The sequence below is a fragment of the Phyllobates terribilis genome, unplaced genomic scaffold (genome assembly GCF_046119375.1).
Source record: "Phyllobates terribilis strain yellow unplaced genomic scaffold, ASM4611937v1 Scaffold_2__4_contigs__length_985480577, whole genome shotgun sequence".
Lineage (NCBI taxonomy): Eukaryota > Metazoa > Chordata > Amphibia > Anura > Dendrobatidae > Phyllobates > Phyllobates terribilis.
The window spans coordinates 158,336,360-158,480,538 of NW_027362762.1; the positions used below are offsets into that span (position 1 = coordinate 158,336,360).

Consider the following 144,179-nt stretch of genomic DNA (forward strand, 5'->3'; position numbering starts at 1 on the left):
CAGAGACATCCTGGCCAACCACAGAAGTTAACACCTAAACAGGAGCTTCTTCTGATGAGAAGGGTTGAAGAAAATCAACATGTAGGTTCACTGCAAATAATGTTTCTCGTGACACAATACGGCTGTAACGCTGGTGTTCCTGCATGGTTCCTCTTCCTCCTCCCAGCAGGGACGCTGACATGCTCACCACCACGGTCGCTCAGCAGCGTCTCCTGTCCCAGCTTCCAGGTTTCAGGGCTCGCACAGGTCTCCCGGCAATGCACTTATGGCGCGCGCTCTCCGATTCTTAAAGTGGCAGACCACGCACTCCAGAAAAAAACCCAGCCTATATCTGGAAGAAATTAACATTTAAAGCACCCTCCCCTGTAGGGAGGTGTCTGAATAACTTTAGTGTTTAGTGTGTCTTAGCCCACTAGTCCATTGTTAGGTCACTGTTACTTATCCCATCCTGCGACCCTGTACCAGAATCTATCCTGTGTTTCTGTGACTGCTCTGTCTGAATTAGTTGTTCTGTCAAACCTGAAACCTGATCCCAAACCCCTCCCGTCTGAATCCACACTGATATCCATTCTGCAAGTGATCCTGTTCCTGTGCTGCCTGCTACTGCGAGTCTGTACCTGCATTCCTGACTCTTGGGGTCAGATGCTGCAGTACCGGGGACTGCCCTGGAGTAGTACCTGGTGGCTACCTGTAGCTCAAGCCTAATCTCACCATAAGAGGCTCTAGTGAAGACCAGGTAGCCGCTTAATTACGTCCCTCCACAGTAAGCCCGGCCCGTGGCGCAGTGTGTCCACACCCACCAGCGTGACAAAGGCGTACACTGCAGAGGAATGGCTTGCATAGGTGTCATCTACAAAGGAAGCCTCTTCTAAAGCCCATGCACAAAAAAGCCCACCTAAAATTTGTCAGGTCCCATGCTGAAAAACATTAAGACTACCAGGTAGCCGCTTAATTACGTCCCTCCACAGTAAGCCCGGCCCGTGGCGCAGTGTGTCCACACCCACCAGCGTGACAAAAGCGTACACTGCAGAGGAATGGCTTGCATAGGTGTCATCTACAAAGGAAGCCTCTTCTAAAGCCCATGCACAAAAAAGCCCACCTAAAATTTGTCAGGTCCCATGCTGAAAAACATTAAGACTACTAGGACACTGTAATCTGGAGAGATGAAACCAATATGTGTTTTTGGAACTGATGGCTTCAAAATTGTATGGTGTCACAAAGGTGAAGAGTACAAATAAAAATGCATGGTGCCTACAGTGAAACATGGTGGTGGCAGTGTCCTTATGTGGGGCTGCATGAGAGCTCTTGATATCCTGGATGCTGTATTTCATTGATGATATCCTGAATTCACAGATGTACTGCTCTATATTGAAAGAGAAGATGCCGCCATTACTCCTTGCACTTCTTCAACATGACAATTATCAAAACACACATCTGTTTCATTTCTGAAGAAGCACGGGATGTAAGTGATTCAGTAGCCAAGTATGTCTCCTGATCTGAGCCCAACCGAACACCTATGGGAAATTCTGAAGAGACAAGTTGAGCTTCACTCTCCATCCAGTATCCAGACTCTAAAAGAGGTCATTCTTGAAAATGGAAAATGACAGCTGTTGCAGTGTTTCAGCATATAGATGGTACTGGAAGCCATGGGACATTATGAGTTGTCCTAGGCCTAAAGGTGTAGATGGAGAACAGTAGGGATCTCAGAACAAAGCCTTGAGGGACACATACAGAGAGAGGACGGGCTGAGGTGGTAGTATGGGAATGAGAGATGCCAAATTTTCAGATGTGAGGTATGAGGAGATCCAGGAGAGGGCAAGGTTGCCATTTTGCTAAATCTACATGAAAGCAAATGACAAAAATCTGCATGTTCGTGAATGCAGATTTTTGTAAAATTTGAGTATTATTCAATTCCATTCAAATATATTCATTAATTTCTAATAGTAGTTCTTAGGCAGACCAATTCTAGTGGTAAAAGAACACCTAGTCTCATACTTGAGCAGGAAACTTACTGAGAGGTGATCTACGTCACCATCAAGAAGTCGTGTCTAGCAATTGAGTGGGCCATGCAAAGGTTTCAGCCCTATCTATATGGACATAATTTTACGATAGTAACTTGTCACAACCCTTTTAGGATGCTTTCACATTGCGTTTAGGCACCCTTTCGATGGAACTGTCGGGGCTTACGTCTGAACCCCCCGCAATATGGGATTCAGACGTATGCGCTGACTGGGCCACTCTCTGTAACACTACCAGTGTAAACCGTGTGCACGCTGCAAATTTTGTTGTTGGTGTAGTGAATTCTGAAAGCTGGTAAAAGCTTTGCAGATGAAGAGTTATGGAGGAGCTATGCAATTCAGTGTCTAGGCAGGGTAGCTTTAATAGGGAATTATCTCCCTTAGGGTTCACTCACACGAGCGTATAACACAGCTGAGTGTTATCTGATGTTTTATCGGATAGCACTTAGACCAATTTTATACTGTGGGGTGAAGCAGATCTGCGATTTTTTTCTACAGACCAAATCGATCTGTAGAAAAGAAATCGCAGCATGCTGCAAGTGGCTCCACAATTCAGGTCACGTGCACCCATACAAGACTATCTGTGTGTGAGACATTGGACTGCATGCGGATGTCATTCGAGTGCAGTCTGATATCTATGGACTCAGACAATGGAGAAGATGGAGAAATTTCTCAAATGTAAGAGAATTGGATCACACTAAGCTTACACTCAGCTCAAACTCAGATCATGTGTCCTTAGCATAAATGATCCGAATCGCTCGCATAAGAGAATCTATGATCGTGTGAGCGAGCCCTTAGGGCTCATGTAGACATTCGTGGATCTCTGTCCGATCACAGACCGCAATGCACAAACTGGCCATGGGTCTCCTAATTTGAGTGTGACAGCCTCATAGAAATACAGTGGTGTGAAAAAGTGTTTGCCCCCTCCCTGATTTCTTATTCTTTTGCATGTTTGTCACACTTAAATGTTTTAGATCACAAAACAAATTTAACTATTAGACAAAGATAATACAAGTAAACACAAAATGCTGTTTTTAAATGAAGGTCTTTGTTATTAATGGAAAAAGAAATCCAAACCTGCAGGGCATTGTGTGAAAAAGTGATAGCCCCCTAAACCTAATAACTGGTTGGGTCACCCTTAGCAGCAACAGTTGCAATTTAGCATTTGCGATAACTGGCAATGAGTCTTTTACAATGCTCTGGAGGAATTTTGGCCCAATCATCTTTGCAAAATTGTTGTAATTCAGCCACATTGGAGGGTTTCCGAGCATGAACCTGCTTTTTTAAGGTCATGCCACAGCATCTCAATCGGATTAAGGTCAGGAGTTTGACTCAGCCACTGCAAAGTCTTAATTTGTTTCTCTGAAGCCATTCAGAGGTGGACTTGCTGGTGTGTTTTGGATCATTGTCCTGCTGCATAACCCAAGTGCGCTTCAGCTTGAGGTCACAAACAGATGGCCGGACATTCTCCTTCAGGATTTTTTGGTAAACAACAGAATTCATGGTTACATTTACCACAGCAAATCTTCCTGGTCCTGAAGCAGCAAAACAGCCCCAGACCATCACACTACTACCACCATATTTTACTTTTGGTATAATGTTCCTTTTCTGAAATGCTGTGTTACTTCTACATCAGATGTAATGGGACATACACCTTCCAAAGAGTTCAACTTTTGTCTCGTCAGTCCACAGAGTATTCTCCCAAAAGTCTTGGTGATCATCAAGATATTTTCTGGCAAAACTGACATGAGCCTTTATATTCTTTTTGCTCAGCAGTGGTTTTCGTCTTGGAACTCTGCCATGCATGTTATTTTTGCCCAGTCCCATTCTTATGGTGGAGTCATGAACACTGACCTTAAACCGAGGCAAGTGAGACCTGCAGTTCTTTGGATGTTGTTGAGGATGAGTTCTTTGGATGAGCCGTTGCTGCGATCTTGGGGTATTTTTGGTCGGCCGGCCAATCCTGGAAAGGTTCACCACTGTTCCATGTTTTCGCCATTTATGGATAATGGCTCTCACTATGCTTCGCTGGAATCCCAAAGGTTTAGAAATGGCTTTATAACCTTTTCCAGACTGATAGATCTCAGTTACTTTGTTTCTCACTTGTTCCTGATCGCAGCATGATGTCTAGCTTTTGAGGATCTTTTGGTCTACTTCACTTTGTCAGGCAGATCCTATTTAAGTGATTTCTTGATTGGTAACAGGAGTGGCAGTAATCAGGCCTGTATGTGGCTAGGGAAGTTGAATTCAGCTTCCCAAAGATGTGATAAACCACAGTTAATTTATGTTTTAAGGGGAGCACTCACTTTTTTCATACAGGCTCTGTAGGTTTGGATTTCTTTTTCCCTTAATAATAAAGACCTTCACTTAAAAACTGCATTTTGTGTTTACTTGTGTTATCTTTGTCTATTATTTAAATTTGTTTTGCGTTCTGAAACATTTAAGTGTGACAAACATGCAAAAGAATAAGAAATCAGGAAGAGGACAAACACTTTTTCACACCACTGTATATGAAACTGTCATGCTCTGGTCAGGAGACCCATGGTCAGTCCGTGCATTGCAGTCTGTGATCAGACAGAGATCCACGAATGGCTGTAAAAGTTAGGGCAACATCTATATCTTGGGGTGGATCCTGACCACCAGACCTTAACCAAAGACTGTCTAAAATAGCTATTCTACCACATAGAATTTTCCTTCCTTTATCTTCAGTTTGTTAAGCCATGTTCTTACTTGCAAAAATGCTGCTTTTTTTTCTTGCTGTGTTTTTTCTCCAGGTGTCCACATCAAAATACCCAATACCAATCTTCTCTGGTTATCGTGTTTTTGCTGGGGGGGGGAGTTATGCAGTTTACATTTTTTTATGCTATTTTTGTTGCAGATTTGAAGCAGCATTGGAAAAATTGGAATTCTGCACTTAAAACGCAATTGTGTTTTTACATGTATGATATAAGGCTCCCCATAGAAGCCTATAGGGAAAAATAAAAGGCACAGTTCAACAGCGTCTTTAAACGCACGGTGGTCATGTGGTTTATGAAATCGCATCCACTTTGCTTAAATTATTATATGCAGCAGATTTTATGCACACAAAAAACTCAAAAAGTGACGCATTTACCCTACGTGTGAACATAGCCTTACCGTTACAATTGGCTTGTATTGACTTGGATCTTACTTCCTAAATCTGATTTGTGAAACTTGCTACTGTTATGAAACTACAGCTGCGGCTATGAGGGCACTCTGGGGCTTACAGCTGGGAAATGCAGGCTGCACGTCACTGCTCGATGGCATCTTAGACATGATCTTACATTTTCTGCAAATTATGCTAATTATCTTACACTACAGATTTCACTTGTAGTTCTCATATATTGAAGATGTCCTGTAGAGGGTAGCATTGCACATAGCAAGTAAAGTTTCATTGACTAAGGTTGACAGTAATGCTACATTCCCACATCTGTGTGAAGTGTGGGTGTGGTGAAGTGTCAGTGTCAGTGTGGTGCCCGTTTTTCTTTTTTCCTTGGACAGCACACAGACCCATTGAGTACGCCATAGTCTGATCCTAAAAATTGGATCAGAATACAACATGCTCTAAATCTCACAGGTCTCCCAATTGGAGCCATGATTCTGTACTTGTGCCATCTAGTGTTGATCGAGCACTAAAATGCTCGGGTGCTCGAAGCTCGGGCCGAGCTCGCCGTGATACTCGGGTGCTCGACCCGAGCAACGAGCCCAATGTTAGTCTATGGGAGACCCGAGCATTTTTGCGGTGGCACGCCCGGCAGTCTTTTAAAAGCCTAACAAGTGCCCAAAACGATAGTGACAGTGCTCAAATGACATGGGGACAGCATGGGGATCGCCCCAGGAAGCATTTCTGACCCCCAGGTCACTGCTGTCAACAACGTGGTCAGAGGTATTAAGCCACTTTTACGGGCTCACAATAAAACGTTCAAAAACGAAACTGAAACTTTTTTCCTGTGAAATATGTTAAGGAATTTCTTTTCCAGGGTAAAGACTTGTGTATAAGGTAAAATAAATGACCAAAAACAAAAATACTCCTCCACACCTTGGCTATGTTCACAAGTAGCATTTTTTATGCGTTTTTGCACTTTTGTATTGCTTTCAACTGTGACAAATGCATTCACAGGGAAATGTCATTTTAACATTGTACAACCTTATCCGGCCATGTGCTGTGTGACACATGCATAAAGTGCTGAAAAGACATGGGAACAGCATGGGGAAGACCCCTGGAAGCATCTCTGACACCCAGGTCACTGTCTAAAAGTGTGTCCATCATAAGTGATCCTTGCCGCATCAGAAGATGCAGACTTGCAACTATCCCCATGCAAGTTCTAGTCCCAGGGCAGTGTTCAATTGTACCTCCCCCATTCCTTGCAATACAAGCGCAAATATGCAGCCTGCCACCCACCCACCCCCAGGCTGCAATACTATACTGCTTGCTTGCTTGCACTTGAAATTGGGCATTTTAGGCATGTGGAGGCGGAATCTGGCCACCACGTCATGGCTGCGTTGGCGGCCTGGAATCCATACTCAGTCCCCAGTCGCCCGGCGGCCAGGTGTCCATGCTCAGTCCCCAGCCGCCCCGCAGCCGGGTGTCCACACACGGTTCCCAGCCGCCTGGGGGCAGCCGGGTGTCCATAAACGGTCCCCAGCCGCCCCTATTTCTCCTTGGAACATCCCCCCACACACTTTTCTGCTTTAGGGCAGCATTGGACGAGCCCACCAGAGAACCAGACTCCTCCGGTGGGCCCTGGCTTCTCCATCAGGGGAGTTGAGAGTGCCAAGGTGAGGAGCATGATGATGATGACAGAAGTTAGCATCTGCTTTGTTTTCTTTTAATGCAAGTGTAAGTGTGCAGCCTGCCACCCACCCACCCCCAGACTGCAATGCCATACTGCTAGCTTGCACTTGAAATGGGGCCTTTTAGTTTGGAGGAGGCCGAAGCTGGCCACTACCTCATGGCTGCTTCGGCAGCGAGGTATCCAAACTCAGTCCCCAGCCGCCCCTATTTGTCCTGGTGTGCCTTATACATAAGATTAAGCGCGTATACCAAAACATTACCTGTGCCCTCCCCAGTGCATTTAGTGGGAAGGAGAGCCTATTCCGCTGTAGTGTGTGCATGCCAAACCCCTGTTCATGGTACATGCGAAGATGCCTCCCACCCTGCACCTGTCGTTGCAATGCAAGCGCAAGTATGCAGCCTGCCACCCACCCACCCCCAGGCTGCAATACCATACTGCTTGATTGCTTGCACTTTAAATTGGGCCTTTTAGGCATGTGGAGGCGGAATCTGGCCACCACGCCATGGCTGCGTCGGCTGCGTGGTATCCATACTCAGTCCCCAGCCGCCCGGTGGCCGGATGTCCCCGCTTGCTCCCCAGCCTCCAGGGGGCGGCTGGGTGTCCATACTCGGTCCCCAGCCACCCCTATTTGTCCCGGTAACCTTTCCCACACTTTTCTTAGCCTGGTCTGCTTTAGGGCAGCATTGGCCGAGCTCACCAGACAACCAGACTCCTCCGGTGGGCCCTGGCTTCTCCATCAGGGGAGTTGAGAGTGCCAAGGTGAGGAGCATGATGAGGATGATAGAAGTTAGCATCTGCTTTGTTTTGTTGGAATGCAAGCGCATGTATGTAGTAGTGGCTAGGCCTGAGGTGGTCAGCGTTTTGGCGCATATCCTACCTCCTCCGAGGATTGCTGGATGTTTTCCTGCTACTATCTAAGTTCTATGACTCCCGTTAAAACAAAGCTTCAGGTGATAAATGATGGATGAGGTAGTGGCAAAGGAGAAAGAGCAGGAGGAACAGGGACCATTCACATCAATATCAGGCCAGTCAACCAGATATGTCTTGTAGGATATGTTTCTGTAACAAAAGGAGCGGTTCGGCTACACAGTTCTAGGGCATACAGTGAGTGCAATGCCTACCAAAAATTTCGAGGCACTCCAATGCCCCTTGGAAATGACATGGAGGTCAGAGGACCTTAACTAAACCTTTTTTTCCATTTATAGCAACTGGGTCTCCTGTGCACTGTTGGCCTAAGCAGTAGGAAGGCTTTCCAAAAATTATGAGGAACTGCAATGCCCCTTACAAGAGCCATGCAGTACAGCATATTACAAACATAAGTCCCATTATTGGGGAGTGGGTCTCCCATAGGATTTGCTTATGCCTTCCAAGCAAAAGCTTCCAAAAATTAGGACGGAGCAACTTGCAATGCCCCTTACAAGAGCCATGCAGTACAGCATATTACAAACATAAGTCCCATTATTGGGGAGTGGGTCTCCCATAGGATTTGCTTATGCCTTCTAAGCAAAAGCTTCCGAAAATTAGGGCGGAGCAACTTGCAATGCCCCTTACAAGAGCCATGCAGTACAGCATATTACAAACATAAGTCCCATTATTGGGGAGTGGGTCTCCCATAGGATTTGCTTATGCTTTCCAAGCAAAAGCTGCCAAAAATTAGGACGGAGCAACTTGCAATGCCCCTTACAAGAACCATGCAGTACAGCATATTACAAACATAAGTCCCATTATTGGGGAGTGGGTCTGCCATAGGATTTGCTTATGCCTTCCAAGCTAAAGCTTCGAAAAATTAGGACGGAGCAACTGGCAATGCCCCTTACAAGAGCCATGCAGTACAGCATATTACAAACATAAGTCTCATTATTGGGGAGTGGGTCTCCCATAGGATTTGCTTATGACTTCCAAGGAAAAGCTTCCAAAAATTAGGACGGAGCAACTTGCAATGTCCCTTACAAGAGCCATGCAGTACAGCATATTACAAACATAAGTCCCATTATTGGGGAGTGGGTCTCCCATAGTATTTACTTATGCCTTCCAAGCAAAAGCTTCCAAAAATTAGGACAGAGCAACTTGCAATGCCCCTTACAAGAACCATGCTGTACAGCATATTACAAACATAAGTCTCATTATTGGGGAGTGGGTCTCCCATAGGATTTGCTTATGCCTTCCAAGCAAAAGCTTCCAAAAATTAGGACGGAGCAACTTGCAATGCCCCTTACAAGAGCCATGCAGTACAGCATATTACAAACATAAGTCCCATTATTGGGGAGTGGGTCTCCCATAGGATTTGCTTATGCCTTCCAAGCAAAAGCTTCCATAAATTAGGACGGAGCAACTTGCAATGCCCCTTACAAGAGCCATGCGGTACAGCATATTACAAACATAAGTCCCATTATTGGGGAGTGGGTCTCCCATAGTATTTGCTTATGCCTTCCAAGCAAAAGCTTCCAAAAATTAGGACGGAGCAACTTGCAATGCTCCTTACAAGAACCATGCAGTACAGCATATTACAAACATAAGTCCCATTATTGGGGAGTGGGTCTCCCATAGTATTTGCTTATGCCTTCCAAGCAAAAGCTTCCAAAAATTAGGACGGAGCAACATGCAATGCCCCTTACAAGAACCATGCAGTACAGCAAATTACAAACATAAGTCCCATTATTGGGGAGTGGGTCTCCCATAGGATTTGCTTATGCCTTCCAAGCAAAAGCTTCCAAAAATTAGGACGGAGCAATTTGCAATGCCCCTTACAACAGCCATGCAGTACAGCATATTACAAACATAAGTCCCATTATTGAGGAGTGGGTCTCCCATAGGATTTGCTTATGCCTTCCAAGCAAAAGCTTCCAAAAATTAGGACGGAGCAACTTGCAATGCCCCTTACAAGAGCCATGCAGTACAGCATATTACAAACATAAGTCCCATTATTGGGGAGTGGGTCTCCCACAGTCTTTGCTTATGCCTTCCAAGCAAAAGCTGACAAAAATAAGGACGGAGGAACTTGCAATGCTGGCACCCTGGTGGTATAGTGGTGGTGGAGGCTGAGTATAAGGAGAAGAACATAAAACAGCCAAAATGAGGAAGCGTATACCCATGTGTGGGTGTGAAGCGGTGCATGTGAATACACCTCCCGAAATAACACAGTGGATTTGACTTTATGTTACTCTGCTGTCATTTGGTGGTGATGAGAAGTCTGGCCCAATCCAGCCCTTGTTCATTTTGATAAGGGTCAGCTTGTCAGCATTGTCAGTTGACAGGCGAGTGCGCTTACCAGTTATAATTCCCCCAGCGGCACTAAAAACACGCTCCGATAACACGCTAGCGGCAGGGCAGGCCAGGACCTCCAAGGCGTACAGAGCGAGTTCATTCCAAGTGTCCAGCTTGGATACCCAATAATTAAAAGGCACAGAGGAATCACGGAGGACGCTGGTACGGTCGGCAAGGTACTCCCTCACCATCTTTTGAAACTTTCCACTCCTTGTGAGAGTACCCCGCGCCTCAGGGCCTGTAAGCTGGGCGGGTGTCAGAAATCTGTCCCAGAACGTTGACAGTGTTCCCCTGCCTCTGCTGGATTGGAGTTGCATCTCTCTCGCCTGTACGCCTTGGTTGGGCAACGAACTGTGACCTCTGCCGCTAGCATGTTCAGATGGGAATTTTTTTAAGAGTTCTGCAGCAAGGGCCTTCTGGTACTGCCCCATTTTTGTAGACCTCTCCACCTCAGGAATAAGAGAGTGAAAGTTCTCCTTGTAGCGGGGGTCTAAAAGTGTCACCAACCAGTAATGACTGTCACCCAACATTTTGACAACGCGAGGGTCACGGTTAAGGCAGCGTAACATAAAGTCAGCCATGCGTGCCAGACTGGTAACGGGCAAAATTTCCGTGTCCTCACCAAGAAGACGACTGACCATGCTCTCCTCCACCTCCTCCTCCTCCTCCCCCCTGTCCTCAGGCCACCCACGCTGAACCGACGGTATGACACTTGTACAGGTACTACCGTCTACAGCGCATGATAGCAGCTCCTGTTCTTCCTCCTCCTCCTCCTCCTCTTCTCCCTCATTGTCCCCCAATGCACATTGGGATGAGATGAGGCTGGGCTGTGTGTAATCGCCCACTACGACTTCTTGATCCATCTCATCATACTCTGGCTGCAATGCCTCCTCTTTAACTCTCTGCAGAGAGCGTTGCAAAAGACAGACAAGTGGGATGCTGACACTAATGATGGCGTCATCGCCACTCACCATCTTGGTGGCCTCCTCAAAGTTTGTCAGGATGGTACACATGTCAGACATCCAGGTCCACTCCTGAGGTGTTATGTTTGGAGTCTGACCTGAATATCGACGGCCTTGTTGCATCTGGTACTCCACAACTGCTCTCTTCTGCTCACAAATCCTTTGCAACATGTGGAGGGTAGAGTTCCAACGTGTGGGGACATCACACACCAGTCGGTGTGCCGGAAGCTGCAAACGCTGCTGCAACACAGCAAGGGCGGCGGAAACTGTAGCCGACTTGCGAAAATGAGCTGACAGGCGGCGTACTTTCACGAGCAAATCTGGCAACTCGGGATACAATTTAAGAAACCACTGAACCACGAGGTTAAGCACATGAGCCAGGCATGGTACGTGTGTGATCTCACCTCGCCTCAGAGCCGCCATCCGGTTACGGCCATTGTCACACACGACCATGCCGGGATGTAGGTTCAGCGGTCTCAGCCACAGATCTGCCTGCTCTTTCACAGCTGTCCACAACTCACAAGCAGTGTGAGGTTTATCATCTAAGCTTATGAGTTTCAGCACAGCCTGTTGCCGCTTGGCGGAGGCAGTACTGAAGTGCTTCCAGCTTGTAACTGATGTGGTGATATCTGAGATGGAGGCTGAACATGAGGAGGAGGAGGATGATGCGCAGGAGCTATACACTGTGGGGGCAACTATGACTGACATAGGGCCCGCAATCCTCGATGTGGGGAGGACGTGTTCCGTCCCAAGGTCCGACTGGGTCCCAGCTTCCACTATGTTTACCCAGTGTGCCGTCAGAGAGATGTACCATCCCTGGCCACAAGCACTTGTCCACGTGTCCGTTGTCAGGTGGACTCTCCCAGTAACTGCGTTGTTGAGGGCACGGCAGATGCTTTGGGACACGTGCTTGTGTAGTGCGGGGATGGCACACCGGGCAAAATAGTGTCGGCTGGGGACCGAGTACCGAGGGACGGCCACCGCCATAAGATTGTGGAAGGATTCCGTCTCCACCAGCCTAAAAGGCAGCATTTCCAACGCAAGCAGTCGTGAAATGTGCAAATTTAGGACTGTGGCCTGTGGGGCGTTAGCTGCGAATTTCCGCTTTCGTTCAAAGGTCTGGGATATGGACAATTGAATGCTGCGGTGGGACGTGGACGTGGACGTTGATGCTGTTTCTTCAGAAACTGCCATAACAAGTGAAGACTGAGAGGAGGGGGCATCTTTACATGCAGTATGGACAGGGGATTGCCTTGCACACACAACAGGGGGTTCTATTGCACACACAACAGTGGAAGAAGCAGTGGTGACACCCGCTGACACTGGTCGTGGACCCTGGGTTCCGCCCCACAAAGTCGGGTGCTTTGCTGCCCTGTGCCTGATCATGCTGGTGGTGGTCAGGCTGGTAGTTTTGTCACCCCTGCTGATGCTGGCATGGCAGGTGGAACATATGGCCTTTTTGGGGTTATCAGCAGAGTCTTTAAAAAATTCCATACTCTGGAAGACCTACCGCTTGTACTGGCAGCGTCCCTCGTGTTGGTGTTACGGGGAACGGTTGCCCGCCTTCTGTCTGCGGCCACCACACTGCTTCTTCCTGCCTGTTGGGGTACTCTGCCTCCCTCCCCCTATGTGCTGCTGGCCTCACTCTGCATGTCCTCCTGCCACGTTGGGTCAGTTACTAGATCATCCACCACCTCCTACTCTTCCACTTGCGCACCAAGATGCTCCTCCTCACTTCCTGGCAATTGTGTCTCGTCATCGTCCACCTCTTGTGACAAATTGCCAGCGTCGACTTCCTGTGGCCGTAGCTGTTCAAATATTTGGGCATCGTTATATGGGATCTCCTCTTCCACCACTTCAAGCGTATCAGGCGAGGGGCACAAATATTGAAATGGACCAGTGAACAGCTCTTCAGAGTGTCCAAGTGTGGGATCAATTGCTGTCTGACGACACTCTGCATGGTGGGAGGAAGGAGCATCAGGGTGAGGAGGAGCATGCGGTCGAGACTCACGGCTACTAAGAGTTGACCGTGTGGAAGACAGACCGGAGGTGGTGGTGCCCAGGTAACTGGAAGTATTATCTGCTATCCAATTAATAACCTGTTCACGCTGATCAGTTCTCAATACTGGTGTTGTTCTGTGCTTCCCTAGTAATTCGGTCAAGAAGTGGGAGCGAGAAGATGTGGCTGTTGGTTGTGGCACATTTTCACCTTGGCCACGGCCCCGTCCTCTGCACGAACCATCACCAGAACATCCACTTCCACATCCCTTGCCACGCGCCTTGCCCATTGTAAAGGAAGTAAAATAGCTTACACTTGCACTATCAATGGAAAAAGGGTAATATAAAGTAGATTAGAACCGTGGAAGAGGAAAACTACAGTTCTATTTCTCTGGCCTACACCCGACTCTTTTAAACAATCTGAACAATCAGGGAGAAACTATTACTGTTTTTCTTTACGTAAAAAATACCAAAACCTGAATAATAGAGATTTTTTACCGTGGGATGGCAAAACCACAGTTATTGTTTACTGGGGTATACCAGACTTTTTTAAATATAAAGATTTGCGGCTGAACAGTGAGCGACACACTCAAACTGTGTTTTTTTAGATACCAAAGGCGCAAAACTGGATAGTACAGAGATTTGACCCGTGGAACTGCAAAACCACACTGGGATTTGTCTGGCCTACACAAGACTATTTTCAACAGATATATTTTTGTGTCACAACAGTCAGGAGACACTACTGTTTTTCTTTACGTAAAAAATACCAAAACCTGAATAATAGAGATTTTTTACCGTGGGATGGCAAAACCACAGTTATTGTTTACTGGGGTATACCAGACTTTTTTAAATATATAGATTTGCGGCTGAACAGTGAGCAACACACTCAAACTGTGTTTTTTTAGATACCAAAGGCCCAAAACTGGATAGTACAGAGATTTGACCCGTGGAACTGCAAAACCACACTGGGATTTGTCGGGCCTACACCAGACTATTTTCAACAGATATATTTTTGTGTCACAACAGTCAGGAGACACTACTGTTTTTCTTTACGGAAAATATACCAAAACCTGAATAATAGAGATTTTTTACCGTGGGATGGCAAAACCACAGTTATTGTTTACTGGGGTATACCAGACTTTTTTAAATATATAGATTTGCGGCTGAACAGTGAGCAACACACTCAAACTGGGTTTTTTTTAGATACCAAAGGCCCAAAACTGGATAGTACAGAGATTTGACGCGTGGAACTGCAAAACCATACTGGGATTTGTCGAGCCTACACCAGACTATTTTCAGCAGATATATTTTTGTGTCACAACAGTCAGGAAACACTACTGTTTTTCTTTACGGAAAATATACCAAAACCTGAATAATAGAGATTTTTTACAGTGGGATGGCAAAACCACAGTTATTGTTTACTGGGGTATACCAGACTTTTTTAAATATATAGATTTGCGGCTAAACAGTGAGCGACACACTCAAACTGTGTTGTTTTAGATACCAAAGGCCCAAAACTGGATAGTACAGAGATTTGACGCGTGGAACTGCAAAACCACACTGGGATTTGTCGAGCCCACACCAGACTATTTTCAACAGATATATTTTTGTGTCACAACAGTCAGGAGACACTACTGTTTTTCTTTACGGAAAATATACCAAAACCTGAATATTACCAAAACCTCATGGGTCTCCCGGGGAAAACCCATGATGTCCCCCCCCCCGGGTTATCCCACAGGAATTGGTCTCCTTCTTCCCCATGGGCGACTGACGGCACAGGAGCGGGCAGCAACGGGAGGCTCTGGTCTTCCACCTCCGCGGACCAGTCCCAGGCCATGCGTCCATACACCCATTCAGGTGTAGGGGCAGGTGGCTCTAACAGGGGGCCTAGGAGCAGGTCTGCATCACCAGCGCCCGGGGTAGATGATTCCGGGCCCAGGAGCAGATCTGGGGTGTGAGCCCCCGGGGACGGAGGTTCCTGCAGGGGGACCAGGGACAGAGCAGCGCCAGCCGTGTGCTGGACAGGGATGTCACTCCTACCTGCTCCTGCGACCGCTTCAGCTCGGCCTGACACCTCCCGGTCCTTGAGCAGCTCCGCTGGGGCCCTGCCGGCCTCATGCAGCGCCGACTGCTGCCGGGTCAGCATTTTCTTCAAGAGCTCCGCTCTCCAGGTGGCAATTGCAGCTTGTTGGGCCTCCTCCATTCTCCTGCCCAGTTCCTGTATCTCATCATGGAGGAATCCAGTATCCTCCAGGGACAATTTCAACAGCGTTCCCTCCAAGGTGAGGGGTGATGCGCTCCCTTGCAGGTCACAAGATAGAGCTTCAGGCTGATCTCCCTCCATCTTGCCTGCCGGGTGCGGTCTGTCTAGACTGCTGGAGACTCCGCCCTGTCTCCAAGGTTGCTTCTCTCCTCTCCCCTTTCTGGGGCGGTCCCATGGCTGCTTGCTGTCGGCCAAACCTGGAGGCGGCTTCCCTAGACGGATGGACAGATCCAGGTATATGGCCTCAGGCGCATGGGGCAGGTTGCGTTTTTGGCGCCATTCTGGGACCCGGCCCACGATGGGAGGTTCTTTGTTGTCCTTGATAACGCACATAATGGCGCCCATTCTTCTGGGGCGGGCGCCACATTCAGTATAGAACACAGTCTCTAGGCGCACAATACCCAGTGATAACGGGTGGGTTCATATCCTGTTCGTGACGCCAATGATAATAACTGTCTAACTCCATATCAACATGGATTCATGAGGGATCGCTCCTGCCAAACAAACCTGATCGCCTTCTACGAGGAGGTGAGCTCACAGCTGGACCGGGGAGATTCAGTGGATGTTGTATACCTTGACTTCTCCAAAGCGTTTGATACCGTGCCACACAAAAGGTTGGTATATAAAATGAGAATGCTTGGTCTGGGGGATAATGTGTGCAAGTGGGTAAATAGCTGGCTGAGTGATAGAAAGCAGAGGGTGGTTATCAATGGAGTAAGCTCAGGGTGTGTCAGGGTTACTAGCGGGGTGCCTCAAGGGTCTGTCTTGGGCCCTATATTATTTAATATATTTATTAATGATCTAGTGGAAGGGTTGCATAGTAAAATAGCAATATTTGCAGATGATAGTAAACTTTGTAAAGTAGTTAATACAGATGAGGATAAGGCACAGCTACAGGAGAATTTAGATAAATTGGGGAGTTGGGCCAAAAAATGGCAAATGGGGTTCAATGCTGATAAATGTAAGGTCATGCACATGGGAAAGAAAAACAGCAGTCACCCATACATATTAAATGGAAAACCGTTGGGGAAATCTGACATGGAGAAGGACCTGGGCGTCTTGGTTAACAGCAAATTAAATTGGAGTGCCCAGTGTCAGGCAGCAGCTGCGAAGGCAAATAGAGTCATGGCATGCATCAGAAGAGGAATAGGGGCATATGATGAGAACATTGTTCTTCCTCTGTATAAAGCGCTGGTAAGGCCGCACTTAGAATATTGTGCACAGTTCTGGGCTCCGGTGCTCAGGAAAGACATATTGGAGCTAGAGAGGGTACAAAGGAGGGCGACTAAGGTAATAAAGGGAATGGAGGGACTAGAATACCCAGAGAGGTTGTCAAAATTAGGCCTATTTACGTTGGAAAAGAGAAGGCTTAGGGGAGACCTCATAAACATGTATAAATACATCAGGGGGCAGTACGGAGATCTCTCCCATGACCTGTTTATACCAAGGATGGTGACAAAGACGAGGGGGCACACTATGCGTCTGGAGGAAAGGAGGTTCCTGCAACAGCATAGAAGGGGATTCTTTACGGTCAGAGCCGTGAGACTCTGGAACTCTCTGGGAGAGGAAGTGGTGATGTCCAACTCACTTAATGAGTCCAAGAGAGGCCTGGACGCCTTTCTTGAGAGCAATAAAATTACATCTTATGCTTAGTGATAGTTAATTAATCCAGGGATTTAATCTGACTGCCAGATTGGAGTCGGGAAGTGAATTTTTCCTCAATGATGTAAATTGGCCTATAACGCATGGTTTTTTTTTTTACCTTCCCCTGGATCAACGCTGCGGAATAGCTGCAGTGCGCAAGAAATAGGCTGAACTGGATGGACGCTTGTCTTTTTTCGGCCTTATAAACTATGTAACTATGTAACTATGTAATATGACGCGCCCCCTGGGCCGTGGGGTACTCGGTAGCCGGGCTGGTCATTGCTAGGGGAGATGTCACAGTGGCAGTGACCTGGTCTGTTACCCAGGGCGGTCAATAAAAGGGGATTTTATAGTAAAAGGATTATAGTTTTTATGTTTAATGTTCGTGACGCCACCTGTGGTATGCGGCTAAAGGGAGCCGCCGCTGCGGAGCAGGTCCTCTGGAGCTGTCGGTAATGAGTTGGTTCAGTTCTCCACAGGTAGAACTGAGCTCCAGGGCGTTGCTGTGGTGATTATAGATGAGGTAGAGGTTGTTGTGCAGTGTGGTGCAGGGGATGATGGTGCAGCAATAATTCACAGAGACAGTGGGGTGCAATCTTCGGGGTTTACTCACGATTATCACGTTGCTCCTGGTTACAACTGCAGTTCATAACCACCCACGTCGTCCGGTGTTTACTCAGGGAGGGGTTCAGCAATGCCTCAGGTAATTCAAGAGCACTTAACGGGACCTGTTTTCGTGTGCCTCTCCTGGGTGCCTTCCTGCGCTGGCTCTCAGCCTCCTGCCCTGCGCCTCGCAAACAGTGTCCCAAGCCGGTAACCTCAGATCATGGCGGGCAACCTGGAGTTCCCTGAATCCTGTGTGGCTACCTTTTTGGTGATTAATTGCGGCTGTGGCAACTACACCCTGGAAATGTAGAAGCCTCCGGTTTCTAGCTGAATGTTATAATTCCCACTAGTTAGGGGCCGGTCCCCTTTGCGGCCTGATCCTTCCACTCCTGGTAGATTCGGGCGTACGGGTGGCCTCCAGCACTTCCTGTACCCCTAGGATCCACTCTTTCCTTCTGCAGCCTTTCTCCAGCTCCTCTCTTCCCTTCAGTCTCTCTTCCTGGGCCTCTCTCACTCAGGCCCGCTCCTCCTGAGCAGAGCTCCTGAAGAGCTCCTGCTCCACACACTCTCTCCTCACTGTTCTGACTGTGCACACACCCAGGATGGCTTCCCCTTTTTATATCCTCCTTCTCAAGTGCTCCCCTGAACTGCTTCCTCCACCCACACCTACTACATGGTTCCCCCTCTCTTGGTTCCCCCCACTCCAGCCAGGGGCAGGGCTCAGCAGCGCAGCAGTGCATCTTGCCCCTCCTGCTGGTCTGGAGTAGTGTAGTGTTGGATGCAGGTGTTTGGGTCCCGGGTAGTACTCCATCCTTACCTGAGAGTGGATACCATACATCTGGGTGAGATGCAGTACCTCTGTGGCTACTGAACCCGCAGGGGCGCCACATATAATTCTATGAATCAAGAACAGCTTGTTGACAAAACAGAAGCAGGAGACTTGTGGCAGTTTTTACATTGTGCCCAATTTGCCCTATGACAGTACTGATAAATCTGCACCCTTCTATACGAATAGAAGTGTATATGCGAAGATCAGAGGGATTCAATGTAAATGAACCTTCATCAGTCGGGATGAACAGGAAGGGCCACATTAGAATTGATTTAGCTATGTTCTGCTGCCAACAATCTTTGCCCAGTGCCACACTTTGTTTTTTGGCGGCATACGTCAGTGATTGCTCAATGTGTAGCAGCTCTTATGTGATATTAATAATGATCTTACTGGTTTGTATGAAAGTGACCAAACTGCGGTAATGCCTTGAATGGATAAACAGCGCAGCACTGAAATCCATCTTGAAACCTTTAAGGAAGGAAGCGCTGATTACAGAGCCGCTAATTAGGAAATGAATGAACGCGGGGAGGCTGCCTTGTGTTTACTTCTTTTACTATTAAAGAGGTTAACTCATTTGCTACCAGTGCATCTGTAGGATACTTCACATGCAACGTTTTAGGCTAAATTCACAAGAGCGTATAAAAAAAAAATCATCTGATTTTCTGGCCGAAAAATGGCATTATGTTTCTCATCTGTATCTCCATCCATATGGCATCTGTTTTTATACATCAGCAGTTGTTAAAATGTACATGACCAAGACTAGTGGATGCAGCAATTTTTTTCACGCAGTCCGTGAAAAAAAAAAGGTCATCCCTGTGTGAATGTAGCCTTAGGTTAAGTTCCGACAATGAGTTTCGCTGTGCAAAAAAACTCAGCATCTTACAGTTCCTGCAAAGTGAATGCGGTTTATAGGTACCTCACGCCCAATGTGCTTTTTTTTATGCTGCATAAACTGACCTGTGGTGCTTTTTTAAATTCAGCAGCATGTGAATTTCTCATGCGGGTACACTGAGTTTTTGTGTGGATTTTCCCCAAAGACTTACTTTACATGCAGAAAATCCACATGTAAAAACGCAGATGTGTAGCAGAAACTAACTTAAAAAGCATCTAATCCGCACATGACTGTATCAATAAAGTTTTGTGAAATCCAAATACCAGGAATTGTAAAAAATAAAGCAGCTTTATGTTACACGCACGCCGCTAGATTCAGATAGGGCGAGACGGTTTCATGAATTCTTTGGAATCCTGGGGGAACCATTACTCAGGGCGACCATAGACTGCAGCTTCTCTCAGGCACACGATAGATTCAATTGCTGACCAGACACATCTGACAAGAGTCTTTTTTAACAGTTTAACAGTGGAATTTAATCTGAAGCACAGCCAGTGCAATTCAGTGATATTACAGCAGAAATCTTCATTACAGTGCAGTCTGAGTTTCTAGAGCAACCGGCTCCAGTAACAATACAGTAGTTTCTTCACAAGGCACAGTATTACAGTATCTTCAGTAGCATAATTCAGCATAGATTAGATCTCTTAGCAGCACACTTCTATACATACACAACCACAGGCTTTTTCTTCACAAGGACACAATAGTACACAGCATTCTTTATCTTGCATGGAGATGGAGTGGGAGAGGGTTTGATGAGGGAGATGATCCCTGTGACACAATTCCTTCCAGTCCTTATCTTCCTGCCCGATAATAGTCTGCACTGTTAGTTTAGGGAGTTTATCTGACCTGTGTTTAGTTTCTCTCCTGATCTGAATCCTGTTCAGTTGCTTTCTGTTAGATATAGATAAAACACTACCTTTCTCTTCGGCTTCAGCCAGACTACAATAACAAGTTCCCCACAATCCCCCTGGGGGCTCTGCTAAAACACTCCCTGTCTCCTGTGACTGTGTTAACCCCTCTAGTTGCTGGGTACTTCTGAAGCACAGCACTACTTCTGCATGTCACATTTATGTAAAGCACAACATGCCAAAAAGAGACAAAACGTCAGCGTCAAAAACGTAATAGAAATGTAAAATAACGCATTAAAAAAATGCATTGAAAAGAAAACACAAGTAACTCAATTTACATAATAAGTGCAGAAAATCTGCAACATCAAAAACTCACCAAATACTCATCATGGGAACGTAGCCTAAAGGTCCACCATACTCATGCATTAAAATAATGTCAATCCACACCTACCGATATATTGATGGGTTCAGCCGACCGTTTAATGTGTATGGGGGTGCCAGTCGACTGATTATTTTCCTGGATATAAGCTGCAGCCAACATGTCAGCTGGTGGCTTTCTCATAGAGAACACAGAAGCAAAATGAGCTCTCGTGTGTATCGGAGAGTCGGCCGAGATGGCTGTCAGCCAAACGATTGGACAAAAGCAGCTTGGCTGTTTCCATAAGCCTCATAGACCCTGAATGGATTTGCTCCTTGTATGCTGAACTGTGGTTCTGTTTGCAGTTTTCCTCACTGCGGTTGTACAGTGAAGAGAACAGTGGGTCTTGGGACCCTGCTCTAGTAATCAGTGGGGAGGTAAAAAATGTTCATTTTTGTGTTTGTGTGGGTTTTCGCTGGGTGCTCTGGTTTCCTCCAACACTCCAAAGGCATTTTGATTGAGAATTTATCTTGTGAGTCCCCAAAGATAATTTCTGTAAAGGACTGTGGAAATTAATGGTACTATGAGCGAGTAAAATAAATAAATAGGCCATTAAATCACCACTTGCATGTAACATGTAGCTGATTGTCAGTTGATTAACAGCTGCAGTCAGTCTGTCTAAATGCAGATGTAGTCTGGTCAGATGTGAAATATTTGCCAGTGGATCTTGTTATTTTGCAACAAGTTATACAGCCTTGTACATGCACGTTTTTTTCAAGCTGTGCTGGTGATTTGGTTGGACAAACGGACTGCAGTTTAACTTATATCTGTCACACAGGAAAGTTTTTCTCCTTTTTAGTTGTGTCACTGTGCTGTGACATCACTATTTTTATTATCCCTATACTGTGGAATCACTGTGTTTATCTCTGTACTCTGACATCACTGTGTTTTTATCTTTATACTATGACATCACTGTTTATTATCCCTATACTGTGACATCACTGTGTTTATTATCCCTATACCATGACATCACTATGTTTATTATCCCTGCACTGTGACCTCACTGTGTTTATCTCTGTACGCTGACATCACTGTGTTTATCTCTGTACGCTGACATCACTGTGTTTTTATTCTTTTACTATGACATCACTGTGTTTATTATCTCTATACTATGACATCACTGTGTTTATTATCTCTATACTATGACATCACTGTGTTTATTATCCTTATACTGTGACCTTACTGTGTTTATTATTCCTGTCAGGGCTGTGGAGTCGGTAAGCCCAACCTCCGACTCTGACTCCTCAATTCCATGACTCTGACTCCCTCATACATGGCTCATGTTTAAGTGATAAATTTACTGTAGCACAGATTCATCTCAGCTAAAAGTCTAGACCCTTAGATCAGGAATAGGACAGACATTTATAGGACATTTCATAACTTTCCCAAATTCTTATGAAAAAATATTCCCCACAAACTGCACTGTACTACTGTACCCAATTTATTATAGATTTTAGGAGTCGGAGTTGGTCCATTTTATACCGACTCCGACTCCACAGCCCTGATCCCTGTACTGTGACATCACTGTGTTTATTATCTCTATACCATGACATCACTATGTTTATTATTCCTATACCATGACATCACTATGTTTATTATCCTTGTACTGTGGCATCACTGTGTTTATCTCTGTACTCTGACATCACTGTGTTTTTATCCTTTTACTATGACATCACTGTGTTTATTATCCCTGCACTGTGACCTCACTGTGTTTATCTCTGTACTCTGACATCACTTTGTGTGTTATCTCTGTACTGTGATCTCACTGTGTTTATTATCCCTGTACTGTGATATCACAGTGTTTATTATGCCTGTACTATGACTTCGCTGAGTTTATTATCCCTGTACTGTGACATCACTGTTTTTATTATCCCTTGTACTGTACTGTATTATTCAGTCACCTCTGTATATGTTGGTAATGTGTGATCATAGTTTGATATTTTTTTTGTCCCTTGTATGTGGTATTATTGGTCTTGGTACAGGTGCTTCTCACAAAATTAGAATATCATCAAAAATCAAATTTAATTCAGTTCTTCAATACAAAAAGTGAAACTCATATATTATATAGAGTCATTATGTTACATTGCATGCCACTAGGTTCAAATAGGGGCGCGACAGGTTACATTAATTCTTTGGAATCCTGGGGGAACCGTTACTCAAGGCGACCATAGACCATGTGCTAGAGTTTCTCTCAGGCACACAGGGGTATTGACCCTCAGGCACAGACACATAGGTTGTTTCACTTGCTGACCAGACACACTTGACAAGAGTCCTCATAAATGGTAGAACAGTAGCATTTAATAAGAAGCCGCACAGCCAGTGCAAGTTAAGTCTTATGAGCAACAGGCTCCAGTGACAAACAGTACAGTTTCCTTAGCAGCACAACAGTTCACAGTCTTCCCAGTAGAACAGGACAGCACAGTCTTAATGCAAAGGCACATTAATGAACACAGCATTCTTTACAGCACCGTGAGATGGAGGAGGGGGGGGGTTGCTGAGGGAGATGATCCCTGTGACACCATTTCTTCAAGTCCTTATCTTTCTGCCTGACAATACTCTGCACTGCTAGTTCAGGAACCCTATCTGAACTGTTCTTAGCTTTACTCCTGACTTGAATCTTTTTCACTTGCAGGGGCGTTTCTGTAAGATACAGAACGCACACACCACCTTTTTCTTCGGCTCCAGCCTGACAGTAAACAACTTCCCCACAATCCCCCTGGGCTCTGCTAAAACCCTCCATGTCTCCTGTGACTGTGTTAACCCCTCTAGTTGCTGGATGCTTCTGGAGCACAACACTTCCTGTCTCTTGTGACTATGTTAACTCTGATAGTTGCTGGATGCTTTTGAAGCACCAGCACTACTTCTGCATGTCACACTCTTCCCTCCTTTTTGAATGTCGTCCTCGACATTCACCTTAATTGGTCGATCTGACCAATTCTGAGACAGTGGTGAAAGTTGAATAACTTTATATACAAATTGGCATTGTCAAATTGGCATAACATTTATAAATATTTATAACAACCTATTCTACGAACTTTTTCTTGTAGTACTCCTGTAAGAAATAAACAACACAATTAAAACAATCAGCATCTCTTCAGCTGGAGCTTTTCGTACGTCTTCAACCAGCTCTCTCTCTCTAGGCTTTAACAGTTCTTTGTTTCTACAAAGTCTTTTAAGGAAAATCAAAGCATTAAAACAAGTCTTTCCACCAGGCAACATCTTCCATACTGCCTCTGGGTGGTGAATACCAATCAAGTGGGCTTACCTGGTCCACAGGCAGAGATACCTGTTTCCAGTCGACAGTCCTTCGCACTTGACTCGGTTCACTAAGTGTCTCATACGTCAGCATCATGGGCTTCCTCACTTCTTGAGTCGACATCCTCCTGGTGGGTTGTTCCTCAGAGACCACGGGTTCTTCGGTCACAGAAGTTTCTTCCGCTGTACTCATTTCCCGTGCTTCCTCAGATGCTCTTGGAGCTGCCTCTGTAAGTTCCTGTACTTCTCCTGAGTCACTTGTTTCTGCACGGTCTGGTCATTTTCCTCCTCCTGAGTGACGATCAGTCTCTTCAGGGGCCGGTGTTCGATCATCAGATCTGAATTGTACTACATCTGTACTCCTTGGTACGAACTCTGGAGCCTCAGGACTTAGTTCACTATCCTGAGGATGGTACATCCCTCTCCTTGCCATTCCGAGAAATACAATGGTGTGTTATTCTCCATCGGAACGTTTAAGGTCACTATCCACCTCCGGAGCTTCAGTCTGTGGTGGTCCCTTAGTCGATCTCGGACGATGTCGGTCTACTTCTGGGAAGTCTTGTTGTGGTGGGAGATAATCACAGTGTAGTAGTAAATTCCGATGGACTATTCTGGTTTTCTTGTATCCCATTTCCAATCGGATTTCATATACTTGGCTGTCATCAGCTTTCCTCCTTACGACCACATACACCTTGTCTTCCCAGTACGAACGAAGTTTTCCTGGACCGTCTTTCTCACGTACATTCTTGACTAGCACCCGGCTTCCCGGTGCCAATTCTGCTCCATAACATTTTCAATCATAGTACTCCTTACTCTTGCTCTGTCCTTGCGTAACCACTTTGGACGCTATGTTGTATGCCTCTGCCATCCGTTCCTTCCATTTCCGAACATACTCCGGAACGTTCTGTAAGTCTCTGACACCGGAGTATCGAACATGATGTCGATTGGCAGTCTTAGCGATCGTCCATATAATAGGAAAAAGGGTGAGTAACCTGTTGCATCGCTCTTTGTACAGTTATATGCATGTACCACTTTTGATAGAGAACTCTTCCAGTCTTTCTTCTCATCAGCTGATAAAGTGTGCAACATCGACAATACACTGAGGTAGAGCTTCGTCCATTCTTTAATTAAAACAGATACTGCTGGTGACTCATTGTCTCTCTCTCGTTTACTTGGAAAACGATTTTGGTCCACATAAAGTAGTATTCTACCAATTAACTGATCTTCCCCTTGTGCTCTATGGATTTTCCCTTATAGTAGTTGTTGAATAGACCAGGGGTGATCTTGTTCTCTCGCTTTTATAGTGGTTTCCACCATCAACGGACACCACAATGGTGTGTCTTCCCCCAGATAAGCTTGTACTGCTTGGGAATTGGTCTCAATTGCTTCCAGACTGACTTCCTCCGAGCATTCTTGCATGAACTCCTCAGGCTCTAGTGGCATTCTTGACAATCCGTCAGCATCCGCATTGCATTTTCCTGGCCTGTACTTGATACTGAAATTGGAGTCAGCTAGTTCAGCGACCCATCCACCTGTTGCATTCAGTTTGGCTGTAGTAAGGACATAGGTCAAAGGGTTGTTGTCAGTGTATACCTCAAACTCTTTGCTGTAGTACAGATAATCTCTAAATCATTCACAGATAGCCCATTTCAATGCCAGGAACTCCAATTTTCCGGAATGTAGATGGTAATTCTTCTCGGTGTCTGTCAACGTTCTGTAATCGATGACCCTCAATTTTCCATCTTGATGCTGATACAGGGCAGCTCCCAGTCCAACTTGAGAAGCGTCACAATGAAGAACAAATGGTAAATTGAAATCAGGATAACCCAAGGTGGGTGGTTTTACCAAGTAGTCTACTAGTTCTTCCAATACCTCCTGGTGGTCTGCTGTCCACAGAACGGGCTGTTGGGACAAAACGGCGTTGTTTCTTTTAAGCCCTGTCCTACCCACGTTCTTCTTTTTCTCCATGGGTGTTGTTGTCTCCGTCACCCCCCCCTTCAAGAGTAGGTATAGTGGGGCGGCAATCCTGGAGAAGTTCTGAACGTAAGTACAATAGTAGTAGAGAAATCCTAATATCTGCCTCAACTCCCCGATGGTAGAGGGCGCTTGTCTTTAAAGGCCAGTACCGGAGCGATTCCTGCTGGGTTCATGGTATATCCTTCTCCGGACACAATTTTCCCTAGAAATCGGACTTGCCTTTTGAACAGTTCATACTTCTTTGGAGTCAACTTAACTCCGTGTTGTTGATACCTTTGTAATACGGTCCTCAAATGTTCAACATGCCGCCGGAAGGTTTTGCTGTGTACCACATTGTCATCCAAGTACGGCTGGCAGATATCGTCCCTCAATCCTTCTAAACATGTCTCCATGCTCCTCTGGAATTCTGCTGGAGCTGAACTGAGCCCAAACGGTATGCGGATCCACTCATATAATCCCCACGGTAAGATGAATGTTGTCAAAGGTCTACTGGACTCTTCAACAAACCCTTGATGGTATGCTTTACCCTGATCGAGGACAGAGAACCAGGTACTTCCTGATAGGCTATCCAGCATATATTGGATCTTTGGTATCGGGTGCCGATCAGGTACTGACTTTCGGTTTAGTTCCCGGTAATCACAGCAGAGTCTCAACGTACCTTCCTTCTTCCTAACACAAACAATAGGAGAGGAATAAGACGACTTTAACTTTTGGACCCAACCTCTGTTGATTAGGTCTTGTAAATACTCTTTCACTTCACGGTGTAATGGTTTTGGCACAGACATGTAACTTCTGGTTACTGGAGTCGTGTCTTTCAAATTGATTTTCAACTGCAACGATAGCTTACTACCTATATCATAGTCATCTTTGGAGAATGTGTGACATTCTTCTCTCAGCATCTGTTTTGCTACCGCTCGATCTTCAGCACACAAGTGTTCCAGGGGTACTGGGGGATCCCAGGACTCTGAGGTGAGTCGTGCAATTTCTTCCCCTGGGCAACTCCTGTTCCTTGGTGAGAGGTATATGACCCCAAGGCTATAGGGTCTAGGAGAGGGGAAAAGAAAGAAAATAGGGGGGCAGATCTAAGTGCAGATTATTAGGTTCAGCTATTTTTCAGAAGCTAATTTGCTCACCTTTGATGTAGCTTGTGCCATAGCGTATCGATCTCTTAGGTCTGACTGAGATGCCTTGACTCCTTGATGTGCAGCTATAGTCTGGATACAGCGGATCTCTCAGCCAGGAGACCGTGGAATGAAGGTCAGGAGAAAATGAAAGGATTCATCGAGTCTGTTCAGCGCTCCCAGGAGACAGGCACCAGGCAGAGGTATTAAAAGTCTTCAGAAATTTACTTAGATAAAAATCATCATAAAAAAACGATACATAGAACAACGCGTTTCGGCTATATATTTTGTACAGAATAGCCTTCCTCAGGTAAGCTTACCTAAAGAAGGCTATTCTGTACAAATATATAGCCGAAACGCATTGTTCTATGTATCGTTTTTTTATGATGATTTTTATCTAAGTAAATTTCTGAAGACTTTTAATACCTCTGCCTGGTGCCTGTCTCCTGGGAGCGCTGAACAGACTGGATGAATCCTTTCATTTTCTCCTGACCTCTTCCTTGGTGGGGAGACTGAATTCACTGTAGACCCCTGTGCGGGTCTCATACTGGCTGGATATACCGTTTTAACAGTTTCAATGTAACCTAACACAGTCTTTGGATCCAGTCTAATTTCGTGTCTCGTAGTATTCATCATCACTGTTACTGTCACTCGAGCAAACCCACCAGTAGGAATCATAAGCACAGTCACACCTTGAACTAGGCCTTCCAGAAGTTCTGAGGAGTCTTTTGGCATGAAGAGTCTTTTCTGGACTTTTCTTCCCGGTTCTACCTGGACGCCTCACCTCACCCCCACCATTTGGTTTGCAGGGATGATGGTTGGGGGCCAGCCTACCATGACATCTTTTAGGTCCATTGTATTCTGTGCTTTCTTTACTCTATGAATCACATTTTCTATCATGGCTTTGGGTATGGCAAGCGATGTGGCGATTGCATCCACCACCAGTGCCCCTGCCTTGTGTTTCGTGATGACCTCACTGATTACATTATAACCCAGGATAGGGTTTTGATCACTGGTCACGAGAAAAGGTACCAAAAGCTTGATGGTGTTTCTGTTCTTCGTGGCCCTGAGTTGGAAAGTCACTTCCACCCAGCCTATGAAAGGGATTTTGGTCTGGTTGACGGCTTTGCCGTGGAGTTCCACTGGTCCCAAGAGTTCTTTTAGTGAATGAAGGCAAGTGTGTGGCATGTAGCGCCTTCTCCATTTTTCATTTAAAAGGCTCGCTTGGGATCCTGTGTCCCACAGTGCTTTTACCAGGAGTCCATCTACTTGGCACTGTATAAAGCACCTTTCACCGATTAGGCTGATGAGGCTATCTTTACTGACCGAGGAATCCTCCTCCCAGGAGTACATTGTTTGACCTAAGCACTGGGCATTAAGTAACTGATGCCCCTCTCTCCCTTGCAGCTGTTGTAGACGGGAACACACTTGGGAATAGTACTAACGCAGCTGTTTTACCTCATGCGCCGTTCTGGGGTTTGGTGAGATTTGGATTTGCTTCTGGGGCCTCCACCGTGTCGCCGTTAACCCAATTGACCGTGACCATTGGCATTCCTTGGCATAATGTCCTTCCTCACCATATCTTAGACAGTGGACACACACCGTACTCTGATTTGATGAACAGCATGCTTCACAAGCCCGGTATCTTCTGTTTTGGAACCCACTCCTGCGTCTGAGGGATACCGGTTCTGACCTGGAACAAATCAACTTTTTCACCTCAACCAACTCGGCTTGCAGTTCTCCTATTACTTCCTCCCCGTCAGCGCTGGTGGTCCTCTCTTTTGTTGGTGATTTAAGGTTCCCTCTCGGAGGTGGCAATGGAGGGTCTCTATGATGATCTTTGGACTGGCCACTGGGGTCTCCAACTTCAGCTGACTCATTTTGGTGATTTTAGGAGCAGAGCCTTTCTTTAACTTCTGTTCGCTCTCTGACTCCAAACTAGCTGCCTCATTCCTTTTTTCAATTAGGACTTCGTAAAGAATGCCAGGAACTTCTAGGTACTGTTTCAGCTGCAACTTGATGTCTTTGCCGATTAACCCCGTTCCCAATGATCTCAAGAACTTCTTCTGGACTAGTCCAGCATCAAACTTCTCCTCCACTTTTACATCTTTGGATGCAAACAGTCTATCCTTCAGTTCAATTGCTCTGAACAAGAAACTTTGGGGTGATTTATTATTTTTCTGTGAGAGGTTAATGAGTCGGTCGAACAATTCTGAAGTACTCTCTTCTTTATAGTGCCCTTTTAAAATCATCTTCAGCTGTTGCAAGGTCAATTGACTCTTCATTTCTAGCACACTACGGAGGTTCAGTCCTTGGCTGATCGCTTTGACCACCCCCACAATGATCTCATCTGGCTGGTAGCCTGCATCTATCTGGTGCAGCAAGTTCATATAAGACAGTTTCTCTTTCTGTTCACACTCTCCAATCTGTCCCAGAATTCTTTCCTTATGGTGATTTGTGGTATTAGAGAGGACTGCCTCCCTGATTTATCTAACCCGAGCAGGTTAAAGGTCCTGTCTGAGTCTATCACCTGTTCAGAGGTTTTGGTCGATTCCTGCAGGACTGTTGTTAGGGCTTTGAATTGTTCTTTCAATTCCTGTAGTTCAGTCTGTGGACGGAGATTCACGCTTTTGGTAATTGGTACTGCCCCTCCATCCTCCAACTTCAACCTGGTTAGAAACTGTGTTAGTTCCTGCAGAATGTCTCCATGACGTCTTTAACTTTTTTCTCCCCAGCTCATCCATTTTTGCATGAATGGCATCTAACAGTTGCCTGCTGTTGTGTGCTTTAGAAATCTTTTCTTCTGACATTGTTATATGTTCTGCTACTGTTCTCAATTCTTCTTCACAAGTTAACTGAAGAATCAGCTCACTAATTCTGTTAATTTGTATTTCCACATCCATTGCAGCTAGTGAGTTTTCTTTAGGGCTGGTCCCCTATAACTGGTGTAGCAGAGTTGAGTTGAGGGGCTGTGCTGCTGTGTTTTTCCACACACTTTTCCTCTTCTCCCTCTACACGCTAATTCCCGCTCAGGACTCCCCGTACAGGCCAACAATGTTACACGCACGCCGCTAGGTTCAGATAGGGGCGAAACAGGTTACATTAATTCTTTGGAATCCTGGGGGAACCGTTACTCAGGGCGACCATTGAACATGTGCTGCAGCTTCTCTCAGGCACACAGGGGTATTGACCCTCAGGCACAGACACGTAGGTTGTTTCACTTGCTGACCAGACACACTTGACAAGAGTCCTCATAAATGGTAGAACAGTAACATTTAATAAGAAGTCGCACAGCCAATGCATGTTAAATCTTATGAGCAACAGGCTCCAGTGACAAACAGTACAGTTTCCTTAGCAGCACAGCAGTTCACAGTCTTCCCAGTAGTACAGGACAGCACAGTCCTAATGCAAAGGCACATTAATGAACACAACATTCTTTACAGCACAATGAGATGGAGGAGGGGGGGAGGGTTTGCTGAAGGAGATGATCCCTGTGACACCATTTCTTCCAGTCGTTATCTTTCTGCCTGACAATACTCTGCACTGGTAGTTCAGGAACTCTACCTAACCTGTGCTTAGCTTCATTCCTGACTTGAATCCTTTTCACTTGCAGGGGCGCTTCTGTGAGATACAGAACGCACACACCACCTTTTTCTTCGGCTCCAGCCTGACAGTAAACAACTTCCCCACAATCCCCCTGGGGCTCTGCTAAAACCCTGCCTGTCTCTTGTGACTGTTAACTCTGATAGTTGCTGGATGCTTTTGAAGCAACAGCACTACTTCTGCAAGTCACAATTACAAACAGAGTGATCTATTTCAAGTGTTTATTTCTGTTAATGTTGCTGATTATAGATTACAGCCAATGAAAACACAAAAGTTATTATCTCAGAAAATTAGAATAATTAACAAAAAGCACCTGCAAAGGCTTTGTAAGCGTTTAAAAAGGTCCCTTAGTCTGTTTCAGTAGGCTCCAGAATCATGGGGAAGACTGCTGACTTGACAGATGTCCAGAAGGCCATCATTGACACACTCCACAAGGAGGGTAAGCCACAAAAGATCATTGCTAAAGAAGCTGGCTGTTCACAGAGTGCTGTATCCAAGCATATTAATGGAAAGTTGAGTGGGAGGAAAAAGTGTGGTAGAAAAAGGTGTACAAGCAAACGGGATAACTGCAGCCTTGACAGGATTTTTAAGAAAAGGTCATTCAAAAATTTGGGGGAGATTCACAAGGAGTGGACTGCTGTTGGAGTCATTGCTTCAAGAGCCACTACACACATGTATCCAGGACATGGGCTACAAGTGTCGCATTCCTTGTGTCAAGCCACTCATGACCAATAAACAACGCCAGAAGCGTCTTACTTGGGCCAAGGAGAAAAAGACCTGGACTGTTGCTCAGGGGTCCAATGTGTTGTTTTCAGATGAAAGTAAATTTTGCATTTCATTTGGAAATCAAGGTCCTAGAGTCTGGAGGAAGAGTGGAGAGGCACACAATCCAAGCTGCTTGAGGTCTTATGTGAAGTTTCCACAATCAGTGATGGTTTGGAGAGCCATGTCATCTGCTGGTGTAGATCCACTGTGTTTTATCAAGACCAAAGTCAGCGCAGCCGTCTACCAGGAAATTTTAGAGCACTTCATGCTTCCCTCTGCCGACAAGCTTTTTGGAGATAATAATAATAATAATCTTTATTTTTATATAGCGCTAACATATTCTGCAGCGCTTTACATACATAATCATAGCTGTCCCCATTGGGGCTCAGAATCTAAATTCCCTATCAGTATGTCTTTGGAGTGTGGGAGGAAACCGGAGAACCCGGAGGAAACACACGCAAACACGGGGAGAACATGGAAATTTCATTCTCTAGCAGGACTTGGCACCTGTCCACACTGCCAAAAGTACCAATACTAGTCTGGTCTATTGTCACCCTGTCTCAACTAGCGTCCCTATATTGGCTTTTCACCAATCGCGGTACACGTGCCTTGCCCTGACTTTCCCTGGCGTATGACTAAGGCTAGGGACGGGAGGAAATGAGCACTAGTCGATCTCCACTAAACTCTATAAACAACAAGGGCAGACAAACAGGGGGGAATTGCTTAGCTTTTGATGACTCCAGACAAATGCACACACGGCCTCAAGCTCCAGAGAGGACGAAGTACTGCTCTTGCTAAAGCCTCACAAGTAGTAATGAATATCGTCGGCACCCCCCTTCTCAGACACACCAGGTATTTATACCCCCAGGCCAGGGAGCTAATTAGCCAGAGGGAGGTAGCCGCTGAGTCCTAGAGACAGCCAGCCTCTAAGACGATGTCTGTAATGCCATACGTAGAGATCTCCTGCAACCAACTGCAGGGCGACTGTCTGTTACCTCTGACACACCCGTGACACTGTGGTTCCATAACACCTCAGCAGTTCCACAGGCTGATCGCCTCCATGCCACGCCACATTGATGCAGTAATTGATGCAAAAGGAGACCTGACCAAGCATTGAGTGCATTTACTGAACATACATTTCAGTAGGCCAACTTTTTCGGATTTGAAAAACATTTTTCAAGCTGGTGTTATAAAGTATTCTAATTTACTGAGATAATGACTTTTGTGTTTTCATTGGCTGTAAGCCACAATTATCAACATTAACAGTAATAAACACTTGAAATAGATCATTCTGTTTGTAATGATTCTATATAATATATGAATTTCACTTTTTGTATTGAAGAACTGAAATAAATATAATTTTGAGGATATTCTAATTTTGTGAGAAGCACCGGTATATTGAGCTTCGTTCAGTTAGGTCTCATTCAGATGTCAGTGATTTTTCATGTACGCAAAAAAATGTTCCAAGTTTCATCAGTGTTTTGATCAGATTGTTATCAGAGTTTGGTCAGTGTATGAGTTCTTACTATTAGTGTTTAAACAGTTCTCATGGAAAAAAAAATGTTGGACATTTTCTCAAGATGGAATCCGGGTGCTGTACAACTTTTTCACAAACTCCTAGACTAGCATTGGTGATATTGAACCGACACTTGAAACAAAATCGGACACATCTCCATGTTTTTGTGTGGACTACTCTGTCTACAAAACTATACGGATATGTGAACAGCCCCATAGACTATAACATGTGCAAGTTCTATCCACATGAATATATGCAAAAAACTGATGTCTGAATGAGGCCTAACAAGAAGGTGGTTATATTCAGGCTATGTGGTGGTAATATATGTGTATTATTTTGCCATTGTATAGTCATATTATTGTTGTGTTGGATTTTGTGCAGTAACAGTGTAAGGAGATGGACGAGTGAGAAGATTTACACTGAGTGCCTGAGTGTCTACAAATGAGCACCGCCATCTGCTCATCAAAGATGATAGGAAAAGAGAGAGCAGAGATTAGGAACTGAAGAGTGAAGTGCATGTTCCCTGAGGGAAGAGATTGAGGTAAGGTGATAGCTGTGGCGAAGTTAGAAATTATAAAAGGCCCAGGAGGGCCGTGATTGAGAGGAGTCGGCACCTGGACCTGTAGCAGGATGGGCGTGTGAGCAGCAAAGTTGACTTACAGCTGCCATTGCGAGTGAGGAACAGAGTGACCAGAACCAAGTGAGGAACCAAGTAACCACACCTGAGTAAGGAAGCGAGTGATCAAACCCGAGTGAAGAACCAAGTAACCAGATTCCAGGTCGAGTGACCAGAACCGGAGATGGGAGACCAGAGCTGGGAGATCTAAGCTGAGTGAGCGGCACCAGGACTGAGAGAGACGACCAGGCTGCAGAAGAAGGATGTTCGTGTGAGCCATAACTTCCGGTGTAGCCATGCCATGAAAAGGGGATTAGCACTGTGTTGCGGGGGACGAAGGCAGTCAGTGTGACGGGGGGTGCAAAGTAACTCATCGATATGGGACTTGCAGCCTAAGGGCGAAGCATCATAGACTCCTGTTAGGGCCTGTCCGTATTGCTTAGAGAGTGACAGAGAGCCGACTGTGACGGGCCCAATAGTACTGTGACTCAACACTAACGATAATAGTTAGATAATATTCTGAGCAAAATGCTGGTGGTGTTGGTGGGGCAGGTCCATATTATTCCCTGGGGTTTATAAATTTCTAGATATACCAGTGGGTCCCAGGGAAGTTAAATTGTGAATGTACAGCTTTACTGTGGTTCGAGTTTCAGTGCGTATATCCTGCTAGAAGCTATGTATATACTTTTAATATGTGGTCCCAACTACAGGGGTAAATAATGCTGGGTACTATTTATACATGGCTACATGTTTCCTTAGGTATAGGGTTTATATTCTGCTGGGTGTTACTGTATGTATATGGCTACATGAGGTCAAAGGTACGAGATGCAGGGGGAGTTTACTGTGGACTGCTGGATACTTTGCATGCACAGATATGTGTGATCCAGATACAGCAGGTATGATATACTGTGGGGTGCTATGTATATATAGCTACATATGGTCCCATGTACAGGGGGCATGTATGGGGATATAGTGGGGGATGGTATAGGTTGTTCATGCAAGGGAATTGGATGTTGCCATTTGCTTCATCTGCCTAGTGCACCAGCTATAGGAAGCCCCCAACTATCAATAGAAATATATAGTACTTGAATCCTCATATGAACAGAGGAATCTTGTGGTCCCATAAGGTGTCAGGGATCTAGTATAACTATAACTAGTATAACTTGTTTCCGACCCCTCATTTTCTTATAGATTGTAAGCTTGTGAGCAGGGCCCTTACTCCTCCTGTAAATGTTAAACTATGTGTTACTTTGGCGTTATACAAATACAATTATTATTATTACTTATATCCACTGCTCTCCCAATACAGTAGTTACACGCATGAAGGTTCCAGTGTAGTACTATGTAAGGTGCCTGAACGAGGTAGTCGTTGGCGAGCTGCTGCTTCTGCTCGCTGTGGCACCCTAAAGACAAGGTGTGTCCCCGTACCGGTGTGCTGCTATGTATGTGGTGCTTCCCACTTACTTCTGGCCCACAGGCCTCCTCTGACTTCAGGAATTCCTTTTCTGGAACCAGTGCAGCAATCAATACAGGGGACATGAGATTCATAAAAACAATCAAACTTTTACTGGGTAACTGGCAGTCTTGACAATCAGGCATAAAGGATAAGGCCCAACGGGTTGTCATCTTTCCCACAGGTACCGGACACAACTTCAACCCTGGTTCTCGGTTAAGGTAGAGCATCCCTCTTGCTAACTTCTCTAGTCCTAGGGATTCTTCTCCACGACTAGCAGTATATTCGGATTCCATCTCACTCTGCTTCTGAGAGCTTGAGTCCATTATCTCCCGCAGCTTAGCAGGTAGAGTGTGCCCCCAGACCCCGATGTCTGTCTCGAGGCTGGCAAGGGGACTTGTGCAGAGGGGTTCTCTGGCAATCCACTGCCTTGAGATACTAGGCCCATGTGGTCCCTAGCAGACCTTAACCTGTGACTGCTGCTTGTCACCACTCACTACTCACTGTCTATCACTTCCCGAACTTAACATTAACTCCCCTCCCCCATCTGGGCCAGCCATTAAAATTAACCCTACCTAGGCAAAACTGCAGCCCCAGGGGGTTCTACCTTCAGAAATATACAGGGTGGGCCATTTATATGGATACACCTAAATTAAATGGGAATGGTTGGTGATATCAACTTCCTGTTTGTGGCACATTAATATATGGGAGAGGGAAAACTTTTCCAGATGGGTGGTGACCATGGCGGCCATTTTGAAGTTGGCCATTTTGTATTCAACTTTATTTTTTTTTTGGGTAGAGGGTCATGTGACACATCAAACGTATTGAGAATTTCATAAGAAAAACAATGGTGTGCTTGGTTTTAACATAACTTTATTCTTTCATGAGCTTTTCACAAGTTTATGACCACTTATAAAATGTGTTCAAAGTGCTGCCCATTGTGTTGGATTGTCAATGCAACCCACTTCTTCCACTCTTGACACACTGATAGCAACACCGCAGAAGAAATGCTAGCACAGGCTTCCAGTATCCGTTGTTTCAGATGCTGCACATCTCGTATCTTGATGGTATGGTATGGTATATGGGCTACAAAGATAGTGGGACAATTCTTCATCAATGGAAACCTCAATGCCACTGGATATCTGAAATTGCTACATGATGATGTGTTGCCCTCTTTATGCACTGAAGATGGCACGTTCCCTGAGTTTTTCCAACAAGATGGTGCACCAACACATTATGGGTGTCAGGTCCGAGCATTTCTACATGAACAGTTTCCTGGAAAGTGGATTGGTCGTCGTGGCCCAGTTCAATGGCCACCAAGGTCTCCCAATCTGATCCCCTTAGACTTTTATCTTTGGGGTCATCTGGAGGCAATTGTCTATGCTGTGAAGATACAAGATATGCAGCATCTGAAACAACGGATACTGGAAGCCTGTGCTAGCATTTCTTCTGCGGTGTTGCTATCAGTGTGTCAAGAGTGGGAGAAGAGGGTTGCATTGACAATCCAACACAATGGGCAACACTTTGAACACATTTTCTAAGTGGTCATAAACTTGTAAATAACTCATGAAAGAATAAAGTTACGTTAAAACCAAGCACACCATTGTTTTTCTTATGAAATTCTCAATAAGTTTGATGTGTCACATGACCCTCTTCCCTTTGAAAAAAATAAAGTTGGATCCAAAATGTCTGACTTCAAAATGGCCACCATGGTCACCACGCATCTGGAAAAGTTTTCCCCCTCCCATATACTAATGCGCAACAAACAGGAAGTTGATATCACCAACCATTCCCATTTAATTTTATGTATCAAATGACCAAGTTCTCTAAAAAATATGACGTAGTGGTCATGGGAGATTTCAACTATCCAGACATTTGTTGGGAATCTCTCTCAAGTAAAACTAACAGGTCAAGCAAATTCTTATCCTCTCTTGCTGACAACTTTATCTTCCAAAAGGTAGGGGAGAAAACAAGGGGATCTGCTACTTTGGATCTAATCCTTATAAACAGGGAGGAAATGGTTGAGGAGGTAAAGGTGGCTGGGACCCTAGGAGGCAGCGATCATGCTATTATAGAATTTTGGATAACTAGAGGAGGAAGACATGTGAAGACTCAAACTTCAAGGTTAGATTTTAGAAAGGCAGATTTTAAGAGACTCAGAAAAAGAATAGGAGGGATCCAATGGCTGGATGTCCTTAAGGACAAAAATGTCCAGGAAGGATGGGAAATTTTTAAAAATGAGATTCTCAAAGCACAATCGTTAACAATCCCGAAAAGTAGGAAGAATGGGAAGCATTTAAGGAAACCAGGATGGATGAACACAGAACTTAAACACATGCTAAAAAGAAAGAAAGAAATGTTTATTAAATGGAAAGAGGGAGGCATATCTAAAGAAGATTATAATGCAGTCTGCAGATCCTGCAGGGCACGTATCAGGTTAGCTAAAGCTGACAATGAATTAAGGCTTGCAAGAGATGTCAAAAGCAATAAAAAAGGATTTTGGGGGTATGTCAAAAGTAAAAGAAAAGTCAAAGATGCTATAGGATTTTTACAGGATGAAAATGGAGAAATGGTAAGAGAGGATGTTGAGAAGGCCGAACTTTTTAATTCCTATTTTGCATCTGTTTTCTCTCAGAAAGAAAATGTAACATCAACTGATCTTCACTGTCCTTTTAAAGGAATAGAGGAATCCAAGTTATCTGTAAACAGAAAGATTGTGAGGGAATATTTAGCTAACATAAATGAGTTCAAGTCTCCAGGTCCAGATGAATTACACCCCAGAGTACTGAAGGAAATCGTAGAAGAAATTTTAGAACCACTCTCCATAATCTTTGAAAATTCTTGGAGAACAGGAGAAGTCCCAGAAGACTGGAGAAGAGCAAATGTTGTTCCTATCTTCAAAAAGGGGAAGAAGGTGGACCCAAGGAACTATAGGCCGGTGAGTCTGACTTCTATACCAGGAAAGATCTTTGAACAAATTATTAAACAACATGTATATAAGTACATGGATAAGAATGAAGTGATTAACCAGAGTCAGCATGGGTTTGTAACTAACAAGTCATGTCAGACTAACTTAATTTCCTTCTATGACAGAATCACTGACTGGGTGGATCAGGGAAATGCTGTAGATATAGTATATCTTGACTTCAGCAAAGCATTTGACAAAGTATCTCACACCATCCTTATTGAAAAAATGACCAAGTATGCAATGGACCAGGCAACTGTTAGGTGGATTCATAACTGGCTTAGTGATCGAACTCAAAGGGTGGTTGTAAATGGCTTCACATCCAGCTGGATGAATGTCTCAAGTGGGGTACCACAGGGCTCCGTCCTGGGACCTGTATTGTTCAACATCTTTATCAATGATTTAGATGAAGGAATTGAGGGTAAACTGATTAAATTTGCTGATGACACAAAGCTAGCAGGGATAGCTAATACTAGAGAAGAGAGAGAGAGGATTCAAAAAGACCTAAATAAACTGGAGCAGTGGGCAGCAACCAACAGAATGGTTTTTAACAGGGAAAAATGCAAAGTACTACATCTGGGCAATAAAAATGAAAAAAGCATATACAGAATGGGAGGAATAGAGCTAAGCAACAGTACATGTGAAAAAGACTTAGGTATACTAATAGATCATAGACTGAACATGAGTCAACAGTGTGATGCAGCAGCAAAAAAGGCAAATACAATTCTGGGATGTATTAACAGAAGCATACAGTCTAGATCACGTGAAGTCATTATCGGTCTTTACTCCTCTTTGGTCAGACCTCATCTGGAATACTGTGTACAGTTTTGGGCACCACATTTTAAAAAAGACATAGACAAACTGGAGCAAGTTCAGAGAAGAGCGACCAGAATGGTGACTGGTCTGCAAACCATGTCCTATGAGGAACGGTTGCAGGATTTGGGAATGTTTAGCTTGCAAAAAAAGAAGACTGAGAGGAGACTTAATAGCTGTCTACAAATATGTCAAGGGCTGTCACATTGTAGAAGGATCATCTTTACTCTCATTTGCACAAGGAAAGACTAGAAGCAATGGGATGAAACTAAATGGGAGGAGACACAGATTAGATATTAGAAAAAACTTTTTGACAGTTAGGGTGATTAATGAGTGGAACAGGCTGCCACGAGAGGTGGTGAGTTCCCCTTCAATGGACGTCTTCAAACAGAGGCTGGACAGACATCTGTCTGAGATGATCTAGTGAATCCTGCTTTGAGCAGGGGGTTGGACCAGATGACCCAGGAGGTCCCTTCCAACTCTACCATTCTATGATCTATGATTCTAATTTAGGTGTATCCATATAAATGGCCCACTCTGTACATTTAACCCCTTGGAGTGTTAGAGAACAAACCATTGCCTCCACCACTCCTACACTGGATCAGTAAATACAGTGGAGCATATTTATCACTGCTGTCTAACTTTTATAAGGTGCAAAATGAGACAAGACCGTCTTACAATGTGCCAGATTTTAAAAAGAAGAGGGCAACAAGCGCACATAGAGCAGTATCGTAGGATGCAGGTAAAATAAGGGGTGAAGGTGGTGCTTACCTGATTGGGCTGTGTATGTCACAACACCAAGAAATGCCCATAGTTAGTTTGATAAGCTGCTGCAGTCACATCTGGGAATAGAAGAGACTCTTCTTTTGCATGTAAATTGAGTGGTTAGGAGTAGCTGACCGCACTGCTATATAGAGTAGTTCCACGCTGGTAGTTGTGCTTCTTCGCATTTTGAGTCCGTGTCGAACCCTTTCTCAAACCAAACCAGTTATTATGGTTTGGACCTCTAATATATGTTATCTTTTCATTATATGTAATGTATGTGTAATAAAATGTATTTTTCATTTTTTATTGAACCATAGCTTTTTTTTTTCAAATTTTTGGTACTATTTTTTTAATATGTTTTTTATAACTTTTTTCTCATATTTGATATTGTTTGTATTTTTTAAATAATATATTTTCTAGGAGACCAAAAAAAAATCTCTGAGGAACAATAGCATTTTTTTAACTGTTATTTAGTTTTTCATAGAGACTGGGGCATCCATAGGAGCCCATGTTATAGATAACATAGACCGTTGCCATGACACAACGCTGACAGAGATGATCTGGCTTAAATGCGGTTGCCTCGCCTGAGGATACAAGTCTGCAGTTACTCTATGTGACTACAGACTTGTGAATCCTCACATCGCGTGAACTTCGCTCTGTGAGGATTCGCCGGCACCGGGAGTGGGGTCATGTGACCTCAAGTATGTGATATACATACTCCTGGCCACAATCCGACTAGACTGTTTCCAGTACGCTCAATGCAAGTGTATTGTGCGAGGCTGCACCCATCTAGTTGGCTTGTGACCGCATGCAAGCAAATCACATACTTGCGGTCACACGCCTGCCGCCGATACCAAAGAATCCTCAAAACGCGCAGTGCGTGCAATGTGAGTGTTCACAATCATAGAGTGATTACAGACTTGTACCTTAAGGCCGGACACTCTTTTAAGAAATAGCAGCTCTAGTATGCCGAGCAGACACCCCGTAATCCCCCAGTTTATTTAGATGGTTGCTATTCATATGCAGACCATGGCTTTCCCACCTAGAGATTAAAGACGCTGGACCGCATTTACAACTACACAATCTTCGTTCAGTCCCTTTGATTTATTTGTATTTTTCTTAATATGCAGTTACTTTAGCAACTTGGGTCTTTTTGCGTCAGGTTAGGTGAGGGTCCCCCACTAATCTAACGTGATATTGCCAATAGCTGACACTGTCCAGACTTTGCATGTTCCATTTCATTTACTTCTCAGTGTTTCTATACTTGTGACGTTCTTGAGTGATCCTAGACAGATATTGCGCAGGGCAGCGTGGGTTAACAGCCTTGTATTTCCATCTTGGTATGCCTGTCTTTCACAAGTCTCTCTACAGGAGAGGCCTGCAAATTGTGCAACCAAAGTAACTGCAAACCGCCGGCAATTGCTTCCTTCCTGAGATGAAACGCAGAGCAGCCCCTATTATTAACTTTTTCTCCTTTCAGACCTGGTTCTGTTTATTTAATGCGGCTTGAAATGCCTCCAGCAAATTATATGGGGGTGGGGGACAAGTATGTGTATGTTCTAGTGGGGTTATTCATAAAGCCGCCACGGTCATGGCACAAATGTGTCCCAGCGTGCATTATTCCAGTGATGTCAGTAACCCCTTATGTCCTTCACCTCCACAAGCTATATAAATAACAGAACTGTGAAGTCTCATATACACAAGGGATAGATTTTACCTCTGCGGTATAATTTGTGCTGCTCTCAGATAGTTCAAGATAGAAAGTGCTCAATTCCTTGTCATACAATGAAAGAGATCGTTTTGGCATAATTTAGCAATATTTTATTCATTAACCCGAAAATCCAGTATGTGTTCACTGTTCATTATTAAGCAAGTGAATATTTTGACCATATCATCATTTTTATGCAGATTTTCCAACTCTGAGCTGTATAACCTTGAATACTTATTGGATGAAGCAGATCAGGTGATGTGTATTTGTGTAATGAGGGAGGGTGAGGTCTAAGGATACAACACCCTTTATCAAGGTGTGCAGAATTATTAGGCAGCTTGTTTTTCCTGGCAAAATGGGTCAAAAAAGAGATTTAACTGACCCTGAAAAGCAAAAATTGTCTTACAGAGGGATGCAGCACTCTTGAAATTGCTAAGATATTGGGGTGTGATCACAGAACCATCAAACGTTTGGTTGCAAATAGTCAACAGGGTCGCAAAAAACGAGTTGAGAAAAATAAGACGCCAAAGATTTGAGAAGAATCAAACGCGAAGCGACCAGGACACCATTAAGCTCCAGTGCTGTCATATTCCAGAACTGCAACTTCCCTGAAGATCCAGAAGTACAATGTGTTCAGTGCTCAGAGACATGGACGTGGTAAGGGAGGCTGAAACTGACCACCATTGCACAAGACACAGAAGCTGAACCGTCAAGACTGGGTCAAGAAATATCTGAAGACTGATTTTTTTTTTCAAAGGTTTTATGGACTGATGAGATGACAGACTCTTGACGGACCAGATGGATGGACCCGTGGCTGTATCAGTAATGGGCCCAGACCTCCACTTCGACTCAGATGTCAGCAAAGTGTAGGTGGGGTATTGCTCTGTGCTGGTATTATTAAATATGTGCTAGTTGGACTTTTTTGGGTTGAAAATTGACTCAAAATCAACTTCCAAACCTATTGCCAGTTTTTAGAAGACACTTTCTTCAAGCAATGGTACAGAAAAAGTTTGCATCTTTCAAGAAAACCATTATATTTTTGCAGAACTATGCTCCATTGCAGCATTGAAGTCCCCACTGCTTGGCTGCCAGGAAAGACCTTAAGCACATGGCCCCTCATCACCTAACCTAAACCCTATTGAGAACTTGTGGGCTCTTCTGAAATGGGAGATTTATGATGAAGGAAAGCAGTCTCCTCTCTAAACAGTGTCTGGAGGCTGCTGTTGGTTCTGCTCAAAAAGTTGATCGTCATTCATCAATGTGGTGCCCTTGTCTATAGCACCACAAAATGCCTGCATTTGTAATGTGGCCTATCTGTATTGCCAGCAATGGTGAGGGATAAGTTCTCTGCTGTTTTCATTACATATACATATTGTTACCTGATCCCTTACTGGAGGATTGTGCACTTTTGCCAAACCAGGAAGTTGCGCACAATCCCTCAGAGAGCGAGGAGGTGCTTCAGTAGTGGTAGTTGTAGTTTGAGGAAGAAGAAGCACCATCATGGAGTTCCCTGTGCAAGGAAGAGAAGTGTTCTCTCTGCAAGGGCAACCTGCATGAGGCAGGGTCCAGTCCCTAGAGCACAGAGACATCCAGAGTCTGTGTTAAGCTGTGAGTCTGCTCGGTCTTTTTATAATGAGCCGAAAAGTGTTTTACCTGGGAGCTCAGCAACCGCATGGAGTCAAAGACACTGCTGCAAGAGAAAGTGAGTGTTCTGACAGGATTCATGTTGCCTGCTCGCTGGAAGGGATCACAGACCCTTTTTATTATTTTATTATTAACCCCCACAATTGATAAAGACTGGTGCGTGACCCCGGTCGGACCATACCAGCACTCGGATCGCCGTGCACCAGTACCGTGCCCGCTGCGCCCCGGCTGGGGCGGCACATCAGCACATTAAGAAACTGACAGACTCCATGGATTGAAGGCTTATGAATGTTATTGAAAAGAAGGGCTGCTATATTGGTCACTGATATCTTTTTGAAATGTCAGTAGTGTATTTTTGTACATTTTCAGTTGTTTGTTTTTTATTCTCACTTTAACAAATGAAAATAAACAATTGAGATGATAAAATTTAGGTTTTTCATTTAATTATATAATAATTCTGCACACATAGATATTCTCCTAAGAAAGACAAAACTACACTTTTACTTTCTTAAAGGGAATCTGTCACCCCCCTGGGACGTATATAACCTATAAATATGGGCATACAGGTGATAGAAATGTTAAACTAGTCCTACCTGTATGTCTCATATTAGCAGTCTTGTTGTTGAGAAATCTTATATTTTCTTTATGCTAATGATTCCTTCCAGGTCCCGGAAGTAGGGTGCCTGGAAGAAACCCCGCTTTCTTTCTGCATTCTTTCTTCATTATAATACCACCCCCTCCCCTGCATGTCACAGTGCCCTGTCACATGAAGATATGGCGCAGGAATCCCACGCCTGTGCCCTGAACTCCCTCCACAGACTGTATCTTTTCCTCCCTCTGCTGTGTCCTGCAGAGTTTTGCTTCCCTGGCCTATTCCCTGCCAGCACGGGATATATTAGGCAGCTCATCCCTCCACACCTTGCCTGAACTTAGGTTGCTGGCTGCAGTTCCTTTCTAGTATCCTGTGTAGGTGCATTATTGTTGTGTCTCTCCGGCTACTGACCCGGATTGTTTACTCGTTTTGTCTGACCTCATCGCTCCTTACTCCGGTTTTGTATTTTGGTCCTGTACTTCCAGCCCTGACCTCGGACTGTCTGACCACGTCTCTGTCCTTGCCCTCTGTGCTTCATGTTGTGCCTCTGACCTGTAGGTCAGCTGCTGCAGGTCCGGGCACTGCCCTTGAGTGGCACCTGGTGACTACCCTAAGGGCCCAAGCCTATCCTCAACATCAGAGACTCTAGTGAAGATCCAGCAGTTACGGCCCTCCAGGGTAAGCTCGGCCAGTGGCGCAGTGGGTCCACACCCACCATCCTCACACTCTCTACAGATGCACTGCAGAGTGAGCTGTCAATCCTAATACCACGTCATGCTTACACCCACCACTCACCATGTACTGAGCAATGACTGTGACAACTTTGGTCACACCTCTATGACTGAAAGTTGTCACCTCCCAGGAGGAATAAAGTTAATTTTCTCCCTGTAGTCGGTAGTTCGCTGGAATGCTGTTGATCTGCTCCGAGTAGTGGACAACACCTTTAATAAAGTTTCTGTTGTGAAATTTGTTGACTGATCCACTGTACCCATGTAACTCCATGTAATAAAGTGATCACAGGAAGTTCTGTTTACTACATTAATCCCCATGAGGTACAGGCTTGTTTGAGATTCTTCAGATGAGTTTACATGGAATCATGCTGGGAAAGAGAGAGACTGCAGTAGACCATCACCGCCACCACCATCCCTCTCGATTTCCCTCTCTGAGCTATGTGTGTGACTAGCTGGCAATTCCTTCTGTAAACTTCTCTCAAAGAATAAACACATGAAAACAAGAAGGATAAAGCTCAAAGTATCCCAGCCCACTGTTATAATATACCTGACATTGTGACAACACAACATGTATGTATTTATTTATGCATGTATTTCTAGCACAATACAGTTCTCTCCCCAGCTGGAAGAGTTTGCAACACATCATCAGAGAGCTTGTCAATGGCACATCCAAGCAAAACAAACATGGTGAGATACATGTGTCAAGCCCCGGATACACAATTTCCTTCATAAACAATAGCTTTACTTTACTGCAATCTTTTCCAGAATGTGTCCTGGTGTAAATAGCAGTCAGTCACCTTCTGCAACCATAGTCAGTATGCTGGGGTGAAACTATGGAGGGTGCTCTCAAACCTGAGGGAGACCTGAAGACCAGTATTATAAGGCTATGTTCACACCGTGCATTTTTGCAGCTTTTTTGATGCATTTTTTTAATACAAATTAAAAGCTGCTTTTTTTTACAGTACCAGCAAAAGCTATGAGATCTCAGAAATCTCCTGCACACGTTTGGTTTTCTTGTTCCTGACTCAATTGTAAAATTGCTGCTTTTTGAAAACGTCAGCATGTCACTTCTTTCAGCGTTTTTTCCACCACAAAAAAAAATGAAAGTGCAAAAAAAACAACCATGCGTTTTTGCTGCTTTTTTGATGAATTAAACTAATTTTAGTAAACATGAACTGTAGACAAATGACACATATAATCTGCACAAAAATCACAGCAAAAATGCAGAAAGGCTGTGTGCCCGCTATGCGTTTTTCAAGCGTTTTTGCCGCGGAATTTCCGCAGCGAAAATGCTTAAAAAACGCTTGGTAATACGTGCCCCATGGTCCCCAATGATAATCCGCATGTGCTGTGCACATGCTGCGGAAATTTCCGCTGTGGATTATCATTGCGGAAAAATACGCAGCACAACCATTAATTTTGCAGACACGCAGCGTAATTGCCGCCATTGACTTGCATTAAATTGCTTAATATCCGCATGACTACATGTGCACATGCGGATATTAAGCGATTCAATGTGCGGATGGTACCCGGGTCTGGAGAAGAGGAGACTCTCATCCAGACCCGGATACCATAGAACCTGTTAAAGAAAAGAATTAAAATAAAAAATATACATTATACTTACCTTCCGATGTCCCCCGGTCTCCTGTACGATGCGTCCTGGCTCCCCGACGGCTCGCAATGGTGTAACAGGACCTTCCATGACGTAATTTAGTCGTGACAGTTCACATGACCGCTGACGTCGGCGGTCGCGTGACCTGTCACATGACTAAATGACGTCATGAAAGGTCCTTTCAAACCACCGCGAGCCGTACAAGAGACCGGACGCACCGGAAAAAAGACCGGGGGCCATCAGAAGGTAAGTATAATGTTTTTTTTTTATTTTTTACCATTTTTATTCTTTTTTTTAACTATTAACTTGGTCACACTATATAAATCCATGCCAGTTGCATCAAGCACTTTTCCAAGTGATGCTAAAATCGCTTGGAAAAGTGCTTGATAACCCGCATGCAGAAATGCATGCAAAAACGCTTCACAAACGCTTCAACCTGGCAGGAAAACCGCATGTAAAATCCGCATGCGTTTTTCCTGCCAGGGAGAAGCGGAAAAAATCTGCAGCATTTCTGCATCGTGGGCACTTAGCCTAAAACCTTCTTTTTGTAAGCAGCCTTTTTTACTGCCAAGAGAGCAGGTTTTGGCTGCAGAAATAAAACACAGCAAAAAAGCAACATGTGAACATAGCCTAAATAAGGTCTGAAATTCGGGGTGCACTGCTTATTAAAGATTTTTTTTTGCCCTGGGGTATAGAAGCTTCAAGTTGAGCCTTCATCAATATCCATACATAACATGAGGCATAGATGTACAGTCCACAGTTCTTGGGCTTGATGCATTGACAATGTGGACATGTTTTGTAACTCCACAACCCCTGCAGAACATTTTGTTGCTGTATACACTGCTCTGCAATGTAAATCATTTCTAAGGGAAGTTGGGACATTCTCCCTCCACCTGGCGGTCAATGATTTACTGAATAGTCACAACTAAGAATTTCCTTATAAGCAATAGTTTAATTAATGAATTACAGAACTGTACACAGATGGTAAATATACATCATTTATCATGTACAATGTGTAATTTGACCAGCACTCCTTCGAGTGAACATAGTTTATTGATTATAAAATACATCACTTTATCATTTTATTTTTACCTATTTGCTTATATAGCGCCAACACATTATTTAGTGCTGTACAAAGGTTGTCATCACTCCCATCACTGACACATAATTATTAGTAATGTTTCTACAGTACAAATCTGTATTCAAAGAAAATATGAACTTCTGGGAGAAATCTGTGAATCTACTGTTCATGTCTCCTGTCTTCTTCTGCATCATTTTGTTAGAAAGAGAAAAAGCGGATATCCATGTCCCAGCATGCAGCAGTGTAGCCCATCCTCTCATATAGAGAGTTCTCGATGGAGTAACTCCCATGAAAAACCATAAGAGTCATTTAGTGGTATGCTATATTTTATGTTTAAACAGCTGGGACAAAAAAATTATTGGGTTGCTTTCCTTAACGAGAATCTGTCACCAGGTTTTTGCTATCTAATTTAATCTAATCAGCATAATGTAGGGGCAAAGACCCTGACTCCAGTGATGTGTCACTTACTGGGCTGCTTGGTGTAGTTTTGATAAAATCACTGTTATATCAGAAGGAGATTATAATTAAAGGATTAGTAATCCTACTGCGAGGTAGTCAACTTTGTGCTTTGTATAACCCCTCCCTCCCAACACTGATTGGCAGCTTTCTGCCTATGCACAGTGTACACAGAAAGCTGCCAATCAGTGGTGTGGTTGGGGTTATACAGAGAACTGGTAGATCTGCAGCAGATAAACAATTTTTAATCAAAACTGCAGCAACCAGCAAAGTAAGTGACACATAGCTGGAATCAGTGTCTCTGCCCCTCCATCATCATGCTCTCAGATGGGGAAGCAAAAACTAGTGATAAATTCTCTTTAGGCTATGTGCCCACGATGCAGGAATGCTCCAGATTTTTCCTGAGTGTTTCTGCTTCTCCCTGGCAAGAAAAATGCATGCGGATTGTACATGCGGATAGTACATGCGTTTTCCTGCCAGGGACAAGCGGATATGAAGCGTTCTTCACATGCATTTCCGCATGGGGGTTGACAAGCGCTTTCCAAGCGATTTTAGCATCACTTGGAAAGTGCTTGTCAACTTAGTCACACTATATAAATCCATGCAAACGGCATGGATTTATATACTGTGACCGAAAGAATGTTTAAAAATAAAAAATAAATCTATACTTACCTTCCGATGGCCCGCGCTGTCTTGCTTCGCTCCGTCCTGGCTGCCGGCAGATCGCGGTACACTGAAGGACCTGCCTACGTCAGCGTCGCGTGACCCGTCACATGACTGACGTCAGCACAGGTCCTCCAGTCCATCGCGATCTGCCGGCATGGGAGGACGAGCGCAGCGGGGGCCATCAGAAGGTAAGTATAATATTTATTTTTTATTCTATTCTTTTTTTTACAGGTTCTATGGTACCCGGGTCCGGAGGAGAGTCTCCTGTCCTCCACACCCGGGTACCATCTGCACATAGAACGCATGGATTCCGCATGTGCTTATCTAGTGATGCGTAATCCATGCGTTCTAATGCAAGTCAATGGCGGCGAAAACGCAGCGCTTCCGCAAAATAATTGGTAGTGCTGCGTTTTTTTCCGCAATGATAATCCGCAGCAGAAATTTCCGCAGCATATGCAGAGCACATGCGGATTATCATTGGGGATCATGGCAGACCTTCTACCATGCGTTTTTTAAGCGCTTCTGCATCGTTTTAGCCGCTGCGGAAACGCTTAAAAAACGCATCGTGGGCACACAGCCTTAGAGTCTAAGGCTGTGTGCCCACGTAGCATTTTTCAAGCGTATATGCTGCGGAATATCCGCAGCGTAAACGCTTGAAAAACGCATGTATATCCGCACCCCATGGTCCCCAATGGGATTCCGCAAGTTCTATGCACATGCTGCGGATTTTTCCGCAGCGTTTATGCCGCGTTCAAAAATCCGCAGCATGTCATTTAATTTTGCGTTTCCGCAAGCGGAATTGCCTTTGTCCAATGCATAAAAAACGCAAGGCAATTCCGCATGTGGAAAGCGCGTGATAAACGCGCGAAAAATGCGCGATAAACGCGTGCGGAATTCCGCATGCGTTTTTCCGGGAGAGGACTTGCATTTATGCAGCAGAAATTTTCTGCTTCATAAATGCAACGTGGGCACATAGCCTTAATGCTATATTGCGTTTTTGAGTGTTTTTTTTTATGCTGTGGTTTTTGTCTCTTCTTTGTATGTTATGCTTTAAATAAAGCTGCTTTGTTTTTGATACTTCCTGGTATTTGGTTTTGACAAAACTTTATTGAAACAGTCCTGTACGGATTACATGAGTTTTTTTTAACCTGTGTATTTTCTGCATCTAATGCAAGTCTATGGGGAAATCTGCCTGAGATCAGATCAGCCATGTGCACAAGCCCTTAGGGTCATAGCAATTTCCATGCATCCAATTGTGGCCATTCCCTCTTCCTTTCCTGAAGCTTTATGATTTCTAATACTGTATTCCTAGTGCCAGTGCAGCATGCAGAGACAGCACATTACACAGCACACTGCAGATAACATTTTCTTTTATAACATTTGTATCTGTAATCAAAAGGTAATAATCACCGGATACAAACTCAAGTGTTTGCTGGGTGACCTAACCTCACACAGCCTCAAGAAGATCGCAAGAAGTGGAAAAAACAAAGATGTATGACATTTATTTTCTGTGGCCATTATTTGCAGGTTTGAGAACCACAACAAAGTCTGGAAATAATTAGTTATATCTGTCAAAACAAACCTACTAATTATTCTCTAGGCTATAAACAGCAGTATGGCACAAGTTTAAAGATAACTAAAATTTGGAAACATTTTATTTTTATATTTTTAGGCTCTCATTTTTCTTGCAGATTGGGGGAGTCTGCGTCCTGAGACCACCGTTCCCTCAAAAAAACACGCACAGAAGTGCCTGGCTCAGTAGGCAAAAGCGCACAGATCCAGCTTGAGCGCTCGCACAGAGGGGAGTGTGCTTACATTACAAATCCATAGATCAATAGCTTTGTTATTGAATCCATATTCCGCTGTGTGACTGCGCTCGGGCAGACATTGTGCACTTCAGCCTCCTGACCTGCGCACTTTTGTAACTTTCTATTGAATCCATATTCTGTGGCTTATGACTTCTGAGTGGGCTTCTGAGCCATCAGTGGTGGTTGATGAATGATGCAAAGGTTTAAGGGCCTGAAAAAATATTTTAAAAAAAATGTACAAAATTTAATAACTGTTTTTGTTTTCATATACTCTCTGATGGAATCTTTTACATATCAGCAGAAACATGTGAAACTCATTTCTTTGTAATTAGTAAATAATTCATGATTTTCATTTTGGGAGGCATCGCTTAAAGGGGTCTTGAAGTTCTATAAAATTAATCCAATATATAAAATTGTAGGTCTGTTGCTAGGAAAGACCATCAGTATTACAATCGTGGTGGTCCTTCTCTCTGCATAGCCTGCAGTTAGCTGCTTAAAGAGGCGTGCAACGTAGCATCCACCTGATTAATTACACTGCTCTGTAGGACAGCTCCATACCTTAGATAGTATCTATGCTCGGTATTACAGCTTAGCCCTACTATTTATTTGAATGAGACAAAGCTGTAATGATAGCTGCAGCAACCAGCAAAGCAAAGGATACATTGCTGGAATCAGGGTCTCTGCCCCTACATCATGCTGATCTCCGATGGGGTAGCAAATCCTTGGTGACTATTATCATTAAAATATTCACTTTATATATGTGTGTGTATATGTATGCGTGTGTGTATATATGTATATATATATATATATATATATATATATGTTTATATATAAATGAAGGCTTTACGCTACATTCCCACAATGAGTATTTGGTCAGATTTTGATGCTGCAGATTTTCTGCAGCATTTTAAATTAGGTCACTTGCGGGATTTTTTTCATTGGAGTGCAGGTTTTTTTTCATGTTTTTTTATCACGTTTTTGATTCTGCTTTTTTTTCTCTTTTTGGTGTGTGATACCTTCAATTAAGCGGCTTTGTTTTTGATTCTTTCTGTAATTTGGCTTTGACAAAACTTTATTGATACAGTCATCCGTGTATTACATGTGTTTTTAGCATGTTTCTGCTGCTACTAAAAGGAGACTAGTGAATAAAGAAGGGTCACAGCACTCCACTTAAAGCAGCCCCTTGTCGGACCCTGACCTATTTAATATTGTAGGCCTAACCTAAAGTTTTAAAGAACTGGAAAACCCCTTTTAATTGGACCGCAGTGGTTGCTCGTGTCAACAACTGTTTTAATCGGATGATTGCTATCCTTGGTTTTGACAGATAGCTCTCGTACCCATGTTATTCTATGGGGTCATGCACAATTTGCCTTCGAGAATCAGATAGCACTCGCCCATTCGTGTCTATGGGGCCGTGTGCTGTCCGATTTTCACATACTAACATAATGGAGAAGGTGGAGAATCCTTATTTTTTTCTCTCCACCTCCGAGAAAATCAGATCCCACTCTGATCAGAGTCTGATTGGCATAATTGGGCCGATGGAGAGAAAACGGTCATCTGCACCTGCCCTTAAAATTGGGGGAAAAAACTGGTACCATGTGCCGTATAAGGTCCTTTATTGGTTCTTACCTTCGTTGAGATCTGAACCTTAGATAAAGAAAGAACTATAGCTGACCATAGACATTAGATAGCTGTCGACCCCCATAACATGTTGGCTCTGATTGGTGCAATGTGCATGTTATTTTATCAGAGGGTGTCCTAACTAACAACCAGACTAACATTAAGAAGAAATCTAATGTGTATGGCCTTCATAACTCTGCTGCGACTATTGCCTGCAATGTTCTAAGAGAACATGGTGCTGAATCCTTAAAGGGTAATATTTTTCCATTAGAGGACAGCTAAATGGCAAACTTTATGAGATTCTTCTGATTTTATCGTCTCAACACCAATAAAAGTCCCTATAGTATATCGTCCTAATGCAGCACAGCTAAACAACTCCAGCAGATAACGTGCCGGACACAATATCAAGTTAATAATAAAACATTATTTCATCACATTAAAAAAAAACAGATAAACAAACACATGACTTGTAGAAATCTAGAAATCACACAGAGGTGGACAGAAATCAGCAATTAGATTTTTATCCATCTCGGGGTATTTTTTAGCTTTTTTTCAAATCATTGGTTTATCTATTTCTTTTTTTCATGTGATGAAATAAAACCTTTTTTTTATTAGCTTGATATCGTGTCCTTCACATGTTATCTGTTGGAGTCGGGATTTCATCTTCAGCATCTGGCGTTCCCTTTGCAATTCATGTGATTATAGTATCATTCCTGTGGCGTCTCACTTCATGTCTTGTGCAATGTTACATATACATAGCATTTGGGATCATACACTTAGAGCTAGTTCACATGCTGTGTTTTTGCTGCATTTTTTTCCGCAGCGTTTTACAGTACCAGCAAAGTGAATGAGATTCCTGAATGGCCTCAATTGAGATTCTGGTTCTGGCTTATATCCTAAGTCATGTGGCAAGGCTCGTTAAAGGGTTGATATTGACTTTTAAGATTGCTACTTCCTATAGGTGGCACTAGAGTTCTAGTCCTTTTCCTCTCTGAGGGGCAATTTGCATATTTAATTTCCCAGAGGAGCATTGCAAGGCTTAAAAGCCTATTCACGTTGGCATGCCACTCTCCACAAAGAGAAACGTTACCCCTTGAATTCTCATGCACATGCTGTTTATTTTTTCTTTGTGGATTTCAAATCTGCAGCAAGTCAATTCTTGCAGTGTTTTTGCAGCATTTTTCACCTATTGAAATGAATGGGGGAAAAAACACAAGTAAAAACACATTAAAAAAAGCTCACGCAAAAACATGTCAAAGACTCTTCAAAAAGATGAGTATTGTATGGAGCCAACACTTTTGGTGCAGAACAAACTGCTGCAAATACTCAACATGCGTACAAAACTTGAGAGTCATGGATGCAAATTAGGCCTTATTCAAGCGTCCTTGTTTCCAGTACGTGTCCTATCAGTTTTTTTTACGGATACAACATGTACCCGTTATAATCTATGGTGCTATTCACATGTCCTTGTTTTTCACGGTCCGTGTGTCCTTGTAAAACACATGGAGACATGTCCGTTTTAATCAGCAGCACGAATGACAAGGGCCAATATAAGTCTATAGGCCGTGAAAAACACGTACAGCACACGGGTGGCGTCCATGTGCCATCCAGGTGCGGTCCGTGTTTAACATTGCAAAGTATAGGACAAGCTTAATGATTCATTTCTTTATCCATCCGAGAAAAACACAGATGACACACTGATGGTAAAAAATGGATACACAGATGACAAACTGATGGTAAAAACGGACACATGGATGACACACTGACACCGGTACCATATTTACATATACGTGTTTAAACATGGATGTGTGAATGAGACCTAAAGAGATTCTCATTCTCGAGATTAGGGCCCTGTCTCATGAGACCCCCGAAGAGGTGGCTGCACATGCACTTCTTTCTCCATTCTCTTCTATAGCCCTTCTGATTAGAACCAAGCAATCGTGCACCGCTGCAAGTGGATGGTGAGAGCAGGGCATGTGCTGGCACATCTCTGTTTTTGGCTGCGTGAGATGGGGTCCCTTTCTAGATATACAGTTGGTGAGAGTCCCAGAAGTTGGACCTGCATTAATCAGAGATTTATAGCATATGCCAAAAAGGCTCGGGATGGAAAAAGAGCTTACATGCATATTATGTCATGCCACAGGTATAGAATCATGCCGCACTAGGGTTTGTCCTTTTTTTGGATACACTAAAGTTCTTTTGTCAACCAGATTATAAAGAATTGGGCAAAAAACATTTGAAAATATATGATGCTCATTTTTTATTCCATATTTATTGTATGTATTTTTTTAATTCAAATATTTTTTAGGGACAACTTTTTTATCACCTCGTTTACACCTGTTGTTCTCACCAAGATAGCGGCATATGAAAGGCTCCAGTTTAAGAAGCAGAACCCCTATGAGGAGTCACCTGTAGAAATATATGAACGATTATCCAGGATGAATGCCATTAGCATAGAGAAGCCACAGTTTGATAGTTTCTAGAGCAAATGCAAGCGATTTCCGTATATTCAAATATTCAGGACACATGCATGGCCACAGCTTAAGGCTATATTGGTTCAGCCACCTGCAGATATATTCGTCAGGGAGTCTTTTATGTGCCGTGCTATTAAATTTCTAAGAAATGATATAGACAGTCACCTATTTCTAACTCTTAGCGGAATACCTATATAACACTCTACAAGAAGGCATCTCTTACCAACCCATAACATTACTGAACATTGTTATCTTTACAAAATTTCATGGTAGAGTTGGATCATGTTTACGTCCATCTATTTTCTTAAGGGTAATATGATTTTCGCTTCCTCACATTTTTCCCGAAGGCAGCTGGATTGACAAGAGATGCTCCCGTGCCGCTGGATGCCAGCTCTTTGGATAAACTACAGGCACTGTCCTCTGCTGAAGCTTGGCCCAGAATATAATGATCACCCTCCTTAATATCATATGATGTATGCAAGAAAGCCATCCATAAATGCAGTGCAAGAGATCTCAGGGTCTTTGAAGAACTGGATAAGGAATGAAAAGTTGCAAGTAGCTGATCCTTCCATGAGATCCTTCCAAAGCTTTAAAAAAAAAAAAAAGAAGCAGTTTTATTTTTGCAGACATTGCATAGAAGTGAAGGCTCCATTTGGATTAGTTTCGTGTTTCTTTTCCCGAATAAATAACTTCCACAGGTTTGCTTTACAAGTGGTTTTATGTCTGTCCACCATTGATTTTTACATTCGTGGAGTGAAAAGGTCAGCTGTACCATGGTTTTTCCAGCTGAAACATGACACATACTAGACGTCACAAATCCTTTTCTAGTGTAGGTCTTCCAGAATCCGTAGCCCAGATTCACATAATTACTGCACAGCTCTCAAGCTGTCAAAAAAGGTTGCAAGTTGGAGCCATCAGGTGGAAAAGAGAATCCTTATTTGGTTCTTCTTCTGGTGGCCGCTCTTGGCATACCTATAAAGAGAGGACAACATAGTGATCAGTCAGGTATCTACAGAGATATAACTGATTCTCTGTACATTTGCCAAAAATGCAAAAATGTCTGCCTGGCTGCTAAGACCCCTGACAATCTGTGGGGGAACCTGGTGGCAGGTGTCCAATTTCTTGCATCACCCAAGGGCAAATAAAGAATTGTATAGTTCTCATTAAAACCAAGGAGCTGTTTGTGTGACGGACCTCCAGAGAGAGTGAGACTCTTTCTATAGCTGTTTTATGGGGGTTACAAATTAGGTTTCTTATCACAAAACATCCTAACAAAGTATTTATAATTTGGTTTTCTAAACCAGACTTCCCCTTTTATCCTGCACATTATTCTATTTTCTCTGTCCAGAGAGTATGTAGTAGATAGTAATTCACTCCCCCCTCGAAGGATAGGGGGAGTGAAATATTAGAGGTAATGTGTGCCAATAGTGGCTTCTATAGAACAATACTGTAGAGTCTTTATGAACTTTTTTTTATGAAGGCCGATAGCGGGTATTATGAGGTAAATATAAGTTGACATATATGAAACGTGTAGGCGCATGTTCACACTGGCCACTAAACAGCCAAAAACCTAAGATGAGCAAAATGGGCAAAAACCCTGCAATAAATAAATAGCAATAGTGCATGAAAATATTATAGGGTACTTAGATAACATTTTTTGATCAAAAAAATGTAATAGCCATCCCACCGCGTCAAGGTGACCCTATTTGGGATGGTCCTAACTTCTAGTATTAAAATCTTACCCTATGTCAAATGACGTAAATGTGAATAAGGTCTGAGCAGGACCGAGGCCCCGACTATTGGACTCTCAGCCATGGGAAGATATATAAACGTAATATCCAGCTCAGTTAGCTAAGTACCCTATGTTATTTTCATGCACTATTCCTATTTATTTACTTTTGCATATTACTTATTTGCTTCGAAACATGTCGAGAATAAACTGCTCTGTCAATATCTTCGGTTGATTCCGACTTCTTTATTGGTTGCACACCAGCAGCGCATAATTCCCGCTATCTCCCTTCCTACATTACTTCGTTAGATCTACCAACCAGTGGGGCTGCAACAAGGCAGAACCTTATTTATTACCATATCAGCATTGTGTCTCGCACAACCTTACTAGGTGAGCGGTACCGCCATTTGATCACCGTGTTATTTTAGATAGCACCTTATTGGGCTATTCTTGTTCTCTAGTTATTTTCCTTTATGTACTTTTTGGTTCTTTTAGCTTTTCTGGAAGGCAATGTACATGCTAAAACTGGTGTGGGTTGGTATCTGTGTACATGAGACACAACTGGTTTAGTCTAAACTAATTAAAATGCAAACTTCACAAACAAGAAGAAGTTACATGTGACTTTGGTTTACATTTAAGCTGTTCCACCATTCAATGACAAAGAACTGACAAGGTGCGTCACACATAAAAGGTAAGGTCAGTGCCTTACCAGAACATACAAGACTTCTATATCTCTCAGAAACATTCTAAAAAGTAAAATATATTCTCAAAACTATGGCTCCGATTCATGTTTTGCTTTTTTTTTTAAGTCACTTTCCTTTTTTATCTTGTATTAATTGCTGTTTGTGGTGCAAAGTCAAAAATTGGCTTTTTTCTTATATTGCACATCTTCTGCAGCTTTTGGTACCAAAAGTTGCAAAATGTCACCAAAATACTGGCGTATTTGGAAATATACCAGGAGAGACTGGAGTGAAAGGACAAAAAAATTTTGCGACTTTTTAAAAGTTGCAAAATTGATGAATCAGATGAAATCATCTGGAATAACTAAACTCTGCCCACAAAGTGGGAAAAAAAAACAAAAAAACAGATGAACACATATAAAGTAGACAAAAAAAATAATGAATTGGGTGCAAACAAAAAAAAAGACACAAAATACACAAAACTAGACAAAAGACAGGCGTAAAGGCAATGTTGAATGGGGGTCTCTGTACAGTACATTGATAATGATAAACATGATCAACTGCTACATCAAAATATGTGACCAGGAGGAGTATTTTATCACTTTTCTTAAAAAAAGTCATACCCAGATGGCATGACCTTAAAAGATATTCATTTTTATAAAGTAAAAAAATATTTTTTCCTCTGTGTTCCTTAAGCACCTGTATTCTAGGAAGCCCACAGACTGGGCATTGTTGTACAGCAAGGGTCGCCAGCCTGAGTCAAGGGCCAACATGCTGCCAGTCTTGTCATCCTATGCAGCCCCCAACTATCTGGACACAGGTATATCATTGGGTGACTGTTCATATGTAGAGGGGAGAGGAGTGGTGCCTGTAGAGGACCATCGTTGGGCAAGCAGTAATGGTATATTGTGTAGCCATCTTTGCTCCCCCATATATCAGGATATTTGGGTCCCTTAATTCCTGTTACTGAGTTAAGAGGTGGCCATCTATTTATCCAGACATGGGCGTACCCAACGTGGGGCAGGGGGGGGCAGCTGCCCCCCCCCTGGAAGCAGGGACTCACGCCGCACACCAGGGCCGGCGTCAGCACCCGGCGCACCCGGGAAAATGCCGGGGCCCTGAGCAGGCGGGGGGGGCCCCCACCGTCAGCGCCCGCTCCCCCCCCCCGCTTGCTCAGGGCCCCGGCACCCGGCACAATACTTACCCCTCCCCGTGCCTCCGCAGCAGCTCCTGCATCCTCTGCATCCTCTGCATCCTCCGTCTGTGGCAGTATAAGGGAGGGGGGTGAGGTGGGGGGGTGTGACATCCTGCATGGGGCATTATAAGGGGGGGGTGACATCCTGCATGGGGCATTATAAGGGGGGGTGACATCCTGCATGGGGCAGTATAAGGGGGGGTGACATCCTGCATGGGGCATTATAAGGGGGGGGTGACATCCTACATGGGGCATAATAAGGAGGGGGGGGTGACATCCTGCATGGAGCATTATAAGGGGGGGTGACATCCTGCATGGGGCATCATAAGGGGGGTGACATCCTGCCTGGGGCATTATAAGGGGGGGTGACATCCTGCATGGGGCATTATAAGGGAAGGGGGGGGTGTGACATCCTGCATGGGGCATTATAAGGGAGGGGGGTGACATCCTGCATGGGGCATTATAAGGGAGGAGGGGTGTGTGACATCCTGCATGGGGCATTATAAGGGAGGGTGGTGTGTGTGACATCCTGCATGGGGCATTATAAGGGAGAGGGGGGTGTGACATCCTGCATGGGGCATTATAAGGGAGGGGGTGACATCCTGCATGGGGCATTATAAGGGAGGGGGTGTGTGTGACATTCTGCATGGGGCATTATAAGGGAGGGGGGGTGACATCCTGCATGGGGCATTATAAGGAAGGGGGGGTGTCATCCTGCATGGGGCATTATAAGGGGGGGAACAGCCTGCATTGGGCATTATGTGGGGGGAACAGCCTGCAGTTTGTATTCTCTAATCTGCTGAGAGATTCACTTTAAAGGGAATCTGTCAGTATGAATCAACCCTCCTAAGCCGTCTATATGGGCATGTAGGTCATAGGAAGTTGAATAAAATGATACCTTGTTATCTGCAATCTGATGTCATATTCCAAAGAAATCCACACTTTTCTTATTTTTCTTATATGTAAATGAGCTGTTAACATCTATGTATCGGACTGGGAATCTGCCTCCAGAGCTTATTTTAAATAAAAGAGGGAATCACCAGTGTGAGAAATATAATGACTGACAGTCTGCTCTCATAATAACACACAGCTCTACACTGAGATCACATGTCACACAGTACAGCAGAACTAAACTTTGTCTCAGTACAAACATTTGCAGTGGTGCTTGTCTTCTCCTAGTGCTGTCAGCTCTGCTGCAAAGCTGTGCCTGATTATAACCAACACAGTACAGCAGAGTTGAATCTTGTCTCATTACAAACACAACAAGCACATTAGCAGTTGTCTTCTCACAGAGCTGTCAGTGACTGCCTGTGAGATAAAAGCTGAAAGAGGTTGTCCACTGCTTGGACAACCCCTTCTCAATACTCATATTTCCCCTTTGTAATAATAAGTTATTCCCATTCAGATCAATGTCCTGCCCATAGATCTTAACAGCTAATTCAAATATAAGAAAAATGTGGATTTCTCTGTAATAAGACAACACATCGCAGATATCAAGGTATCATTTTATTCAGCCTCCTATGACCTACATGCCCATATAGCAAACTTAGGAGGGACGATCCTACTGACGGATTCCCTTTAAGTATCCAATCCAACCTTCATCTCCATTGCAGATACTATTGAGGGGAATACCCGGCACCGGATCAGATGGGGGGTTGTAGTCTTCCGAGCGGCTGTGACCCGGCCCGTGCCCAGGGCGTCAAGCTCAGTGTTATGTGGCAGTCCTACAGATGTTATTAAGAGTTCTTTTGTGTCGACTACGCCACCCGTTGTGATGCGGTCACTGTGGCCGCCGCTGCAGCAGGGTCCGCTGAGGCTGATGGTGCAGGTGCAGCTTGAGATGGTATAACCCCCAACGGGTGGGGTATAGCCTCAGGGGGGACAGGTGCAGAGGATGGGGGTTGTGGTGGTGCAGTGCAGACGGCAGTGAAGACAGAGTCGGGTTGTGCAGTTAAGGGTGTTTACTTACTGCAGATGTTGTACTGGTCACTCCAGCTCCGAGTGACCACCCGAGCCGTGCTGCGTCCACCAGGTACTGGATCCAGCCAACCCCCAAACAAGTCCGGAGCGTGGCCCTGAGCTCTCCTTCTGTCCCGTTCACTGGCCGTCCCCACCAGTGATCCACCTAGGTCCAGCTCCCTCGGGCCTTCTGTTGGGACACCCTTGGCCTTGGGCTCCCTGACCCTTCATGTGGTGTGCCTTCGGGGTGGATGTGGTGGGTGACCGTGGCAAACGCTGCCCACGGTCTCCGGTCTCTGGCTGGGGAATGTTTTTACCCCCACCAGCTTGGGTTCCGGTACCCTGTGCCGACTCTTCACCCGGGATTTTAATTTGGGATCTTAGAGTCCTGTTCTTCTGTGCCTCTGGGTCTCTCTCTCTCCTCTCTCACTCTGGGTCTTTCCTTCTCCTCTGCTCCTGACTTGTTCTCTGCATCTGACCCTGTTCTTAGTTGGTGCCCACCTTATATACACCCTCTATGTGTGAGCTCAGGTGACCAGCACCCAATGAGCTCCTATCTTTACCCAGGCTGCTCCCCCTATCTGCCCCTACACTACTTGGGATGTACCACCCCCCTCCCACTCCAGCCAGGAACAGACTCGGTCGTACCTGCACATTTCTAAGTGGGAGTACCGTCGGTCTGCTCCTCGGAAATGGGATGTGTGTAGTGCATGCAGCCTACCGAGCTCAGTTCCACACTCCATCCTTACCCGGGAGTGGAATATCACACCTCTGGGTTGAGGTGCAATACCCCTGTAGCAGCCGAATCCTCAGGGTGCTACATTCCCCCCTGGTAAATCACAGCACGTCCTCGGGCTGTAAGACATAAAACATCTCCAAAACATACAAATTTTTCATATGAACATATAAAACATATAAAAAACATTATATAAATAACATATCTTAGCAGATAAAACTTTCTCGTCGTCTCAGGCTCCTGGTTCCTCCTCCTCCGGACACTGTGCAACGTGTGTCCGGGAAAAGTGCGACAGTCTCTTAGAAAAACTGGTTTTCCTATAAAACCGGTAGGGGGCGCTTTAGGAAGCGCAACTATATACAGGGGAAGTTGGCCGCTCTCAGTCCTCGGCCAGGTAAGGAGGGAAAGGGAATGGCTGCTCACAGTCCTCAGCCTGTGGGATTAAGGGGTTAACGGGTAAACAGTTCACTCAGCTGGTCCCAACGGGGACTATATATATGTAGCAACAGTTTCAGTTTCTTTATACCCCGATCGGGTAACTATTTACAGCACCTGCTCTGCCGCACTCAACGGCGTCTTCCTCCTGCTCTTTGCTTGTAGCTGTTGGTAACTTCAGACCCGTCCGGGTCCTCTTGCTCCTCCTCCTCGCACCGCAACTCCTCCTCCGTCAGGCGGTGTACGTGGAGGGCGTAAGGTCCTTTGGCACACTTGTGCCGGGTGAAGGTGACCTCGTCTCCGATGTAGAGGTCACGACCTCTGTGCCCCTCCGGCAGATGGGACTCAACGTCTCTGCGCGTTACAAAAACGTCGCCGGGGGTGTTGTGGTCTCTGATGAAGCCCCACCCATGCTGCTGGTTGAACTTGATCACTGTCCCGATGGTGCGGGGACAATGCGCTGCACGGGGGTCCCTCCTGGCCCGGCTCTTCTGCTCGGCGCTCCTTATTTGGGCCTGTTGTTCCCGGACCCGCCTCTCTCTCCGCTCCCTCGCAAACTCTTCGAGCTGCTGTCGGCAACACTCAGCACGCTCCGCTGCAGCTGCCCTGGTTTCTTGAGTGAACCCCATTAGGTCTTCTCCGGTGGGGTCCCACTCAAATTGGGTCTCTTCAAGCGGGGGCGAGATCCTTATCACGGGCTTCGGAGCCGGAATCAGGGGTGCACACATGGCCCCAACCCTCCTCTGGTGCTCCAGTTCATAATACTTCTGGGGCCAGATGAAAGGCTGCCCGTCCGGCCACGTGTGCTGGGCAAACAAGTCCTCTCCCAGACGCGGCACCCTTGGTTTTACGGGTGCGGGCGCGGTGGTGGTGGCGCCCGGGTTGCCCAGGCCTTGCGGCCAGGCCTGGGGCACCTGGAAGGTGAAGGGCACCGTTAGGACGGCGGCGCCCTGGGCTACCTGGCCTTGCGGCCAGGCCGGAGGCTCCGCGGAGGTAGGGGGCGCTGTTGGTGATGCGACGCCCGGGAATTCTAGGCCCTGCGACCAGGCTGGTGGTACTTCCTGCTTGGTCACGCTCGGGGTCGAGGCGTGTGACGTCACAGGGGTCGCGGCGGCGGCTTCCGGTTGGGGCCTAGTCTGCGTCGGTGACATGGCGTTTTCGGGCACAGCAGGGGGACTTTCGGGCTCTGCGACGGGGAGCTGGGGCAGGTGGGCGGTGTCCCGGCTTGGGGTGTAGACGTCCCCTTTACCTGCCTCCATACGTTCGGCTCCCTTCTCGGCGCCGTCTCCGGCCTTTGGTCCTCCCGCGCCATCCTCAGAGGCGGTCTGTCTCCTCATCTTGGCTGGCGTGCTCCGGGTCTTGGTTTCAGCTTGCTGGGTCATCTCCCGGCTCCATTCCGCCAATATCTCGCGCTGTACCCGGGCCATCCTCCGTGCGAGGCCCTCCAGGGCAGTCTGTGCACACTCCCGGTCTCGGGGGAGCTGTGCAAGGACCTCCACTAGGCCTAGTGGGGTCGTGGTGTCCAGCAGGCTCCTGACCAACGGGTCGGTGCTGCTCTGCTCTTCTTCCAGCAGGCTCCTGGCCAGCGGGCCGGTGCTGCTCTGCTCTCTGGACATCTCCGGGTGAGCTTCTTTGCTGCTCCTCTCCAGACTTCTTGCCTCCGGGTGCGCTCGCTCCAGACTGCTCCAGGCGGCACCCATCTTCGTTCTTTTCTCTCGTCTCCTCCCACTTCGAGGGCGGTCCCGGGGCAACTCGGTGACTGTCAGCTCCAGGGGTAGTTCTTTCACGCTGACAGACACCTCCAGCATCACAGTCTCTGTTGGTGGGGGCGGTTTCCACTTTTGGCGCCATTTTCTGTCCCGGCCCACGATGGGAGGCGGCCTCTCGCCCTCCTTTGGCACGCCCATAATGGCGTCCGCGGCTCTTCCAAGGCGGGAAATCTTCGGATTTGGCGGGAAGCGTCGCCCAGTGGCGGGAAACTCTGCAGATGGCGGGAACAAGCTGGAAATGGCGGACAATCGGCGGGAAACGACCTGTGATGGGGTCCGATGGCGTGGACCCTCCGGAACCGGCGGGAGACTTCTTTCTGAGGTAAACTTGTACTTTTCTTCAGGCACGCAGTACCCGGGTGTTGCGGGCACGTAATCCTGCCGACTACGCCAAAGTTGACGCGCCCCCTGGGACATATTCCTTTTTGAGGGGAATACCCGGCACCGGATCAGATGGGGGGTTGTAGTCTTCCGAGCGGCTGTGACCCGGCCCGTGCCCAGGGCGTCAAGCTCAGTGTTATGTGGCAGTCCTACAGATGTTATTAAGAGTTCTTTTGTGTCGACTACGCCACCCGTTGTGATGCGGTCACTGTGGCCGCCGCTGCAGCAGGGTCCGCTGAGGCTGATGGTGCAGGTGCAGCTTGAGATGGTATAACCCCCAACGGGTGGGGTATAGCCTCAGGGGGGACAGGTGCAGAGGATGGGGGTTGTGGTGGTGCAGTGCAGACGGCAGTGAAGACAGAGTCGGGTTGTGCAGTTAAGGGTGTTTACTTACTGCAGATGTTGTACTGGTCACTCCAGCTCCGAGTGACCACCCGAGCCGTGCTGCGTCCACCAGGTACTGGATCCAGCCAACCCCCAAACAAGTCCGGAGCGTGGCCCTGAGCTCTCCTTCTGTCCCGTTCACTGGCCGTCCCCACCAGTGATCCACCTAGGTCCAGCTCCCTCGGGCCTTCTGTTGGGACACCCTTGGCCTTGGGCTCCCTGACCCTTCATGTGGTGTGCCTTCGGGGTGGATGTGGTGGGTGACCGTGGCAAACGCTGCCCACGGTCTCCGGTCTCTGGCTGGGGAATGTTTTTACCCCCACCAGCTTGGGTTCCGGTACCCTGTGCCGACTCTTCACCCGGGATTTTAATTTGGGATCTTAGAGTCCTGTTCTTCTGTGCCTCTGGGTCTCTCTCTCTCCTCTCTCACTCTGGGTCTTTCCTTCTCCTCTGCTCCTGACTTGTTCTCTGCATCTGACCCTGTTCTTAGTTGGTGCCCACCTTATATACACCCTCTATGTGTGAGCTCAGGTGACCAGCACCCAATGAGCTCCTATCTTTACCCAGGCTGCTCCCCCTATCTGCCCCTACACTACTTGGGATGTACCACCCCCCTCCCACTCCAGCCAGGAACAGACTCGGTCGTACCTGCACATTTCTAAGTGGGAGTACCGTCGGTCTGCTCCTCGGAAATGGGATGTGTGTAGTGCATGCAGCCTACCGAGCTCAGTTCCACACTCCATCCTTACCCGGGAGTGGAATATCACACCTCTGGGTTGAGGTGCAATACCCCTGTAGCAGCCGAATCCTCAGGGTGCTACACTTATATTGTTAAAAATGCAGAAAGATAAACTTTACAGGTAATTTTCACAATACATGTTAATTGTTGATAATCAGTCCTCCTAAACCAGACTCTGGAGGTGAAATAAATAACCCGCGTGATATTTTGGGTCTGCAGTAGAACATGGTAACCAGGTTTTTGAATCCTTAGCTTAGAAGATTTTGTTGGCTGTGAAATGTTGTGAATTTATTCATTTATAGAACAGCAATGAGTTAACCGTCATCTCTAAACATACGTGGGTGGGAGGAGAGCCTTGTAAACAGAGAAGATTTATCAAAAAGAAATGTCTGTTTATTACTAAGTTCCCAAAGCAGTGCCGGTGACCCTTTCAACATTTTGGCAAGCATTTAGAGCATTGTAATACTGCTTGGAAACATATGTTCAGCAAATATTCACTCACCAGTAATAAGAATTTAACAAGGAGAGTCAGATAAATTGTGTCCCAATTTGAAGGGAGGGGAAACTATTGAGAACATTGTATCCTTCATCAATGCTGATGACATCTTCACACACGTATGTGATCCTAGATCATGGTGCAAATGTCCTCTTTGGCAAGTTTACCAGAGTGACATCATATTGCATGTGAATAAAATGGGTTTAAAAGCTTATTATAGGGCAGATTGAAAAAAATAAATGACATTTTCATTTTTGCCTTTATACTTGTCATTGTCAGGTGAACGGAATCTGTGTATGTGCCACCATATGCTGCCTCCATATGGCACCATATTAATGATAATGCTCCCTAGAAGTGATGCTTCGGTGGGAGAATATATCACATAGACAGCATTGAGTGAAACATAGAAGCAGAAGCTAAGGTGAACACATATTAAAGTATGTTATGGCCCCCTACCTATGGGAGCCTTGTTATGGCTCTGCACACTCCGAAGCTTATACAGAGCTATTATATGCCTGCATGAAACCTTGCTTATGCTTTAAATTTACATCCCATTGTAATGATTTATGATGACTTCATGAAATAAAATCAGTCTTTTCACATTAAATCTCAATGTAGTCTACAGTTCCTTACAAAGTGACTTATTGAAATCTCTGTGGCCACATCCACCACTTGGGTAGTCTGATCCATATATACTTGGATGAAAATGACTCCTTTTGAAATGAAGATTAGCTATAGACAAGTAAAAGTAGCGACAATAACACATGAAATGGATCATATGTCCCATTATAGGCTAATAAGTAGAGAAGAGTGATCCCGAACTTAAAAGTTTGGCATTCGTACCGGACAGTTAGTGTCCGGGACTAAACGCCGATTATGGACTTCTCCCAGAAGTCCTTTGCAATGTTCAGAGTTCCGGAGGAAGTCCGTTGCAGAGAGAGAGAATTTTGCAGCTCAAAAGTTCAGGTCCCCATTGTTTTCAATGGAGTTCGGGTTCTGATTCAAGTTCGGGTTTGTTTCTGGTACCTGAACCGAACTTTGGAATAAAGTATTGGCATCAATCCGGTTAACTCGACTACTCTGGGATATAGGAATGGATTCTTTAGTGGTTTTTGGGTGACAACTGTAAAAAAAGATAACAGATTGTTACGATCGGTCTCTTTCATATACAAATCGTTTTCTAGAGTGCTATCAGAAGTTTTAATAACTCTAGTGTCCAAGAAACTATTAGACTGGAGATCATAGTGTACAGTAAATAGTAATTCTGCCCATACCTAATTGAGTTCGGCATGAAAGGTTAGGAGGGAGTCCAACAAGCCCACCAGGATGCAGAAAACATCATCTATGTAGCTTCGCCACACCATGGCATTTTCTTGGAAAATGGGATTCGTATAGATATATTGTTACTCTAAGTTTGCCATAAAGCAATTAGCATAGGGTGGGGCTACGTTGGACCCCATCGCTGTAACTTGTGTCTGTAAATAAAAGTTGTCACCAAAAAGGAAGAAGTTTTCACGTAGAACAAGATTTAAAAGCTCCATACAAAACTGAGTAGCATTATTATCAAGTGAGGAGGATGTAAGTGATCTCCTAACTGCCCCCAGCCCCATCTGATGTTGGATAGAGGTATAATGGCTATTCATATCCCATGTGATCAAAAAGGAAGATAAAGGAATCTGATTCTGTTGTACAATATTAATGAAATCATCAGTATCTGATATGTATGATTTTGTGTTCTTGACTAACGGAGATAGAATTTTTTCAAGTAGAATGCTTAAAGGGGACAAAATAGAGTCCGTGGACACCACTTTCTGTCGTCCGGAGGCTTTTCGAGTGGTTTATGAATTTTTGGCAAGATGTAAAATACCGGAGTAATCGGTTGGTGGTTAATCAAAAATTCACTGACCTTTTTGTCTATAATGCAATTTTCTGCAAAAGGCTCAATTGTCTATTTAATTTTGGTAGATATCTGTGGGGTCAGATTAGAGGTCAGAGGTTGATCAATTTGAGTATCCTTCAACCGCCTGTAAATTTCTTCCATATAATCTTTTTGGTCCATAATAACCGTAGCTCCGTCTTTATTGGCAGGCTTAATTACTAATTCCTTGCCCTTAGTGAGGGACCGAATGGCTTTATGTTCAAAAATAGTCATATTAATGGGACAATGAAGTTTGCCGCTAATAATGACTTGTTTAAAAAGATCAATCATCCCGATAGATAAGACCAATAAAGGTCTCAATGGGGGAACTGTCATTTGGGGGCATAAAATTGCTTTTGGTCAGATCAAAATCAGATATGTCTCCATGTTTTAGTGTGGAAATGCACAGATACAGTATATGAACAGCCAGATTGACTATAATAGAGAAAATACAGATAGAACTTGTAAGGGAAAAACAAAGGTCTGAATGAGCCTTTGGCCTGAGTAGTTAATGATTCCAAATCCAATACTGCGGAGGTGCTAAGAGGTTGATGAACTAGTGATGAACTTGGAGCTTGTGTTTCCCATTACAACTGACTATACTATGCTGACGTGGCTGTAGATTTTGTCAAATGATATTCTTCCCTGTGAATATCTTACTAAATATTGGTCATTTCTGTCCAAGAACACTTGAAGACAGGTTTCAATTGGACCAAATGGATATCAGGGCTGATGAGAGAATATAACACGCTATTCCTGTATTATGGCTTTACATTGATTTTGCAGACTGTGGCCATGATGTCAACAAATTTTGCACCGCATCTTGTGGTACTATCTTGTTAAATGGTGACTAGGTTGCTTAAAAAGCTTGGTCAACCATTGTGCATATGTAGTATAAAAGTCTATGGACTTAAAGAGACTCATTAGATTCATGCTGCCCGAGCCATGGGAGAGACTTGTCAGTCAACTGAAGCATCACAGGGAGAAGCCGGCTGGGGACTTTATCGGACTATTTACAGTGGGTACGGAAAGTATTCAGACCCTTTTTAAATTTTTCACTCTTTGTTTCATTGCAGCCATTTGGTAAATTCTAAAAAGTTAATTTTTTTTTCTCATTAACGTACACTCTGCACCCCATCTTGACTGAAAAAAAAACTGAAATGTAAACATTTTGAAAATTTATTAAAAAAGAAAAACTGAAATATCACATGGTATTCAGTATACATTAATACATATATTAAGTATTCAAACCCTTTGCTCAGTATTGAGTAGAAGCACCCTTTTGAGCTAGTACAGCCATGAGTCTTCTTGGGAATGATGCAACAAGTTTTTCACACCTGGATTTGGGGATGCTCTGCCATTCTTTCTTGCAGATCCTCTCCAGTTCCGTCAGGTTGGATGGTGAACGTCGGTGGACAGACATTTTCAGGTCTCTCCAGAGATGCTCAATTGGGTTTAGGTCAGGGCTGTGGCTGGGCCAGTCAAGAATGGTCACAGGGTTGTTCTGAAGCCACTCCTTTGTTATTTTCGCTGTGTGCTTAGGGTCATTGTCTTGTTGGAAGGTGAACCTTCGGTCAAGTCTGAGGTCCAGAGCACTCTGGAAGAGGTTTTCATCCAGGATATCTCTGTACTTGACCGTATTCATGTTTCCTTCAATTGCAACCAGTCGTCCTGTCCCTGCAGCTGAAAAACACCCCCATAGCATGATGTTGCCACCACCATGTTTCACTGTTGGGATTGTATTGGGCTTGTGATGAGCAATGCCTGGTTTTCTCCACACATACCGCTTAGTATTATCACCAAAAAGTTCTATCTTCATATCATCAGACCAGAGAATCTTATTTCTCATAGTCTGGGAGTCCTTCTTGTGTTTTTGAGCAAACTCTATGCAGGCTTTCATATGTCTTGCACTGAGGAGAGTCTTCCTTCGGGCCACTCTGCCATAAAGGCCCGACTGGTGGAGGACTGCAGTAATAGTTGACTTTGTGGAACTTTCTCCTATCTTCCTACTGCATCTCTGGAGCTCAGCCACAGTGATCTTTGGGTTCTTCTTTACCTCTCTTACCAAGGCTCTTCTCCCACGATTGCTCAGTTTGGCTGAACGTCCAGGTCTAGGAAGACTTCTGGTGGTCCCAAACTTCTTCCATTTAAGGATTATGGAGGCCACTGTGCTCTTAGGAACCTTGAGTAATGTAGACATTATTTTGTAACCTTGGCCAGATCTGTGCCTTGCCACAATTCTGTCTCTGAGCTCCTTGGGCAGTTCCTTTGAGCTCATGATTCTCATTTGGTCTGACATGCACTGTGAGCTGTGAGGTCTTATATAGACTGGTACTTGCCTTTCCAAATCAAGTGCTATCAGTTTAATTAAACACAGGTGGACTTCAATAAAGGAGTAGAACCATCTCAAGGAGGATCACAAGGAAATAGACAGCATGTTACTTAAATATGAGTGTCTGAGCAAAGGGTCTGAATACTTATGACCATGTGATATTTCAGTTTTTCTTTTTTAATAAATTTGCAAAAATTTCTACATTTCAGTTTTTTTCTGTCAAGATGGGATGCAGAGTGTACTTTAATGAGAAAAAAAATTAACTTTTTAGAATTTACCAAATGGTTGCAATGAAACAAAGAGTGAAAAATTTAATGGGGTCTGAATACTTTCCGTACCCACTGTACATCTCTCCTTGTAGACTTTGGCCGGCTTTTCATCACAGTATTTCAGAGTAAAACATGCTGGCCTCAATCGCACAGCCAGGCTCTGATTTATGCTGCCCATGGTTCGTGCAGCATGAATCTAATGACATGTTTCCTTTAAGAGTGACACATTTCCATAATTCAGAAAAGGCAGCAACCAGTTGGCCGATTTAGCCCATCCATGAATTATATTTGGCCATTGTCTTGACTAGCAACTATGTATCATTACAAATCTCCTGCATCTGATCTCCTGGACTATCTTCTAATAAAGGGATTGTCCATTACTAGGACAGCCTCTTCTCACTCTTAATATTTTGCCCTTTTAAAATAAAAACACTTATACTCACCTCCCATGATGGCATCATTCCAAAGGTGTTGTCTCTTGCGTTCCCTGGGCTCGGGTGAGGTTGTCATTTTAGCCCTGGCCAAATAAGAGCCAACATCACTGTCTTCTCCTTTGGATGTATATGTAATCAAGAGGAAGTGAGAGCTGCGTGTGGACGTTCACCTCCTCTTGATTACTTAAATGTCCGAAGGCAAGGGACAGTGATACCAGTGCTGATTGGTAGCAGTCCGCAGGGCTCATCACATCACATGAGCCTTGGGAACGTGAGTGCCGACACCACTGGAACAGTGCCAGCAGAAGAGGTGAGTATAAGTGTTTTTATTTTAACCGGGGCAAACATTTAAAGCGAGAAGGGGTTGTACTATGTTTTAATACAGTTAAAGGGACATTCTGAAGTTATTCAATTATTTTAATTAGACAGCATGAAAATAAGCATGTTTGCAACTGACTTGCTTTTCTATCTGCTGTCATTGTCCTGCAATGATAACTTTTATCTTACATAGTGTACAGCTCGTTTCCATGGTACTTGGTCACTAGTGCCTGCTGAGACCCTGCTCTAGAGTGCCCAATGGTTACATTCCAGGAGAGAGCTTAACTCCTAACATACCATCTCATTGATTTCTACACAGAAATTAGTTCCTCATCACCCTCTCAGCTTCTAACAGGGTTTTTATCAATCCAGTAGAATCACAATTTCCCAGTGCCCAGCATCACGGCTTTCACTGTCCTGAGCTGTGTGCTTGTTCAAGTGCCCTGTTATCTCTATGTCAAAATACAGTGATAGAAGTGTAGACTCATAAAAAAAACACTGAAAGCTGAATATGATACAGCAGAAGTTCTGCTGTGCTTTATAGTTCTACTTATACTAAAGCTCAGCTTGTTAGAACCCTCCTGTTTGTTTTTTCCATCTTGTGTTTTGCGGTCACGTGACCATCTGCCTTTATATTCCAGCTGCGCCCTTATGGCTGTGCTGGACTTCAGTGTTTGACTGTTTCTCTTGCCTGGTGCTTCGGTGCCTTTCTCTGTCAAGTTCGCTTGGTCCTCTAGGACCTCTAGTACATTTTTATCAGTTTGTCTTTTTGTGTTCTGCAACAACTTCTCTGTTTAGGAGGTGTCCCATTTTTGTCCCAGTCCTTAGTTCTTTTAGGGACCCCTCCCCTTAATTCTATAGGTCTTCGTTCGGACTAGCCGAGGACTAAGGCGGGTCTGTTCACTAGGACAGCAGCCAGCTACATTGTAGGGATTCAGCTTAGTCTTACTGTAGGGACAGCTTTCCCCTATCTTTCCTTAGTACATGTTGCAGATCATAACACAGCTCACCAGAACTGTCACTCAAGGAGGAGAGCCTGCCCTGACAGAAACCAGGGAGTAAGGAGACTGAATTGCTCTGAGCTGCTCAAGAAACAACTTGAGGATACCCATTTAAGAAAAAAGATTGTTAATGTATGCTGCCTGGATTATGCCAAAAAGACAATATTTTGCCATGTTGAGAATATTATGCACCATATTCATGTTTATTTTTAACATTGAGAGCATTTCTTACATTAAATATAAAACAAATGTGATGTGAACATAGCCTTAGATTTGTAGGATACTTACATACTGTAGCTGTACCCTGCACAATTTGGCTGTTTGGGCTAGTCTAGTTAGTATATTAAAAGAGATCAGTCACCAGATTTCACAATACAATATAACATATATTATTAAATAGATCTCTAAGATCTGATGAGGCTGTTACTTACTTTATAAATCCATATCAGAATGACTGTTTAATTGCTTTAGTCTTTTTACTCAGTCTTCACCTACCTAGCTTGATTTACAGCTCATCAGTGTCCATCTTCCCTACTACTGCTGAGATCTCACATTCCTCAGTACAAGCTGCAGCTGTAAATCAGGCTGGGTGGGTGGAGATAATTTGATTCATTCATTACCACTCTCACTTTTTAGCTGGGCTCATTTCTATATTATAATATAAGGATTATAAATCCATTCTGACATAGATCTAAGAGATCGGTTTAATAATGTATTTAGTTTGTGTTATAAAATCTGGTGTCAGAACCACTTTAAGACAATATAACACTAATTTTCTGCTTTTAGTTGCCATGTCATGGACCTATAGAGGGTTTATGCTTTTGCGGGCTCTCTATGAGCACCTGGCTATGGAGCAGCTGGATTTTTTTTTTATTCTCATTATACAAAGAATGAGCAGATAATATTCTGAGCCTGGGGTGCTGAAAACTATTTACTTAACAACATGGCAATTTAATATATGACTCCAAGTTAAAAAAAGAAACAATCTAGAGATTTATATTATTACAGAGGTTATGTACATATGTAACGGCTGAGAATGAAACGACGCCAAAATTTGGAATTCAACCATCAAGCATTGCTGGTGTTATGTCATGCATGCTGTTCCTTTTTAATGTAATTGTGTTCAGAATTAAAACCAGGTTTAGTGATTTGAGCGCTTGTCTTTTTCTAGACAGAAATATCTGGTTACAAATTATTATTTTTCTAATGATTATTATTATATATCATCACTGTGGATTTAAGTCTTTTCAGAGAGGCTTATTATAGGCAGTATGGGAAGTGAGGCAATTGTGGGAACTGCTTCAAAGTAGTCACCAAACTTTACCAATTTGTAGCCTTGATTATACAATGTTTCCATCACTTACTCATAGTCGTCAGGCTATGAAAAATTCTGAACAAGTTTAAAGAACTCTTGGAAAAACTTTTACATGGTTTGGTTACAATCTACATGTCGGAAATAGTAGTGATGATAGTTTGCTTACCTGTACGTCATTGCAGAATCATTAGGTCTTTTCCCAGCTGTCATTATATTACGTGACCCGCACTCAGGTTCACTTTTTCTATGCATTATTAGGAGATTCTTGATTTGAGCCTCAAAGGAGTAAATAAAGAAATTGACCTTCAGTCCACAGAAAAGAGGCTGCTTGATTCAGTGTAAGGGCTTACAGTACAGACCAAAAGTTTGGACACACCTTCTCATTTAAAGATTTTTCTGTATTTTCATGACTATGAAAATTGTACATTCACACTGAAGGCATCAAAACTATGAATTAACACATGTGGAATTATATACTTAACAAAAAAAGTGTGAAACAACTGAAAATATGTCTTATATTCTAGGTTCTTCAAAGTAGCCACCTTTTGCTTTGATGACTGCTTTGCACACTCTTGGAGCTCATCAAGAGAATGCCAAGAGTGTGCAAAGCAGTCATCAAAGCAAAAGGTGGCTACTATGAAGAGAAGGTCTCCAGATGGTGACTTTTCTGAGTAGCCTCATACTGAAGTGCCGATCTGGATGCACATTCACCGGCCATGGAGGTGGAGAGATAAATATAATGTGCGTGAGACTGGATGCCATACTGTAGTGGGAACCCCTGGATATAAGTATGCTGGGTGTAAGGCAGGCAAAGGGTATTGGTGTGATTTTTTGGGGGGAAAGCTTTGGCTATCATTATCCAAGTAATGGGTGGCTTTGGGTGTAAATGCTAGGAGGAGGGTGGCAGAACTTAGTGTCACTACCCAGAAGACTCTGGATGTGGATCGCGACCATCTGTCAGAGCTGAATGGTGGCTCTTGGGGTAAGAAAGCTTGGGAATTGCTTTCAGGATTCCATGTATAAGGCTTTACTCATTATGTTTATGGGGGTTTTCATGTACCGTACATTCCCAAATAATTCAGACTATCACAAATTAAAAAACGGTTTAAAGGTTTGGATACTAAATTGAAATTATACATGTGAAAAAGAGTGTGAAAGAGCAAATCTTCTCACCGTAGTGTGCTAGGGGTCTTACTGCCAAGAGTTTTGCTGTCTTTTTCTTCTCTTGTTTTCCCTCATCATGATTGACTCATTAGAGAAGGATATCAAGCGAAGCAATGTATACAACAGCAGAGAAGTATATTTGTAGGAAAATCAGTCATGCTGCACCTATGCAGACGGTCATAAACAGGAATGAAAAAAACATAACCATTGTTGATAAGTATAATGTTTGCGTCTGGACAAAAAAAGGGAGAATCAAAAAAGACAACTTTAAAGGGTCACAAGAGGCAAGAAAAGCGTTCTAGTATATTAATCGGCACCACAAATATTCTTGCCGCGATAGATTATTAAGACGTTGCAGATAATGTCTGCTGAGCGGCTCATCCAGGTATTGAAGTTAAGTTGGACCCATAAAATGCCATGAGAGATCTGAACGCTATTTGCTGTAATTGTAAGCTTGCTCTCACCTCCACTTTGTAGGAGTCTGTCCAGCTGAGTTTGCTTAAAATGTTATAGTTTGATCACATTATATTTTAGTTCAAAACAGATGGCATAAAAAGAAATCCATCCAAGTGGATGAAGAAACATAAACCCCCTCCTCCCTTTCCTAAAAGGGATTCTGCTCATAAAGAGAGAGAAGTATGGAAGTAATTGAGGACTGAGATTAGTCTTCCTTTCATCTTCCAAAACATCCTGTCCCTAGAGATGAAATAGTGAGTGGGGATGATGGGAGCTTCACACGCTGGAAATAGCGGCATTGCTCCATTGTAAAAGAGTGAATCCTTTGGATCAGCAGCAGAATTTTGGTCTTTTTGCCAGAATATAACATGGGGCATGTTCATCAATGTAATCCCTGTTAAACATGATGTACGGTTTAGCAGATCTAAAAGAGACGTTTGTGATGGTCAATCGGTTCTACTCTTATTACCCTTTTATTGTGGCACCCTGTGCACATCCAGATCAACGTATCCATGGGCCACATAACACATCTTGGAATGGGCACAGTCCTCCATGACCAAGCTGAGTTCAGAACATGGAAAGCCTTTTCTTCATTTGGTCTCCATGCTATGTGCCTTATCCTCAATTTTGAGGGTATCCCTTAGTCTGAGGGTCTAATAACTGCTGAAATATTTGCTACTTGGACAGGACATGCAAACCATGGAAGACACATGCCATTTTCAAAATAAATGCAAATATTCATGAGTTGGAGGTTTTATTAAATTTGTTGACATAAGGCTGCACCTCAACCCAAATTGTTGCAGCTCCAAAGGGTACATTTTCCCATAACAGCAGTGTAAGGCTATGTTCACACTAGGCGTGTTTTCAACGGTTTTTTTATGCAAACTTTCAGCTGCGTTTTACAGTACCAGCAAAGTCTATGAGATTTCAGAAATCTCCTGCACACACATTGGTTTTTGTGCCATCAATATTTTATGCTTTGCATGATTTTTTGCACAATAGAGCATGTCACTTCTTTCAGTGTTTTTTCTGCGTTTTTCACCCATTGAAAGTAATGGGTAGTGAAAAAATACTGAAAAAATGCCTAGTGTGAACATATCTATCAGGTTTTGCTGCGTTTTTAGTGAAAAAAAGCAAGTATAGCAGTAGGTAAAACTCATTTATTTTTGTGATTTTACCATCTTGTCTTTGTCACCTGAGATGGCAGCTTGGATTAGGAGAGTTTAATTAAATTAGTGATGTGTAGAATGTAAACATTGGCTCACATAGGTGTGAGATTGAACAATACCTGTGGCCCACGGAGGTGTGAAATTGAAAAATCTCTGAGCAACTGAATGGCAGACCATAGTGTGAAAATAAATAGTGTCCTACAAACTCAATGCACTGCCAGTGTCTACTATTCCTGAACAATTCACCTCCCCCCACTGTTAAATTTGTAATTCTAGTAAGTATGGTTTCACATATGTCTTGCATTGGTGACCTGTGTTCACGCTTTTGTGGTGGAAGCAAAGCTGAACTTTGGGATCCTGAAAAATTCACCAAAAATGCATTTTTGACGCAGCTTCTTTCCTGCCAAGAGATCAGGTTTTGCTGCAGAAAAAAACGCTGAAAAAATGCCTAGTGTGAACATAACCTAAAAAGAGGTCACAGCAAAGGTATGGTAACATATCAAGATGAGAGATCACTTTCTGTTTAACCATTTAAATACCTCTTTCAATCTCTGATGGCATGATCCAGAGTAGGCATACGTTCTGGTGCCCATTGCCCCCAATACCACTATAGCAGATGACCTAATATAGTCCCTCATCACCACCATCTTTGTACTCCTATGAAGTCCAGCCTGTAAAAAAGACAGCTGATCATCAGAAAACAAGCCCTCATATGGCTTGATGACAAAATATAAAAGTTACATGTCTGAGAAAATGGCGACACAAACCAATATTTTCTTTTTTTGTACAAAATTCTGATTTTTCTTTCACCTACTAACATATAGGAAACCTATAGAAGCTCTGCATCTTGGTAGAATTATGATGGCAGGTCATTCTTACCATACACTAAACACAAAAAAAAACATAACCCAAAAGTAACAATGGCAAGTTTTTTTTTATCATTTTAACAGACTTGGATTTTTATCCCCAATTTTTCAGTACATTACATTGTAAAATGAGTGGTGTAATTCATAACAACAGCTCGTTCTGCAAATAACAAGCTTTCATATGCCTATGTCGATAGAAAAATAAAAAAAAGACACAATATACTTTTAAATAAAGAAATAAAATTCATGACAATTTTGACAATCTAAAAACAAAACAATGCCAAAAAACTCAGTGTAAAGGAAACCAGAGTAACCCTTAGGGTTATAGTAAGGATTGTCAGGGTTCTATTAAGGCTTCGGTTATGGTGGTGATAATAATGGCACTGCACGCCAGGCCATCCTTGGTTTCAAAAGAGACAAAACTTCCAATTCAACCCCCAATAGAGGGTTATAGCTCATATATGGACAAAACATATATAGAATATTAGAGTCTCTATTTAAATATCCCCGTAGGAATATTACATACAGAAATTATTTGGATCTGCATAATCCGAGCTGTCCTGATCATTTACACATTTATCACTAGGGATCATGTTATTAAAGAGACAGAAGAGAAGACGAATAAATCTCCTTAAGAGCTTGTGCACCCGTCAAGACGCCAACGGAACTGCAGAGTTTTTCAAGGCAAAAACGTTTCAAGAAAACGCAGAAGGAAGTCTTTGCTTTATACTTTCAAGAATGGGGGGCTTCCAAACAAAGCTATCCGAAAAATGAGCATGTTGCTTCTTTTAATCGCTTCAAGCTTTCCGAACCCTGGAGTGCTTAAAAGAAGTGACAAGAAAATGAACATTGGCATTGCTGGATATTATGTTCATTTTTTACGGGGGCTTTGTAGCTCTTTTCGGGCAGATTCCAGGCAGAATCTGCCTGAAGAAGACATTGTGTGCACATTCCCAAAGGGTATATAACACTCATGGCTAGTGTCCTATTGGAATTGTAGAAAATAATGTGCATGCTGAAACAAACCCATTCAAATGCCATCAATCTGCCCATGTGAATTTATCCTTCCATCCACCGCAAAACGATCCATGGTAAGTTAAGGGTTTAAGAGAAAGGCAATTTTTCCAAATCTAATTATACGTCTTGTCTGCATTCCTCACAGGACTGTGATAGACAATTAGTGACTGCTACAATGTTGCCGCTCAGTTTTAAAATATATTAAATCTGGGTTGGGGAGACAGGACTAATATTGATTTGTTTCCAAATCTCGACACCTCGTTCTTATGATTTGAGGGATCTCTGACAGAGGTTTCTCAAAGAAACCTGGTTACAAATTGCCTTTGCTTTGCCATTTTGAATCCTTTTCCAATAAATGACTGTATAATCCTACAGTGTATTTTTTGTTTTCGTTGTGGTTTTGATAAATGCCGCTCCATGACTCACTGTGATTTCCGAAATGTTAAGTGCTTGATGCATTTCTTTCTTTGTATTAAGCCCATAACTAGACACAAAACCAAAGTAGGATACATTATATCCTGTATAACACGCAGTTCTTGGTGAGATACTGTACAGTATGTGAAATATCACATTATAGGATAGAGCCACTAATGTTACAAAGAACACTGAAAACTGTATGCATTTATTATGATATTGTAGGCTCCATAGTTACAGCGTACCATGGGAATCAAATGTGGGGAATTAATCAAATTAAAACTATCACTAATATAGAAATAAGATTAAATTGGTTGTCCAGGCTGGTGATGAAAGTCTGCAGTCACTCTATGACTGCAGAATTCTGAATCCTTACAGAGTGCGTACCACACGCTGTCAGGAATCTCCAGTGTCAGTGGCGTGATCACGTGACCGTAAATATGCGATTTGCATACTTTTCCGGCCACATTCCGACTAGACGTGCGAGGTGACCGCATATACACAAATCGCATACTTGCAATCACAAGTGAGTCCACTCTCACCACTGACACCGAAGAATCCTGGCATCGTACAGTGTAAGGATTAAAAACTTTGGTCACAAGAACAGACAACCCCTTTAACTAGTTCATGACTTGTAAACCAGCCAAGGCCAGAGACTTATTATAAAAATCTCAAATTGATACAGCAAACAAGTACATATAAAATATAACTTTTATTAATTAAAATTAAAAACGTGTAGTGCTAGATGCCCATATGGTGTATAATACACACCATGATTAAAAAGGTGCTACAACCTTAAACCTGAAAAATGTCAGATAGTATATATCTATCACAAACAAGGCTCAACAAAATTAAAGCCCTATCAGGTCAAGCATAGGTAAGAATCCAGAAGGTACTAAGCTATAAAGTCCAAAAAAGCCTTACGTAGAGGCAATACTGAACTAGAGTACACATCAACAGTAATAAATATAACAATAAATTCGGTGATCATACCTGAATACGCATGTACCCATAAACATAACAAGCCATTGTCCAAACAGTAGGTATGTGTATATAAATAAATCTATGAGGAGCCTTCTATTACCATCCAGGCATTATATCCTCATATGAAAATGGAAACATCTCACCCGGGGTCTTTTTATATATGTCCCCCCTATATTACAGGTGATCAGTTGATCCACGGAACATCCCGACGCGTTTCAATCCTTCATCAGGGGTATATAGTTCCTATCCCGCATTAGTTCCTCAGTTCCATCCTAATGCCTCAGAGAGGTATACATGCTGCTGTGCTTTATATATGTGCATCAAACCGCGCTCATTCATAGTCGCAGCGCTTGCCGTGACGCACTTCCGGTCCCAGAGTGCCCGGCTACCGGAAGCCAAAGTCACGCGTTCCTAAGAGCACAGAACGCAAGCGTGATGCTGAGCCGCATGCGTCACTTCCGAACACATGATACAGCATCACGCTATGCTGGAGCGCATAAACTCCTCCCTTAAGCGGTCCAGCAGCCATAATGAACGGGGTAGGAGGTATCGATAGAGGGGGGAGACTGGGAGTTCAACACACCTCCGTAATACAAACAAAAAATCAATATAGAAAATACACCGTATTGATAGTATATAAAGGCTGTATTGGGTAATAACCAAAATGCCTAATTGCCTAAACAGACATATACAGTCCTCTCCAAATGTATGTTCCAAACACTAGATCAAGGATTAGAGAGGGTTCTCATCAAGATAAAAAGGGCCATTATATACGTACGATGTTTATGTACAATGAACATGGGTTACCAGAACAGGAATAATTGGCTAAAAATATATTGTACTGTACAATTACCTAACTACAGCGTACCTCCCAAACGAATGTGAAAAGGGGGGCCCTAGTAAAATAACTAGAAAGCGACTCATCTGCTGACCCTACCTACGTGGGGGTTGGCACCCTAAAAATCCTGCGCAAATGGCGCCCCCACTCTACGGTGGCTGACCCTGACTATCTCTCCCCATTCTGTCCCTATTCTGGAAGGAATGGGGCGAAGGACAGAATCTCATTCAGACCAAGTGGGGTAGTAGTGCCCAGGGTAAAGATCCATCGAGTTTCTTTTTGTAATATGCGTAAATCCCAGTTGCCTCCTCTTATTGATGGTGCCACCTTCTCTATGCCCATGAATTTGATCACATTGGCATCGCCTTGGTGCATAGTGTTTACATGATTCGCAATTGGAGTGTCTTTCTTGTTTTTAATATCACGCAAATGTTCTAATATCCTCTTCTTTAATTCCCTCTGTGTCTTTCCAACATATTCGAGGTTGCATATACTTGTGGCCTTGTATATCACTCCCTTCGACCGACAGTTGATAAGTTGCCTGATGTTAAAATCCCTCCCCTTAACAAAACTTCTGAATTTGGTCCCTTAGGTCATGGCAGTGCATGCCTTACAATTATTACATCGATAACAACCAGATACCCCTCGATTCAACCATGTGGGAGCCCGCTCAGATAGGAAATGGCTATGGACAAGACGGTCCCTAAGGGACCTACCTTTGCGATAAGTAATTTGTGGTTGTGGGGCCAATTTGTCTCCAACGTCCTCATCCATACGAAGGATACCCCAATGTTTCTGGAAGATCTGTTTCACCTGTCGAGATCTATTACAAAACCGTGTTATAAACCTGATTGAGGATTCTTCTTTTTGTTTGGATTTTGGGACCAAAAGGTCACATCTCTCTCTAGCCAAAGATTCTCTATAGGCGTGATTAAGAACTTTTTTAGGATATCCTCTAACAAGGAATCTATTTCTCAAATCCCAAGCTTGCCTTCTATAGTCATTGACATCTGAACAATTTCTCCTAAGCCTTAAGAATTGACCCTTTGGGATACCCCTCTTGAGTGGGACCGGGTGATTACTTTCCCACCTCACTTTACCCAATACAGCCTTTATATACTATCAATACGGGGTATTTTCTATATTGATTTTTTGTTTGTATTACGGAGGTGTGTTGAACTCCCAGTCTCCCCCCTCTATCGATACCTCCTACCCCGTTCATTATGGCTGCTGGACCGCTTAAGGGAGGAGTTTATGCGCTCCAGCATAGCGTGATGCTGTATCATGTGTTCGGAAGTGACGCATGCGGCTCAGCATCACGCTTGCGTTCCGTGCTCTTAGGAACGCGTGACTTTGGCTTCCGGCTTGCGTCACGGCAAGCACCGCGACTATGAATGAGCGCAGTTTGATGCACATATATAAAGCACAGCAGCATGTATACCTCTCTGAGGCATTAGGATGGAACTGAGGAACTAATGCGGGATAGGAACTATATACCCCTGATGAAGGATTGAAACACGTCGGGATGTTCCGTGGATCAACTGATCACCTGTAATATAGGGGGGACATATATGAAAAGACCCCGGGTGAGATGTTTCCATTTTCATATGAGGATATAATGCCTGGATGGTAATAGAAGGCTCCTCATAGATTTATTTATATACACATACCTACTGTTTGGACAATAGCTTGTTATGTTTATGGGTACATGCGTATTCAGGTATGATCACCGAATTTATTGTTATATTTATTACTGTTGATGTGTACTCTAGTTCAATATTGCCTCTGCGTAAGGCTTTTTTGGACTTTATAGCTTAGTACCTTCTGGATTCTTACCTATGAAAAAGCTTGAAAAAGCTATTTGAACTAGCGTCTCTTTTTTAGTTTATTTTTATTTTTTTCTTGCATTTTTTGATTTTTTTTTTACATTTATTTCTCATACCACACCCCTCATAAGGCCTTAAACGATGTTTGGGTGCATTTTCACATATTAATATATACTTTTTATTGCTGATTTTAATCAGCCTCCTGCCTGCACAGCAGAGCTGACTGCATTTTCTAAAATCCAGCAGCTACTGCTTCTTTCCTGCACCTGGCAATCACATGATCACTAGGTTCGGAGAAGAAAGCACTGACAGTGCTTTCTATACTCTATACAGAGTGCTTGAATAGCACTGTGTTGACAGTGATCAGAAAGGCAGACATGGTATTAAACCCTCTCTGCCTTTTTTATCGGGAGTCTGGCTGTGTGTCGCCCCCGCAGCTGAATGATCTCATGAATGCACCTTACTCTGCATTGACATTTTTAGAATGTCAGCACGGAGAAAAGTGTGGACCTCCTGGATGTTTAAATTCTAAGGATGGTCCAAAGGTGGTTAATATAGTGGATGAGTAGAGATGAGGTGTTGTATACATTTGATCTGTTCTAAAATATTAAATTGCCCCCTCTCTGTTTCTTTAACCCTACCCTTTTAGTTTATTTCTCCAGGTTTTTATCACTTTCTCAATAAGAACTTACAATGTATATAACTCTAAGATGTATGTAGTATCATCGTACGATTATCTGTAGGTAATAGCACATCATGTCATTCAGCATTTTATCAATATGAAACCATATGAAGGGTCCATGCCATTATATGGTTTCACGTGGATTTTCAATATAGAATACTTCTATAATAATGTGATGGTAAATGTTGGATTATTTTTTTAAGGATTCACAAGGTAACTGTCAGCTTGGAAGCGCTGTGCAATGTAAGGTCGGCTTGTTAAAGAGGAGGATAAACTGTTCAGAATTCTAAAAGGGGTTTGTGGGAAAATATTCAGTATAATGTACAGTTCATCCATTGAAATCCCTGCTTATTTGGGTCTTAGAAGTCAAAAGGGCAGTCCTAATCAGTGACTAAGCCTTTTTCCTGTGAATGTGCATACAGAGATAGCTGTCAGTCACTGATTAGGATCAGCCACTTGGCTGTGAAGCACAAATAAGCAGAGATTTAAAGTTTGGACTACCTCAGCAAAGTAACAGATCATCATCAATTAGGCCCACAGAAAAAAAAACCAAAGGTCAAGCAGGAGGCAACTCCTTTTAAAACTAATTTAAAGTCAATTCTTAAAGTGGTGACTCACAAATTTCCTACCAGAATATGTGAACGAAACGATGTTCACTATCATAACAGCATAATAAAGGGTGCAGTTTAAGTTTTATATACATTGAGGGTGGTTGTTCAGAATTATTATCCCTCGTGGGCCCAAGGTAAGAAAGACTGACACTGGATATACATTAACATTTTCAATCTTATTGTTACTAGTATAATACTATATATTTAATACTAGTGGATCATTATTTTAACATTTTCTAAAGATGGAAGTTTTCTATTAATACAATCAGTAAGTGCCGTTAAACACTTAGGCCCCAAATCATCAAGACCGGTGATGATCATGCTGGTCTTGATGAGGAGGCGTGCTGGAGTCATTAAGAGGTAAAAGCCCCTTAAATCAGGCGGGTCTAACAAGTGGAGTGCCCCTCTGTGTGTGTCCCATCAAAAGCTTACTCCAGTCATTAGACAGGAATAAGATTTGTGGTATCTTACCTTCACAGAACTTGATATATACTTTACAATAGCCAAGTGGACCAGAGACCGCAATAGACAGGCTGTAACTTTTATAGGCAAGTTCTCTAGGCATCGTGTAATTTTGTACATAACAGAGATGAGAGGTGTTATGTGTAATGGTAAACCTGCCTGTGATGATAGTGAGATAACTGCTGAAAAGCAATCTCTACAGATCAGAATGTATAAGCTTAATAATATGTTTAGTGGCCAAGATTTTCAGATTTTTTTGATAGATATATAAAAAATATATCTTTCCAATAAAAACTTTATTTATGTGATCAGTCATTTTCTGATGACACATTCCCTTTAATGTTCAACCCATTGCGCCGCTCTTTTCTCTGGGGAAGTGTAGTGTTTCTTTCACACCTTATTTTGTCATTATGACGTATTAAATCCACTTATTGGTCAATGTAGCTTCTCCAGGGTGAGCGTAACATCATGTGATTAAATACCGTTCTATCAGTATAATCTGTACGAATTCATGACATCGTGCATCAAAATTAATATGATGCAGCACTATATGCAAATGCAATCATACGTCTGCAACTTCCAAAGCTTTTCTCTTAAGTGGGAAAAAAGGCTATGCTGCCAACCTTATATGTGAATCCTTATAAACAGGGAGGAAATGGTTGAGGAGGTAAAGGTGGCTGGGACCCTAGGAGGCAGTGATCATGCTATTATAGAATTTTGGATAACTAGAGGAGGAAGACATGTGAAGACTCAAACTTCAAGGTTAGATTTTAGAAAGGCAGATTTTAAGAGACTCAGAAAGAGAATAGGAGGGATCCAATGGCTGGATGTCCTTAAGGACAAAAATGTCCAGGAAGGATGGGAAATTTTTAAAAATGAGATTCTCAAAGCACAATCGTTAACAATCCCGAAAAGTAGGAAGAATGGGAAGCATTTAAGGAAACCAGGATGGATGAACACAGAACTTAAACACATGCTAAAAAGAAAGAAAGAAATGTTTATTAAATGGAAAGAGGGAGGCATATCTAAAGAAGATTATAATGCAGTCTGCAGATCCTGCAGGGCACGTATCAGGTTAGCTAAAGCTGACAATGAATTAAGGCTTGCAAGAGATGTCAAAAGCAATAAAAAAGGATTTTGGGGGTATGTCAAAAGTAAAAGAAAAGTCAAAGATGCTATAGGATTTTTACAGGATGAAAATGGAGAAATGGTAAGAGAGGATGTTGAGAAGGCCGAACTTTTTAATTCCTATTTTGCATCTGTTTTCTCTCAGAAACAAAATGTAACATCAACTGATCTTCACTGTCCTTTTAAAGGAATAGAGGAATCCAAGTTATCTGTAAACAGAAAGATTGTGAGGGAATTTTTAGCTAACATAAATGAGTTCAAGTCTCCAGGTCCAGATGAATTACACCCCAGAGTACTGAAGGAGATCGTAGAAGAAATTTTAGAACCACTCTCCATAATCTTTGAAAATTCTTGGAGAACAGGAGAAGTCCCAGAAGACTGGAGAAGAGCAAATGTTGTTCCTATCTTCAAAAAGAGGAAGAATGTGGACCCAGGGAACTATAGGCCGGTGAGTCTGACTTCTATACCAGGAAAGATCTTTGAACAAATTATTAAACAACATGTATGTAAGTACATGGATAAGAATGAAGTGATTAACCAGAGTCAGCATGGGTTTGTAACTAACAAGTCATGTCAGACTAACTTAATTTCCTTCTATGACAGAATCACTGACTGGGTGGATCAGGGAAATGCTGTAGATATAGTATATCTTGACTTCAGCAAAGCATTTGACAAAGTATCTCACACCATCCTTATTGAAAAAATGACCAAGTATGCAATGGACCAGGCAACTGTTAGGTGGATTCATAACTGGCTTAGTGATCGGACTCAAAGGGTGGTTGTAAATGGCTTCACATCCAGCTGGATGAATGTCTCAAGTGGGGTACCACAGGGCTCCGTCCTGGGACCTGTATTGTTCAACATCTTTATCAATGATTTAGATGAAGAAATTGAGGGTAAACTGATTAAATTTGCTGATGACACAAAGCTAGGAGGGATAGCTAATACTAGAGAAGAGAGAGAGAGGATTCAAAAAGACCTAAATAAACTGGAGCAGTGGGCAGCAACCAACAGAATGGTTTTTAACAGGGAAAAATGCAAAGTACTACATCTGGGCAATAAAAATGAAAAAAGCATATACAGAATGGGAGGAATAGAGCTAAGCAACAGTACATGTGAAAAAGACTTTGGTATACTAATAGATCATAGACTGAACATGAGTCAACAGTGTGATGCAGCAGCAAAAAAGGCAAATACAATTCTGGGATGTATTAACAGAAGCATACAGTCTAGATCACGTGAAGTCATTATCGGTCTTTACTCCTCTTTGGTCAGACCTCATCTGGAATACTGTGTACAGTTTTGGGCACCACATTTTAAAAAAGACATAGACAAACTGGAGCAAGTTCAGAGAAGAGCGACCAGAATGGTGACTGGTCTGCAAACCATGTCCTATGAGGAACGGTTGCAGGATTTGGGAATGTTTAGCTTGCAAAAAAGAAGACTGAGAGGAGACTTAATAGCTGTCTACAAATATGTCAAGGGCTGTGACATTGTAGAAGGATCATCTTTATTCTCATTTGCACAAGGAAAGACTAGAAGCAATGGGATGAAACTAAATGGGAGGAGACACAGATTAGATATTAGAAAAAACTTTTTGACAGTTAGGGTGATTAATGAGTGGAACAGGCTGCCACGAGAGGTGGTGAGTTCCCCTTCAATGGACGTCTTCAAACAGAGGCTGGACAGACATCTGTCTGAGATGATCTAGTGAATCCTGCTTTGAGCAGGGGGTTGGACCAGATGACCCAGGAGGTCCCTTCCAACTCTACCATTCTATGATTCTATGATTCTATGAATATTTAATAATAAAGTGGAAAGAGTCAGTATAACTTGTATTTTTCATCTAAATGCTTCTAGGTTTATGTGTCCAGTCGGCAGTTCCAATGAGTGAATGGCAGCCATGCACAATCATGGAGTGATCCAGCACCTGGACTTCAAAACCCAGAGCAGGGATTTAAAGAATGAAATGCAAGCTATGGTGGTCCTTCTCCCATGAACATATATCTGTCTGCTCTTCTCACCCTGCTCTGTAAAATGTTGACTGTAGATTAGATATAATTTTCACAAGACAGACTCTGTAAACTTTCTTTTTTAGCCCGTCTTGAGTCTCGGAGGAGGGCAGCGTTTGGTTGAACCCTTATACTTCTCTATTTTATTGATTGGTGTAAATCGCAGCACATGGGCTTACAATGAACAAAAGTTAATACAGTCGCTTGTGACAAGCACGCACACAGTCTCTGACTGACTCTTATCTCAGATTTTTTTTACCTGTAAAAAAGATATTGTGCTGCCTTGCTGTTGTTTTCTCATGCATTAAGAATGAAGGAAAAAGTGGAATTGTAATTCAAATGCAACAGGATAGATGCCAGCTGCACCAGATCAGTGACCAATCACACTAAGTCTGGCACTGCTGATATCTCCTCTCCTGTCTTTCTCTCCGGCTATCAATTGAATCCATGTATTATTCGCAAACTGCTACACTCATCTTCTTCAGTGCTGCAGTTGTACAACACTTTACTTTGTCCAATATTTTAAGGCTTTCTCTTCCTATCTCTATATCTGAACTGTGAGTGCTGACATTCTCTCACCATCTAAATCACCTACAGTGGCTACTGCATTCCTTGCCTTGGTTTTTCTACAGGCTATAATAGTCACTCCTGATTGGCAGTGCTATGGCTCATGATGTAAAAGCTGCAAGACATTATTGGTAAGTCTGCACGGTGGTGCCTGAGGTCATGTCAGCTTGCTGTAGCTGATGCAACCTTCTGCAATATGTCAAATGGCAGCAGACATTTTTTGGACTATTTGCACTATTCGAATGTCAAATCGATTTGCTTTTCTCTAGTCAAAAGTCTCCTAGAAGTGTAGTTTCTCTTTATTTTTTTCTGACTTTGGATGCTCAGTAATGTATATAGTATGTCCAGTTCTGGCACTTACGAGGTTTCTGTGGTTCCATTTCCCTGTTCATCTAATTTCCCATAATCCCTTGTGTCCTGGATGTCTTTTCTCTTATAATGGAAAATGCTGGGTTTAATTGACAAGCCTTTAAACAGAAAAAAATCTTCTGGCACAGTATTTTAAATGAAAATAACTGTGCTTAACTTCAAAAGAAAGTTCCCTGGGATTTCTAATGAGTGAGGGGAGGGAGAGGAAAGAAGAGTGGGGGCTTCTGGATACGGCATGTGACTATTTCAGCCATCAGTTTTAGGATTGGGAATTCCTTTTGCTAGAATTTAGATATGTAAACTGTATAAATTGCAGGGAAACCTATGCTTATAGAATGTGTTAATGAGATGGATAACAGGCTATGTACGCAGTTTGTATTTTTATAGTTTTCTCACTATATGTTTATATATATATAAATATTTTTGTATGTTGCTTTGGATTTGTGTGGTTAACTCAATGTATGACTCGAAAAAATGTTTTGAATTGAGTCGCAGCAATAGTAAGACTGATATAAAATATATTTGACCGCCAAGAATTTTTCAAGTAGAGTCATGTAAAGGTCCATTACCATGGGAATTTACTACATTTTATCTTACTTATGTTTTCTGTTTCATATTTCAAACTGGTTAGTTAAAGGGAACTTGACACCTGGTTTTCCCCATATAAAATACCACCAGCATCTTTTAGGCCTTTTTTGCATCATTCTAGTATGCTGTATGTAAGTCCCCAATCCACTATGCAAGGCACAAAAAAGAGCTTTTATTATACCCACATACAGTGCAGTCTGGTCCAATGGGCATCGCTGGTCTTGATCTGGCGCCTCCTCTCTTTTTCTGATTGCCGTCCTCCTTCCTTGCTTCGTGTGGATGACGCATCCTACGTCATCCAAACAGTCTCATCCATCGCGCCCCTGTGCAGGCTGTGCAGGCGCCCTTCTCGCTGCCGAGGGCAGAGCAGAGTATTATAGTACACATGCGCCAGCTTTACCCACCCTTGGCCTTTACTGGCGCATGTGCACTACAGTACTTTGCTCTGACCTTGGCAGAGAGAAGGGCACCTGCACAGGGGCGCGATGGAGGAGACTGTGTAGATGACCTAGGACGAGTCATCCACTTGAAGCAGGGAAGGAGGACGGCGACTGTAAAAAGAGAGGAGGCTCTGGATCAAGACCTGAGGCACCCATTGGACCGGAGCGCTCTGTATGTGGGTATAATAAAAGCTCTTTTTTGTGCCTTGCATAGTGGATTGGAGACATATATACTGCATACTAGTATGCTGTAAAAGAGGCTTTAAAGATGCTGGCCGTATTTTATATATTCTCTTTTACCTAGACATTATCTGTTGGGAGATCCGAGTAGTTCCCATACACATTAGTTAATCGGCCCACTGATTAAAACAGTGGATTTTCTGACTTTTCTTTAACGTGTAAAAGCAGGTTCACACACTGTGTTTTTGTTGGGGAGGGGGTTCAGCTCATTTTTCAAGTGTAAAAAACACTGCACTTTACAATACCAGCAAGGGGAACATTTCGGGCATATATGCCTACTGAAAGTGGACACCCAGATGCAGTCTACTACGTCTGAGTGTCCCCCTCCAGTAGACGTACACTCTCGAAAATGATGCACAGCAAAGCCCACATTCGCTCTGCCGCCACCATTATAGTCTATGGCACCGTCGGTGCATTAGTCCGAATCCTGTTTTGTGGGTGGTTCGGACGTAAGCCCTGATGGAGCCACCGACCAAATGGGTACCGTAACGCAATGAGAAAGCACCCTTACCCTAGTTTTATCTGGGGAGGTTGTCACTATAGTACAATAAAATGGCCACCATCTTTGTACACTGATATAAACCTGTCATAGGATGTCAAGGACAGATCAGTTGCATGTGAGCATATGCAGTAGGAAGCTCTGCAGCTGGAAATACTGATTCCATGTACTGTTATGCTATTTTCTGGACACAGTAACAGATATTCTTGATGACCAGGCTCACAAGCAGGACAGGTTTCAGTCTGTGTAACAAGATGGCGGCCATTTTAATGTACTATAGTGATTACCTCCCCAGAATGAGTGTGATTTGTTAATGAAAGGTATTTCTTTCTTTCATTTCTGAAGAACCCCTTTAAAGGTTTTTTTCCACAAATAAAGGACACCTTAATCAATAGATCTTGGAATAAAAATAAATTTCATAATTGAATGTTTTAAAAAAATGTTCCTGTGCTGAGATAATCTTATAAATGTGCCCCTGCTGTGTAATGGCTGTGTCTTACCGTGCAGGAACATGGTCTTGTCAAGGTAAAATATATATATTATATAAAATCAATTAGTGTCTTTTAATAGATTACCTAATCAGTGTGAATCAATATAGAGATGATGGAATAATCTATGTGTATGTATGTATGCAAATGTGTATATGCACATGGATTATGTTAATAGTTAATGATTATATAACTAACAGCTTCTGTTCTAATTTGTAGACACGAACAACTAAATGATTTCCTGGGAATGACGTATGCATGTGCACGGCTGATAACAGAGAGATTCATGTCGAGTTGGCAAAGATGGCGCTGAGAAACGAACTCAGCCTTCCCATCGGAATTCCTAAGGCGTTACTGAGTGCAAGAGATACATAGATGAACAAATTACAGGGTGCCGAGTTATCAGAAAAGAGCAATAAATTTTACTAATCCCACCTAGAAGGAGAATGCTATTTAACCCCATGTCTACGTAATAAAGTATGCCATTTGCGTGGTTCAGTCTCTGAGTGAAGTTTATCAACCAGATTAGCAGATTTGGTTACCGGTAATTAGCTTCTCTGCATGCACTCGGACATCTTTAATTTGGAGGAGAGCAGTTACCTAGTGTATCTTAAATTGGTGAAACCTTCACAGTCAGATCATACCATATCTCCTGGGCAGGGGAGGAAGCAAAAGAGGATACAGACATTACAGCATGTGATCACAGCTGCAGCTTTCTGTAAGGAAAAACCTTTTCCTGCCTGTTTAAAAACTTATTTCACCTAACAGAAAGAATCAGCTGTGATCCCATACTGTCCTGTCTGAAAACTTTCTTGCGTCTTCCTTTGGCCAGGAGCTGCGTGTTATAAGACCATGTTCATGTATGGTCAGACACAGCCATTACACAGTACACAGCAGGGGAACATTTATAAGATTATCTCAGCACAGGAACATTTTATTAGCACTTTTGATTGTGGAAATTATTATTATTCCAAGATCTATTGATTAAAATGTACTTTTGTTTGGGGGACAATTCCTTATAGTATAATTTGTTTTTCAGCAATGCATCTCATAAAGTATTTAATGAGGTACTTCATCCCAAATTCGAAAATATATTACAGCAATAGAAGCAGCATTTCTTAATTTTTACATGGTCATTTTGAGGGGTTGTCTTAATAAGACACATAGACCCCAAAGAGGGATTCCCTCAATTTGAAACCCTGTCTATAAGCTGGGATGGAAGCCTTCTTAGAAAGGAGACCTCAGTGGTTCGCTATTGATTGGAATGTCCAGCCTATTGTACCACATTTCCCTTTCTGAGGTTTTTACTTCTACAATACCAGTCTCAGGTCCATCAGATATTTTCTGCGTCCGCCTATAATTCGGTACACTGTAGTTACCATTTAGTCCAAGACTGATGTTCGCCTGTGTCTTTTCTATTTTATGCACAGACTTTGCGCACAGAGTCTGTATGGAAGCACACAGGGCTGCTGTCCGTACCATACGGGTACTCATATGGCTTCCAGTGTATTACAGGGATATTCTTCCCTGGAAGCAAAGCCACATTTTTATGTTGGATTCACCCCGATCCAACAGAAATATCTTCTTATGTTTCTGTATGAAATCGGAGGCATATAGAGGCACAAGAAAGCCCTCTAATGGCCTCCTACTACGCCTACTACCATCTTTCCGATACACTGGTCACCTCCCCAAATCACTGTATTGGGCCAAGTATGATCAGAAGTGGTGGTGCCAAGTTGGATTTGTTTCTGCTGTTTCCAGCTTTTTTGTGTCTCCAAATGAAAAGTAGCATTTGCATCCATAAGAATTCATGCTATAACTATGACTATGGGAGATACTCCACTTAAAATGACCCTCGCTTATAGCAATATTTACTAAGATTATCGGGGAGTTGGGCCGAAGTGGCGTATATCTGGCCGTAGTCCCAGCGTAGGATACAGACAGATCACATCTAATCCTAGGAATCCCTCTCTAACCCGCCCTGACTCTGTCAACACTGCCTTATTTTAGGGCTCAGCCTTACTAAAACATGTAAATGAGTATTTATTCTAAAAAAAAAACGTCCAGGAAGTGTATTCACAGATGAAAGCATGCCACATTTTTGGCTACACGCAGCATAGAAAATAATTTTCTTTTGTGTGAGCTTTTGCTATAATCAGAGGAAAACAATCCAAGTGGCATAAAGTCTGACGTTTTCATGTTCTGTTAAAATGCCTTTGGCAAAATTACATTGGTAATGGAGCGGCCTCATAAAAATCAGCCTAAAAGTGGCCGGGGTTCACAATAACTCAACGCTTGTAACCCTTTAACTGCCACAGCTGCTGAAACACCATTCCAGTTGATGACTTCAGATGAAGTACGCTACATGGTTTCTTTATTTTTTTTTAAACCATAGTTATATGTATAGGTTTTGTTGCGCAGTCTACAATACAGTACAATGCTTGTAATTGGGAATTAAACAAAAATTCAGAAAATCTGGTCTGATTTAGGGTCATTTGGTTTGGGTTCAAAAGAGCGTATTTTCGGTCCGTCTGTTGGTAGTATGCAAAAAGTAAAAATGTAAGTGAATTGGGTTAGTTGTGATGAGCATATTTTCTGCACGGACATTGGCATGCATTAGGTTGATTCTTCTGTTTTTCCGATGAGACTTGCTCAGAACTCAATGGGTGCATAAAAAAAGGATGCCATACTGATGCCATACATATGGCATCTGTATTTTACAGACCCTTTGCAAAGATTACAAAGGAAACTGAATTGAGCTTTTCATTTTTTTTCATCAACATAAAAAATGGATGTCATACAGATGTTAAAAAAGTACATGCGGAGGACATACGGACGTAAAAAACAAACATACTGATGAAAAATTCTGTTTTTTTCTGCAACAAAAGCAAAAAAAATGTTATACGCCCATATGAACCCAGTCTTAAGCTACGTTTCCGTGATGAATTTTCTGGTCAGTTTTTGATGTTCCAGATTTGATAAATTAGGTTACTTGCCATTTTTCATTGCGTTATTATGACGTTTTTGACGCTGCACTTTTTGTCACTTCTTGATATGTCATGTTTTAAATTAGCCTACTTTGTTTTTGATACTTTCTGCCATTTGGGTTATACAAAACGTTATTGATACAGTCATTTGCAGATTACATGCGTTTTTAGTGAGTTTCCATAGCGGAAATGCACTAAAAACTCTTAAGCATTTTTTACCTACAGGTTTTACACATTTAATGTACTTCTATGGGGAAAATCCACACATAAAACTCAGTGTAACCACAAGAGCAATTGACCTGTTGCAGTGTTCCAGTGCTGCAATGGAATATTGCCTGATAAGGATGGGCTTAAAGGGGTTGTCCGGTCAAAAATGATAAGTTTGCAGTCACTCTGTGTGACTACAGTCTTATGAATCTGGAATGCCTGCGCTGCAGGGATTCACCGGTTTCAGATTCGGTAACAGAGGGTGTGTATAAGTTGTACATACTCCCAGCCATTCGGCACCGCCTCACTCCATACACTTGTATTGAGTGAGGCCACGCCCCGTCTAGTAACACAGATGGCCAGTGGGCGTGTCCGACTAGAAGGCTCGGCTTCTCTCAATACAAGTGTATGGTGCGAGACCACACTCACTGGGCAGGGTATGTATAGCTTATACATACCCTCCGTTACTGGTTGCGTGCGCTTGGGGGGTCAGACATAGTGACTGCAGACTTATCACTTTTGACCAGACAACCCCTTTAAGCTCGTAGTAGGCTTATTCTTGACTTTCAGGCAGTCCTAATTGCTCTGAACTTATTAAAATATGTTCTATTTTTTCACATTCATTGTAAAACTGAAATGCCAGTCAGTCCTAATTTACTGATAAAAATACTTACGGAGGCTCTACACCTAGTGTTTTTAGAAGAGTTTAGCTTTAAGGAATTGCAGACCTAGAAGTTCTCTGAGTTCTGTAACCCGAAAAATCCCATAAGATCCTGTTGAATATGAAGAGATTAGAACCATAAATGATCTATGATAGTTGGCGGCACTGTCTCACGCATTGTGGTCCCAAGTGTCTCGTTACACTTATGGCCTTTGGGTCTCTAACACAAAAGTGTGATCTGTTCTTCAGGATGCAATTGGCTTTGAGGAATTTAACTTTCTATGAAACTTGCCTTAAAATCTGTGCGTGCTCAAGATAAGGGCATTACTTTTGCACTGAGAACCATGCCGGTCCATTCTGTAGATCACTATGGAATATGCTGATAATTTATAAATACCAGTTAAGGATTAGTAACAATAGATTGTGATGTAACTGGAGTTATAATAAGAAATCTCTTTCCTTTTTGAACATTGTGTTTCTGGGAATATGTGGGTTGGTTTTGGGATCTACTTATGACTGAGTGTTCACGCTGAGCATTTTACTCATACATGTAGACTATACTTGAGGTGAGTCATTTTTGACCTATTCCATATCCATACCCAAAACACAGGAAACAGCTCAGGTCTTTAAGAAGTCTGAAGCAGCGTTCTTAACATTTTACTGGAGTTCCCATGTGTGCACTTGGCATATCTCAATGCACGCTAAATTATTTTGGGCAAAACTTCAGATATTTCTGGCAAAACCACTTTAGAAAATGAATTTAAAAAACAATAACGATCTGAGAAACATCGAGCGCATATTTTGTTGTCCTTTGAAGAGCTTTACCCCATGGGACATGATGAATTCTAGTGCAAGCAGCCATAAATCAGAAGTGAGATCTGTCAGTATCAGTATATTAATACTATAGTTAACTCTTGTACACATAGAAAAACAGATAATGAAGATATCTGTTTGTGATTGATGTCTGTAGGCCCTAGTAAAATGCAAGATGGTTCACAGCATGTGATATAGGAACATGCCAATTCATCACATGGGATTTGTGCCTTAAACATATTTTCTTTGTAATGTGAAAAATATTATACACTTAAATTATAGCGCCATAAAATCCCATTGGCATCTGCTCAAATGTACGTATAGATGTAGTTTTGTAACGTGTTAGAAATGCCGGCCAGGTTTTTGAGCAAAGCTGATGAAAGTCTTCAGCACCTTGAGTTTAAAGAAGTGGCGAGGTGCCACGTCGACAGGGGGATCCCATTAGTATGTTCTCACACATGTGAATCTAGTTGGCTTCAAACATCAAATATTTTGGGTGATTTGCGAGGATCGAAAGAATTTCATGTTGGATCATCATTGCCTTTGAGTCCTAGCTTTAAAGGACTATTTCCACCTCAGACATTTATGGCATATTCACATGTTACGCAAACACGCTAAATGATTTTTGGCGCCCCCCATGAAAGTGAATTTAATGAGATGAGCATGCATGGCATCCTCTCCATTATCGTCAGTGCGAAACAAGACCCTGTTCTCAAGATAGGTATGGGTCCTAGAAGTGGGACCTACATCCATTTGATATATAGGGCATGTCCATATAAATGTTGAAGATGAGAATAACCCTCCATTATGCTTATCCCTTGAAGTAAAGAGTTCTATGATTTTGCACCTAATTTGTGAATAATGCACTTTCTATAGAGATGAGCATTTCACAGGTCTATTAACCCCAATAACTCTCTACCCATGTCACACCTCCATAAATGTACATAAAAAAGAATTTTGGCCATATTGCCACACTAGAAAGTTGTCATAGAGTTCTAGTCTTAAAATGTGCTTTTCACTTTTCAGAATAAGCTGTCAAGTGTGTGCATAAGGCATAACACTATGTCTGTCCATGGTATCCTACATTCTTCACCAGTTTTCTTTATGCAGCCTTTATCTCTATTTTTCAGCTGTCTTTCATACACAGTACATGTTCAGAATCAAAAGCAGCATGGAGGGCATTATACAGCAGTACAGAGCAGTGTAGCTGTGAGTCCTGCACTGAGATGAGATAAACATTTACTGGAGAGCTGCAGCACAATTTGCCTCTATCAGTGCCTCTCTCTGCTCCTCCCTCCTTCTGGAGAGAGAATATTTCCCTGATAAGATAACTTACAATGTCTATTATATTTGCTTGTACTATTGATTTATACATAGATTGTTGTGACAATTTAAAGAATATTCAAAAAATAAATCCATTCTCTGGCACAGGAAGATTTATTGCTTGTATGACCTCTGCCATTCCCGTACTCTTTGTAGAAGTGAAGGTTCTTCAGTTTGTCTGTGAATGATGTACAAGTTCTGTAAAGCAGCACTCACCAGATCTTTCTTGGCTTAAAAGTCCTTTATTCCATCATGTGTGGACAATCTAGGAAAACATGCATCTACTCCCTGGTTTTACCTGCTTGCCACTTGTTTTCCTAGATTGTCCATACATGATGGAATAAAGAACGTTTAAGCCAAGATCTGGTGGGTGCTGCTTTCCAGATTTTTTTATATTGATAACCCAATGCTCTATTTTGTATATCCTGGATGTTTTGCTTATATTTACATAGTTTTAAATGCTTTCTATTTAAATGTTTTTCTTTTTCTACTGTAATCCTTACAGAACTGATTCTGCTGTCTGCTTATGTCTATTATGGTAATAAATTATGTTATAAATGGTAATATATAGGGACGATTAAGTCCCGACTTTAAACCTGGAACCAATCAGCCCTCAAGTACACAAGAGTCACCTAAGACCACCGAATTTTGGGTGGCATTTACATAAATTCCTTTTCCTTTCTGACCTAGAGAAGAAGCCTGAATTTGTGATGAATGTATCTGAAAAATCGGGACAGTCCCAACAAATTTGGGACTGTTGGAAATTATACTTACTTTTACCATTTATTCTGTGGACAGATGATCATTTTTGTTTCTGTGAATACCCCGTAAAGAAATCATGTATCAGTGAGGGAATTAAAAAGGTGAGAATATCATTATTTCCTATTTTAACCCATATGTAGTGTATGAATTTTTTTAAAGGTCTTGAAAACCACTTTAAAGGGATTTTCCTGGCAATGAAGAAAAGTCTGCAGTTACTCTATGTGACTGCAGACTGCCAAATCGTGATAGTGTGTGATGCACTCACTGTCACCATTCCACTGTATGCCCCATCTGAGTGGACAGGGCATATAGGAGATTTACATACTTGCAGCCATATATCAACTAGTCTTATCCAACTTCTTTCAATTCCCTTCTTTTGAGATTGGCCAGGTAAGACTAGTCGGCATGTGACTGCAAGTATGTAAATGGATCTGTAGTGTAAAGTCCTGGGACTTGGATGCCTCTCTACAGGCTTTGTGCACACAGCTTTCCGGCAGTCCTCCTGGATTATTATGGGATCATATTATGAAATTCCTATAATGTCATGTTATGATATGTTTTTGTTATAATGGTTCTGCACGGTCTATGTTACTTTCTTGCTCTAAGTGAGGCAAGTCAGTTTAAGAGGGACTGCACAGAGGTGAATACACTTCATTTTATAAAAACTTAGTGTAAAATATTAGTTCTGATATGCAGGTAAAATATTAAAGATCAAATTAGAAAGTAACCTTCAATAGAAGGAGATAAACCAGAAAGGGACAGGTGAATCAGCATACATGTTAGCACCCTTCTATAATTGTGGGAGTAGGCATGAATGTTTGGATGACCCAGCGTGGGACCAGGGAGCCAAGGGCCCACCTGTCACATTGATTCTTGGGGCCCCGCTGTTCAGCAACTTGTAATGTTACCTGACACTTGTTCACAAATTGTGTACAAATAATAAACTGGGTAGTTAGATAAAAGTTATCTAACGTCAGCCCTAGTGGCCAATGTAAAAATTGTAAGGTAACATGAGTTTTATGAAAATTAGTAATGAAAAAAAAACATTTAAAAAAAATACATGTAACAAAAAGCTGATTTAAACAACAGGCTATTTCTGATGCTATGTTCCCTTTAAATGAATAAAGAGATTCTGCCTTCGTCTGTACATGTTGCATTAAATATTTGAAAAACTGCTGATGTAGAATAGTGGGGTCCCACTACGGCACAGAGGCCCACCAGAGATTCACATATTCTCCTGTGGGCCAGTCTTAGCTTGGACCTAGATGTAATGCCATAATATGGTCTCTCACCACTTTACCTTCAGTGACCTCCTTAGAGCAGGACATTACTTGGTGTATGCAACATCAAGTCTTTGGTTAGTCAGGTGCCATGCCTTCCATATTCTCTGTTCAGTATATAATCATGTTATAGTCCCTATTTACTATTCGGTTACTTGCTTCATTTTCATATGACCATAGGCACTATGATAATTCTGTTAGTCTAGAACAGTGCAATATGTACACCATCTACTATCATAACATTGAGGCTTAGGAGAAAAGCTTATAGGTAGAAGTACCAAGATAGGGGAACCAAGATCCCCACTGACTGATAGAATAAAGAAGTCAAGCAGCAGGCAGCTTCAATAGAAGGAATGTTTTTCAGTATCATTTGAAAAGATATCCAACTAAAGGCAAGTCACGTACCGCAAGGAAGTCTTGGTCCTCGCTGATAACATCTTCTGACAGGGCACACATACTCTTTAAGCTGAGCACCAGATAACCATCACAGGATATTATACATATAGTGCCAGCTGCTACCATGACTCCCATAAAAATAAACTGATCATTTGGGAAAGTGACATTTACTATAACATTCCTAGTACTAGCACAAGCCGCTCCCCAAGTGAGCACTTTAGGATTGGGAGGCCACATCTCCACCTGAGGGTAGCCTGAACCTCCCCTTATATGTCTACATCAAACTGCTTCAAAGGCATTGGAAGGCATGTGTGACTTAAACTTTCAGGAGGCTATTAACCACAGAGAGTAAGTAAAAAAAGCTGGGGAGATCACATAAAAGCGCCAAAACTGTAAACATCTGCGGTGGAGTGGAAGCTGGGACCTTCTCAAGGCATTTCATAGTCCACGTCAAGTTACAGAGGACTCTGCAGCATATACAACAGAAGCTTTACACACTATCATCTGAGATCTCTGTAGAGTGCTTCATAGCGGACACTAAGCATTTTCATAAGAGTAAATGGTGGTATATAAACAATACTCATAATAATAAGAAAAAGAGCCATTGTAAAGTATTACTCCACCTAATAGAAAAGATCCCTAATGCTTTGTTATCTTATCCTCTGGCCTTTGTTATTTTATCCTTCCTGCACCCACATGGGCTCATCAGCTCCTAATAGCGGCATAGCTAATAGTAACGTTAGTTGCTCCATCACGATTGGTGATAACCAAACTGCGGTATTTCACAACTCTCCCTTACACAACTAGTTATTTTTTACCAAAAAATGTATTCTATCGATCTATCTATCTATCTATCTATCTATCTATCTATCATCTATCTATCCATCCATCTATTGATATATCCATATCTATCTATATCTATCTATCTATCTATCTATCTATCTATATCTATCTATCTATTGATATATCCATATCTATCTATCTATCTATCTATCTATCTATAATAATTAAAGAAAATTTGGCAGCACTACCAAAAGAAGCCGGGTGCAATAAAGCCTGTTAAGGTGATGTCCAAACCTTCCACAAATAGAAAATAAAAAACAGGCAGCACTCCAAAAATTAAAGTGAAGCTTGAGAAAGGCAGATAAATCTGCCGAAATGTTGCTGTTAATGGATCAGTAAAGCCACATTTTTTTCACTTTAATTTTTGGAGTGCTGCCTGTTTTTTCTTATTTTCTATCTATCTATCTATCTATCTATCTATCTATCTATCTATCTATCTATCTATCTATCTATCTATCTATCCATATATCTATCCATCTATATCTATCTATCTATCTATCTATTTATCTATCTATCTATCTATCTATCTATCTGTCTGTCTATCTATCTATCTATCTATCATCTATCTATCCATATCTATCTATCTATCATCTATTTATCTATCTATCTATCTATGTATCTGTCTGTCCCTCTATCTATCTATCTATCTATCTATCTATCTATCTGTCTATCTATCTATCTATCATCTATCTATCCATATCTATCTATCTATCATCTATTTATCTATCTATCTATGTATCTGTCTGTCCCTCTATCTATCTATCTATCTATCTATCTATCTATCTATCTATCTATCTATCTATCATCTATTTATTATCTATCTCTCTGTCTATTTGTCTACCTGTCTATCTATCTATCCATTAAGATAAACATACTTAATAACAGGGCACATACAAGGTAACTCATACTGGCCGTGCATATTTTCTTTTGTCGGCTCACTTGGGATATGTTTACACCTGGCAGATTTATAGTAGACATTATGGGATGGTCGCATTTGTCTGAGTGGGATTTGCAGATAGCCATGTACATGCTGCAGAGACAACATCATTCCCATGTAAATTCTGAATGGATTTTAAGTTGCTGAACAAATCTGCCACATGTGAACTGCTTTGCTTTTCACTTCTTATTTTTGCTTATGACTGGCGATAGATCATTAGGGGATCCTAGAGATGAGCCTGGGAGGAAAATATCAGTAATAAATGCCCACGGGTCGTTATTTATATTTGTAGTATACACTTTCAAGATGGAAAATTAATACATTTTTTTGTTTTCTTTTTGCTCTAAAGATTTGTTTGTAAGAATATTTACAAACACAACAGGATATTATCGGTTCTTCCACAGCAGCTTGTTCTTCTTTTATCCCAGTTTAGACAAGCTCAGGTATATTTCACAACAATCATTTAATTCATTTATTACACATTTTACCTTCCTCTTAACAATTTTCTATCAATTTCAAGTGTATTAAATGGGAATTAAATCGAAATATTTAAAATAATGAAATCAAAATAATCATTTAGCCCCAGTCGTAGTAATATTAATTTTAGACAATCATGACTTGAACTAAAGCCTACAATTCTGCATGCTTTCGGGGGCATTATTTCCTTGATGTATTTGGATCAACTGGTTTTTTTTTTAGTTTTTTTTCAATTTTATATAATTTGAACACTACCCTACTTTTTCTATCATTTCTAATTTCTTAATTTACATAAGTCTTGTGTTTCTTGCAGTCTCTCCTGCGTTGATCACATACTTATGTAGCTTATCCTTTATGCTTTTGGTACATTTGTTTTTAACAATTTTTGTCATGCATTTTTCTTTTACAAGTCTATTGATTATAAAGCTAATATTGACAATTTTCTCAATTCTTAAACCTTTAAATAAATTATATTTTGTGAGGATGGTTTTGACCAATAATTCATGATGCTCTATAATACATTATTTAGAAGTGTTATCCTTTACTGGCACCATAGTAACCTGCTACTGTACCTATAATGAGCGCCCGGAGGGCTTCTTTCCCTCATTGCACTACTAATTTAATAGTTTAATTAGTTAACTATTGAAATAAACAATGCCTTCCATATATTCTGGTTGCTGCTATACATTTCATTTTTATCCTTTGGGCACTGTAGAACAGGCCACAAATGTATGGAATATAATTGAATTTACATAATCTAGTTAAGATGTTTGTTTTTGTGAAAGTGACTCCAGCAAAAGTGAATCTGGGAATAGCAAACTGAAATGTTACCTACTAATCCGACCATGATCCCAGATTGCTGCATTCAGCAGAGATGTCACAAACCTGCCTACTGTTGTCTGCTGAAAGGCAAAAAAACCCATCATGTGTTGTGGATCCTTACATGCTTTTATTTCTCTCTGTTTTATGTCTAGCAAAGAATTTTGCATTTACTCAACAAACAGATCAGGATGTGCCCTCACGACACGACGCATTTCACAGCTTCCCAGGAGACTGTTGACACTGACAGAGGTTAAGGTAAGTACAGTATATCTAGCATAGCTTCATATTGTGAATTTACACAAGACACTGCCAGAGTCCTCTGATCCTGAGCATTTAGCCTGCAGTCACTTATGTACAACAGGAGAGATTTCTAACTGCAATGTTCACGAAAAGCCTGAACGAGTCATAAAGAACTGATTATCTATCTATCTATCTATCTATCTATCTATCTATCTATCTATCTATCTATCCATATATCTATCTATCTATCTATCTGTCTATATATCCATCTATCATCTATCTATCTATTATTTATCTATATCTATCTATCCATATATCTATCTATCTAGCTATTCATCTATCTATCTATCTATCTATCTATATATTATCTATCTATTATCTATCTATATCTATCTATTCATATATCTATCTATTATCTATCTATTATCTATCTATCTATCTATCTATATCCATATATCTATCTATATCTATCTATCCATATATTTATCTATATCTATCTATCCCTTATCTCATATCTATATCTAGACGTATATTTTTTTATCTATTTTACATCCCCTAATATTCCATAAATAAAGAGACAAAAATCTATCTATCTATCTATCTATCTATCTATCTATATATCTATCTATCCACTATCTATCTATCTATCTATCTATCTATCTATAAAAAAAGAAATGAAAAGCAGCACTAGCAGGCCATTAGCAAAGTGTGGGTGCAAATTCCTCCAGGCATATACCAATCCTCAATATAGAATAAAAAAATGAAGATAGCACTCCTTGTTAGAAAAAATAAATGGTGATTTAATAGCCCATATGGGCTTTAGGCGACATGTCTTCTCAAGGTGTGAGCCTTTCTAAAGCCACACCTTGAGCCAAAACGTCGCCTAATGCCTATATCGGCTATTAAATCACCATTTATTTTTTCTAAAAAGGAGTGCTGTCTTTATTTTTTTATTCTCTCTATCTATCTATCTATCTATCTAAAAAAGAAGGTGCGGAAAAAATTAGGGTGCAAGTCCTCACAGGCACAACCATAATGGCAATGGCGACGTTTCGTTCGCTGAGGACCTTTCTCAAGGCTTGGGAAAGGTCCTCAGTTGGACCGAAACATCATCATTGCCATTATGGACTATTAAATATTTTTTCTACTTTTGTACATTGGCGTGCTGGCTCAATTTTTTGGGTTATCTATCTATCTAAAAAAGAAAAAACATAGGAGCAGCACCAGCAAAAAATTGAGGGTACAAAGTCTCAAACCTAAAAACCAACCCTCCAAATACATAGAAAAAATGGAGGCAGCACAGCAGTTGAAAAGTTAGAAAAAAGTTGGATTTTTAATAGCCCACTTTGGGTTATTAAAAATCAGCCTTTTATCTCATTTTTCAACTGGTGTGCTGCCTCCATTTTCTCTATCCATCTATCTATCTATCCATCTATATATCTATCTATCTATCATCTATCTATCTGCTCTGTTAGACATTTTTTACACCGTTTTACATGGGATCTACTCTTTAGAACTTATATATTTTTTATATTTGCTGAATATTTCCTTTTCCACACCAAATATTTCATATTTGGATTACAAGAGGAAACACCTGTATAATAATAGAAGGAACATATGGAAGGAAGTATCTGGACAGAAAATAATGGCACAGTAGTAAGAAGTTTTTCTTAGAAAAGATATAGTAATAATCATATATTTTATGTGATAAACTATATGTAATGAGCAAGATTCATCAGCCTACAATATATATGGCTGCATGTATACATGTGTATGAGCTCTGCCAGGTGCTAGGCCTCTTTTCCAGTAGAATTGATTTTTTTAATAAATAAATTTCCAGTAAATAGTTAGTAATGGGTGCGGGTGAAAGGCAATGGTATGTGTCAATTGCCCCAGTCATAGTATTGCTGAAGATGGCGTTCAGTTAATATTTGGCTAGTTGACAGATGTAAAGCATGTTATACTGGGATTCACCATGTGATCCTTTACGTCTATGAGACACCTTCATTTTATCAGTACCAAGCAGGCAGCAAGTGACGCCATCGAAAAAGGACATAAATATTGGATGATACTAAAACTGACTTAAATCTTTGCATTATAAATAAAAATAAAAGTAAAAAAAGGAACAAAAAGAACAATAATAACGGTGATAGAAGAGGGGAAGGAAATACAATGTCAAGAATATGACCTAAAACACTGAGGTCAAGACTGATGGCTATGTATTCCTTATATATAGTATTGTCATCCTTGAGACAAGCATACCTCCCTTAAGAATTTTGTAAGACTGCAATCAAGAAACCTTAGCTTAAAATCAAAGTATTGGTGCTCCAATTATATCTTCTTACATTGGCTGTGACCCTAAAGTTTTCCATTGCAAAACTCCACAAATCTACTAATGTTCCCATCCAGTATTTCACATGATCCGTGCAGGAAGATGAAAACCGATCTATACAGGAAAGAAAAAATCCTCATAAATAGATTGAACTCCTCTGTGTAAATCAGCAAAAAGGAGGAACCCTAATCCTCAGAACAGGCTGTATGTCATGGCCAGGTTTTTACTGTCTATTGCCAGATTTTGTGAGTACAAGTGCAGACGCCTGAGCAGAGCACTAGGCAGGATTCCTATAGATCTGAAGGCTGACTTGCCTTGACAGCTGATAAGGCAGTACGACCTGCCACTGTTTGGTAGTTCTATGTCTACAATGGATCACTTTGTGGCTGCAATTCTGATTTTTAACCCATTGCATTAATAAAATGGCCGCTGATACTAGGTAAGATTTTATTGAAAAGCAAATTATATTGGTTAAATGACAATTTTTAATAGGTGCTGCACTGTGAAATCACATTTTCTTAATAAAGACATTTACAGGTGTTAGATAAGGATAAGGACTGTGTATATAATTTACTATACCCATATATGATTGTGTTAGATTTATCCGGGGGTATAGCTAGGGGCTGGCCGGCAAGACACGTGGCCCAGATGCTAGGTGGTAAGAAGTGCACTAATAAGCAACTTTTCCCCAGGTGAAGGTGAACCTTCCACTAGATTCATAATAATAATAATATTTTTAATTTCTATAGCGCCAACATATTCCGCAGCACTTTACATTTTAGCGCAGACAATGGGGATACGAACAGATTCATAGTATATTTGTTCCACATGGAAGCTTATTATGTCAATTTGTCTTATGCAACATTAGTGAATTGGACGATATTGTGTTTCATTATTCATTTTTTTACTGTTTTTAAGAAAGAAGAAACAATAAAGTCTTAAATTGTATTGTAGATAAGCCCCTGTACTTTGTGTCACCCCCAACTCATTATAGATTGTAAGCTCTTACGAGCAGGGTCGTCATTATTTTTGCTTTAATTATTGTATTATCTTTAGCTATGTTACTTATGAGTGTTGTATATGAACCTCGAATTGTAAAGCGCTGCGGAATATGTTGGCGCTATATAAATAAAGATTATTATTATTAAATTGAGATTATTTTTCCCGATACTTTTAGAAACACAAAAGTCATTCAGTAAAAAATAGAGGAGCTTCCCCCCTCATTTCACAGCCTCTCTCTCTTCCTTCCAACAGAAGATTGACAATGCCTGACATCTTATACACACAGCGTTATTCCCTGCGCTTCCTGGAGCTAAAGGAAAAAACTGCCTGTAGCTCATTTGCTCCTTGATTTGCTCAAGGTCCCAACAGGGGCAGACAGGTCAAGTGTTAATTAAACAAACATGATTTTGACATTTGTCTCTGTAGATGAATGTGTCTAATAAAACCCCTTCCCCATGGTGAACTCAGAATAATATATCACCTTAATTACAACTTATGCCGGTGGAAACAGGATTTGACAAATCTAGAAATGTACATGTGAAGGTAGAAGAGGTGCTGGGTTTACTTTTATAGGAAAATGAATAATTTAATACATATATTTATGTCGAATTCAAGCTAATTATAACTTTTTTTTATACTGGTAGCAGTAAAAGTGCTAATAATAATGTAAAGGTAAAATTATTAGTATCGTTAATAGGTAGTTGTGATGCTGGTATTATTATTATTATTATTATTATTATTATGCTATAATTAATGGCAGTAGTACTTTTTATGCAACGCTTAATGATAGTTGCATTAATTGTATTATACCTAAGAATCATTATAATTTATAATACTTTTTGGAAGTATAAGTAGCAGTAATGGTCATAGTAGTATTAGCATAGTTCAGATATTATCAGCATCCGAAGTGATGATAATGATGGTGATAACAGAAAACATATAACTGGTATTATTATTATTTTAGTTTTTTTATTGGTAATAGTAGTAGAAATGGAAAAATTGGGTTTGTAGCAGTATTAAAAAGTACAACTACTATTAACAGTAATGTAATGGTTACACAATTAAAATTATACTTTGGCCGGAAGTATAAATATTAAACACATATTAATTATTATAGTCTAAGTTGTAGAAAAGAAGTGATGCAATAGAAGTATCATTACAAGTACATGTATTTATGATAGAATTTAGTACAATTTATGATACATGTAATATATGTTAAAGTAACAGAACTTGGGTGGCAGTAATACTGTGAAAGATATGATTATTATTTTGCCTGATTAATGAACTAATAATAATAATTTAACGCTTATTCTTAGCAAACATAGAGTTAGATATGGTGTGGTAGTAATAGTATTAGCATGCTATCAGTAGTTTTGGTAGTAGTATTGAAAGTATCTTATCTCTTAGTTTTATTATTATCATCATTAGGAAAATGGATAGTGGGAAGAACAATGTTAAAGATACATATATTATTATGATCATCATTATTAGTCATATATTATTATGATCATCATTATTAGTAGTAGTGGTATTCCATTAAGTCTTTATATTTAGTGGTGGGTGGAAGTATTAAGATAGAATTATATTGTGTTTGTTTATTTTCTATTTTTATATCTAAATATTCTATAAACTCTTTCCCTTTTTTATATTTCATTGCCAGTCTCCCCCATTGATTTAGTATTGTATATAGATCTGCTACATGTGCACTGAGCTGCTAACACAACATATGTGCAATCTGTAGAGAAGGGTCTATATAACACCTGCCCTGGTTGCAGCATGTGGCAGGGTCGTGGCTAATGACAAGCCATGTCTATTTTGCCTTGGAACACTTTGACTTGAATTGCACTGCCTCCGATTTCTAACGGTTTATGATACGACTTCAGGGAATATAAACTCTTTATTACTTACTGAGTGTATATAATAGGATACTAAAGTGATGACTTTAGCATGTGAAGCCATGATGTAAGCCTGGTCAGATTATGTAATACAGCTAAATCTGACATTGCGGTGCTGTACAGCCCCCCATGTGTTCAGCGATAAAAAGTCATGTTTATTTTACAAAATCCCGAATGCATAAAACAAGGAAACGAGCTCCGTGCTACAAAACATGCGAGCTGAAGAGTTTTCTGTTCGGAACGAAGAGTTTGTGCTTTGATATCGGTCTTGTCAACACAAAATAAATAATCCATTATATACAGATGTGAGCCGCACAGATCGGTGCTCCAGTTGACGTGAGCTCTGAGATCTCTGGAGGTTTCGTTAAGTTGCTGTAAAGACTTCTGTAATAGGGAAGTGAATCTGAACACAAAATGCACATTTCTTGATGGACTTCAGGACATTTCCAGTGATTAAGACAATAAAATGATATAATAAGTAAAATAACTGGTACACTGGTCGAAAATATCAAAAAGGGGGTTCTTATCTAAGAAATAAGTGATGTTTCAGATTGGATAGAATCTTTTACATATCTGATAGGTGGATTATATAGATGTCAGTAAGTATATTTTATAGACATTTCCAGTGATTAAGACAATAAAATGATATAATATGTAAAATAACTGCTACACTGGTCGAAAATATCAAAAAGGGGGCTCTTTTCTAAGAAATAAGTGATGTATATTTTATAGAAAGTACACTATTGGGAGATGTGGTTTGGATATGTCACTGAGCAATGTATGGTTTAAATGTAGGGAGGATGGGTGCTAAGAATATGTTGTATCTAAAGGTAATTTTTACTACTCATTGGACTTCAGATTTGAGAAATGACTTGTACAAAGAACATATAATATATTATTTCACATGTTGGAATAGTCTCCTTAGAGGTAAGGAGTCTGAAGGCAGTACATGTATGTGTTACAATACAGAGGTTTATTATAACTATAATATAATATTATTGATAGATGCTACATTGCTATATTGCTTAGTCAACCAGTCCAACGAGTCAGGTCTGGTTAGTCGGCTGTGGACAATGCGCTGTGCACCTTGCCTAGAGCTAAGTGTGGTGAAAGCGTTACTGGTTGTACAATTCAATCAGCCTGGATAATGTAATGAAGGAAGTGCTTGTTCCTAGTTTCCGCACAGGAGACATGATTAGCCATGAAAAGTGATAATGTGGCCTAGGTCAGCCTGACCGTGATATTGTCTAATTTGCAACAGGAGTGCATGTCGTCCCTTCTGTTTAGCTGCAAGTTCATATGGCGAAGGTATGAAAGTGACATGTGGTCCTGTAAGACTGAGAGTGCTGCTGGGAAGGTTGTATATCACTAACCTTAGGTGGGCTTGACACAGCTGGAGAGTGCGGATACTAACAGTGGGATATTATATCCACTTTTTAACAGCAGTATTTAAAGAATTCGTTTGGATTGTATGGAATCTGAAGTATTTGGATTCACGAGAAAACCATATGTACGTCTGTCGTTCTTTCATTTCATGATATGTTATCTGCTAAGACAATTCCTAGAAGATCCAAAGTAATCATCTTAAACATCCAGATGACCTGAATTATTTCTCTTCCTGGTAATATGTATCTAATGCTGACTTCATATAAATATGTGACATGCTTTCTGGTATCCACGTACCTTCTTACACAGCAGACGAGAGAGGCATCATTGGTGGGTTCAGTGGGATGCAGACATGGACCAGGCACCTTCCATTCTCCACACAGAGAAGGCATAGCTGAGTCTTTCATGGGCAAGGTAGTTACAACTGGCAATCTTGTGGTCCAGCTCATCGCTCTGCAACACCTGGTACAGGAAATCAATATAGCGTGAAGCCAGCTTCAGGGTCTGTATTTTGCTTAGCTTATCAGATGGCAACGTAGGAATGATTTTTCTGAGCTCTGCGAAAGCATCATTTAGGGACTGTGTACGCTGCCGCTCTCTCACGTTGGCAATGACTCTCTGTGTGTGTACATCCTCAAACGTATCTAAATGGGGGCTCCTTTTGTTACGCTTGCATGGAGGTGAAAGGGGTACCCTCCCTTCACCGCCTTTGCCTACCAGCACGGTGCGCTTACGTATGGCCTTCTGCTGTTGGCGCTCAGCCTCTTCTTCACTGGTTTCCAGGCTGCCTTCAGGGGAGTCAGGGCATGTTCCTTCTTCTTTCATCTTGTAGGCACTGGTCCCTGCTGCCTCAGCCCTATTTGTGATCCTCCCCCAGGAGCCAACAAGGGGATGCTGTCTTATTGTTGCCAGGACCTTTTAAAGTGGTAGAAGCAACAGTGTGTATTCAATATGGAACAAAAATGTGGAAGGGTAGGTGGCAGTGCCAGCACGATTGGTAGTCAGTTGTACCTCCCAGCTGCCTCACACAGAGTGTGTGCTCCTGAACTTAGCAGGCTTCCTGAATAATTCTCCAATCCTTCCCTCTTTTCTTTCACTCCTCATTTTTTGGATGTTAAGGAGGGATTTCACAAGAATTTGGACTGGTGCTTCTTCTGATTGGATCGCCCAAACTAAATAACTTGGGAGGAGGGATCCTTGACTTCTCTCTTCTTCCTTGATTTTAAATAGCTCCTTTACCCCCCCTCCCTCTCTCCTTTCCTTCAGTCAAAACCAATCCATCATGGAAAGGTAGTATAAACGTTGCCGGACATTATGGGTTCCAGATTTTAGCCCTGCAGGCACAGATGCACAGTGAACGGAAGGCTGAAACAGACTGCCCATCAAGAAAATAGTAACAAAGAGGCGGCATCAGACCCCTAAGGCGCCACTGAGGGGGCACTAGGGCCTTTACCAAAGAATCATTGCTACCCCCTAAATCTTCTGGACACCTCATCATTTAGTCAAAAAAGTTATCTGTGCAGGCAGAATTAATAATTTCTCTAGAAAAATGTAACTGCAAGAATTTGATGACCCTATAGAATGACATTGTGTCATGGTGACAGTGTGCTCCATAGGAGAACAGCATGGTAAACACGCCTAGTAGTTATGAAAGAGCTTACCAGTGCAAATCCTAACCAGATGATGAAAAGATGACTCTTTGCTTCCCGAAGAGATTCATAGACATAAAATCTGTTTGTGTCCCCGAATTCCCTGATCAGGAGAAGCTGCCAGTAATGTTTGGAAATTGCACTGGACTAGTCAGAGACATCTTGGGAAATTGACGCACTCCGATGCAACTGCCAAGTGTAAGATACACAGATATATACACATACACACCAGCTACAGAGACATCTAGGAAAGATCAAGATGAATTTCTCTTTGTATAGACAGGATAAAAGGAATATTGTCATTACTCCAAGAAAAACAGACAGTAGGAAAAAAGGACAATGAAACTGTTTTATTTTTACTATCATGCACTTGTGCTGTTTGTGTGTGTGAATGTGTGTGTGTTTGGATGTATGTTTGTGTTTGCGTGTTTATGTATGTGAGTGTTTGTGTTTATGTTTGTGTGTGTTTTGGGGTGTATGTTTGCATACTTGTGTGTATATTTCTGTATGTGTTTGCATGTTTTTGTTTGCATGTTTGTGTGTATGTTTGTGTGTGTTTGGGTATGTGTTTGCATGCTTGTGTGTATGTTTGCATGTTTGTGTGTTTGTGTATGTTTGTGTGTATTTGTATGTGTGTGTTTGTGTGATATGTGTGTATTTTGTGTTAAACACAAAACCTTGAACATGTATCTAGACTTAAAGGAAACCTGTCACGTCCTAGTAGCTATGTACACTGCCCCCATACGGTTGTTAGTGATGCAATGTGCATCACTAACAAGCTGTTTTTATAAAAATCGGTGGTAGTATAATGTTGTTATATCATTTTATATACTTTATCTTACCTGCTCGTATTCAGTCATATCGGAGTTTTTCTCAGATTCAGTCATGGGCGGTCGCCGCGTTCAGTTAGTGAAGCTGGTAATCACATTGCACATTGCAATGCACATTGCATCACTAACAAGCCAATGGGGGCAGTTTACATAGCTACTAGGACGTGACAGGTTCTCTTTAAAAGCTATGTGCACTGTAAGGCTATGTGCCCATGATGCAGAAATGAAGCGGAAAATTTCCGCTTCATTTCTGCATGTCCTTGCCCGGAAAAATGCGTGCGGAATTTGACGCGCATTTTTCACACGTTTTTGAAGCGTTTTGCACACGCGGAATTGCCTTGCGTTTTCTAATGCATTGAGAAGGCAATTCCGCATGCGTAAACGCACACATAATTTTCCGCACATCAAAAACGCTGAGGAAAATTCCGCAACATGGGCATTGAAATTGCGGATTTACATTGGGGATCATGGGAGAAGGATTACCAAGCGTTTTACAAGCGTTTACGCTGCAAAAATTCCACAGCAAAAACGCTTGAAAAACGCATCGTGGGCACGGACCCTTACACATTTCTTTATTTCTTCATTACAAGGTCTGCATGGGAGCTGTATACATAAAATGATAGAATTTAATCAAACCTCTTTCCAAAGATGCTTTTTTTTATTTTAGATGCTTTGGAGCAACAATAAAAAGTTGTTAAAAGGCCCCTGCAGTGTATATCTAAGAGATATTTTTTATTTTTTAACTGAGTAGATTCATGTTACTAGTGTTTGAGACGACTCAGCTCTTCTTTTGAATGTGTGGTAACAGTTCCTTACGAACAGAGAGTGCATCTTTTATCTTTTTAGTTAACAAATAAAATGCATAATTTAAAGAGGATGCCCACTACTTTATCATTGAAGAACTATCCTTAGCACTCCCGCAGATCAGCTTTTCTCTGTGGTGGCAGATGCCGTCCGGAAATGCTCAACTGCTTCGTCTTCTGATATTGGCCAAGGCAGGGTACTGCACATCCACCTTCTATTCAAATCAATAGGAGACAGTTGTGCAGTACCCTCCGCGGCCACTATCAGAAGACGGAGCAGTTCCACAATTGAGCACTTCTGACCGCTGGCACTTAGAACAGCGGATCGGCGGGGTTGCCGGATGACGGACCTCGGCCGATCAGACGCTAATAACCTATCCTAAGGATAGATCTTCAGTGATAAAGTAGTGGACAAACTCTTTAACTCCTGGCTGTCCTGTGTAATAATAATAATAATAATTTTTATTTATATAATAATAATTTTTATTTATATAGCGCCAACATATTCCGCAGCACTTTACAATTAAGCGGGGACATGTACAAACAATAAATTCAATACAAGGTGAGACAGTTTAACAGTTACATCAGGAGTGAGGTCTCTGCTCGCAAGCTTACAATCTACATGGAAATGGGGGGACACAATAGGTGGAAAGTGCTTGTTATTTCAGGTCTGGCAATTATAATAAGTCGGGATTATCATATAAAGCTGTATGATCCGGTCATCAGCCTGTATGTTAAAGTGCAATACTCAATTACCGAGTGCAGTTATCGAGTGCATGGAGGGTGTAGAAACAGATGAACAGTAGGGTGCAGATTCTGAATAGTATTTAGGAGGGAACAGGGGAGAGTTAGTTTACTGTGTAGAACGTATGGTATGATACACACAATATCTACCATCCTCTGGTGTGCCTCTCTGCTGATATGTGATCTATTCAAACCCCTCATCCCTCCCTAAAAAATAAATAAATATGTCTGATCACAGTGGAGCCGATTGATCACAAATTTATCATTATGGCTTATGCTGTATGATAAATATGGTGAATCTTCAGACACCTATGCCTAACTTTGCCTATTTTATTAGCTTGCTTTAGACTAATTGTGCCAAAATGTTAGTACAGTTTATGCCATTTTAAGCCATGACCTTTCCATGAAAAGTCTCACTCATTTTGAACCAGGCAAACGAAGAACCTAAAATGCTCAATTTTAGCCAGAATCCTTTGATGCATTTTACTTATTAAACCTGCCCTAGTATGACAACCAATTGGCATCCCTTAAAACTCCCCTAATTCCTGAATGGCAAATCTACCTAGTTATGTAGTTATACATCCTAATACTATAAAGCAAGTTTGGAATTCACTAAAAGACAGTTGTGTGGGAGCTGTAATGATGGCCAGAGTGGCTGATGGCCAACATTCCCACCACTGGTGGACATGCCATTGGTGCAACCTGTGCAGCTGAACTCGGGCCCAGGAAGAAAGGAGGTCAATTTCCACCTCCAAAGCAGCAAAGAACTTCTGTCACAGACACATAAAGGGTGTATTTTGATGAAATATTGAACTATAAAAGGTCCATATATTACCCTTGCTCAGGGCCCCACCTGTCTGTATCCACCCTTGATTCACACCAATCAATTCATTTCAACTGACTGAGAATAGATAAATTGGCAGAGTGGGATGTTTCTGGGGTACACATTGGTTTGTATTTTTTTTCAGATATATGTGCCTTGTGATCCATACCTAAAAGTGGATCTGTCATCAGATTCCACAATACCAATGTTATAAACTATTATAAAAACCTCATGGACTTGATGAGGCTGGTATAGTTACTTTGAAAATCCATATCAGAATGGTTGTGTAATCCCAACATTAAGATGAGTCCATCTAGAGAGAAATGCTAATTTTAGTATTGGACAGAGAAACTTTAAAAAAATATATATATTATGCAGCCATTAATTAGACATTAATTTTAAAGGTAAGAACATCAGCCTAATCTGTTCCAAGTTATCTTTATTAATTTATCTAAATGGAATTATGAAATCTAGTAACAGATCTACTTCCAGTAATCTCTTAATTTGGTATTAGTAAATGGAGCAATATTACTAAACTTTTCATAAAGGTTGTAATATTATAACGTCCATGGATGAGCAGATGGGGGCCGCTCACACTTATGGAATAGAAAGCTCATATGATCTGTATATATGAAGCATATTCGTATTGAATAAACAAAAAAATGTGACTTATTACACTTAGCTCACCCCAGCTCTAAAATACTGTATGATGCACTAGTAAATGCCACTGGCATTTTTTAAAAAACTTCTATGCATTAATAGTACGCGGAAGCTGGCAGAAAAATGGTCACTACTTTTCACTGCTTTGCGGCTGTGGAAACCTGAAACGGTTAAAAGAAATTGAAAAGGACTGAACATACAGTATGCACAGTCATTTTAACAATGCTGTGGATATGTGCATGCGCTTTGGCATTTTTTTGGGCTCCAGGTGGAATCCACCTGAAAAGGACTTTGAGTGCACATATCCTATACCAGGGGTCTCAAACTCGGCTGGCTATATGGGCCGCACATAGAAAAAATGTGAATTTGAAGGGCCGCATTCTTTGCTGGACAAGATGACATTTTTATTGATGCCATATTATTTTTTCTATACACCTCTTGATAATTTTTTAGAACATTTTTAGCTTGTTTTTATTGTATTCTTTTAAATGGCAATCATTGTAGGGGTTATGGAACAGTTTTATAGCTTGGGTCATTACGGGTGTCGAGATAACAAACGTGCACCTTTTTTTGTTTACTTTAGTTTATACATAAAACAGCGTGTTTGGTGTCCAAAAAAAATTTCATACTTTATTTTGAATTTCTTTTTACATTTTTACAATTTTTTATTTCCTTTTTGTGTCCTCTAATTGGCCACAAACATTAATTTTATCTTAAAATTAGCAACATATAATAATTCTAACCAACATCTTATTGTAATATCCCAATCTGGTAGTAATACCTCCATCTTGGTCCCCATCTTGTAGTAATGTCCCCATCCTGGTCCCCATCTTGTCGTAATGTCCCCATCCTGTTCACCATCTTGTAATAATTTCCCCAATTCTGCCGTGATCATTATGGGAGCACCGGTGCCTGTGGGCCACATGAAGCAGGCCCAGGGGCCGCATGTGGCCCTCGGGCCACGTATTGGAGATCCCTGCTCTATACCCTAAACTGAACAATGCAGATAGTTACATCCGTCGCTTAGCTCTGACATTGATTCAGTTATATTCAATCAAACAATTAATATTCCATCATTATATCTGAATTATCACCCAGTTTGTTCAGTGTTTCACAGAGAAGCATCCCCAGGGGCTCCCTCAACTCAAAACTTAATAGACAATTAATCTCACTTCCCATTTCTAATATATTCTTTTCAGCATATACACTATTTCTTTTTGATATTACTGTATCTCCTTTAAACATTTTTTACGTATTATAAAATGCGTAATAAAAGCATTATTTATTTTTTGTGTCTTTTGAGTTACATTTTGTACAGATCATACATAGTGCGTGCTACAAAAATCCTACAAAATGCTGAAAAACAGAACGCAGTATACGCAGACTTTTACTAAAAACTAGTTAGTAGTCCTGGTACCATCAGAGGACACCTCCATACAGCGCTGTTTCATGAATATGTCCACTGTTCTATTCATCTCATGTACTAAATGAATAAGACATATGTTGCATATTTTCCTGAAGGGATATAGCAAATAAAAATAAGAATGTGAATATAAATCGTGTACCAATGTCTCTAATTAAAGATACACAGCCTATGTCTCTCAGAAGTTCTTCTCTATTTTATGTGCATATTATAATATACTATATATACACAAATATATTCATCTCAGGTACATATTTTATTTGAGTTAAAATTATATATATTAAAAAAACTGAAAAGTTTCCATACTTTATACCCCATAGGAGTCAGTCGGCGCAGAAAATCCGCTTGTATGTCAGCGTGTCCATGGACTCACAGACATGAGAGGTCTAATTTGCATTTACTGCAGACCTGTTGACCGGTGCAGATTACCAGTAACAGCCTGTCTTTGTTTAACCAGTTCATTGTAAGATTCATTGGCTTTTCTTCATAGCGGAGTATTGTAAATTAGCTTTTTTTCCTAGAAATTAAACTTTTTCTATACGGATCAACACTGCAAAACAGCGAGCTAATAAATCCAATTCACATCTCGGAGCATTGCTAATGCAATTCCGTCGACTAGCTCGGCACTGGAAGAGTTAAGCAGATACCTATAGCATCAATCTTTGAAGGGGTTAATCCAAGGAACTGCTCTGAACAGGGTTCAGCACTGTCATATGTGAACAATTAGCGCCATATTCTTACTAAATAAGATACAGATGTGTCATGACCAGCACATTATCTTTGATGTCCTGTGGTCTGCCATGTGCTTTAACCCCATCACTCCAAAAGGTATACATCCATTTAATCTATACACTTCCATACATTGGACAATAATAGAATTACTTCACATTGTATCGATCTTTAATAGTTTTTATTATTAGGTATGGATATGGCCGTAAAAGGGTAAATCTGACATATAATTATGCCATAATTACCAAAAATAGCTTGTATGTTGTAATATATATTGCTGTGAACTCTCGGATGCAGTGGAAAGATTTCTTCTGATTTGTCACTAGTTATTCTCAGATTAGTGCCATGACATGTCTTCACCTCCAGTCCACACTTCCCAAGAAGAACTTATTTTCTTGAAACACAATAAATAATGGCGGACTACCAAGCAATACAGCAGTATTCAATTACAGTATAGCGTATGCTATATTCCCCAACCGGGTGCAATACAGAGCGACTTCAAAGCATCCACCCCTCCTTTATTCCGACACCTACAAAAATGTCGTTGGCATCGGAAAAAGCATTCAAGACAAATATTTTACTGTAGTGTCTGATGTCTTAATTTTCTGCTTCCATTTTCAGCTTTCTTAAATTCATTGGTCAAAAATTAAACATCATCAATTCCAGTTAGAATATTAATTCTCAAAATCAGCATGACTGACTAATAATTAAATGTAGAATTCATTCTAATAACAAGATCCTAATAATCCCACATGTAAACAAAAAAAAATCAATCGATTGGGAAAAACAGGAGCAACCAGAAGATAAAGATTCCGAAAATTGCCACAGAATTACCCTGTTCTGTGATGACCCACCAATAATACTATTACTACTGTTAAATAGACAATTAAATTAGTTAGGTCGGAGAAAGTTTGTTTGAATTTTTATATATATTCCTTTTAATATTAAAGACCAAGATCCAAAATGAAAATTTGATGTTAAAATAATAAATATATAAATAAACTATGAAGAAATTGAAAAAAAAGATCTGAAAATACTGTATTTTACTGTAGTTTATGTTTAGAATAATTAGGCTACGTATATTAAAAAAATGTTCATTTTCTACCATCTGCTATCTATGATAACAACATGTTGCAAATAACTATTTTGGAATAAATTTCTTTCAAAGGTTCATAATGATAAAGAGCGATGAAAGGCAAATTGTTTCGCATGAGAGCATTCATTTGTTAACATATATGCCAATTTTGTAAGAGTTTAAATGTTATTCTTTCAAATTTATCTGATTTAATTATTATGTAAAATTTTAATTATTATTACAACATATTATCATGTCATGTTAAAGATCACTTTAATTTAATTGTTTAAAACATTTTATTATCTAATGAGCACAGTACGGAATAAGAAAATTTATCTGAAACAGACTTTGGTAGTAGTGGACATTAAATCTGTAGATGTATTTAGGTTCAAATAAGAATTTATCATTGTAGTTTGTTGTCCCATTTTTTAATATGTTTTTTTAATAGGTTCCTATTGGTCTTACAGTAATCAAGCCTCTTTATATACATACATTTAAAGAGACAGGGTTTTCCAAAAGCAAAAGTTAAAATAAAAATAAAATATTAATTTAAATAACCTATTAGACCATCAAATTGTCATCATCAGACAAAAAGTAAAAAAAAAATACCTGCAAAAAAACCCCCAGTTTCTGTATTTGAGAGTTTGAAGAAGATCAAATTCCATCCTTAGAAATGATTTCCATCCATTCTTCCACTAAGAGAAGACAACTCAACATGGGTATGACTTGATGTGCAGCTGTCAAGAAGCCAAAAGACAAAAAAGACGAACAATTGTGGTAACACACCAAAACTTGACATCTGGAGATGCAGAGTAAGGTGTAATGGACAGATGAGTGTACATTTTATATTTAGGACGTAACAGAAGGCAATATGTATGCCAACAATCAATGAAAAACTCTTTGAACAATGTCTATATCCATCAATCATCTTGGTAAAGACTTAGAGCTGGATTGGTGATACATGACAACATCTGGAGATGGTGATTAGTTATTTATTAAAAGCATCATGAATCATATTACAAACATTTGTTGGGTGTACAATTATTTTTACAGCAAAAAAGCTCAAGAGACATATGTACTTGAATAAGTTGTCCACCCCACTGATTGGCTGCAGCGGTCAGACTACGTCTCTGTCAGAAGAGGAAGCTAAGAGATCAGTGAAGGACCCAGGCAGCAGTACAGTGTATCGGCTGCTGAGTCATTTTTCTTAATTCTAAGACCACACTGCGCCTGTTTTTAATTTAAAATGGCATCTAAGTTAATCACATTTAGATGAACATGGGTTTCTATTATCAATGCAAAAAAAGTCCAAAACACAATAAAAACAACTCATCGCAGGTATTACTCTTAAGCATCAGTTAAGGTGGTACATGAATGTTAATATACATTTAATTTGCTGTATGGAATACAGTGGTACTAAAAAAAAGCCCAGGGTGCCCAAAAATGGATACTGTATATTGTCAAAAAAACTGTAGTCAAGTAAGATTAAGTGCCCACGAAGCAGAAATGCTCCAGATTTTTTCTGCATCTCCTTGGCAGGAAAAACACATGCGGACTTTACATCTGTTTTTTTCTGCCAAGTAGAAGCGTTTGTCAAGCGTTTTTGCATGCATTTCTGCATGCGGGTTATCAAGCGCTTTTCCAAGCGATTTTAGCATCACTTGGAAAAGTGCTTGACAACTTGGTCACACTATATAAATCCATGCAACCGGGAGAGCACAGTCCCTGGTCCCTAGAGAGGGGGAACCATGTAGTGGATGGGGTGGAGGATGTAGATCCTGGGAGCACTGGAGTAGGAGCATATAAAAGGGGATGGAACCATCTAGAAGAAGCTAGTCAGAGGAGGAGAAGTGAAGGAACAGGGGCTCTGTAGGAGCTCTGTTCCAGGGGTGGGCCTAGCCTGAGAGGCCCAAGCCTGAGAGGAGAGAGAGAAGCAAGGAAAGGCTCCAGGAACAGAGGAGAAGGGACCCTAGGGGTACGGGCCGTGCAGAAGGCCACCCGTACGCCTGCTGCTACCAGGAGGTAGAGGGGTCAGGCCAGATAAGGGGAACCGGTCCCTCAGCTAGCGGAGAAACAGCAAGGCTCAACTAGAAACCGGAGGCTGCAGCACTTTATGTACCGTAAGCCAAAAGTCCACACCAGTCTCACTTAAAAGGTAGCCACATAGGACCCAGGGGACGGAACACACGTCGCCCACCAAGGCCCGAGGGTACAGAATAGAAGTGTCACTGGGTGTGAGGTGCAGGGAGAAGAAGAAGGGGGTCCTTCTTCACACAGAAGGGGGTCCTGATAAATACTCCAGAGTTACCTGGGGGTCGGCTAAACCCCTCACTGAGTGAGCACAGAACGACGAGGACCGTTACATGGGTCCCTGTAACAAGAACTGCAACAACTGTGGGTAAAGATCTTGGGACTGCATCACACGGACTCTGTGCTCATTACTGACTCCCTGCACTACAACCACCATCATCCACCCACACTGCCCTGAAGCTACACTCTTCCTGTGGGAAGTAATAATACCCTTGCTGCAATACCACCAGCTTCAGAAGACTTTTCCGCAGCGGCGGCCCCCTTTAGCCGCACTCCACAGGTGGCGTAGTCGGACATTATAAAACCCATATATACAAATAACCCCTTGGATTGACCGCCCTTGGTCATGGACCGGGTCACCGCCACAGTGACTACAACCCCCAGCATCTACCGGCCCGGCTCCGGGCACCCCACGGCCCAGGGGGCGCATCAACTTTGGCGTAGTCGGCAGGATTTCGTGCCCGTTACCACCGGGTACTGTGCGCCTTCATGAACTGTGTTGCATACCGTGGTGAAGTTTTCCCGCCAATTACCGCTGTTTCCCGTCATTGTCCGCCATTTCCAGGTCGCCGTGCGGGAAGAAGAGGGGCGTAACTGCTGGAAGCGTGTGAAGCCCAAGCTCCGCCCCTCACACCGACGCAGCGCCAGGTCCTGGGAGGAGCCCCAGCGAGCGCTGACGTCAGAAGCAAGCGACGCCAAGTCCTAAAAGGAGACCATCGCCTGCGGAACTGCGGCCTACGGAAGAAAGGTGAAAGAAGGTAGGCCACAGTTCACTAGGGGGGAAGAGGACGCCTAACATGGAGGGAACTTCAGCCGCAGGCTGCCACGGTAATGCCGTTATCAATGCAATACATACCGGGGGCGGCGCTGCTAGTGATCGGCGGCGCCCAAGCCCCGGCGGAGCTGCTCATGGATAGGGAGGTGATGGGCCGAGCTGAAGCGGTCGCGGGAGCAGGTAGGAGTGATGTCCCTGTCCTGGACGCAGCTGGCGCTGCACCGTCCCTGGTACCCCTGCCAAAACCGCTTATCCTGGGCGCTCACACCCCAGACCTGTACCCTGGTGATCACGTCATCTACACCAGGCACAGAGGTGAGAGGGGCTGGTATGCCCTGAATGTCCACAGGGTGGAGACAAAGAGCAGTTCTTCACCCTACAGCACTGAAGACCCGGCTGGGCCAGCCTGCGGTGGACCAGAGCTTCCCCGGAGGGAGCACCACTACTGAGAACAGTAGCTGGAACTTTAAACTGTATATAGTTACCCGTAAGGGTACAGCAAAAATGCAAGTCTGCAACGTTATGTGTGTTACCCAGTTACCCGATAAGGGTCCCAAAGAACTGACAGGCTGAGGACTGTGAGCAGCCAAAAACTTTACTTGTAAATAGTTTGCACCTCTTAAGGCGCCCCTTATTGGTTTTATATTTACAACGTATGACCTCAGAACAAAAACCCGTTGGAGGTGGCCGAAGACGTGGTCCAACACCTGGATCATCTATGCCGTACAGCAACGCCAGGTCCTCCATGGAGGGTTTTGGACGGGTCCCTCATGTTCGTGTTTGCTAGTTTGCACCTTACAGGAAAATGGACACCTGGCTGCAGATTTTACTGTGACCGGTCGACAAAAGTTGTGTATGAAGAATGTGTTGTCAAAAAAATTGTTTTGATATGATAAATGCTTGATATGAAGAAAAATGTTTTATATGCAAAAGAAGTGTTTGTACAAGTGCAAAGAGTTTTATAATGTTTTATATATGTGAAGAAAGTTTTATAATATTTTTGAAAGAGAAAACGTAACCAGTAACGTTAAAGAAAAAGAACCTCCAATAAAGGGAAGAAATGTTGTGTTGGTAATCTTCTATGTAATGCATCTAAAATTTTGCATGTCTTTAATCTACCCTGTCTGTTACTCTGTTCCAGCCCGCGGACGTGCTGTGTTTTACCAGGGGGGTGTGTGGCGCCCCTGAGGGTTCGGTCGCCACAGAGGTATTGCATCTCATCCAGAGGTGTGGTACCTCACTCTCAGGTAAGGAAGGAGTATGGCTCAGGATCCTAACACCAGCATTCACTACACCACATTTCCGGGGGACAGGGAGAGATTGCTCCTACGGGAGAGCACAGTCCCTGGTCCCTGGCTGGAGTGCGGGGAACCACCTAGAGAGGGGGAACCATGTAGTGGATGGGGTGGAGGACGTAGATCTTGGGAGCACTGGAGTAGTAGCATATAAAAGGGGATGGAACCATATAGAAGGAGCCAGTCAGAGGAGGAGAAGTGAAGGAAAAGGGGCTCTGTAGGAGCTCTGCTCCAGGGGCGGGCCTAGCCTGAGAGGCCCAAGCCTGAGAGGAGAGAGAGGAGCAAGGAAAGGCTCCAGGAACAGAGGAGAAGGGACCCTAGGGGTACGGGCCATGCAGAAGGCCACCCGTACGCCTGCTGCTACCAGGAGGTAGAGTGGTCAGGCCAGATAAGGGGAACCGGTCCCTCAACTAGCGGAGAAACAGCAAGGCTCAACTAGAAACCGGAGGCTGCAGCACTTTATGTACCGTAAGCCAAAAGTCCACACCAGTCTCACTTAGAAGGTAGCCACATAGGACCCAGGGGACGGAGCACACGTCGCCCGCTAAGGCCCGAGGGTACCGGATAGAAGTGTCACTGGGTGTGAGGTGCAAGGAGAAGGCCAGAGAGAGGACACACAGAAGGGGGTCCTGATAAATACTCCAGAGTTACCAGGAGGTCGGCTGAACCCCTCACTGAGTGAGCACAGAACGACGAGGGCCATTACATGGGTCCCTGTAACAAGAACTGCAACAACTGTGAGTAAAGATCTTAAGACTGCATCACACGGACTCTGTGTTCATTACTGACTCCCTACACTACAACCACCATCATCCACCTACACTGCCCTGAAGCTACACTCTTCGTGTGGGGAGTAATAATACCGTTGCTGCAATACCACCAGCTTCAGAGGACTGTTCCGCAGCGGCGGCCCCATTTAGCCTCACTCCACAGGTGGCATAGTTGGACATAAAACCCATATATACAAATAACCCCTTGGATTGACCGCCCTGGGTCACGGACCGGGTCACCGCCACAGTGACTACAACCCCCAGCATCTACCGGCCCTGCACCGGTTACCCCACTGCCCAGGGGGCGCGTCACATGTTTTTCTCAATATCTGACATGAAATCAGAATAAACCTTTCCCGTTTTAGGTCAATTAGGATTACCATAATTTTTAATATTTGCCAAATACTAGAATAATGAGAGAGAGAGAATGTTTTAAGGCATTTTTATTACTTACTGTGTCTTTTTATATAGTGTAAACTTCTGGTTTCAACTGTATGTGTATTTATATTCATGAAGAAAAAAGCTTAAATAATTTCTCTGGAAATAAGCATAATCAACCATAAATATATCAAAATTGATTTATCTATATTGTTGCTATAACTAGTGAAGAAATAAATGTGCAGTATTTATACTGTACTATATTTGACCACCTCCAGGGCTCAGCTCCCTTATCCACCTATCTTTCCCAAGGTTTTAATTGTGAGCTACTTCGGGTTTCATTTTCAGTTCCCATTCAACTGAGCCCTGGTTTGGCACATGGAAAGGTAGGTCATTAGTATTTGGGGGCCATCAATATTTAGGTACACCTTGATGTCAGGGCCGGCTCCAGGTTTTTCTGGGCCCCGGGCGAAAGAGTCTCAGTGGGCCCCTTTAACACATACCATGATTCATGATGCAGAGATACGACGGAGAAATATATATACAGTCATATGAAAAAGTTTGGGCACCCCTATTAATCTTAAGCTTAATGTTTTATAAAAATTGGTGTTTTTGCAACAGCTATTTCACTTTGATATATGTAATAACTGTTGGACACAGTAATGTTTCTGCCTTGAAATGAGGTTTATTGTACTAACAGAAAATGTGCAATCTGCATTCAAACAAAATTTGAAAGGTGCATAAGTATGGGCACCCTTATCATTTTCTTGTTTTAAATACTCCTACCTACTTTTTACTGACTTACTAAAGCACTTTTTTTGGTTTTGTAACCTCATGGAGCTTTGAACTTTATAGCCAGGTGTATGCAATCATGAGAAAAGCTACTTAAAGTGGCCACTTGCAAGTTGTTCTCCTGTTTGAATCTCCTCTGAAGAGTGGCATCATGTGCTCCTCAAAACAACTGTCAAATGATCTGAAAACAAAGATTATTCAACATAGTTGTTCAGGGGAAGCATACAAAAAGCTGTCTCAGAGATTTAACCTGTCAGTTTCCACTGTGAGGAACATAGTAAGGAAATGGAAGAACACAGGGACAGTTCTTGTTAAGGCCAGAAGTGGCAGGCCAAGAAAAACATCAGAAAGGCAGAGAAGAAGAATGGTGAGATCAGTCAAGGACAATCCTCAGACCACCTCCAGAGAGCTGCAGCATCAACTTGCTGCAGATGGTGTCACTGTGCATCGGTCAACTATACAAGGCACTTTGCACAAGGAGAAGCAGTATGGGAGAGTGATGCGAAAGAAGCCGTTTCTGCAAGCACGCCACAAACAGAGTTGGCTGAGGTATGCAAAAGCACATTTGGAGAAGCCAATTTCTTTTTGGAAGAAGGTCCTGTGGACTGATGAAATCAAGATTGAGTTATTTGGTCATACAAAAAGGCGTTATGCATGGTGGCAAAAAAACACAGCATTCCAAGAAAAACACTTGCTACCCACAGTAAAATTTGGTGGAGGTTCCATCATGCTTTGGGGCTGTGTGGTCAATGCTGGCACTGGGAATCTTGTTAAAGTTGAGGGACGCATGGATTCCACTCAGTATCAGCAGATTCTTGACAATAGTGTTCAAGAATCAGTGATAAATATGAAGTTACAAAGTGGATGGATCTTTCAGCAAGACAATGATCCAAAACACCGCTCCAAATCTACTCAGGCATTCATGCAGAGGAACAACTACAATGTTCTGGAATGGCCATCCCAGTCCCCAGACCTGAATATCATTGAACATCTGTGGGATCATTTGAAGAGGGCTGTCCATGCTCGGCGACCATCAAACTTAACTGAACTGGAATTGTTTTGTAAAGAGGAATGGTCAAAAATACCTTCATCCAGGATCCAGGAACTCATTAAAAGCTACAGGAAGCGACTAGAGGCTGTTATTTTTGCAAAAGGAGGATCTACTAACTATTAATGTCACTTTTCTGGTGAGGTGCCCATACTTATGCACCTGTCAAATTTTGTTTGAATGCAGATTGCACATTTTCTGTTAGTACAATGAACCTCATTTCAAGGCAGAAACATTACTGTATCCAACAGTTATTACATATATCAAACTGAAATAGCTGTTGCAAAAACACCAATTTTTATAGAACATTAAGCTTAAGATTAATAGGGGTGCCCAAACTTTTTCATATGACTGTATATATATATATATATATATATATATATATATATATATATACAGTCATATGAAAAAGTTGCATTGTACTATATATAGTACAATGCAAATATTTCACTTCTTACATTACATGAGTGATATCTATTGTAAATTCTACAATAGCTCAGAAACCAGCGAATCGCTCCACACAGAATACTGGCCCCCATATAACGCCCCATACGGAATACTGGCCCCCATATAAGGCCCCATACGGAATACTGGCCCCCATATAAGGCCCCATACGGAATACTGGCCCCCATATAAGGCCCCATACGGAATACTGGCCCCCATATAAGGCTCCATGCGGAATACTGACCCACATATAAGGCTCCATACGGAATACTGGCCCCCATATAAGGCTCCATACAGAATACTGGCCCCCATATAAGGCTCCATACGGAATACTGGCCCCCATATAAGGCTCCATATGGAATACTGGCCCCCATATAAGGCTCCATACGGAATACTGGCCCCCATATAAGGCTCCATACGGAATACTGGCCCCCATATAAGGCTCCATACGGAATACTGGCCCCCATATAAGGCTCCATACGGAATACTGGCCCCCATATAAGGCCCCATACGGAATACTGGCCCTCATATAAGGCTCCATACGGAATACTGGCCTCCATATAAGGCTCCATATGGAATACTGGCCCCCATATAAGGCTCCATACAGAATACTAGCCCCCATATAACGCTCCATACAGGATACTGGCCCCCATATAACGCTCCATACAGGATACTGGTCCCCTTATAAAACTCCATACAGGATACTGGCCCCCATATAACGCTCCATACAGGATACCGGTCCCCTTATACCGCTCCATACAGGATACTGGCCCCCATATAGTGCTGCATGCAGGCTGTTACCCCCCACATAATGCCCCATACAGGCTGTCCCCCCCTTATAATGCTCCATGCAGGCTGTTACCCCCCACATAATGCCCCATACAGGCCCCCCCCCTTTTAATGCTCCATGCAGGCTGTTACCTCCCACATAATGCCCCATACAGGCTGCCCCCCCCCCTTATAATGCTCCATACAGGCTGCCCCCCCCCTTATAATGCTCCATGCAGGCTGTCCCCCCCCCCCACATAATGCACTATGCAGGCTGCCCCCCCCCTTTATAATGCCCCATGAAGGCTGTTCCCCACTTATAATCCCCCATGCAGGATGTCACCCCCCCTCTTTATAATGCCCCATGCAGGATGTCCCCCCCTCTCTTTATAATGCCCCATGCAGGACGCCCCCCCCTCTCTTTATAATGCCCCATGCAGGATGCCCCCCCCTTCTCTTTATACTGCCCCATGCCTCCATACATTAAAAAAAAAAAATCAAATACTCACCTCCCTTCTCCTCACCTGCTACCTGCTGCCACCTGCTCGGGTCCGAACTCCAGCGTTGTCAGCGTCTTCCCTCTCAGCGCTCCCTGTGACGGCTCAGGGGAGGGCGCGGTGTAAAGACGTCACCGCGCCCTCTGACCTGAGACATCACAGGGAGTGCAGAGCAGGAAGACAGCTGATCTGCGGAGGCACGGGGAGAGGTAAGTATCCAGCTGCCGGGGCCCTGAGCAAGCGGCGGAGAAGGGCGGGCGCTGACACCGCTCTCCTCCGCCCATAGCCCAGCGGGGTGCGCGACCGCCAGTGGGCCCCTCTGCCTGCTCAGGGCCCCGGCATTTGCCCGGGTGCGCCGGGTGCTGACACCGGCCCTGCTTGATGTGGTTGGATGACATTTGTGCTGTTTGATCAAAAAACACTAAGTATCTTACGTTTTTAATGTCTTCAGCAATATTGGAGTTCATATATTCATTAATCTCAATGTGCTGATGCATTGTGTGTGTATATGTTAGTATATTGGCCAAATAGCGTATTTGTTCATCTGTACATTAATTTAATACTACAGGTGTGCAGGCCCTATTTTTTCTTTTTTGTACTATATATGTGTATATAATATATATTTATATATAGTTATATTTTTGGGTAAAGTAATCCCAAGTGGGAAATATGATGTTGGAAAATTCCTCGGGATCATAATAAGAATAATCACAAATTGCTATTGTAACTTGTCAAATATCTTGCAAAATTTACGTCGGAAATATTAGAAATCCTTCACATGGTCTAGTGCAGCAAATCTATGGGACTATCAGAGCCACTATGAAGGATGATAGCTGTCCAACCAGTGACATTTTTGTGTCCACCATTGCTCCCTCCAATCGCCTCACACTTCAAAAATCAGATCTACCACATCAAACGAAGTGTTACTATTCAACCCCCACAACTCGACCTTCACAGAAGTTTATAACGTAGAGCCGTGAAAATAGAAAATCAAATTTTTCCCACAAAAATGTTCTCTTAGCCTCAATTTTTTTTCACAAGGGTAACAGGAGAAATTGAAACTGAAAATGTGTTGTGCAATTTCTCCTGAGTATGCACATACCCATATGTGGGGGAAACTACTGTTTGGGCACAAGGCAGGGCTCAGAAAGGAAGAAGTGACATTTTGGAACGCAGACTTTGATGGTATGGTCTGTGGGTGTCATGTCTCATTTGGAAAGCGCCTGATGTGCCTAAACAGTGGAAAACCCCCACAAGTGACCCCATTTTGGAAACTATACCCCTCAAGAAATGTATCTAGACATGTGGTGAGTACCTTGAACCCACAGATGCTTCACAGAATTTTACAATGTTGAACTGTGACAATAAAAAAAAACATTTTTCCCACAAAAATGTTTTAGCCCCATTTTTTTTCATTTTCACAAGTCTAATGTAACACCACTGCCTGAATCCCTGCATGGCTTCCCATGCCCCACCATACAGGGACACCGATTTACTCACCACCCCGGGTCGTACAGTGATTTACTTGTTCTCTGCTTGCTGTGTGCAATGAGCTCCTTGTCCTCTGCTTGCTGTGCATCTTTCCTGGCTGCATGTTTAGGACACCTAAAGAACGTGCATTTCCTGATTCTTAAAGAAACAGTGAGTGCATTCCTAATGTGCCCCCAGCCTATTGCTGGAAGGCACTTGGTACTTAAGGCACCTGCACCTGTTGGGAGGTGCCTGAGCAACTTTCTCTTTCAGGGTGTTGTGCAATTATTGAGTTGCCAGGTCCTGTTTTCCTGGGTCTGTATGCCCAGCTCTGAACCCCGAATCTGTACCTGCATCTGATCTTTCCTGTTCCTGCCACCCTGAGGGCTGAATACCCAAGTCTGAACCCAGAATCTGTACCTGTATCTGATCTTTCTTGTTTCTGCCATCCTGAGGGCTGAATACCCAGGCCTGAACTCTGAACCTGTGTCTGTCCTTGTTTGAATTAGGACCAATTCCTGAACCTGTTTGTATCTAAGTCTGGATCTTTTCCTAGATTCACTGTGTCTAAAACTGTACCTATCCCTAGAACCTGCAAAGTCTGAACCAGTACCTAGCTCTAAAATCTGCCGTGTCTGAACATGTACCTATCTTTAAAACCTGCAGTGTCTGAAACAGTACCTATCTCTAAATCCTACAGTGTCTGAATCTGTACCTAACTCTTATCTGTTGTCTCTGTGCAACATTAGTGATTTGCGTGTTCACTTGCTACTTCATTGTAAGTACCTTGTGTGAGTCTGGCTATGTCTGTCTTGTGTGTACTTTTCCTTATCTGACCCAATCTGTTCTATGTGAACCTGCTCCTGTCTGCACATGCAGTTCCCTGCCTGTCCGTATCTGCAGCTCCCTGCCCGCAGCATCTGTGGTTCCCTGTCCATCCACACTTGCGGTCCAGTACCCCCTTACCAGAGACTCAGTTCTTTCTGAAGCCATTCATGTCCATCCAGTTTGAACTGGGTCCTACCCTTTCCTGTATTCCAGCTATACCTGCCAGTGACCCAGTTCAGTTCTTCCTGAAGCTGTTCCTGCCCATCCAGTCTGAACTGGGCTCTACACCTGCCTGCCTGTATATCAGCTGTGTCTGCCCATATCGGCCTGTTAGTATACCAGCCGTGGCTGCCTGTACCCACCTGTTTGTGATTCAGCAGTGCCAGTCTGTATAGCTCCTTGAGGGTCAGCTACTATGTGCCCGAGTTCTACCCTAGAGTAGCACCTGTTCTCGCCCCTCCTTGGATTGCGGCACTGTCAGTTGCCGTGCATCCGAGATAAGTCTTGATATTGCACTTACTCATGCCCCTCCAGGCTCTCCTTGTCCTTGGTCCACGGCACAGTGGAACCACGATCCACGCTCGCACTAAACTCTCTAAGTGCGAGCATAACAGATAACAGGAGAAAATGGACCACAAAATTTGTTGTGCAATTTCCTCTGAGTACGCCAGTCACCCATATTTGGGGGAAAACTACTGTTTGGACACATGGCAGGGCCAAGAAAGGAAGCAGCAACGTCTGACTTTTTGAACTAAAAAATGTTTAAAATCGAGAGCGAACGCCATGTCGCATTTGGAGACCTAATGTGGCTAAACAGTGGAAACCCCACATGTGACCCCATTTTGGAAACTAGACCCCTCAAGGAATGTATCTAGATGTTAAGTGAGCATTTTGAACCACCAGGTGCTTCACAGAAGTTTATAACGTAGAGCTGTGAAAATACAAAATCTAATTTTTTCCACAAAAATGTTCTTTTAGCCTCAATTTTTTCAGAATGGTAACGGGAGAAAATAGAACCCAAAACGTGTTGTGCTGTGTCTCCTGAGTATGCATATACCCATATGTGGGGAAAACTACTGTTTGGGCGCAAGGCAGGGCTCAGAAAGGAAAGAGTGATGTTTTGGAACGCAGACTTTGATGGAATGGTCTGTGGGTGTCATGTCGCGTTTGGAAAGCCCCTGATGTGCCTAAACAGTGGAAAACCCCCACAAGTGACCCCATTTTGTAAACTATAACCTTCAAGAAATGTATCTAGACATGTGGTAAGCACCTTGAACTCACAGATACTTCACAGAATTTTACAATGTTGAACTGTGAAAATAAAAAAAAAATATTTTTCCCACAAAAATGTTTTAACCCTAATTACCGATACGCCATATGTGTTGAAAACTACTTTTTAGGCACAGTGCAAAGCTGAGAAGTAAAGAAGCGCCATATTGGAGTTCTAATTTTGCTGGAATGTTTTAAGGGTGCCATGTCACATTGGCAAAACCCCTGAGGTGCCAGAACAGCAAAAACCCCTATAAGTGACTTCATTTTATAAACTACACCCCCCAATGAATTTATCTAGGGGTGCGCTGAGCATTGTGACACCAAAGTTTTATACCATTGGGTGGTGAAGAAAGAATAATTAAATTTTTACCACTAAAATGTTGTTTTAGCCCCAAGTTTTTAATTTTTCTAAGGGCTAATAGGAAAAAAATGAACCCCACAGTTTGTTGTGCAATTTCTCCTGAGTGTGCCAATACCCTACATGTAATCGGGAAATACTTTTCAGGGAAGCTCAGAAGGTAAGAAGTGCCATATTATAGTGCATCTTTTACTGTTATGGTTTTCAGATGCAGTGACCTACTAGGAGAGCAGAATCCCTCCTCAAGTGACCCCATTTTGGAAATTTTACCCCTTTAAGAATTCATCTACAGGTGTAGTGACGATTTTGAGTCCTTGGATGTTTTCCAGAAACAAGCAGCAGTGGATGTTGCTGAGTGAAAATTGCAAATCTGCCATTGTAGTGCCCAGTAAATGTAGTGCCCAGTAAATGTAGCGCCCAGTACATTATGCACAGCTCATGCTTCTGGAAATACGCACCCGTAAATTAGGACTCTCATCGCTACAGAAATGTCAGACATGTGAATGCTAAATATGGTTTAGGCACACTGTGGGGCTCCGAAGGGAGAGGAACATTTTGGATTTGGGAGAGCGCAATTTCCTGAACTTCTTTTTGGGAGCAAGGAGCCATTTCACTTTTCCAGAGCTTTTGTACTACCAGTAAGTAAGGTAAAAGCCCCCTATAGTTCTTTTAACAGATGATGGACCTGAGTGGGGACTTGCTTTTTTGTGGATTGATTTGAAGCTTTTGTTGGGAACATTATACATAACAATTTGGATCACATTTATCCTGCGCACTACGCTGAGCGCTTACATCATGGTTTCGATCTAAACTTCCAAGTGACATAATTCACATGAAACTCCAAGGGATCCATTCACAATAATGAGACAGCTCTGTACTCCATCTGGCCTCTGTTTAGCGGTGTCCTTCTTTTCAGAAGTGCAGAAAACTGAGGTTGAACGAACTTTTATGCCCACCTAAAACGACAGACACTGCCGGATCATAGACCAAATGGCGTCCACAATGTCTCCATCTACCTCATAATAGGAACTCTTCTGCCGAGGGTTCTGTCTGAATCACGTATTTCAAAGATTTACATGGAAAACCCAGTGTAGGCACTCAGCGTAGAGCGCAGGATAAATGTGATCCACGCCTTACTGTGATCTTTAGGAGCCAGAATGAAAAAATCAACAACAGGTGAAGAATTTACTTTATTTATTTTTTATGCCATGTCTAGTGCGTTATAAGTGATTAGACTACTTTATTCTTCGGGGTAGGTGTAATTACAGCGATACCAGATTTATATCAGTTTTTTATGTTTGGCTGCTTTCACACACTAAAAGATGCTTTTTAGTGAAAAAAATAGTCATGTGAGGGCTTGTTTTTTTGCAGCACGAGTTGACATATTTATTGGTACCATTTTAGGTCATATAACTTTTTGATTGCTTTCTATTCTGATTTTTGGGAGGCTGAATGAACTAAAACCAGCAATTCAGGAATTTCTTTTTTTTTGACGGAGGGGGGGTTTATGCTTATGTTTAGCGTGTAGTAAAATTAATAAGGCAGCCTTATTCTTCGGGTCAGTACGATAACAGCGATACCATATATTATTTTTTATGTTTTGGTGCTTTTACACAATAAAAACTATTTTATAGAAAAAGTAATTATTTTTGCATCGCTTTATTCTGAGAGCTATAACTATTTTATTTTTTCCACTGATGGAGCTGTGTTGTGGATTGTTTTTTGTGGGACAAGATGACGTTTTCAGAGATGTAATTTTTATTTACATTTGTCTTTTTGATCGTGTTTTATTCCACTTTTTGTTCGGCGGTATGATGAAAATGCATAGTTCATTTATTTTTGTATGGTGTTCACTGAAGGAGTGTGACAGTTTTATGGGGCAGGTCGTTTCAGATGCAGTGATACCTAAGATGTGTGCTTCTTTTTTTTACATATAAAAACATATTTATGGGTATAATATTTTTTCATTTAGTTTTTTATTATTATTTTGTGTTTTTTTTTTTATAATTTTAATCATTTTTTTTACTTTATTTTTACCTAGTACGTCTATGGCACTTTCATTTTTACCACTCTGATCGCTGTTATAAAGCATTGCAATGCACGAGCATTGCAATGCATTATGGCTGTCAGTGCTGCGCTGACTCAAGCCCCTTAGACCATGCTCTGCACATGGTTTAAGGGGCTAGCCATGGCCTGATGACCTGTATGTAATCATGACGAGTCACCATGGCAATGATCAGGCCCACCTATAGTGATCGCAGCATATAGAAGATAGTGAGAGGAGAGGGGGTCGTCAACTTACCTCTCCGATGGCCCCCTGATGCCTTCCAGGACCTGCCGTTGTTATGGCAGCTGGAGGTCACATGACCGCCTCCAGATCTGCCATATATGGTGTCCTGCTAGGCTCAGCCTGCAGCTGAACTCTAGCAGGAGACAGACAGTGTAAAACTGTCAGCAAAGATCTCATCCAATGTAATACATGTCTATTACATTGCATGAGATCAGTGATTAGAAAAATAAAAATTAATGTCCCATACAGGGACTAAGTAAAAATGTAAAAAAAAGTCCAAAAAATGTTTTCAAACTGTTAAAAAAATCACAAAATAAATAAAAAATAAATAAATAAAATATTAAACCAATAAATCCGTATATTTATGCAAAACCAAAAAAAGTACACATATTTGGTATCACCGTGTCAGAAACAACCCGATCTATAAAACTGTCACACTAATTAACTCCTTCTGTGCACACCGTAATAAAAATAAATAAAAAACGGAGCAAAAAACTATGCATTTTCATCATATCGCCAAACAAAAAGTGGAAAAAAATGCGATCAAAAAGCAAAATGGAAATAAAAATGGTACCGCTGAAAACGTCATCTTGTTCCACGAAAAAAAAAGCCGCCATACAGCTCCATCAGCCAAAAAATAAAAAAGTTATAGCTCTCAGAATAAAGCGATGCAAAAAAAATATTTTTTCTATAAAATTGTTTTATTATGTAAAAGAGCCAAAACAAAAAAAATATACAGTAAGCGTAGTATCGCTGTAAACGTACCGACCCGAAGAATAACGCTGCTTTATCACTTTTACCACACGCAGAACAGCATAAAAAAAAACCTCAAAAAACAATTCCTGAATTGTTGGTTTTTGTTAATTTTACCTCACAAAAAACGGAATAGAAAGCGATCAAAAAATGTCACGTACCTAAAAATGGTACCAGTAAAAATGTCAACTCGTCCCGCAAAAAACGAGCTGTCACATGACTCTGTCAGCTGAAATATGGAAAAATTATAGCTCTCAAAATATGGCGATGCAAAAACTAGATTTTGCAAAAAAAAAGTCTCTTAGTGTGTGACAGCTGTCAATCATAAAAACCCAATATAAATCTGGTATCTCTGTAATCGCACCGACCCGAAGAATAAAGTAATCTCATCACTTATACCGCAAGAGGAACGGCGTAAAAAATAAATAAAACCAATTCTTCACCTGCTACTGATTTGTTTATTATGTCTCCCAAAGATCGCAGTAAGCCTCTGTTCACATTTATCCTGCGCTCTGCTCTAAGCGCTTACACCAGAGTTTCCGTGTAAATCTCTGAAATACATGATACAGACGGAACCCATGACGGAAGATTCCCTGTAATGAGGCAGATATAGGCACTGTGGATGTCGTCTGGCCTGTGATCCCACGGTGTCAGTTTTTTAAGGCGTGCATAAAAGTGCGGCTGGCCACAGTTTTGTGCACTTCTGAAAAAAAGGACACCGCTAAACAGAGGCCAGACGGAGTCCAGAGTAACTCTGCTGCCTCATTACAGTGAATGGATCCCGCAGGGGTTTCATCTGAATTACATCACTTGGAAATTTAGATGGAAACCCCGATGTAAGTGCTCAGCCTAGAGCGCCGGATAAATGTTACGTAAAATAATCCCAATAAAAGCTTCAACTCAGTCCTCAAAAAAAGCTAGTCCCCACTCACGTCCGTCATCTGTTAAAAATATTCCAAGTTACTGGTAGCAGAAAGGCTCTGGAAAAGCGAAATGGCCCTTGCCCCCCAAAAGAAATTCAGAAAATGTTGTGCTCCCAAATCCAAATGCCTATTCTACAATAATTTGTTCTCCAATTGTCAAATAGCGCTCCGTCCCTCCCAGATCTCGCCGTATGGCTAAGCGGTACGATACAGCCACATATGGGGTATTGCCACTTTTAGAAGAAATTGTGTGACACATTTCGGCACCATTTTTACCCATTGCCCTGTGTAAAAATGTAAAATCTGAGGGTAAAACATTTTTTTGTGGTAAAAATATAATTATGTTTTCTTCACTGCGCAATGGTATAAATTTAAAAATTAAAAAATACTCACTACTTCCCTAGATGAATTCCTTGAGAGGTAGGTGTAGTTTACAAAATGGAGTCACTTGTGGGGGTTTCTGCTGTTTCGGCATGTCAGCGACTCTTCAAATGTGACATGGTGTCTGCAACCTATCCCAACCAACATAGCGCTCCTTTCTCTTCCGAACCCTGCCGTACACCAAAGCAGTGGTTTTCCCCCACATATGGGGTATCAGCGTATTCAGGAGAAATTGCACAACAAATTTCATGGTGCAATTTCTCCTGTTATCCTTATGATAATGCAAAATTAGGGAATGAAAAACATCTTTTGTGGGAAAAATGTGAAAATTTTATTTTTACGGCTCAATATTATAAACTTCTGTGAAGCACCTGGGGGTGCAAGGTGCTCACCACACATCTAGATAAGTTCCCTAAGAAGTCTAGTTTCCAAAATGGTGTCACTTGTGGGGGGTTTCCACTGTTTAGGCACATCAGGGGCTCCCCAAATGCAACATGGTGTCCGCTAATTATTCAAGCAAATTTTGCATTCAAAAAGTCAAATGGCGCTCCTTCCCTTCCAAACCCTGCCGTGCGCCCAAACAGTGGTTTGCCTCCACATATGAGGTATCGGCGTGTTCAGGAGAAATTGCACAACAAATTTCATGGTGCAATTTATCCTATTACCCTTATGATAATGCAAAATTAGGGATGAAAAACGTTTTCGTGGGAAAAATGTGAAAATTTTATTTTTACAGCTCAATATTATAAACTTCTGTGAAGCACCTTGGGGTTCAAGGTGCTCACCACACATCTAGATAAGTTCCATAAGGGGTCTAGTTTCCAAAATGGTGTCACTTGTGGGGGGTTTCCACTGTTTAGGCACATCAGGAGCTCTCCAAACGCAACATGGCGTCTGCTAATTATTCAAACAAATTTTACATTAAAAAAGTCTAATGGCACTCCTTCCCTTCTGAACCCTGCAGTGCGCCCAAACAGTGGTTTTCCCTCACATATGGGGTATCAGCGCGCTCATGAGAAATTGCACTACAAATTGTGTATTATTCTATTTTTTCCTGTTACCATTGTGAAAATAAAAAAATTGGGTCTAAAGTAACATTTTTGTGAAAAAAAGTTAAATGTTCATTGTTTTCTTCCACATTCCAAAAATTCCCGTGAAACACCTGAAGGGTTAATAAACTTCTTGAATGTGGTTTTGAGCACCTTGAGGGGTGCAGTTTTTAGAATGGTGTCACTTTTGCGTATTTTCTGTCATAAAGGCCCCTCAAAGTCACTTCAAATAAGATGTGGTCCCTAAAAAAATGTTTTTTGTTGGAAAAATGAGAAATCGCTAGTCAACTTTTAACAGTGGAGTAGTAATAAGGTAACACCAGCTCACCTGAGCAATGACGTCCTGAAGCATAGGTGCGATGAACCATTCGCAGTAGTTCCACAGCATAAGGAGAAAGGATTACGAACTTCATGAATAGTTAAAAAAATAGGTTTTTTTTATTGTGAAAAAAGCTCTTTAAAAACAGATTCCATAGTCACATAGTATAGCACTTATGCTGTCAACTTTTAACCCGTATAGCTTCCTAACAAAAAAAATTTTGGTTCCAAAATTGTGCTGATGTAAAGTAGACATGTGGAAAATGTTATTTATTAACTATTTTGTGTGACATATCGCTCTGATTTAAGGGCATGAAAATTCAAAGTTCGAAAATTGCTAAATTTTCTAAATTTTCGCCAAATTTCCGATTTTTTCACAAATAAACGCAAGTGATATCGAATAAATTTTACCACTATCATGAAGTACAATATGTCACGAAAAAACAATCTCAGAATCAGGGGAATCCGTTGAAGCATTCCAGAGTAATTACTTCATAAAGTGACAGTGGTCAGAATTGAAAAAATTGGCCCGGTCACGAAGGCAAAAACAGGTTCTGGCGCGAAGTGGTTAAATCAAGTTGTGTCCACTAATTAGCATCACAGGTGTCTACAATCTTGTAATCAGTCAGTGGTCCTGTATATAGGGCTACAGATACTCACTGTGCTGTTTGGTGACATGGTGTGTACCACACTCAACATGGACCAGAGGAAGCAAAGGAAAGAGTTGTCTCAGGAGATTAGAAAGAAAATTATAGACAAGCATGTTAAAGATAAAGGTTATAAGACCATCTCCAAGCAGCTTGATGTTCCTGTGACTACAGATGCACATATTATTCAGAAATTTAAGATCCATGAGACTGTAGCCAACCTCCCTGGACGTGGCCGCAGGAGGAAAATTGATGACAAATCAAAGTTACGGGTAATATGAATTGTAACAAAAGAGCCCAGGAAAACTTCTATAGAGATTAAAGGTGAACTTCAAACTCAAGGAACATCAGTGTCAGATCGCACCATCCATCGTTGTTTTATCCAAAGTGGACTTCATGGAAGATGACCAAGGAGAACACCATTGTTGAAAAAAAATCATAAAAAAGCTAGACTGGAATTTGCCAAACTACATGTTGACAAGCCACAAAGCTTCTGGGAGAATGTCCTATGGACAGATGATACAAAAATGGAAGTTTTTGACAAGGCACAACAGCTCTATGTTCACAGACGGAAAAATGAAGCATATCAAGAAAATAACACTGTCCCTACTGTGAAACGTTCTGGGGCTGCTTTGCTGCATCTGGCACAGGGTGTCTTGAATCTGTGCAGGGTACAATGAAATCTCAAGACTTTCAAGGGATTCTAGAGTGAAATGAGCTGCCCAGTGTCAGAAAGCTTGGTCTCAGTCGCAGGTCATGGGTCTTGCAACAGGATAATGACCCAAAACACACAGTTAAAAACACCCAATAATGGCTAAGAGGAAAACATTGGACTATTCTGAAGTGGCCTTCTATGAGCCCTGACCTAAATCCTATTGAGCATTTTTGGAAAGAGCTGAAACATGCTGTCTGGAAAAGGCAACCTTCAAACACGAGACAACTGGAGCAGTTTGCTCATGAGGAGTGGGCCAAAATACCTGTCGAGAGGTGCAGAAGTCTCATTGACAGTTACAGGAATCGTTTGATTGCAGTGATTGCCTCAAAAGGTTGTTCAACTAAATATTAAGTTAAGGATACCATCTAGTGTTGAGCGAGCACTAAAATGCTCGGGTGCTCGAAGCTCGGGCCGAGCTCACTGTGATACTCGGGTGCTCGACCCGAGCAACGAGCCCAATGTTAGTCTATGGGAGACCCGAACATTCTTGCGGCGGCTCCCCCGGCAGTCTGTAGAAAGCCTAAAAAGTGCCCAAAACGATAGTGACAGTGCTCAAATGACATGGGGACAGCATGGGGATCACCCCTGGAAGCATTTCTGACCCCCAGGTCACTGCTGTCAACAACGTGGTCAGAGGTATTAAGCCACTTTTACAGGCTCACAATAAAACGTTCAAAAACGAAAGTGAAAGTGCTTTCCTGTGAAATATGTTAACCCCTTAACGACCATGGGTCTTTCTGTTTTTGTGTTTTCCTTTTTTGCTCCCCTTCTTCCCAGAGCCAGAACTTTTTTAATTTTCGTTCAATATGGCCATGTGAGGGCTTATTTTTGCGGGACGAGTTGTACTTTTAAACACCATCACTGGTTTTACCATATCGTGTGCTGTAAAATGGGAAAAAAATTCCAAGTGCAGTGAAACTGCAAAAAAAATGCAATTCCACAGTTGTTTTTGGGGTCCTTTTTTTACCATGTTCACAGATTTCTAAAACTGACCTGCCATCATTATTTTCCAGGTCGTTACGAGTTCATAGACACCAAACATGTATAGGTTCTTTTTTATTTAAGTGGTGAAAAAAAAATCCAAAGCTTGCTAAAAAAACAAAAAAAAATGACGCCATTTTCCAAGACCCTTAGCTTCTCCATTTTTCAGGATCTGGGGCCAGATGAGAGCTTATTTTTTGCGTGCCGGGCTGACGTTTTTATTGATACCATTTTGGGGTAGATCCGATGTTTTGATCGCCCGTTATTGCATTTTATTGCAAAGTTGTAGCGACCAAAAAAACTTAATTCTGGCGTTTAAAATTTTTTTCTCGTTACGCCGTTTACTGATTGTATTAATTCTTCTTTTATATTGATAGATTGGGCGATTCTGAATGCGGCGATACCAAATATGTGTATGTGTTGTTTTTTTTATATACATATATTTTATTTTGAATGGGGCGAAAGGAGGGTGACTTAAACTTTTATATATTTTTTATTTTTTTTATTTTTTTAAAAACTTTTTTTTTACACTTTCTGCTTGCTTCCATAGTCTCCAGAGGAGACTAGAAGCAGCAGTTGTCTGATTGCTTCTACTGCATACAAGCGAAGAGCAGATCGCTTGTATGCAGGAGAAATGCTCACTTGCTATGAGCGCTGACCACTAGGTGGCGCTCATAGCAATTGAGACATGACAACCACAGGTGTCTGCTGCAGACCCTGAGTTGTCATGCCCACCCATTGGTGACCCGCGAGCACGTGACGGGGTCACTGATGGGCGGGGCTTAGGACTCCCGGAAGCGCGAGTTAAATGCCACTGTCAGAGATTTAACATGTTAACAGCCGCGGGTGGATTGCGATTCCAATAATCAGTTGACATGTGCCCGCTTCAGTGCGGGCTCACCGCCGGAGCCCCCGTTGAACCGGCCTTCCCGACCTGGTGCGTACTATTACTGACCAGGTCGGAAAGGGGTTAAGGAACATCCTTTCCAGGGTAAAGACTTGTGTATAAGGTAAAATAAATAACCAAAAACAAAAATACTCCTCCACACCTTGGGCTATGTTCACAAGTAGCATTTTTTATGCGTTTTTGCACGTTTGTATTGCTTTCAACCGTGACAAATGCATTCACCGGGAAATGTCATTTTAACATTTTACAACCTTATCTGGCCATGTGCTGTGTGACACATGCATACAGTGCTGAAAAGACATGGGAACAGCATGGGGAAGACCCCTGGAAGCATCTCTGACACCCAGGTCACTGCCTAAAAGTGTGCCCATCAGAAGTGATCCTTGCCGCATCAGAAGATGCAGACTTGCAACTATCCCCGTGCAAGTCCTTGTCCCAGGGCAGTGTTCAATTGTACCTCCCCCATAACTTGCAATACAAGCGCAAGTATGCAGCCTGCCACCCACCCACCCCCAGGCTGCAATACCATACTGCTAGCTTGCTTGCACTTGAAATTGGGCCTTTTAGACATGTGGAGGTGGAATCTGGCCACCACGTCATGGCTGCGTCGGTAGCCTGGTATTCATACTCAGTCCCCAGCCGCCCGGCGGCCGGGTGTCCACGCTTGGTCCCCAGCCGCCAGGGGGCGCCCGGGTGTCCATACTCAGTCCCCAGCCGCGTGGGGGTGGCCGGGTGTCCATAAACGGTCCCCAGCCGCACCGGTGCACCTTATACACAAGCGCGCATACCAAAACATTACCTGTGCCCTCCCCAGTGCATTTAGTGGGAAGGACAGCCTAACCACAAACACGTGGACAAGTGAATGTGGCCAGGAATGGTCCATCTCACTGACGCCTTCTCACTGGGTTAATATTGTGGAAGCCGGGACACAGTTGGACACTGGGATGCAACACGTCCTCCAGACATAGAGGATTGCGGGTCCTGGGTCAATCAGGCTTCAACACAAAGTTCAGAAGGTAGACAGCAGCAGTGGTCGGCCTCCTACACAACAAGCAAATTATTCATGATCATGAGGCCATCCACCTCCTTAGCTTTCTGTTCCTTGGAATGCAAGCACATGTATGTAGTAGCAGCTAGGCCTGAGGTGGTCAGCGTTTTGGCGCATATTCTACCTCCTTCGAGGATTGCTGGATGTTTTCCTGCTACTATCCCAGTTCTATGACTCCCGTTAAAACAAAGCTTCAGGTGATGAATGATGGATGAGGTGGTGGCAAAGGAGAAAGAGCAGGAGGAACAGGGACCATTCACATCAATATCAGGCCAGCCAACCACACATGTCTTGTAGGATATGTTTCTGTACCAAAAGGAGCGGTTCAGCTACACAGTAATAAGGCATACAGTGAATGCAATGCCTACCAAAAATTTCGAGGCACTACAATGCCCCTTGGAAGTGACATGGAGGTCAGAGGGCCTTAACTAAACCGTTTTTTCCATTTATAGCAACTGGGTCTCCTGTACACTGTTGGCCTAAGCAGGGAATGGAAGGCTTTCCAAAAATTATTAGGCACTGCAATGCCCCTTGAAACAGACGTGGATTACAGCGTATTAAAAACCTTCTACCCATTATTGGGGAGTGGGTCTCCCTTAGTGTTCGCCTATGCATTGAAAAGCAAAAGCTGACAAAAATTAGGAGGAAATGCAATGCCCGTTGCAAGAGTCGTGGAGGTTAGAGGTAATTAAAAACAACATGTCAATGCCCCTTGGAAGAGCTGTGGAGTTCAGAGTGGTTTAACAAGACGGTTTTAATGCCCCTTAGAAGAGATGTGGAGTTCAGAGTGGTTTAACAAGACAGTTTTAATGCCCCTTGGAAGAGATGTGGAGGTCACAGTAGCTTAACAAGATGGTTTTAATGCCCCTTGGAAGAGACGTGGAGTTCAGAGTGGTTTAACAAGACAGTTTTAATGCCCCTTGGAAGAGTGGTGGAGGTTACAGTGGAATAAAAAGACAATATCAATGCCCCGTGGAAGAGATGTGGAGGTCACAGTAGCTTAACAAGACGGTTTTAATGCCCCTTGGAAGAGTGGTGGAGGTCGCAGTGGAATAAAAAGACAATATCAATGCCCCTTGAAAGAGTGGTGGAGGTTACAGTGGAATAAAAAGACAATATCAATGCCCTGTGGAAGAGACGTGGAGGTCACAGTAGCTTAACAAGACGCTTTTAATGCCCCTTGGAAGAGTGGTGGAGGTCGCAGTGGAATAAAAAGACAATATTAACGACCCTTGGAAGAGACGTGGAGGTCACAGTAGCTTAACAATACGATTTTAATGCCCCTTACAAGAGCCATGCAGTACAGCATATTAAAAACATTATTCCCATTATTGGGGAGTAGGTCTCCCATAGTCTTTGCCTATGCCTTCCAAGCAAAAGCTGCCAAAAATTAGGAAGGGGGAACTTGCAATGCTGGCAACATGGACCACGGTCACCCTGGTGGTATAGTGGTCGTGGAGGCTGAGGATAAGGAGAAGAGCAAAAAACAGCCGAAATGAGGAAGCATATACCCATGTGTGGGTGTGAAGCGATGCATGGGAATACACCTCCCGAAATAACACAGTGGATTTGACTTTATGTTACTCTGCTGTCATTTGGTGGTGATGAGAAGTCTGGCCCAATCCAGCCCTTGTTCATTTTGATAAGAGTCAGCTTGTCAATATTGTCAGTTGACAGGCGAGTGCGCTTATCAGTTATAATTCCCCCAGCGGCACTAAAAACACGCTCCGATAACACGCTAGTGGCAGGGCAGGCCAGGACCTCCAAGGCATACAGAGTGAGTTCATTCCAAGTGTCCAGCTTGGATACCCAATAATTAAAAGGCACAGAGGAATCACAGAGGACGCTGGTACTCCCTCACCATCTTTTGAAACTTTCCACTCCTTGTGAGAGTACCCTGCGCCTCAGGGCCTGTAAGCTGGGCAGGTCTCAGAAAACTGTCCTAGAACATTGACAGTCTTCCCCTGCCTCTGCTGGATTGGAGTTGCGTCTCTCTCGCCTGTATGCCTTAGTTGGGCAGCGAACTGTGAACTCTGCCGCTACCGTGTTCAGATGGGAATTTTTTTAATAGTTCTGCAGCAAGGGCCTTCTGGTACTGCCCGATTTTTGTAGACCTCTCCAACTCAGGAATAAGAGAGTGAAAGTTCTCCTTGTAGAGGGGGTCTAAAAGTGTCATCAACCAGTAATGACTGTCACCCAACATTTTGACAATGCGAGGGTCACGGTTAAGGCAGCGTAACATAAAGTCAGCCATGGGTGCCAAACTGGTAACGGGCAAGACTTCCGTGTCCTCACCAAGATAACGACTGATAGTGTTGAGCGATCACTAAAATGCTCGGGTGCTCGAAGCTCGGACCGAGCTTACCGTGATACTTGGGTGCTCGACCCGAGCAACGAGCCCAATGTTAGTCTATGAGAGACCCGAGCATTTTTGCGGCAGCACCCTCGGCAGTCTGTAGAAAGCCTAAAAAGTGCCCAAAATGATAGTGACAGTGCTCAAAAGACATGGGGGCAGCATGGGGATCGCCCCTGGAAGCATTTCTGACCCCCAGGTCACTGCTGTCAACAACGTGGTCAGAGGTATTAAGCCACTTTTGCGGGCTCACAATAAAACGTTCAAAAACGAAACTGAAACGGTTTTCCTGTGAAATATGTTAAGGAATTTCCTTTCCAGGGTAAAAACTTGTGTATAAGGTAAAATAAATAACCAAAAACAAAAATACTCCTCCACACCTTGGGCTATGTTCACAAGTAGCATTTTTCATGCGTTTTTGCACTTTTGTATTGCTTTCAACCGTGACAAATGCGTTCACCGGGAAATGTCATTTTAACATTTTACAACCTTATCTGGCCATGTGCTGTGTGACACATGCATACAGTGCTGAAAAGACAAGGGATCAGCATGGGGAAGACCCCTGGAAGCATCTCTGACCCCCAGGTCACTGTCTAAAAGTGTGCCCATCAGAAGTGATCCTTGCCGCATCAGAAGATGCAGACTTGTAACTATCCCCGTGCAAGTCCTTGTCCCAGGGCAGTGTTCAATTGTACCTCCCCCATTCCTTGCAATGCAAGCGAAAATATGCAGCCAACCACCCACCCACCCGCAGGCTGCAATACCATACTGCTAGCTTTCACTTGAAATGGGGCCTTTTAGTTTGGAGGAAGCCGAAGCTGGCCACTACCTCATGGCCGCTTCGGCAGCGAGGTATCCATACTCTGTCCCCAGCCGCCCGGCGGCCGGGTATCCACGCTCGGTCCCCAGCCGCCAGGTGGCAGCCAGGTGTCCATACTCGGTCCCCAGCCGCCCTGATTTCTCCTGTCACCTTCCCCCACACTTTTCTTAGCCTCGCCTGCTTTAGGGTAGCATTGGACGAGCCTACCAGAGAACCAGACTCCTCCGGTGGGCCCTGGCTTCTCCATCAGGGGAGTTGAGAGTGCCTAGGTGAGGAGCATGATGATGATGATAGAAGTTAGCATCTGCTTTGTTTTCTTGGAATGCAAGCACATGTATGTAGTAGCGGCTAGGCCTGAGGTGGTCTGCGTTTTGGGGCATATCCTACCTCCTCCGAGGATTGCTGGATGTTTTCCTGCTACTATCCCAGTTCTATGACTCCCGTTAAAACAAAGCTTCAAGTGATAAATGATGGATGAGGTGGTGGCAAAGGAGAAAGAGCAGGAGGAACAGGGACCATTCACATCAATATCAGGCCAGTCAACCAGATATGTCTTGTAGGATATGTTTCTGTAACAAAAGGAGCAGTTCGGCTACACAGTTATAGGGCATACAGTGAGTGCAATGCCTACCAAAAATTTCGAGCCACTCCAATGCCCCTTGGAAATGACATGGAGGTCAGAGGTCGTTAACTAAACCTTTTTTTCGATTTATAGCAACTGGGTCTCCCGTGCACTGCTGGCCTAAGCAGTGAATGGAAGGCTTTCCAAAAATTATGAGGAGCTGCAATGCCCCTTACAAGAGCCATGTGTGGCACCCCAGGGGTCTGGTCACCACAGTAATAGAGATATTACGTCGGAGAGCAAGTGGGAGGTTTCCTGGTCAGGATACCTTAAACATGCAACATCCTCCTGCCCCAGTCCTGGGAGGGGAGAATTCTGCCCTTATAAACTGGATCTGGGGCGGGGTTGAGTGAGTCAGAGAACAGTCAGAGTCAGAGTGAGAGCAAGGGAAAGTAACCGCAAGGAGCTCTGTAGGAGCTAGGAGCTAAAGACCAGGGGCTGGAAGCTGAGCAGAGCTCGCCCTGGCAGAAGACAATAGGACCGGACACAGGAGTCCGAAGCTGTGAGGACTTATATATCCAGCAGCAGAAACCAGCCGGCAGGGGATTTCAGGTCCTCTGGCCATAGAAGCCCGGAGTCTCAGTCACAAGCAAGGGACCAGCACCGCCGTCGTGGAGCGGAGGCTAACAGAAGGCCTCAAGTCACCAGCCATACGGGTGAGCACTACACGGTACACTCAGGGACGTGGGCTACTTCTACCCGCTTACAGCAAGGTAGCCAGGAAGAGTGCAGACAGACGGGGAGGCCTACAACTCCACCTGGCCAGGGGAACTCCTGCTTGCTCACAGACTGACCAGGCCTCTTATGCTAGCCAGTACTCCCGGGAGGGTCTACCTTATAATCATCAGTAAAGACCCTGAACTGCACTGCAAAGACTCTGAGTCGTTCCTGCTGCGCTCGTGCACCATCACCCCCATCATCCACACTCACTGCCCTGAGGCTATACTCCTCTCGAGGGGAGTTATCCCATTCTATGCTGCGCACACAACACCAGCCTCAGCGGTCTGCCTCGCAGCGGTGGTACTCCCTGACCTCAATCCACGGGTGGCGCAGTCGGACAATTAACCTCAAAACCTAAGAAAGACTGCCACTGGTTTGACCAGCCTGAGCCACGGGACTGGGTCACCGCCACGGAGACTACAGACCCCAGAGACCCGGCACCGGGTATCCCACACACGTGTACACACGGCCCAGGGGGAACGTCACATGCAGTACAGCATATTACAAACATAAGTCCCATTATTGGGGAGTGGGTGTCCCATAGTATTTGCTTATGCCTTGCAAGCAAAAGCTGCCAAAAATTAGGACGGAGCAACTTGCAACGCCCCTTACAAGAGCCATGCAGTACAGCATATTACAAACATAAGTCCCATTATTGGGGAGTGGATCTCCCATAGTATTTGCTTATGTTTTCCCAGCAAAAGGTGCCAAAAATTAGGACGGAGCAACTTGCAATGCCCCTTACAAGAGCCATGCAGTACAGCATATTACAAACATAAGTCCCATTATTGGGGTGTGGGTCTCCCATAGTATTTGCTTATGCTTTCCCAGAAAAAGCTGCCAA

General features: G+C 42.5%; 1 protein-coding gene across 3 annotated transcripts; it reads right to left on the bottom strand.

The window, feature by feature from the left end:
- Positions 1 to 46,058: 46,058 nt before the first annotated feature.
- LOC141198946 (twist-related protein 2-like) lies at positions 46,059 to 108,243 on the bottom strand. 3 transcript variants are annotated; one of them, XR_012270725.1, is made up of 5 exons: positions 107,365 to 108,243; positions 75,213 to 75,344; positions 73,058 to 73,213; positions 72,051 to 72,160; positions 46,059 to 54,766 (listed from the first exon to the last, which is right to left on the bottom strand). XR_012270725.1 is itself a non-coding variant. In XM_073663177.1 (2 exons), exon 1 carries the CDS (start codon positions 107,890 to 107,892, stop codon positions 107,404 to 107,406), a length of 489 nt encoding a protein of 162 aa, XP_073519278.1. In that variant the 5' UTR covers positions 107,893 to 108,230; the 3' UTR covers positions 46,059 to 54,766; positions 107,365 to 107,403. The 3 variants fall into 3 exon arrangements, 1 of the variants encoding a protein (XP_073519278.1); XR_012270731.1 differs by lacking the exon at positions 73,058 to 73,213; XM_073663177.1 differs by lacking the exons at positions 72,051 to 72,160; positions 73,058 to 73,213; positions 75,213 to 75,344 and having other exon boundaries at positions 107,365 to 108,230.
- Positions 108,244 to 144,179: the final 35,936 nt, after the last annotated feature.

Bases quoted from the DNA above. Each gene is read 5' to 3' on its own strand.
- LOC141198946 (XM_073663177.1), bottom strand. From the start codon at position 107,892: ATGAAAGAAGAAGGAACATGCCCTGACTCCCCTGAAGGCAGCCTGGAA.